This window comes from Thermobia domestica, chromosome 12 (assembly GCF_964235325.1).
Source record: "Thermobia domestica chromosome 12, izTheDome1.hap1.1, whole genome shotgun sequence".
Classification (NCBI taxonomy): Eukaryota; Metazoa; Arthropoda; class Insecta; order Zygentoma; family Lepismatidae; genus Thermobia; species Thermobia domestica.
Window position 1 is genome coordinate 218,954,329 of NC_137465.1, and position 144,179 is coordinate 219,098,507.

The window sequence follows — 144,179 nt, forward strand, 5'->3', positions numbered from 1 at the left end:
AACACAAGTAAAATCTATATATGAATCAACTTCTCTTGACGAAAGAAAGCGATCGGAAACGGGTTATCGGAAGTGACCAATTCCGGTACCGATCGCTTTCTTTCGTCAAGGCGAGTTGATTAATATATTAGTTGCATATCTGCAGTCGATGGATATACTCTACCCTCAGAAATTGTATTAGATAGCGTGTAACGTAAGTGGCTAACGGAAAGTGTCCAATTGTGGTACTGATCGCTTTCCTTCGTCAGTTGATTGATATATAGGTTGGATATTTGCAGCCGCTGGAAATACTCTACCTTCAAAACTGTATTATTCCAAAATACTCTATATCCACAATGTTTAAGATATTCTAAAGTTAGCCAGTAGAAACGAATGCAACACAACGGAAAAAGCTCCATAGCCAACAATTGTTAAATGTATTAAGTATATGTATAGTGGATTAGGTTCCGATAAGTTCCGCCCTGGCCCGCCAAACCTATGTACTAAGAAAGTGAACTAAACTTAACCGAACCTATTCTAATCTAATCTAACGTAATCTATTTATAAGTCATTATTGCCATATTGAAACCTGGCGGGGGTTAAGGGAATAAGACTAGTTTATTGAAAAAGGCGATAAAATGCAATGAATCCCTTTTGTAAATCTGCAACGTTCTTTTTAAACCTTATAATACCAACCTTTCAAAGATTACGTTAATGCCAACCTATGGTCCATGCGGACCCCAATCAATAATATTGTTAGTAGGCAGTTTTTCATTAGATTTTACTTTTATTACATTGTTTAATATACTTTCTTAGGTTTATTTACTATAATATAGTTAAAATAAACTCTCTCTCTCTCTCTCTTATATATATTACTAGAATATACTAAAAACAAACCATTTTTTATTCTCCTGCTTAGTGATCCTTTAATTCCCACCACTCTCTCTCACACACGAAACATTTGTGTACTACCATACATTTTACTGAAATTTTCTATATACTACAATTTTTATATACACATATTTTCTGATCGCTCGCGGCTATCAACCATTACCCTATGGATGTCCTTTTTGCATTTTCTCATTCTACCAACAATGTTGTTTTCTGAAGATGCAACTCTTCGGTGAGCTTGGTGATTGTAAATAGATCTCTATGGTTTTATTTCTTCCCTTATTTAACTATGGCCTTTGAAATCACTTTACTACTTTTACGTTGCTTCATTCATGGCATACTTGCTGACCAACATATATTTCTTCCTTGAATGAATATGATGTTTCAGTATCAAACACTGAGTAAATGTTTATATTGTATTTTTTCCGGATATAGTTTTAATGTAGATGCGAAAAAACTTCCATGTGTAGATATCAGCTGCTCATTCACAGTCATGAAATTTCTAAGTTTGTACAAGTCTTTGAAATTCAGAACGATTATTTCTCAGAGTTCACGGAATTCTGACATCATATCTGTTTTCAGTTTCTCTTAACGAATTTGAATGTTATCAAATCAACAAAAGCTAAGGAGACAGTTGAAACGATTCAGAGACCATGTTACTCGGAATACTGGGTGTCCATTTTCACGTGACCACAATTGATTCAAGCTCTTATCTGCCGACTTGTGCAATAGGGACATAATAATGAAGTCTATGAACGTATGTATTTTAGTTTTGTCACTGTCCTTTCAGTTGAATCACTTTCTGAGCTCTGCTTCTTTATTTTCTGAACGTAGATTGGACCTTTAGTTTCCCGCACGATTAGATTTGCTAATTTTTAAGTTAGAACAACTTTGAAGGCACTTCATTCATTCTGATTGGTTAGTTCCGCTGGTTTGAGGCCTATAGATTACTTGACGCCATTTGTTTCCAACGTCTAGTGTTCTAGGTTGTCCTATGTACTCCATTTTCTTCCACTTGGAGCTGTAAAATCTGTAGCCTGTGTTCCATGCTGCGATGACAAGTTTGTAATTCGGCTACGACGCTGTGCAGGTACATCAGATAAGAGGGTCACGTGACGTTCACTGGAGCTACTGGTAGTTTGGTCTCTTTTCTCTTCTACAGACAATTCAAATTCATGCTCGTAATGATTGTGACCTCAGTTGTCTCGCTATCAGTTTCTTCTAACATCAGCACAATGCTTTCTTTACGCAGTCCTCGATGAGACATTGCAACTAACTTTCCAAATGTAATTTTGACCTCATGCATCGTTTTCTATATATTTGAGTAGTAATATATTACGTCATCCTTGAGATACAAATAAAATTAAATCATTCCTTAAAAATATCATACAGAGAATTTGTTAAAGAAAATACGTTTCAAAAATATGTGTATAATAACATTTAACAACAAGGAATGTACCGTAATTGTAATAGAATAATAAGACAATAATCGTGCTGCTATCTTTTGACAATGTTTAAAACAACGCAACTCAGTTGTTATTGTCAGGAACTACTAACAAGCAAGCTTTATTTATCCATTTGGGCCATATGAGAGAATGGAAAACCGTGGGGTCCCTACGGTCGCCAGGTGTGCTAAATACGTTTTAGTTCTTAAATGTTCTTATAATTTCGAAATTCAAAAGCGTATAACAAGTAAATTGTTATGAGTGAATTGAAAACATCTTTAAAAAAAAGAGATGTCCTAAATCGGCGAGAAGAATATAAAACAAAGGAAAATATATGAACATAATAAAGCCTGGGATCCGTACGGACTCCAGGTGGGCGTCATAAGGTTAAAGAAAGCATTATTTGTAAACTGAATGCAGGGGCGGATCCAGGGAGGGGGCGATCGGGGCAATTGCCCTTCCCAGAAGAAGAAACTTTTAAAATTTTAACCCATCCCCGAGTTTGACACTCTTAAAAGTAGCTTACCAGTATTACAACCCACCGCCTCCCCAGAAGTCCGTCCTAGATCCGCCCCTGACTGAATGTACGAAACAGTAATAGATGTAGCACTCTAATTATAGAACACTGAAAGAATCTGAATCTCACTTTGAACACGGCACAAATTTGCATTACCAGTATTAAGACTCACAAATTTTCAGAAATAGACCATTATAAAAATTCTAACATTGAGAAATATCCATCATATGAATATTCTATTCAAGAATATCCTATATAGGAAATGTCCTACAATCATTTAACTTATGTAAATGGGTTCACTCGAGCAGACGACTCTACCAAAAACAACATTTATAGGTAAAATACGATGTCAAACACTTTTCGTAAAAGAAGAGAAGTGTGAATATAAGTAATTTCAGTCAGTGGATATCGTATTGAAATATATTTTGAATTGTAATGAACGTATTTTAAGTGTAACTATTTACTGAAGCGGAAGGCGAAAAAGTACAAGGGCGCGAAAAAGGTGGAAATAAACGACCGGAATATTCTGTTCGTATTAGCAATGGACGTTTGCGATGCATGTAATGCAATATACGATTCTATTACAAAGAATTGTGCGATAAAGAGCATAATATTATCGTGGTTTTAACAAAAGAGACACTGACCAAAGCTTAAAACTTTATTTTAAATTATAATTTGTAACTGTTTCGGATATCTAGCATATCCTTCTTCAGACACGATCGAAATTAATGAAAATACAGACATATATATATTAATGTTGTTATAACAGAGTTTAAATTAATGTTGTTAAAACAATTAATCCAAAGCCATGAATAGTCTTACTATCGTGGTTTATGCAGGAGCTCCTCATTTAGTGCATGCTGTGCAAGAAGAAACCGAAAAATGCAATAGATGTGTGAAAATTTGGTAGAGCCGTGTGCTCGAGTAATGACATGTAAATTATAGACCTTTCAACTAATCTGTCAGTTTATCTTCTGCACTTGGAATCTGATTAATCTTGATTTATTTAAATCATTTTTAATCTTCTTGAGTAACACATACGATAATAAATAGTAACATCATAACTTCATATCTGAACATTTTTGTAAAAAAAATATTGAACAAAATAATAATTTTAATCTTCTTCTTGTGCTATTTGTTAGGTATATTTTGTAGATATTTCAGAAACATGTAGTAGCCTGTGACGACAGCCATTTTGTGGATACTGGAATATGTTGCAGATGCTTTGATTGCTAAATAGCTTGTTTCAGGGTATTATATTGGTCAATTTCATTTTCCCATAAGTGAGAATGGAATATAGTTATTTGTATCTATTTATTCTACAGCTTAATTACTTTTCTGAGTAGTTATGAACTATAATTTTTGTTTCAAAAATATTAGAGGAAATATTTATATGTATATATATTCTAATGTATAGAAACACATATTTTTAGATTCTACTGAAAAAAAGAATTTTCATTTTATCACAATGTAGCATATCAGACGAAATATTACTGACGAAATGGCAAAAACTTCTTCATAATTAAGCACATGCCGGTAAAATAAATGTATGGTGAAATTCGTAAACCTAATTTCTATGTAAAAACGTTACACTAATGTAACTGGTGTGTGCCAGACTGGTGTGTGGACTGGTGGTCTTTTTCAGACTGGTGTGTGGAAATGGACATTGCAATACTAATGGTTTGATGTTGTGGAATATAGTGTTTTAAGACTATTTTACAAATAAAGAAATGGCACCTTATGTAAATCTACAATATTTTTGTTTAGTATTTATTTCTCAATTTGGAAGTTAAGTTTAGAGATGCTCCCCATTTTTTAAAATAAAAATTAGGAAAATTTACAGAAAAAATGAGGTAAGAAATGATGATTTGGAGTTGTTATGTGACGTTTAGGTGGATTTGTGGGGGTGGTACGTTTTTCAGTAAAGTTATGTTTAATGCGAGAAAAGATATGTAGAAATGGGTACTATTTGCAAGACGCAGAAGGTTTCTATGATTCAGCAACATGGCAGTAGTATAGGATGGCGAATCAGTGCGTTGAATGTGATATTTCCGCTTTAAGTTGTACAGAATTATATAAGAATAATGAAAAGAATATAATATATTAAATTTTTATGAGAATCACGAATTACTGAATTTAAGTGATAATTGAAGCTTCTCTGAAAACCTGTTCCAGACATTGTTTTAGTCTATGTAAAGTCTTACCGGGTAACCTAACTTAACCAAACAATTTTTAATGTTTTAACTGCTCTTTTGTAGGTTTGAAACTGAAGGAACAATTCTAAACTTAAGCCATATTTTTCAGTATTTCTTTAAATGCATTCCGAACACTAGTATTATACAAACTTAAAAAAAAAACTGTCTGAACATGTAGCTTTTCCTTCTATTATCTTTCGTATACTACATAGGTGACAGAATGAGATTCTGTTAGCAACACCACATATTAGTAGATAAGTTGCTTCGAGCTGATACAGTTTTTCTATCTATCTGACATAGGTGATATGATCAGTACTACTTTTTAAAAATAATGTTACAAGACGAACTAAGGTATTTTCATACCTTCAGTAAGATTGTGTACATACATCTGAATTATCTTTACGTTTGATTTTCAGTTATATTACCGGAGAATTTGAAACAAAAAGGCACGTGCCTTGCCGAAGGTAATTATACGGTTAAGATGAAAGCTTGCTTTGGGACGATGACGCAGAAACTTCTAGCATTAGAAGACGAAAAACTGAAATTTAGGTTCGTCAGTCAGGTGCTATTTCCGTTCTTTATCATTCAAGTCTTTATTTTTTTAAATTTTATTTTTTGCCCCAGGAATGTCTTTTTTTTTAAATGTTTTCTGCTTGAAGCAATGGTTTCTTTAGCACAATCCTACCCTCCTGACAATAGATCTGAAGGCGCTGGATTACTTTCCTATTTGATACGAATCGAAAATGACTCTTCCATAGTTATATTGCTTTTTCTGGGCTGCTAACGTCTATTCCGTTTCCTTGTTTTACCAGTGAAATTTTCCTTAAGAAAAGTTGTAATTTTGGACGATAAGTTCGTTTCCATGTAACATTTACACCACATTGTGACTATCTTTCAAGAGTCCGACGCACTGCTCTGCCCGATCACTGAGTGATTTTTGGCAGAGAATGATTCTCTCAAAATGACTTCTTGAACACGTGCTTGGACCTATCAACTGATTGACGCGAATAAAAACAGTAAGATCACATGTTACAGATTTGCATCCAATTTCCCCATATTATTGCACAGTTGAATAGCTCATATAAAACCGTTCGTGGAAGTAAAGAGACAACTACTGACAAGGATTCGTACATCACACCTCTGGGCGTCGTTGAAAAGATGCATCATTAAACAAAGCGTAATGTTAATTGTCTGTTCATTAATTACGTATGTGTGTTTTGCTAAGCAGCTTTCTTCAACAAATTTGTCTCAATTTCAACAAGATCATGAATTTTCGTATCCTTACATGAACAATGTTAATTATTTTCAAAAGTGAGTCCAATAAACATGGTTTTGTATGGACACAAGTCGGATGGTTTTGTTTGGAATATTCTGAAAAATCAGTAGTGTACTTAAGACTCTTGATAATTAAATAATTGTAAATTCAGAGATTTCTTCACTCTGCAGGCACGCCATCTATCATCAAGGAGAAGGCCATGATGTCTCAGTGGTAGAGCTCTTACCTCTAGTACGTGGGGTCCCTAGTTCGATTCCCGGCTAAGTGAGTTTGAGGTGATAACCTCGTGTTCGTAGATTGTTTCGTGGTACTCCCGTTTCCTCCCATTTTCACATTCCACCAATTCTTGCATCATCATTCACTTGCTTTAATTAGCGTCTCCCTGACTCAACAGAACATAATAGTGGGACATTAAACTGAAATTTTTTTTTTTCATTTTCTATCATGAAAGACAATCTGTGTAGTAGCATCTACTTGATTGTAACTTCTGACGACGGTTCGTTATCCGATTGAAATTGAAATGAAATCTTCCAGATTCTTGCCTTACGTTTTGCTCTTTAGGCTAAAGGACACGGACGATAACCCAAGTGAATGATGATGAAATAATTAGTGTTATATAAATGTTTGAGGAAACGGGAGAACCTCGAGAAATGCCACGGACACGATGTTGTCGACCACAAACTTACTTGGTCGACGATCGAACCAGTTAACCCACGTATCAGAGGTGAGTTTTGTGCCACTGAACCACCGTGTCCCCGAGGTTATTCGATTGGAAATTTAACTCAGAAACGTCGGATCGGATTCTGAATTGTAGGTGATGGGAGCGGACTACGTTTCCAAATTCCTTCGGAAAACACTACTTCGAAATAAGATATTTGATAATATATTGTAATAAAGCTTCACCTTAGAAGAAAAAGTAGGACGATAACATCCCAAATTTGGAATTTTGTAAATTTTTATGCGTAGATTTAACTCCCAAACTTTCAGAGGTACATACTATGGTTCTATACTACCCTACCAGATTTTAGTTTTGCCAATTATCAAAGTTTAACAAGCTGTCCTATGCACCGCTCCAGAAAAATTGAGGAGTAGGCCAACGTACCCATTTCCATAATTTAGAGAGGGTGGTCCTAGGTTACTCTGAATCATGGCCCACAGGAGGGAACAATGGTCTTCAGCCAGGGACAACCAAACATTTTTGGGGGGGCTGCGGTAGCTCAATGGTAGAGCGTTCACTTATGGTGCATGGGGTCCTTGGTTCGATTCCAGCTCGCGCCAAGTGAGCTTTGTGATCGACAAACATGGTGTTCGTGAGTTTTCTCATTGTTCTCCCGTTTCCTCCCACTTTCTTCGTTTCACCATTTTGATTCATTTCTTATGATCACCGCCTCCTTTAGGTTAGTCAGCATAACAATGGGGCGTTAAACTTAAAGATTTCATTTCATTTTCAAACTTTTTTTTCTGACTTTGCTACTTAGGCGCAGTGGAATGTTATCATACCACCCATCTCCTTGCAAATGTACGAAAAAGTACGAGAAAGTACGAAAAAATATGAACATTCAACTCCTGAGAATTGTTTTTTGGGGACAAAATCTTGTACAACTGAAGTAGCACTTAATCTTCAAATAATATCAAGAGTTCTTGTTACAATACCCTTGAAACTGTAATTTTCCTATACAAATGGATGCAAAATTTATTTTTCTATAAATAATATTACAAGCAACTTTAGTAAATGAGAAAGAAATGAATTAGAAATAACTTAGTTAATACTTGTAGAATTTTCTTTTGTGCTTCTGGAAGCCATGGCAGAAGAAACTAATATTGTAAAACTCTGTCCCATATAGGATGTAGGTAGAGCGAGGTAATAAAAAGAGTGTCCGGATTTTGCTCTGAAATACTTTCAGTCTATGTTCTTCCTTTAGAGTAAGCGACTATGTTTCGCAACCATACAGAACAACAGGCATGATTATCGTTTTACATATTCTAAGCTTCAAATTCCTCGACATAATTCGCGACGACAAGATATTTTGAACTGAATAACAACACGAGTTCCCTGTTTTTAGTCGACATTTAATTTCTTCGCGAATATGGTTTGCGTCCGTTATATTTGAAAGTATCTACTTTATCAAAAGTATTATTTGATATTTTAACGCATCCATAATTTGCGTATTACGATCCCGACGAACTTCCATGTATTTAATTTTCTCTCCAAACGCATGTCCCTGCAAGCATTTAATAAGACTTCTGCATTTCTTTTTATTGTTTTCCTATCATCCCCTATTAAACTTACATCATCAGCATACGTTATAACCTGGTGAATACCATTCAACTCTAGGCCCTCTTTACTATCTTTGATTTTCCTTATAGCGTATTCTAGGACAAATATGAATAATATTGGCGACAACGCATCTCCTTGTTTCAGGCTATTCTCGACGTGAAAGCTTGTGGACAAAAATTTTCCTACCCGGACTTTACTTTGGGATTCATTTAAACATAACTTAATTAATCTAATTAGTTTTATCGATATTCCAAATTCTGTAAGAATATTGTACAATGTTTCTCGCCTAACCTAGTCGTAAGACTTTCTAAAATCAATAAATAGTTGTACAGGGATATTGTATTAGCACTTCTTTTCGATTATTTGGTGGATTGTAAATATTTGATCGATAGTTGATAGATTTTGTCTAAATTCGCACTGATAATCTCCAATAATTTCACCTGCGTATGGGGTCAATCTTGCTAATAGAATGTTTGAAAGGATTTTATAAGATGTTGACAGAAGAGAAATGGCTCGATAATTATTGCAGTCAGTTTTGTCGCCTTTCTTGAGAATTGGAACAATGATTGATTCTTCCCACTCTTGTGGCAATTCTTCCTTGTTCCAGATAGGGAGAATGATATCGTGTATTTTGTTCCACAATTTTTCGCCTCAAGCTAAAATTAACTAAGCCGAAATTTCGTCTACACCCGGAGATGTGTGTTTCTTTAATTTCTTTATAGCGATTTCTACTTCTATTAGGTTCTGGAATTTAGGGTTCTGCGATGTGTATTTCCCTTTTTCCATGCACATTAGCTTTGGGCTGCGTGTTAAACGAATCGTCGAAGAATTCTTTCCATCTATTTGAGATGCTGTCTGTATAAGTGATAACAGTTCCGAGAGGTTTCTTTAATATATAAGCATGAGTTTGATAGCCTTTCTTAAATTCGTTGATCACCTTATACATACCCCGAATGTTTTTATTTTTACTATTATCTTCAAGTTCCTTAATTTTAGCTTTCAAAAATTCGCATTTCTTTGTTCTGAAAGTTTTTATGTTTCCCGCCTGATGTCTACGAAATAAATTCAACCCGCTTAACTACTTTTATTCGTTTGTGAACGAAAAACCGTTTCTAATTGGTGATTTTTATTTCCTTCCACGTAAAAGAACGTAAAATTTTCGGACGTCTCAGTTCCATTTCCTTCCTACCTAACTTCCTAAATTCCTACTAGGTTCATCCTGTATTTCTCTAACTCGCTCGTTACGGATTTTAACGCGCCTCCCCTATAAAGACTTCTAATATTCTAATAAGACGGTCCATTTTATTTTGCTGAGGTCGTGTCAAGTTATCAGTCCTGGTGCGAGGCTTCTGTGAATCTTTCTGAACAAGTGTTTTTTTTTTTTTTTTTTTTTTTTTTTAACAGGATGCGGTTGTTAGCCTCACTTCAACTCCCAAGGTGGAGGACCGTTCCTTGTCGTCTGTCCGACTGCTTATTCAGTACATTCGGAGCTAATCTCTATATCTAGAAAGAAGTCTTCCCCTCGATCCGCAATTTGAGGACGCGCCATGCCGTAGTAAAGGAACCCGCATTAATTCTAATAATAATAGGGAATGTAAAATTGTATACTTATTAAATAAATTAATAAGAAAATTGGGGAGAGACTCATTATTTAGTGTCCGTGTTTTCTAACTATTGTCAACCTGGGTTGGTACTCCTTCAAAATTGAGCTTGGCATATAGCCAATTCTACGTGTGTTATTGAGCACTCAGAGTACTCGCAGATTGTTCGTATTAGCTCAAGATATGTCTTAAATTAATGTTAAATGAACGCAGTTATGAGGTGCTTTGAGGTACTTTGGGGAACTGCACCACTGTTTTAATAACAGCGAAACAGAACCGTGTGTGTAAATGATAAACACCATTGAAAACAATAATCAACATGTATTTTGCATCATTCTCAATGTTTGAAGTGTAGGTGTGTGTAGGGAATGTTGGCTATGTAACTTTAAAGTGTTGGACAATTCTCAGGCAATAAGAGGATAGGTTAACTGGACCATACCTGATGACGATGTTAACCCAAATCCAGAAAATTCACCTGCTAAGTGCTCTGATGTACAGCTCACAGATGACGAGAAGAACCCTAAAACAGGGGAAGCGGGGAAAGGTCAACGACACGGTCAACTCCATTTTTGGATTTTGAGGTGTGGCCTATACTTAGATGTCGTCTGCCACTCTGGGTAAAGTTATATGTGTGCTATTACGTGGTGTCATTTGAAACCCCCGTGCGAAAAGTGGACGAGCCCATACCTACGTCACACTACTCCTGCCAGGGTTCTTCTCGTCATCTGTGAGCTATACACTGCCAGTCTATTCAAGTAACTTCAAAATGTTACATTTACGACTTGATTATCGACTGTGACTAAGATTCGTTATGTACGATTTATTAAATACGCTCACGATGCTGTCTCCAACTCTACCTTTAATTCCAACTCCACTCTCGTTCTCCGACTTTAACTAACTGCGATAAAATAGACTGAAGAATTGATACAACAGAGTTGCTTGCATTGCGGCACCTGACTCCCAAAACTCGAGCTGAAATCACTACACGTGCGTATGAGATTTCTGTGGGAAAAAACATCGTAGTTAACCAATATTTCTCAAAGTTGGCCATCCTGTCAACAGTTCGGAATTTACAAAACTTACATCAGACTGTTCGATGAACTGGGTTCGTGTTAACAAAACATGGAATTACAAAATGCTTACATTTACATAAAATATTTCAGAAAATTTACAACATTCACAGATTGTGTTTTATGAAATTACAAATACCAAATCCTAAACAAATAAACTTTCATATTTTTCTACAACTGAAAATTAAAATGCTTAATATTTTCAATTAATAAGAATAAAATATTAAGACTGCTTAACACTATTGAAAGTAAAACTCGGGAACAAGGAGAGCACCCACTACGTGGGAACGTGCCTTTGATATTACATTAGCTGGTTCTTCTTCTGGTCATAAGTTATTTACTAGTACCTGCATTTCAAAGGTCTCTAGTTATTGTTTTGAATCTGATTTTATTTACATAATATTCACGTTTCTGCTCCGCACAGCAGAATATTCTACACGAAACATCCGTTGGTTCTTTTTCATAACCCTCTGTTCAAAGACCTACGAAACGCGCTCTTCTTCTTTGTGAGTCTTCTTTTCCCTTCTTTTTCCTTCAAGGAAGAACTGTTATATAAATAATTACATTTTAATTCAGAGGGAAGATAAAATTGGCATCTCTTCAAGAACTCGACACACAATGAATTGATAATTAACTGTTATTTCCATTGATGGCTAAGTTCATCATAGAACACCCACTCAGTTTGTTTCTCTTGTGATTTTACTAAAGGTTTATCTGTTTTATTTGAATTACCACTCACATATTACGAAAACAATTATGCACCATCTGACTCCCTTTCATTGTGGACTTGTGCAATTTACGCTAATATTTACTCCTTCCATGTTAAGTAATATTAACGATTACGTATAGCCATTGTCAAAAGTTTAAGAACACTGTTGATTTTTCAGAATTTTCCAAATAAAAGACACTGTGTCGATACAAAAACATGTGTATTGAACTCGTTTTTGAAAATAAACAACGTTTTTCATATGAGGATACGAAAATTCATGCTCTTATTGACATCGAGACAAATTTATTCCGGAAAGCTACTTGTCAATAAACAGATAACCAACAAACAGACAACTAACGTCATACTCTTTTTGATGACGCATCGTTTGAACGATACGTAGCGATGTGTCAGTAGTTTTGGGAGCTCATTCGTGGCTAAGCGGTTAGCGTACGCGCCTTTGGCATGGGAGACCCGGGTTCAATTCCTGGCGGGAGCTCATGTGGTTGGGATTCCACGTTAATCAGTAGGTCCCGTCTCATATAGAATCGGTGCTGAATGAGACGTTAAACTCAAAATCAACTCAACTCAACTCTTGTCAGTAGTTTTCTCTTTATTTAGACGAACGGTTGTGTATGCGCTATTCAATCGTGTCGTAATATGGACAAAATTTGATGCAAATCTATGAATATGATCTTACTGTTTCATTTGCATGAACCAGTAAAATAGTGTAAATAACATGCAAGTATTATGTAATGGGGAAGAGAAACTGTTAAGTAAGAGTTAAAGTACGTGCTCTAGTATTTATTTTGAGAGAAGGCAGTCATTCTCTGAGAAAAATCACTCAGTGATCGGCCTGAGTAGTGAGTCAGACTGTTAAAAAAACAGTCACAAAATGGCGTAAATGTTGGACAGTGATCGTTAAAAATAATAACTTCTCTTGAGGGTAAGTTCACTGGAAAAAACGATCAAAAGAAATGGACGTTAACAGCCCCGAAAGAACTAAAAGAACTATGGAATAACCATTTCCAATCGGTATCTAATAAGACAATTGTCCAGCGCCTTAAATCTATGGTCTTTGGGCTAGGATTGAGGAAATCATCGTTTCAAGCAGGAAACGTTACACAGAGATACGCCTGGACCAAAAAATAAAATAAAATAAAATAAACAATGGAAGAGGGAACTTCGGACCAACTAATCTAAAATTCGAACTTTTCGCCTTCCAATGTTAGAAATTTGTGTGTCGTCGTTCCGGAGAGCGCATTTATCGCGACTTACAGCAAGGCATGGAGAAGGTGATGTCACTGTTTGGAGATGTTTTACAGACCATCAAATTGATCAGATTGAATTACTGGAATAATGGCCAAAAACATGTTTCAAAACGTTTAAGTGCGGCATAGAATTTCATCAGGAACACGAATTGGAGACAGTAACTTTGTTCTACAACATCTCAAGCATTGTTCCAAACAATGCAGCAATTATCTGCAATGCAAAGAAGATGCACACATCACCACTAACTGGAATAGTCGCCACAGTTACCGGATTTGTTACCCATCGAGCTATTATAACAGAGCTCTCTCGTGGCTAAGCGGTTAGCGTACGCGCCTTCGGCGTGGGAGACCCGGGTTCGATGCCCGGCGGGAGCTCATGTGGTTTGGATTCCCCGTTAATCAGTAGGTCCATGTCTCATAAAGCCTCGCTGCTGAAAGGGACGCTAAACTAAAATCACCTCACCTCACCTCACCGCTCTTATAACATGAACATAAATAGGTGGCAACAAATACTGAAGGTCTTTGGCTCTTCAGAGCTACTAGTCTCATAGTTTTGCAAAAAATGGACAAATTTAGTCAAAGAAATACCTGGATTTTGTAAGGTTCTTGAAATGAAAATGAAATGAAATTTCTTAGTTTAATGTCCTTTGTTATGCTCTTTAGGCTAAGGGAGACGATAATTAAAGCAAGTGAATGATAATGGATGAATAGGTGGAATGAAAAAGTGGGAGTATTCCAAGAAAACCCACAGACACGATGTTGTGGGGCCGGGGATCGAACCAGGGACCTCGCATACTAGTGGTAATAGCTTTACCACTGAGCCACTGTACCCTGTGTAAAGCTCTTATCAAGGCAAAGGATCGGCATTTCATTGAACGCAAACGAACTCAATAAATTTTGCATCAATGGAAACAGAACCATATGCTTTCATTTCTTTATATAAGCAATGATTTTCATTTTACAGAACAAGTTCAACAAAGTGGGTCTTGTACGGATATACGCCTTCTTTTTGGGTGCGGAGGATTCTGAAAAATCAGCAGTGCGTTCAGACTTTTGAGAATTATTGTAATTTAAAACACATTTTTAGTTTTTAAAAAACTCACAGCTTCTTTGAGTGAGAAACAACGTATCTTAAGTAATGTTTCCATGTAGGTAGAACTAACTTGCTTACGGACAGAAAATGATTGAAAAAATATTAAGAGATGACTGAAAGTAAAGAAACATGCGTAGTATTCTAAATATATATGCATAAAAAGTAGTCTCCATTAGTAGACTAGGGTAATGAACCACATATCCCTAATTTAATCGGGGTACATTTTTTTTTTCAGAAATCGCTTTCAACCTTTCAGTAAAAAACAATGAGATGCATGTTTCAAGAATCGTTGTTAATATAACGTCAAGTTAATAGGGACTTTTTTTAAAGAAATTATTTACTGTACCAAATATAGAAGAAGGAGGAGGTAAAGTAGAACAGGTGACAAGTTTTCGATATCTGGGTAGTATTATTAGTGAGTACATGAAGTGCGATAATGAAATGAAAGCAAGGATACGAATGGCGAAAGAAGTATTTACAGGAAGAAGGAAACCATGTTCATAGGGCTTTAAATACCGGGCTAGAACAGGCACGTAGCCAAGGAGTGAGTCCAGGTGGTCCGGACCCCCCCCTTCGAAATCATAAATGAAAAAAATTAAGGAACGATGAAACTAAAAGAAACAAGAAAAAGAAGAATCAACGTTAAAAATATAAAACTACAGCAAACGTTTGGTTACTTTTTTTTTAATCAGGAGCTTTGTGTGGAGGAAACGGAAGGGGTTCAAGTTTAAAATGGACATTATTGGAACGGAGCATTCCGAATTCCATCTAGCTCCATGCTAATCCTATGGACTATAAATGACAATCGATAAACCGGTTCGATCAGATAGACTCTCAGGTAGAACTTAGAAATGCCCACAGTCACCAATAACATGAGCCTGGCAACATAGATTCCAGTTACACGTGTTAAAGAAATTTTCAATTTCGCAGCAACACTAATCCATTTTATAGGATGTCTTTACTGCCAAAGAGATCACATTGTTATCCTTCACGGCATTAAACGAAGATAAGAAAAAGTAAGAAGACAAGAAGAACAGAGTTTGAATGACCTCGAAAGATTATATATTTTTTAATATTTTTAAAAATATTCTTTTACTGGAGATTTCTTTATAGTTTGTTATTAAAATACTTACTAACATATCCTAATTTATTGTCCTAATAAACCAATATGGGTATGTTGCCAGTAGTTTAGATTGATCGAACACCTGGTGTGTAACCACAATATTTCATGTCACAATCCCCTCCCCCTCATTACGAAATCCTGGCTAAACGAACTAATATATGATGTTGCCACACTGAGAAAAAAAGGACTAGGATTTCCGTGTGGATACATCGTATTTACGCGGGTGCGCTCCTTAAGTAATGTAATTTCATGTATAAAAGTACAGCAGGTGGGAACACCATGCCAAGTCTGGAGTTCGGCGTCGAACTAGACTCGCTGTGATTGGATAATTTTATTCACATGATTGATTTCTGTTAAAAACTGTTACTCTCGTAAGGTAGGGAGTCACAGATTTAGAAAGAACCAAGAGGGGACACTCGTAGGAAGGTAGTAACAACATTATATACCTAAGTTACCACCGTCGGAATGGGTATGGCGTTAATTCTAGATTTGAAATGGTGGTCCCACAATACAAAATTTTCGCTGGACGGTGGTGTAGATCGTACTACTGATGAAACAACATTACTTAATGTGGTGACGCGCGTAACCTGGTAAAAACAGCATTTACATGCCGACTGGATTTTTCACTCACTTTTCTCAGTGCAGTAAAATAGTTTAGAACGATCCAGCCACTGGTGTGATAAACACAGCGTTTCGTCACGGACCCCCTATTACAAAATCCTGGCTAGAAGAACGTTTAAACACTTTTTCATGTGGAATATTGTACTATATGGAACCCACATGGCTACTACTCAAAAGCGATTAAAAACCGGGGATGTGTGGAGAAAAAATAGACGAAATTTATTGGAAAATGAACAAACAAATGTTAGGAACAGCAGTGAACAAAGAACGATTTTAGATATAATTAAAAAGAGGTCTTGTCAGCTCTAGTAGCTCAGTGTAATAAGAGCAAACTTAAGTGTTGGGGATTCAGAACTGACAATCCGTCCTAGGATTTTGTAGACTACAATTGGTAGAGCAAAACTAATGTGATCGGACCTGGATTGCTTTATGAATGACAGAGACCACATTTAAAATTGAAAGCTGATTGTGATGTTAATAGAAATGAAAAGGGGTGAAAGTAAGAATATGAGGAATTGCCTGATGTTCCCGTTGATCCTCGTGCGTCTCTCCATTGGTGTGTCTCCTCTTCTCTTGCCGACAGGTGATGAGATGATAAGAATTGAAGTCCGGCGGAGTACATACAAGAATACTACTGTTTCAGCGGCGATGAATTTTGCCGAAGCACGAATGCTTTTCCAATAGATGAGACATTCTCGTGTAATGTTCAATAACGTAAAGAATGGACAGTATCCTTTACAGACTAGGGCAAGATTCGGACGTCTAGATTCAAATTTGTGACCCATGCGTCTATATCCTTCTTGTGTCAATAGCAAGCTTCGGCTCTCTCTCCTCCAACTCATTCACCTGGTTTTGTCAGGTGTCATCGGTCATTCGCTTCACAGTTCGATGAATTAAAAACACAAGCTAAATTAACCACAAATGAGGTGTTTGTTGGAATGTGGACAAAGCAAACAATCTGCAGTTTTATCTATTAAGAAATACACATACAGAAACAAGTCAACAGAAAATAGAAATACTTTCGTAATGTGATTGAACTGTTTGTGAACTGAAAGAAATGAATATTAAAATATAACTACAACATGGATGTGATAATGAAAATTTAGAGTTTATAATTTCAAATAAATAATAATAATTATCATTTTCATAGAAGTAAATCCAATATGTTGTATCTCAAATTTGTAATTACCTATTTTACATAATTCATCGTGCAAGACACGATACCTGCACCAGCGGCGCAAATCTGTCTTCAACATGGGGGGGGGGGGGGTAAGACCGTTCCTATAATTTTTTAAGCGATGTTCAAAATATTTATGAAATTGAAAAACAATGCTGTGAAGGATAAGGAGAGCAGAGTTGTCTTCATCATTGGGAGGTGAGCAGATTTGAGGCTTATTCTCAGAGGAGGGGGACGGCGCGGGAGACCCAGGTTCGATTCCCGGCGGGAGCCTAAGTGGTTCGGATTCCATGTTAATCAGTAGGTCCACGTCTCATATAGCCTCGCTGCTGAGCGGGACATTAAACTCAAAATCAAATCAACTCAACTCAGAGGAGGAGGAAGATGAGACTCATATTATGGTAGATGAATCTTATTTCTGAGGTGAATCTGTTGTATATTATACAACCAAGGAGCATCAATTTCATCTCATTTTTCTTTGTAGCAGTCGGACAGAAATCATCACATTTCTTCCCCCAAAACGTACTTTAAATCGTATTGTTGGGGGAGGGGAGACAATCATCCAAGTTTCAAGATTTGGGGGACATGTCCTCTTCATTTCCTAGGGATTTGGACCAGTGACCTCTAAAAAAGAAAAGAAATTGATTAGAAAATTGATTGAGCAGGAACTTATCATAACAGCTATGATAGAAGATACGTGATAGACTGAAAGAATGTCTGTTGTGAAACAGAAAATTGCGATGTCAAGGTAAAGAGACAGAAACATAAATGGAACATGAGTTTCTTAGTTTGTTGCAAATGACAGTGCACTATGCTGCTACTAATGATACAATAAAAATTTAGTTTTACAGCATTGCATGGCTTTAATGATTTTTAACAAGAAAATCTATCCAATAGAGAAATATTTCATCTTTATTTCAAAGGAAACTGAATGAAGCTTTGTAATTAATCCTTTTTCCAATTCTGACATCACATGACATGACATGAAGCTTTAGGAAAGACATGACATGAAATATAATTCTCTTTAATTACATCTCCAGGTTATATGTATATATTTCTAACATAAATTGAGTTTTATTGACAGAAACAATGCATTTTAAGACTTTTCATTGAAATACAAAAGATAGAAAAAAAAACACACATTTTCATAGATTTACAGATTTAATGAAAAAATTCTGCAGGAGGAAACTTCCACGAGAAAAGCATAAAAAAGCATACCTTTTTTATTCTTCTAGACATGCTTCTAGGCGTACATGTCTCTTGCAAATAAGGAAACTAGAGAGAAAGAAAAAGCTAGAGAGGAGGGGGAATAAGTTTGCGTTAGTAGCTTCTAGCATTAGAAAGAACAAAGAGAATTTTACGATTATTTTGTTTTCTAAGTTATTTCTTGTTCTTTTATTAATATGCTTGCATGGATGTAAAAGCCTCTCTCATTCATACGAAACTAAAACTTAGAGGTATTTATCTACCCAGGTAGAAGAGTTATAAAAGTAAGAAGAATGGGATATCAGAATAACTTGACGTTGCTTGAGGATAAATGCTCTTTCTGTTGTGCAGTACTACTTCGTTTCCTAACACAATTTTCCAGATTTGCTTATTTCTATATATGATATTTCGTAGTTGGACGTTTTCTCACTGATGTTATGTCAGAAGGCCCACACAAAAGGACGAGGGCAGAAAAGTCCGATTGGAAACAGACGGGATCAAAAGTTCCTCACTGCAAAGGCAAAAGGACTCCTTAAAAAAAAAAAAAAAAAAAAAAAAAAAAAAAAAGGCTGACATGCTTTCACCTTAATCATTGCTGATTGACTGAGGGACATCACGCAAACCTGATCACGTGGCATGACGTCATAGGGGTCAATGTAATCTCAAGTTTGGCAGGAGTTCCTTGGCCCACCTCCTAAATTTTGGGTGAAGTACATAGGACGAGGAATCCTTTAAATTTTGGAAATTACCAAATTTAAACTTTAGCGTAGTAATATAGGACCAGGGTACTTACCATTCTAAGGTTGAATGATCGGTAAGAGAATCTAAAAATGTAAATTTTGGTGGCTTTTCATCTGAAGATTTATTACCTTATATGATCATATAGATGAATACAGAAGTGCAATTTCTTTCATAAGACATGGGAACATTGATGCAGTAAGTGTTAAATTTCAGGGGTGGGATACACAAGATTGGCTCCTAAATTTAGAAATTGTCAAAAAATAAAATTTGGTATACGTTCTGTAGGACGCAAACATATATTTCTGTATATTTCATTGCACCTGCCTGACCCCTTCTATGAGTAAGAAAATTGAAAAATACACACATTGCCACGTGTTCACCACGTGGTTAGTTGAGATAATTAATTGTAAAATAAAATAATTCAATCCCCCCGCCCCTCCCATTCCTCCTTAGGGCATGCATTTGACATTGTACTGTCTTGTCTGAAGCGTATGATTCAAGAATATTTATACAAAATTTCAAGATTGTACAGCTAATAGGTTCTGGGATCTAGCAAACGCTCAAAAGTCATCCAAACCTCAATACTTCCTTAGGAAAAGCATTTTGCAAAAATACCGTTTTATCTGCAGCTTATGGTATATACCAGGAGAAGATTTATACAAACCGTCAAGGTTCTACATGTAATAGTTTGCGAACAGCAAAAGTTCATTCAATGCCTTCCATTCCATTCGTCCTTAGGGCATACATTTCGCAAAACATTGTCTTATTTGGAGCTTGCGCCCTTGTTGTGCAACGATAAGATTTACACAAAATGTCAGGGTTCAAAACCTTATAGTTTTGGCAAACAAATCTGGCGAAAGGCAAACATTCATTCAAAATTTCCTCGTTCCCTCTTAGGACAAGCTTTTTGCGAAACAGTATTTATTAAACTTATGATGTAAAGAGAAGATTTATACAAAAATTTCAAAGTTCTACGTCTAATATTTTCATAGATCTGTTTATAAGTGAATAGATGAGTGAGTCAGTGGATTTATTCTTTCATTATATATAAATTTCCAAAGTACTGCTTAACAATTTTTGTCTTATTATTTTAATGCAATTATCTGTTATTAATAAATATATACATATAGAATATATAAAACACTCTACATGGAAGAAATTGTTGTGCTGATTTTTTATACTGAAGACATTTTTTCCTAAGCAAGATTTCATCCCGTGTAGTTTGGGCGAGACGAAATTATATTTCACGAGATTTAGGACCGCTAGGTTTTGAACAGATGACATTTTGGGATGCGAGGTTTTGGGGCAGAAGGTTTTGGGGTGGAGTGGGGTGAAGTTTTGGGTAGGCGACGTTTTGGGCAGCGAGGTTCCGGCCATGCGAGGTTTCAGTTAGGCTAAGGTTTGTTTATTTGTTGTTTGTAGTAAGCGTCACAAAAGTGGCGCAAAATAACGTTGCCACTGTCTTGAACAAGACTTATCGGCAATTTACAAAGGTAATTAAACGTGTAAAATGTAAAGATTTGATTAGTGGAAAAATGATAAAAAGTAATAAGATGAGTACAAAGTCATAAAATATGTACAAAGTAATAAGTATGATAAACTAAAAATACGTGAAAAAAGTCATGTTACAATCGGGAAAAAATCAAATCAGGAGAGAAGTATGGCACAAGAGGGAAAAGGTCAAAATCGGGAGAGAAGTTCGAAAAGTTAGAGGGCTGAAGGCCAAGATGGACAGGGCAAAAGGTAGAGAAAAGTGGGAGTGTAAAATGAATGGAAAAAAAAAGTCTTGAAAAAAGAAGGGAATGTATGAACGTGTAAATGGAAAAAAGAATGTAAAGTGTAGTGTATATGTATAGAAAGGCCCACTCAACTCTCGTCCTTACAGAGCACACAAAACACGATGCACTCGCCGTAACGACCACTGTCGAACTCCGGCTAAGGTTTGATCTGCGGGGAATTGTACCCAAACTCAGGGGTCGATCTTTCATAAGGCATGAAGACAATGATGGATACAATTTTCATAAAATAAAAAAAATGTAAATATTCTCTAGGACGCAAATACATACCTCTATAAACATGGTTGGTTCACCTTGTATCCTTCTATGATAAAAGAATGTAAAAAAATATAGGCAGCAACACGGCAGAAAACTTGAATTTTGGCTTGAAATTTGAGTTATCTTAAGGCATTATTTTTAATGTATTACTCCAAGGTCCATTAAGATGAGGATCACGCTATATAAAATGAGTATAGGGAATTATTGTCTTTAATAGGGCATGAGTAAATTGAGGCTTTCAAGTTAAATTTTGGGAGGGGTACATTAGTCCACCACCCAAATTTGGAAATTGTCAAAAACATAAATGTTCTCTAGGACTCGAATATATATATATATATATATATATATATATATATATATATATATATATATATATATATATATATATATATATATATATATATATATATATATATATATATATATGTGTGTGTGTGTGTGTGTACACTGTATATCTTTAAAGATTCTATTGATCCTGTTTGTACCCTTCTATGGGTAAATATTACCAAAACTTTAAAGTATGGAGATTTTTGAATTATTACATCTTCTTTGATCATAGTTTACCATGTTACATGGTTTAGTATAGTTATTTGTTTTAGTAAAGGACATCCTTGTATTTGATAGGACAGAATATATTCGTAGGTTTTCTTGGGGTGCTCCCGTTTCCTCCCACATTCTCATTACACTAATTGTTCCATCATCATTCGCTTGCTTTAATGATTCGTCTTCCTTAGTCTAAAGGGTATAATCGTTGGACATTACTAAACAGATACATTTCAAAGGACATAAATACTTTGATACACTATCTTAAATTTCGGGAAGGATACATTAAATCATTATCATATTTAAAATTTTGAAAGCTTTCAAGTAAATCCGTATCGGATTTTAACAGTTCTTTGAAAATTTAAAGAAAGTAAAGTCAGACAATGGAATAATCTACCGTCGCTCACGACACGAGAAATGAGATATCGTCGCTGTGCCTCGAAGAACTGCTGTGACATTTTTGTCGAAAATGAGTTATGTCCTGCAAATAGACCATAAAGCTGTCAGGCAACGTTCCTTATAATGGCATAAATTAATATTCAATTGCTTCGCCACAACAATGAAAAATTATAGATTAGAATTACAGGCTTCTGGTTCTCTTCACGTACGCATTGATTCATGTATACAAATCCTTTATGTGCTTATAAAGGTGCAAAAGGTGCTACGTAAACACAAAAATAGTAATATAATAGTGTTGAAGCGAGCTACAACAATGTCCAGTGCATAATATACGCAAAACCAATCTTATATTTTTCAAATGTTTCCGTGTATATTTGACAAAATTTTAAGAGTTCGATATGTTTTTTGCTTCTCCTGGAAAGTTGTGGTCTTAACACATAGCGGTTCTTCGAGACGCAGCGACGATATTCTCGTTTTTTTTTCTCGTAAATTTCATATAATTGTTGTCTGGAATTGGTCCTAGAAAAGCTTTTCCTCCCTCGTCTGGAAAATGTTCGGCTCTTTTTGTAAGTTATATGAAAAATGTGTCTTGATTTTTTTCTTAATTGAGTCTAAAAGTTATTGAAATCCTTCTGCATCACGAAGGCCAACAAAGCGTGTGATCACAACATCTAAATTGTGTTTATTACTTTGATATAGCACAAGACCAAGTGTGTGAAACTGAACAATGTAAGAGGTTCTTAGTGGCTAAGCGGTTAGCGTGCGTGCGCCTTTGGCGTGGGAGACCCGGGTTCGATTTCTGGCGGAAGCTCATGTGGTTCGGACTCCACGTTAATCAGTAGAACCCGTCTCATATAACCTCGCTGCTGAAAGGGACGTTAAACTCAAAATCAATTCAACTCAACTAAACTGAACAATGTTAAAAAGATAAAAATCAAAGAAAAAAGAATTTTCAAACAATAATAAAACTAATACAGAAAAGATTCACCTCTCAACATAGAATATTCTCTTCAGTTGAGTTCTAAAGTTACTTTCAGAAATAAAAATTCTAAGACCTGTTGAAACAGTATTGTAATTGTGCGCTAGTGTGTAAAACAAGGAGCGCTTAACAATTGATAACCTAGGTGTCTCGTAAGCTAGCAAATTAAGAGAGTGAGTTCGCTTCGGAGGAACCCGAAAGTTAATCTGCATCAATAAGAATTAAGATATTGAATTTTTTGGAGTATATATATATATATATATATATATATATATATATATATATATATATATATATATATATATATATATATATATATATATAATGATTTGCATATTTTTAAACGTTGACTAATGGTAATCATTGTTTTTGTGCAATCACTTTATTTAGTTATGGTCAGGGGTAAAAGTGCGGGGAAACTTCCAGAAAATGTATGTAGCGTCTCCCAACTTTCTAAAAAGATTACAATGGGCAGAGATAGGCAAGGGGGCGGCGTGACGTCATGCGTCCCCTTACCTTTCAAGATCCACTTTTACCCTTTTTATAGTTTTTATACCGTAACTCTTGTAAAGCTTAAACAGTGATTGAGAATAAAGATTATGGTGAAGTAGTGTTAAACACGAGATTCAGACGAGCCGAGAAATGTATTTTTTAGTCTCGTCTCAAAATTTACATAGTTCTTGTCTGATATTTTGTAGAATATGTTCTTCATAAGAAGTCTTTAATTTCCATTTTGAAACTTGTACTAAACATTGCTGACTGACTTCTTATTACTTAATACAAGATATCTGGTCTAATGGGTATAGTTGAAACAGAAGTATGGTAAGTTGCAAACTCCTTTCTAAAGTAAATATTTTATGTTCTACGCGCACGTTGTCACTCCGCGTTGTTGCTGTTTATACACTGAGAGATTTTATGGCAAACAGGCGTGAAACGGTAACCATATAACGCTTCTGGGAATGTTCTCTTTCGCAATATTTCTTTACAGAACTCTCGGATAGTTTTCACGCTTTTCAGGTTCTGTTATATAAATTGCTCTTCCACGCCACATATGACAAATACATTCTTTATATTGTCAGGGTGTACCATAAAATCATCATCCATTTTTTATTCACACTTCTGTACATTCTTTTCTCTTGTCATTGCTGTAGTACTAATTGTGGTGGCCAGGAATTACGCTTGTGTGGCAGTTTACAGGGAAATGTTGCATTTTATTTCCTGTTCTCATTTCACCTGTCTCATTCTATTATCATTCCCGGTAAAATAAGGTTTTTCCTGAGTCTGCTCATTCTTGCACATTAGTTTTACATAGTTAATATTTCTTTTTCATTTTCATTCTCTTCTATTCTTTTATCATTTTTTTTTAATCTCTTGATATTTTATATTTTTCTATTCACCTTTGATTTTTTAATACTTTAGTTTCTTGTTCTTTCGTATGTTTTTCTGGTTATAGTTATTTCCTATTAATTTTTTAGTTTCATGTCCTCATTTCATTTCCTTATAATTGTTGTTTTATTATTTTTATTTTACAAGTTTAGCCATTTCCATAATTTGCATTTCACTTTTAAATTTTGTTATTTTCATTTTACAAACTATGGTTGTTTTCTTTTTGTTTTCTCTCCACTTTAAAACATTTCTCTATTTAGCTATATATTTCTCTTATATGTGGAAGAGAACAAGACCGAAAAACTCCGGAGGTGATTCTACAGCTAAAAACAAGGGGGAAAAGTTTCAATAAACATACGTCCAACGCGGCGAAGTTTTCAAGTAGCAGCCATTTCGCCGGCCTCCTTCTTCTAAGTGCAATATCTGCCGAACAAATGGAGATATTGACATCGGGTCAAAAGAATGTAAAGAAAGTCATGCCCCACCAAAATAATAACGCAAACAGAAAGGAGCAGAGCGAACTGCATAAGGGGACTCCCCGAAGGGAGAAGTGGATTCACCAAATGAGGTGCAGTACTGATAAAAATGAATATTACGTACAAACGTAAGATTACCTGGTTATATTTAGCGTACGTACTGAAGGATCAATTAGCACGTGCAAATTGGGATTCCGTGGGGCTGAACGTACCGCCTAAAATTTTTAGCGAAGTAATGTGTAGTCGTACCTTGGAAGTCTGAAGGTGCCTTTTGTCATGATCTGTACATTTTCACTTCCTTTCTCGTCCTCTGTGTCTTACTGGTAGCGCAATAATCAACACCCTCCCCCGATTCCGCCACTTTTCTGTTTTGACGCTATCGGAAACAATAATTGCGAGTAGTAGAAAATGGATCGATCTGGAACAACATAGAACATAAGAGAACAACTCACAAGCCCCTGGGAAAATGACCACCGTGCACCGTGAGCCCACGGTCTTTTACGACCTCCATTTTAGGGGTGAATTTATTCCCTTTTATGACCACTTTTTAGGGGGTGTATTCGTTCTCTTTTACGAGCACATTTTTAGGGGTGTACTCGTTCCCTTTTATGAGCATATTTTTCAACCTCTATTCGAACATAGCAGAATATGAACATACAACAGAACAGATTCGTTCCCATTTATGAACTCGTTCCCTTTTATGAGCACATTTTAAGGGGTGAACTCGTTCCCTTTTTCAACCCCTATTTTAACATAGCAGAACATAAGACTACGTAACATTTCAAGGGTGAACTCGTTCCCTTTTTCAACCCCTATTTTAACATAGCAGATAGCACAGCTAATAAAAGAGCATGGCTTATTTTTCAACCCTTATTTTAACATAGCAGGCCTCCATTTTAAGGGTGAACTCGTTCTCTTTTATGAGCATATTTTTCAAACCCTATTTTAACATAACAGAAATGACATAAGAATACGTAACATAGCAGGGTGAACTCGTTCCATTTTATGAGCACTGTTTAGGGGTGAACTCGTTCTCTTTGAGCACTTTTCCAACCCTTATTTTAACATAGCAGAAATTACACTGAGACAATGAACACACAGCAGACCAGAGAATACGTAAGATTCATTCCCTTTTAAGGGTGTACTCGTTTTCCAACCCTTATTTTAACATAGCAGAGAATAGGGGTGTATTCGTTTTGGATTCCACCCTTATTTGAACATAGCAGAGAATAGAAGTGTACTCGTTTTCAACCCAACATTATTTTCTTTTACGGGGGTAGCAACACCCCAACCCTCCTCCTTTCTCATCCAGGGCTTGGGACCGGCAATGGCGGAGTTTTAAAAAATAACATCATCATACTCTCATAAATGAATAAAGCATAATATCATTAGCATCAATAGTAGTGAGTGAGAATTTGTTTAAAAAATCCTGCATCGAATACCCAGATGCACGACATGCTAGATATAGGAAACAGTAATGTCCACAAAAATGAGATAAATCACCTTGAATACGTCTATTATTCCATGTATAATACAGACAGTTTCGTTTTAAAAACCTTATATGATGTTGTATATAGGGAGGTATACCATAGCTATCGAAATACTCTCCCACACACATATTAGATATATAAACAGCAACCCAATGTTCACCAGGCTTATCACTAGAATCAGTGTTTATAATTATGGCGGCTGGAAATGTATGAATAAACAAAGGTAACTCATCAGCAGCATACACACCAATAAAATGATCTTTAGGCAAATTTTGTTGTAATGCTTCATAAAGCTCAATTGTATTTAACATTTTCTTTAATTAATATATATTTTTCTCTGGAAATCAATTTCTAATTCTGAAGAGAATTCACCATAAATAATTGTTGTTACAGGAGATGGCAGTGCTTCTTTAAAATGAACCTCTAAACGTACACTTCCTTGCCGTTGCGGACTAGTATGAAATGCAGCACTTGCGCTTGAATCAGGAGTTAAATCAAACACCAGTAAGTATAACCATTAGGATATTCAGCGAGTGAAATATTATTACCTTGATTAGAATAATAAATACCTGAACCTGTAAATAACGTGGAATATGCTTGTACATATAGCTTATTATCAAAATCTGGCTGTAAAGGTTTGAAGGGCATTGGGTTTCCATCAACATACAATGTAAAAAATGACATACTAAAATGTTGAAAATTGAATGGATTTGTTTGATAAGTACCATTGAAAGCAGCATTAGTAACAAAACCAATAATAATACGTTTAGGCACTATGCCTGAAAACAGATCTGGAAGTGTACTATCCATAATTCCTTGTGGCAGAGTTTCTGTCTTCACCTGCACTTTTGTTATAGGATATTTTATTCTAAATTTAGGATTTTGTAATACTTTATTTTGTGCTATTTTAACTGCTGGTGATACATCAACCTTTTTCACAAGCAATGTTGCATCTGTAATTACAACTTTTCCATCAGCATCTGCGTCACCCATTAGACAAAATGTAGGTTTAGCTGGAATTAGTTTAATACGCAATTGTACACCATTCAGTAAAAATTTCTCCTGATTGAAAATATCAGCATGAATATAACCCAATAATTCAAATGACTGACTTAAAGCAGTGAGAAGAAAACGTTGTTTAAATCCTACATTAGCATCGGCCACACTGTCCATATGCCCTGCAGTATCTTTAAACCACATTGATGTTTGAAGATGCGTTGTTTTATCTTCAGCATTATAATTTAGTAGTTTTTCAATATACGATCGATATGGATATGTATGTGAAGAGTAGGAAATAATTTGATTATTTAAATATAATTGCAATTCACTGAACATTGCATTGAGAAAATCATTTACAGGGCCGATTTTCTTATCGGCAGAAGTTAAATTAGAACCATCTGATTTAGTAATTTTACCTTTAACATATAACATCTACCCTTAGTAAAAATATCTACAATCCGATGATCACACTCACGCATTAAATCATCAATAATGACAAGATGTGGACCTTCGTGTGCTTGAAATTCCTTATTTTGAGGTAAACCTTCTTTAAACGTACAGTTTAAAAGAGTATCATACAACGGCTGCCATTCACCATAACACCATACAATATTTTTAAATAACTTACTATAATGGTCAAGAAATGTTTTAACAAAATATGATTTTCCACATCCTGTAGGACCTGCTACCATACATGTAAAAGGAATTTTCCATTCCATCTCTATTACAGATATATTGCATTTATTTTAAATAGCGTTTTTAAATATTTTGCTTTCTTTTCTCCTTTACATAAAAAAACAGCGTTTGTGGAAGAACAAATTTGGTTTAATATACTTTTTACTTGTGATACTGATAGACCTCGTGATGATGATGATGATGACAATTTAACTAAGCAACGAAAATGTAGTGTTGCTAGAATTTAAAATATAAAATTCACCTTTTGAAATTATAAAATCTACAAGAAATACCACGCTTGTGACGACATGCTTCACCTATAAATTCTTGACTTCTCTTTTTTTTACAATATAGTATGTTTTAAATCGATCCAAGAATTTTCACTTTTTGGCAGACCTAACCATTTCACATAGGCCTTATTATTTTTCTTTGGCAATACTTTTTCAATTAAATATGTTTTTGGAAATTTCGTTAATTGTAATTCGTGTCCGTAAAATCTTCCTTCAATAGGTTTATTATTTGAGTCTACTAAGTGATATGTTGGAGGATTAGTGAAGAAAACTTTAGAAATTCGAAAAATTTCTGTACTCCAATTGCGTGTAAAACCTCTATCAAAACCAGGACGCTTAAGTTTACTAATTCTTACATATTCACCCATCTTAAATTTACTTTTTCTTTTTATCACAGAAAACTTTTTGCAATAGATGTTTGTCAATAGATGTTTTTCACTTTCTTTTTTAATAGCGTCGATAGGTTTCATTTTAATAGTGGAATGAATAGTATTATTATATTTCTGTAGTAATTCCGGCAGAATGCCAATCCATTTATAATTTCCCTGCAGTGTAAATTGTCTCCACATTAAATTACGTAATGATCTATTAAATCTTTCAATAATACTTGCTTTCACATCACTGTACGTGGAATAATGTTTAATGTTATTTTGGTTCATTGCCTTCTGAAACTCTGAATTATAAAATTCTCGACCCCTGTCAGTTTGTAAAAATTTAGGGCTTTTGTTTGCTTTTCTCAGTACTGTTATAAATGCTTGTGTAATTTCTTTCCCAGTTTTATTTTTCACAGGAATAGCCCAAGCATATTTAGAGAATGTATCTATGACAGTTAATAAATATTTGAAATTTCGATTAATTTTTGCTAGACCTTTCAATTTTCCACTATTCATTTCAACTAAATCAGCTTGCCATAAATCATGAATCCCTTTCGTTATAACGGGTATTCGAGGATAGTTTCGTCTTGCACTTTTATATAATTCTGCAACTATTTGTTCTCGAACTGATTGTGACATATTTTTTTAATACTAATATATCCAAAAAAAATTATATCGTATTTATAATATACAAATCATACATTTTAAATCTTTATTATAATACCCCCAAGGAACAGTGTGTATATTACAATTTAAAATTTTTCTTTTGTCATCATACGGATCTAACGCTAATTTTGTTACCTGATTTGTTGTTAAATTATGGTATTTACTTGTAATTTCAAATTGTGTTTTATGGATCGTTTCGTTTTCAAATATACATAATTTATAATCGTCAAACGTAATTTGTTCTTTAACTATATTTTTCTTAATCCCTTTACATTTTTTCAATTCTTTATTTTCACCAGTTTTTATTGCATAATTTTTTGCTCGTAAGCCGACATATTCAATCATAGGAACTCCACCTAATTCGTCTTTCATTTTACCCAAAATGTGTTTATTTTTTGTGCTATATAAAGAATTATTTTCAGGATAATTTGAGGTATCAAAATAGTCATTCATATTTTTTATATCGTTATAAATATTGTTAGTTTTAATATAGTAAATAAAAGAGTCAGTATCCATATATGCAATTCTAATTTTATCTCCATATCGCGGTTTCATCTAGAAAAAAAACCCATTCACTATCCGTGGGCCAATTGATAATTTTATGTTTGTCTTGTCAATTGTCAATTTTATCCTCCCACCGAAAACCACCATATGGTAAATAGTCAATCATTGATAGTCCGTACAAATTGTTCATGTCAATATACAGTAAATAAGATTTTTCTTTTTCCGCATCAAAATCATGTACGTAAGGATTATTAGCTTTGGCATACCTTAACACAGCTTGAGTAATGCCTCCGCGAATCGATTTTTCTACAAACATATACATATTGATATCTGATAAAAGTTCAAGTTCAATTTTTGTTCTATATAACATGGCTTGCCATGCCAACCCAGGTGCAGTAAAACAATTAATCGGATCAATACAAAAAGCATTTAAACATGTCTTTCTAAAATTCTCCAACACATCTGCTGTGAGAAGTACATCACATTTTAAATATAGATCGTGGTAGTCCCCTAAATTTTCACATTTAAACACACGCCAAATCAGTTTTGCATATTGATAATCAGTCTCGGAAATTTGTGTTCCATTCAATTTGCTACTAAACGCCTCTCTTCCAGGAAATTCAGTTTCTTTAAATGTATCTAAATTTGTTATGTATTCATAAAAATAAATTCCCTTACGAAGAATTAAAGGAAACTTTTCATCAGAAAAATATTGCTTTGTATATACAAATTGCTCAGGTTTTAATTTTGACACCAAATTTTCGAGACTGTACGGCAGGAATTTAAATAAGTCTACAAAACGTAACTCGATAGGTCTACCATTAAAATTAAAGTGCTTAGAGAATGTTATGTATTTCTCAGTACTTTCAGCAATTACCGAAATATTTCCAGGGGTGCAACCTAATTCTTTCACAAACAAATGTGCATCATACCCAGACAAATTATGGAAGAAGACAGGGATAAAATTACTTTGACGTTTAATTTGTAAATTGCAATTGTTGCACACCGTGGCAATAAATTGACCAGTTAAATGGTTATGATGTTTAACTTTTCTATTGTTACTCGTATATTTACTATCGCAAACCGAGCATTCGGTGGATAGGTTAAACTCCTGTAACTGAGAACTATTTAATGGTATTAATGGTTTTTGTTGATCTAATATGTTTATGATTTTTCTTAATTCATTCTCCATAGCAGACATAAACTTCATTGATACATTTTCTCCCCGATAAATAACTAAATCTGATTTCATATAGTTGTTACTCCAACATACAATATAACCAAAACTGCATGGTATATGTTGGTGAATTTGTATTGTATGAGATCCACTTTGTTTATTTATAAGTTTTAATAAACTTTCCATATCTGCAATTATTATTACATCATTCTGTAATAACAATTTCAATTTTCGAAATTTTAAAACTTCTCCTTGTTTCGGCATGTTAATTTTGGTTGGAGTGTGTTCTTTACATAATTTGTCATGTTCATCTAATTTTGATTTGTTATAAAAAGATATTAAACATCGTCTACAAATAAATGTTTGATGACTACCTAACTGATGTCTGACTAAACCATTTAAATTTGTAATTAAACAATAATGAGAGTTTAAATATAATAAATCAATATGTTTACCTACAGCTGTGTTTTCGCTTATACGTAACGGAAAAATAGTTTTATTATCATAATTAATGCCATATATATTAATAGAAATTTGTTCCTTAGTAAATACAGAATTATACATATGTTCAAATTTGCTTATGTGTTCTATTTCAACGGAGAATTTTATATTTGTTTTTTCAAATAACGGTAATAAAGTATTAATATATTGTATGTAATTATTCACACGATGTGGATGTTCTTTTGCGGGATGCAACGCAGCTAGAATACTATACATAAAACATCTATTATCGTTATTTTGAATATTTATAATACATTTTGTGGATAAAATCCATTGAGGCAATTTTATATGACTCTTCAATAACGCATTGATATTTTTTATAAGACAATAATGAGTGTTGCAATTTTCTTCACAATACAGTAAATCTATACGTTTATCTACACATGTGTTTTCGCTTATACGTAACGGGAAAATAGTTTCATGATCATAATCAATGCCATATATATTAACGGAAATTTGTTCCTTAGTAAATACAGAATTATACATATGTTCAAATTTGCTTATGTGGTCTATTTCAACGGGGAATTTTATATTTGTTTTTTCAAATAATGGTAATAAAGTATTAATATATTGTATGTAATTATACACACGATGTGGATTATCTTTTGTGGGATGCAATGCAGCTAGAATGCTATACATAAAACTTCTATTATCGTTATTTTGAATATTTATAATACATTTTGTGGATAAAATCCATTGAGGCAATTTTATATGACTCTTCAATAACGCATTGATATTTTTTATAAGACAATAATGAGTGTTGCAATTTTCTTCACAATACAGTAAATCTATACGTTTATCTACACATGTGTTTTCGCTTATACGTAACGGGAAAATAGTTTCATGATCATAATCAATGCCATATATATTAACGGAAATTTGTTCCTTAGTAAATACAAAATTATACATATGTTCAAATTTGCTTATGTGTTCTCTTTCGACGGGAAATTTTATATTTGTTTTTTCAAATAATGGTAATAAAGTATTAATATATTGTATGTAATTATTCACACGATATGAATTATCGTTCGTGGGATGCAACGCAGCTAGAATACTATACATAAAACGTCTATTATCGTTATTTTGAATATTTAAAACACATTTTGTGGATAAAATCCATTGAGGCAATTTTACATAAGTTTTCTCTTTATGACTCTTCATAACGCATTGAGATTTTTTATAAGACAATAATGAGTGTTGCAATTTTCTTCACAATACAGTAAATCTATACGTTTATCTACACATGTGTTTTCGCTTATACGTAACGGGAAAATAGTTTCATGATCATAATCAATGCCATATATATTAACGGAAATTTGTTCCTTAGGAAATACAGAATTATACATATGTTCAAATTTGCTTATGTGTTCTATTTCGACGGGAAATTTTATATTGGTTTTTTCAAATAATGGTAATAAAGTATTAATATATTGTATGTAATTATTTACACGATGTGGATTATCTTTTGCGGGATGCAACGCAGCTAGAATACTATACATAAAACATCTATTATCATTATTTTGAATATTTAGAACACAATTCTTTTTGGATAAAATCCATTGAGGTAATTTTATAAAAGAAGAAGCGGAAAGAGGATCATATTTACTGATTTTAATTTCTAAGTGATGGTTTGGTTCAGAACATAAAGACCACCCTGATTTCTTAATTGCTCTATTTTCTTGTTCAACTAAAATTTTATTAAATAGTTTTTCTATTATAGAATTCACATCTGTACTCGGTAAAATAATTTCGTTACCACTATTTACAAAGAATCGATATGTTTCTAAATCTACTGGTTTTACAAAAGTTGTAGCCAACGAAAAATTTACTTTAAATGCTGAATTATCTTGTTCCTGTTTTAATATATCTAAACAGTCTTTTCTTTTATTCTTTAAAAAACATCCACTATCCTCATTTAAATCAGTATCACATTTTAATTTTTTTTAAATTATTATTAAATAGAGTATCAGAATTGATAGTATTTGATTTAACATTTTTTGTTGCCATTTTTTTTAAAAAACTAACTCCTCAAAGTTACTATAATAATTCTGAACTGAGTTTTTATAATATAATATTAATATTATTATAAAATGTGTTACTTACAAAAGAAAACAAAACCACACTAATAATAAACCACACTAATAATATAAACCACACACACAAAAAATATCTGAACTTTACGCTTCAGACGGCAAACAGGAAGTGATTACAAAAAAACATGTCGGTCAGTCTTTTATACCTGTGTGATTGCATTGCGCAATATTACGCAATAGGTATGAGTCATGCTCGGGGATTCCCCTCTTTTTTTATACCTTTGTAATTGATTACATTACGTTCAGGGATTCCTATCGTTGAATGACAAGTTATTGTCTGTTAAAGAGAAAACTAGCTCAATGTTTTTTAAAATCCGGATGAATGACGTAATGAGAATTATCTACATATGGCGGAAGTTATTATGTAACTGATAACAACACACGGAAGTTTCGCATTCCTCTACAATCTTTAGATAATCTCTGCTATGTTCAAATATAGGTTAGAACAAGTTCACTCCTTAAAAGAATCTTTTCTATAGGGTTCGAATGTATTATCTGTTATGTTCAAATAAGAGTTGAAAAATGAGAACGAGTACACCCCCCGTAGTCTTATGTGTGCTATGTGTTGTTGGAAAATAAGCCATGTTCTTTTATTAGCTGTGCTATGTATTATCTGTTGTGCTGTGTGTTCATAGTCTCAGTGTATTCTATGCTATGTTAAAATAGGGGTTGGAGAACGAAATCACCCTTTAAAATGGAATATGTTTAATTTTTCGGTGAAATGAATACACCCTCATTATTGTCTTAGTTTTATGTAATTTCTACTAGGGGTTGAAAAATGTGCTCATAAAAGAGAACGAGTACACCCCTTAGAAGGGAATGAATCTTACGTATTCTCTGGTCTGCTGTGTGTTCATTGTCTCAGTGTAATTTCTGCTATGTTAAAATAAGGGTTGGAAAAGGGAACGAGTTCACCCCCCTAAAAGACCATGGGTTCAAATAGGGGTTGGAAGGGTGGAACGAGTCTTATGTATCTGCTGTGTGTTCGTAAAAACGAGTACACCCCCGCTATGTTACGTAGTCTCTGTCTGATGTGCTATGTTAAAATAGTGGTTGGAAAATAAGCCATGCTCTGTTCTGTGTTCATAATCTCAGTGTAATTTCTGCTATGTTGAAATAGGGGTTGGAAAACGAGTACACCCCTAAAATGGAGGATGTTATGTGTTACGTAGTCTCAGTGTAATTTCTGCTATGTTGGAAAATAAGCCATGTTCTTTTATTAGCTGTGCTATGTAATTTCTGCTATGTTAAAATAGGGGTTGAAAAAGGGAACTAGTCTTTTATGACTAAAAAGTGGTCATAAAAGGGAATAAATTCACCCCTAAAATGGAGGTCGTAAAAGACCGTGGGCTCACGGTGCACGGTGGTCATTTTTTCAGTGGCTCCTGAGTTGTTCTCTTATGAGCCAGGTCTGTTCCAGGTCTGGCCCAGATCGATCCATTTTCTACTACTATTGCGAGTGGTACCTCGATCCAACAAACCACCTTGTGCATGGTGAATTCTGCCGTATACGTTGCTCCCCGACGCTGCAGTGGCGAATTTCCATTTGCATGTTCCAATTGATCATTCAGTACGTACTCTAAACATAACCAGGTCATTTTACGTTTGTACGTATTATTCATTTTCATGTCCACTATTGCATCTCATTTGGTGAATCCACTTCTTAGTTTTTGAAGTAGCCTTGTGCAGTTCGCTCTGCTACTTTCTGTTTGCGCCATCATTTTGGTGGAGTATAACTTTCTTTACATTTTTTCTAATAGCTCTATTTGTTCAGCAGATATTGCACTTAGAAGGAGGCTGGAGAAACGTCGCACGGCTGCTGTTTGAAAACGCAGCCGTGTTGGATCTATGTTTCTATGTTTATTGAAATTTTTCCCCTTGTTTTTAGCTGTAGAACCTCCTCCCGAAGTTTTTCAGTCTTGTTCTCTTCCTGTGGGTCAGAGTAGAACAAAGAGTACTTGAAGAGATCGACAATTTCAAATACCTGGGAAGTATTTTGACGAAAGACGCGTACTGTACCAGAGAGATCAGGTCAAGAATTGCCATAGCCAAAGATGTATTCAACAAGAAAAGCTCACTCTTAACTAGAAGCCTTAATATTAGACTAAGGAACAAATTGGTCAAATGCTATATTGGGAGCATTGGACTTTACGGTTCAGAGACTTGGACAGTACGGAAGTTAGAGAAGAAACATTTAGAGAGCTTCGAAATGTGGTGTTGGAGGAACATGGAGAAGATAAAATGGACAGAGAGAGTAACAAACGAAGACGTTTTAAAACGAATAGAAGAGAAGAAGGCGCTTCTAGCCACCATCCTTCGTAGAAAGACCAATTGATTGCAAGAAAATTGTGTTCTTCATACCGCCATAGAAGGAAAGATGGAAGGAAAATGAGGAGTAGGGAGAAGAAGAACAGAACTGATCGATGACTTGAAAAGTAGAAGAAAATATTGGGAGTTAAGAGCAGGAGCTGAAAATCGAGAAACATGGAAGAAACATTTCCAGGCCCAAACTGAAAATTAGGAAGAAGAAGAAAAAACTCATTAGTCCCAGGACCTGCCAGTAGGCAGAGTACTTAATAATAATAATAATAATAATAATAATAATAATAATAATAATAATATAAACTTTTATCTAATTTTTCCCTTCAATTTAGATTTTTTTTGATACATTTTATTTTGTATATACTTTGAATTTTATTTGCTTTTATTTTGCTTTATTTTTAATTGTAATATAAATACTTTCTCATATAATGTAATCTCCTTTAAATTTCTCGATTTCTATAAAAATATATTTCTATTTTTAGTTTCCTTTTTTGAATTTCCTTTATTTGCTAGTAACATCTTAACGAATCCTGACATATGCATCTTGGAAAGATTTGAGATTCAATGTTAGGTCTTTGTCATGTGATCGTTAACCAAACAGCTCTCTATCATTTCTTACTTAACTGAACACATATTATTCAATATACATATATATATATATATATATATATATATATATATATGATAAATATTTTATAATCAACTTCGTGTTGTTTCTTAAAAGATTTTTATCAGCAAATATGCTGTTATATTAAAATGGAACTGTTTCTAGTGGCCCCGATGCAAGAGGTTCCTGGTTATGTTCTAGACAATGTGGGTTTGCGTTGGATAATCGTGTTGGTAAATGATCTCGGGATTCTGCCGTTTCCTTCCAATATTGTCCAGTCGATCTATTTTTTCATAAGCATTCGCTTTCGTATATTATCCATCTTCTTTATCTCATACGGCATAACCGTCGATTTTAAAGCTTTTATTTCATCGTTTCAAGACCGCCCTACGGATGCCGAAAAACTTTATCATCGACCTCATTTTCTTCATTCTTTGACATTCCCGTTTGCATTTTTAATAGTTTATACTTACGAGTAAGAGCCTGTTTTATTAAAAATAATATAAAATTTACCATTTTTCTTTTGCTTGTTTTCCATAAGTGAAAGGAGGTAATGAAATGCAACTTATCACAATCATAGATAATGTTATTCTACAACAGAAAATATGAACCTGAAGAATGTTCAGTGTTGCCACCCATAGAAATTACAGTGTTGTCAGAAAAACAACGCCCCTAAAATCTAAGTTAAGGCAGTGACTAGAGGAACGATCTCAACTGCATTTGGTTACGTATCATATTGTTTTGGTTTCTTGTGAACTACTTTTTAAATAATAGTTGTATTTATTTTGTAATAAACAAAATATTTGTGGCATACAGTTATAAGTCATTTAGGAGGGTATATAAGGTCAGTTACTTCCCAATGAATTACATCTAGTACAGGGCTGGCGCGAAGGGGGGGGGTCAAGCCGTGCCACCGCCCTGGGCGGCAAGTCTAATGAGCGGCGAAATTTAAAAAAAGAAAAGAATACTATCAAAATGTAATGCTTCGTAATAAGCCCACATGGAAAAATAAAATTGTGTTCACCCAGAATGTAATTGAATTTACTTCACTCATATTCAGGAAAATGTTCACACATGAAATTCGGAGCATTCCCATTCATTTTCAATTATCAAACTACTAGCCACAGCTCAATATTTTCCTTGCAGCGGCGTAGATAAGATTTTCAGCTAGGTGGATAAGATTATCAAGGTGTCATATTTTTTCTATTCAGCAATGTTCTAACGCTCCACACCAAGTATGCAAAACGTACACTCCCATTTGAGCCAGGTCATTCTAGCCTACAGCATCTCAGTCCGCCGTTTTTCTTTCTTTCTTTCTTTTTTGTATAGTTAAAACGTTTCTGACTTTTTTCTGCGTTAGTTCAACGTTGGGTCATACTTTAGGAACATATTAACAGTCTCACTTTAAAGTCATTAAGCACCAAAAGCTGGGAGAGCCGAATTGATGCTCTGACTCCACTTAGATATCAAATAGAGGAGGTTCATGATACCTTACTTCAAACAAGTAACGACAATAGAACAGATAGAATGCTCGCCCACAGTGCTCTGTGTATGGCAAACCAGCTGCGTGACTTTCCTTTCCTCTGCTCACTCATTATCTGATGTCACTTGTTATTCCACATAAACATAAACAAAAGTATCCAAAACCTTGATTATCATGTGTTGGATGCAGTGGGGTTTCTTGAAAATATATCTGAATACTTTGAGAAGAGCAGATATGATGCAAAGTTTCAATCTTACTTAGTTGATGCGATGGAGTTGGCATCAGCCTTAGACATTGATGATCCAAGAATAGGTAATACAGTGCAAGCTCGAAGTCGAAAGAAGAGACAGTTTCAGTACGAGGCAGAAGATGGAGTTATTGAAGATCCACAAACAAGATACAAGGTCGATTTCTATTACGAAGTTCTAGACGCGATTGTATTAGCTTGAAGAGAAAGATTTGAGCAACTTAAACATCACAGCGAGTATTTCGATTTTCTTTACGATATAAGTAATCTTAAAGATATGGCACCTGAACTTTTGTCTGAAAAGTGTACTAAACTTGCCAACTTTTTAACACACGAAGAATCGAAAGATATAACTCCAGTGATTTGAAAGACGAACTGAAGATGTAATCCGCTATAATTAAGCCTAAAAGTTCAGCAAAAGAGACTTTAAAATTAATTAAGGAATATGACTCAGCTCCCAATGTCAGTGTTGCACTTAGGATTTTGTTAACCTTACCGGTAACATGGCAGGTGGAGAAAGAAATTTTTCGAAACTTAAGCGTACTAAAAACTATCTATGTTCTTCCATATCTGAAACACGGTTGAGTGGTCTAGCGATGATATCAATAGAAGACGAATTTGGCTGAAACATTGGGCTACGCGAATATGATAAGGAATTTGCTCATATCAAAGCAAGAAAAGTTAGTTTCAATTAACGTATGTTAAATTTGTGTTTTAGTGTATCTCTATTGTGTTTTAGTACATTATAAGGCTTAGATTAATCACTTAATTTTGCACTAATATCTTATTCACTATATTATCTTCATGCTCCGTACTCTGTTGGAAACACCTTTTGATATAAAATAAGCCTAACAATTAAAATTTTTTAGTCGTGACTTAAGCATATTTTTTGTTTTATTTTCTGTATGCGCTGCTGTATGTCACACATATACAGCGAAATTGAACATACTGAATATTGAGTCATGTATAGAGTCGTTTAAATTCCAGCATTTAAGCATTCGAGAAAGGTAGTTCAATTTTTTTTACTTTTCCATTTCATACATAATTTTAAATGGGGCATCTTACTTATTTTTCGTGACACTTGAACGTCTTCTGTCAAATTAAGGTTTGCGGATTAAAGGGGCGGCATGTAAAAGTACTGCCCAGGGCGGCAAAAATGCTAGCGTCGGCCCTGATCTAGTAATATATACATAAAAATGTGAAACGTCTTATATGACGGAGAATATTCCCTCTTTGAAATGAAGACCTTGCTTTGGCAGGGGATAAGGCACGGGGTTGACACAGCTCAGGACCGACATGACACAGGATCGGAACGGCATACGACCTAAAATTCTACTCAGAAACTTGTTTCGGTTCTATGCCGTTTCAGTTGTATGACGATTTTCTCATATATATATTCAAGAAAATAATTCTTACTTAATATTGCGTAATTATAAGATAATGTATTTTTTTTTTATTATTTCGATCGTATGCAGGTATCTGCTTTCGATCCTATGCCGTTTCGGTCCGATGCTGTGTCGATCCTGTGCATATATCACGCTTCGGCGTTGAAGACCCGATTCGTTGCATGATGAGAGCTCTTGTGATTTAGGTTCTAAGTTGAGATGAAGCACTATGTCTCACATAGCATCGATACAGTACAGAGACTTTAAGCTCCAACAAATAAACCAGAAATCCACCTAATAAACCAAAAACGCAAATGAAGTTAAAGAATATAATAGGTCATACAGCATAACTACATAACTAACTAACAAACTCTATGGCTTATGGAACCCGGAGGTTCAATGCCGCGTTTACAAAAGCTCTCCATTGATTTCTATCCTTAGCCAACTGAATTCAGTTTCTTCTTTGTATTCCTATTTCTGCGAGATCTATCTTAATATTGTCCTCCTATCTGCGCCTAGGTCTTCCTAATGGTCATTCTCCGAATAGTCTTCCAGTAAAGACATAGAAAGCGTTTCTACTTTCTTCAATTCTCGCTACATGACCTGCCCACCTGAGCCTCCTAGACTTGATGTCACTAACAATGTTTGGTAAACCGTATTATGTAGTTCCACGTTATGAAGTTTCCTCCATTACCCATTCCCTTCCCTCTTGGATCCGAATATTAGTCTGAGGATCTTGTTCTCAAATATTTTCAGTCTACGGTTTTCCCTTAAAGTAAGAGACCATGTTTCGGAACTATAAAATACAACAGACACCATTATCGTTTTATAGATTTTAAGGTTCAAATTTCTCGACAGAATTCGAGACGGCAAAAGATTTATTAACTAACTAAATAATAATAAAAAAATATTTTTACGAAGCTATTCGTGTATGTAAGATACCTTTTTATGAACAAGAACACAACAAAACAGAAATCGAAGATTAATTTAAACCTAGGCCTTTGAGCAAAGCTTTTGGCAACAGTGATTATTTCCAGCATGACAAGAAGAGAATACTCCTAATTAAATCCATGGGTATACGCGTAAATTAATTTCCTTTCTGAAACACAGAAATAACACGAATTCCATTTCAGTTCAGCAAATAATACGCTACAAGTTTAAAAATAGTAATTCGTATAAGCTCACCATTCATTAACAGCTGGTTACAGCATAATCAATGCAAACAGTAGGGCGACCGTCTGCCTAGGAGTAATGCTCAAAGAACACCACTCAGTTTGCCCGGAGCCAAACTGACTGTATGCGAATAGAGTTTGAATAAAAGCTAATTTGAACGTTTGAAGCAATGTGCTTCTCTGGTAAATGGGATTAGTCTCCCCACAGATTCACAGAGATGAATTAAAAGTTGTTGAACCGTACAAGATGAAATGAAAGCGATACGTTATTTCACTCTTTTCCGACTGGGAAATCAGTTGAAATTCCAAAAGCAAACAAAGAGAAAGGGCAACTTATCTCCGTGATAAATGAAATAAAATCACTTTCTTACTTTTTATTAGTAGCAAGGTTTATCTCTTGCAATATATCTTAGAAGTAGAAGTTTCAGTAACATCTCTTTGGTATTTTAAATTTTGTTTCAAGGTCATATATTTTTCGCTTTCCAAACTAAAGATATTTCGCCCATTCTCCAGCATCTACAAAAACAAGAGACATTAAAATCATTAGTAAATTGATTATTATCACCATCTATGTTACGAGAAATTTAAGCCAACAGGAATATATTACACTCAGGATACACTTAGACTACGCAAAGATTAGTGATTGCGATGTCACGAAGTAAGTACAGAAACTTGGTGTAGCTACTGTTCAACGTTTCAAAATTACTGGTACTACCATTTAACGGTCCTTCTGTGAAACACACGATTGAAACTAACTAACTAACTCTATGACATATGCGATACGAGTGGCCCCGGGTTCGATTCCCGGTGGGGACACTCGGTCGAAAAAGTGTAAAACGTGTTTTCAAGCCAACCACCCTAAACGAAGTTTTCCTGGGTTTTCCTCATTCACACCAGACAAATGCCGGGGTGATACCTAACTTATAGGCCTCAGGCTGCTTCCTTCCTTCCCCAATCCTTTCTTCCTTCTCTTTCCCTGGATAGTGTGCTTGCCGAGGGACGTCATCCCTCAAACGTGACGGGCTAAATGGCCTTAGATGTCGAAAGCCCAGAAATCTAAATCCTAAATCCTAAATCCTCTATGGCCTATGCATCCCGGAGGTTCAATGTCACATTCACAAAAACTCTCCATTGATTTCTATCCTTAGTCAACTGGATCCAGTTTCTTCTTTGTATTCCTATTTCTGCGAAACCTTTCTTAATGCTGTTCTTCCATCTGTTCCTAGGTCTTCCTAATGGACGTTTTCCGATCAGATTTCCAGTTAAAACTTTAAAAGTGTTCTTCCTTTCTGTCTACATGACCTGACCACCTGAGTCTCCTAGACTTGATGATGGTAACAATGTTTGGTAAACGATATAAATTATGCAATTCCTTAATATGGCATTCCCGTTCCCTTTGAGTGGGAATATTCATCTCAGGATCTTATTCCGAAATACTTTCAGTCTACGTTCTTCCCTCAAAGTAAACGACTATGTTACGCAACCATACAGCACAACAGGCATGATTATCGTTTTATATATTTTAAGCTTCACATCTCTCGACATTTTCATGATTGAAACAAGCAACATTATTGAAAGTTTTAGTAATAATCTTGATTGAATCAATTTAGTAATAGAAAATAGTTTTAACATACTTATTTTTATTTATTTGTCTTTTTCTTCTTTTGCGTACTCATCTTACCCGTTAGTGTATTTTGTATAGGAGTTAAAATAAACAGAAACAGAATATTTCTATGAATAGTTATTAGCAGTTTCTCTACACAAACAAGAATTTAGCTCAGTGGTTCCCAACCTTTTTTGACTTATGACACATTTACTAAGAGTCCACCACACACACTTGTTAGATTTTTATTAATATTACTCATAATATAAATTATAATAGTGAAAGATATAAGTGATAGTGAACTTTGTATCAAGTAGTGACTCTGTACTGATATTGATCCTGCCGTTGAAGGCATTGATTGCTTTTGCAGTAGGGTGTATCAAAAAAATCCTCCTTCAAAATGTTAAAGTAGGTAGTGCGGAAAAATGGCCATTTGTGACCAAAAAGAAGCCTTTTTCAGATTTTTTTAAGGTCGTTTATGTGGCGCGCATCGACCTTGAAGTTTTGATAGTGATTTGGGTATGGAATACGCACAACAATTTCACAAAAATGTTATTATTTGGCCATTTTATGCATTATTTTGTGCATTATGGCGTTGATTGTTTTGTTTATTACGAATATGTTAAATTCGTGCCTCAGGGGTGTTTTCTATATTGTTTACTTATGCTTTTTTGATTTAAAAAATGATCAAAAATTAGAAAATTCACGAACACGGTGTTGGTCCACCACAAAGCCCTTCTGGTGCGAACGCTCTACCACAGAGCCACCGTGCCCTCTGCTCGTCTAATGTAAGAAATAAGATTAACTCATTAAGTTGAAAATGATGTCTGTGACCAATGCAGAACAACGAGAAGATTCACGTTAGCAAATAAAAACAGGTATAGTACTTTCGTTAAATCAATTTCGCTGGAATTAACTATAGCGAATAAAATTGTAATTGAAAATGGAAAATATCTAAAATGAAATTTAAAAAAAAAGCTTTAAAATGATAGGAAAATAAAGAAAAATAACACATAAGAAAAAAGAATTCTAACATTGTAGTTATATGAAAATTCCATAGGCAAACATGCGCATTACTATTTTCAACAAACTTAGAGAGTTCGTTACTTAATTCTCTCTTTCTCTTTCTCTTTCTCTCTGTGTGTGTATGTGTAGGTCTCTCTTTGTTATTTGTGAATTTTTCAATTTTGAACTCTCCATTCCATAGAGCATCAAAAACTGAGAAAATGATGGAATTTTTCGCGTCAGTCTTACATTTCCGAAGATATTGGCCAAAAAAAGTTCCGATTTAGGAACGTTATTTACGAAGCTATATCTCGAGAAACGTAAGCCAAAGAGAGAGATGATATTGTTGTTGATCAATACTTCAGAGGATGGTAAATATGTTGGTGTCCAACAGTAACCGATGTCCACTACCCAACTGGCCACTGGTTTGGCTAGTGACCATCGGCTACTCTTGGGTTCGAAAGTATGATTGATACATTTTCGGAGAGGAGCAGAAATTTGAATCTGTACGTTGGTTTATTAAAATTTGTAGGCGCTGCGATGTATGCCAACCTGAAAGAAGTATAAAAGCATCTTGATAAAAATGAAGCTTTTTATCCATTAGGCCTATCAGTCTATATCCATATCCATATGCATACTGTCTGATTATTATGAACAACGAGCAGTATTCGAAGTGGAAAAAAGCAGAGACGGTATGTTTTATTATGATTTTGACTCAACATACGGCTATTTAAATATTGTCTTGATCACTAAAAACCAGAGACGGTATGTCCTCATTACTGAAAAACCAAAGACGGTATGGCATACCGCCGCATACCGTCTCACTTCGACCACTGACAATGGGGGTACAGTGTAAGGGGAACGGCGCTTGTGAGTTGATGAATTTGCGCAGTATTTATTAGGATATGTTTCACTTGCAAGTGACTTACAAGTTTGATTCCAATATCGTTTCTTATATGCAACAAACCATTCCGGTTTGAACAGAGAGCTAAGGAAGATGATAGAACCTATTTTTGGGACAAGAAATCGATTGCAGATAACCACATCTCGATTCTCTTATCGTTGTTACTTTGTGGAAATCAGTATTAAAACCAGAGGTAATATTAAAATTGAACCACTTCAAGTTTTGGCAAAGTGTTTAAGATAGTTCTGGTACATTGTCTTGAGACGCTGAATCGTTTGCAAAAAAGAAAAAAAAAGTTTCTCACTGCCTGTTAGTGTATCGTTCTATTGCAATAAACGTTTAAACCGTAAATACCTAATTTGAACCACTTCCGGTTTGTATAGAGAGTTAATGGAGATGAAACCTGTTCTTGAGACACTAAATCGATTGCAAGAAACCAATAATGTCGATATCTTCTACCGTTTTTGATATGATATCTGTCAACACACGGACGAACAGTCATTCTTATAAGACTTCTGACGCTTATGCATAGCATAATTTGAAGGTCTATACATTGTTCGGCGTAAGCTCTAAACTGCGATAAACAAAGCCACGTAAAACTAAATCTCGCTGATTTGCTGTTGTCCTACCAACGCTTGTACTCCTCCGCAAAATAGTTCATGTGATTGCATTATTACTTTCACTATGAAGCTTCATATAAAACTACTATATTATTATAAATGACAAAAATATAATACGGATTATCTAATAATACTGCAATCGAGTGTGGTTAATGAAACAATGGAAATAAACACTAAGCATGCGCAGTAATTATGGCGCCAACTCAACTGTAGACGGGTGTTCTGCTTTTCAAGTCTGAAAGATGACTGGCATGAATCCCGGTTCCGCGAATGTTGTGGTGAAACACCAACAAGGCAAACCTTTACTCACTAAGCAACAATTGTTTACCAGCAAAATTCAAATACTTTTTTTAATCTTTCGAGTTTTTCCTTTCTTTTCTGCTGCTTCTGTATCTGGACAACACGAGACACTATTGTCAAAATGCACGTGTATAATTTGCTCCTCCCCGTTGGGAGTGGGTGTTATACATCACTAGCCAATCATATTTGTGACAAGCGGAGGGATACAAATATTTTGTTTATCGGAGTTTAGAGCTTACGCTGAACAATGTTTAATAGAGCAATAGCACAGCAATAAAAAACTTAAGTAGAGTGGATGGAATGGGTTGAAAGTGAAATTATCTGGCAAAACTGTCTGTAAAAAAAAACCACGTTGTTTATTTTATGTTATGTTTTCAAAAGATAGTTGCGAATCTGTACCCAAGTTAGAAGAACAAATCTTATTTACATTTATGACAAAGAAATTTAACGAGTTGTCCTTAGTAGGAATAAATGATATAAAGTTATATTGATACCTGAGTGAGGGAAAAGTAAATTTGTCAATATGCAGAAGTTTGTTGTTGATGTCTTAGTTAGACTGGTATTTGTATTTATTAGAGGAAAATACAAATTTATAAGTTAATAATTGTTTTAAGTATTGGTTGATTTTTTTTGTTACAACATTTGGCCTAATGATTGTCTCTTACTATATTGGTAGAAATTCTATGGAAAATACCATTAATTCACATACCCAGTGACCATTCGAAACAATTAAAAATAAATTGAGTCCTTTACACATTTCAGAGTTACACTCCTTTCTGACAAGTTTAAGAGGTATGGTAACATTTCTGATGCGCACAACGGTACACATTGACCGGACATTGTTCAAGCAACCGCTCGCCAATTAGTGTTGCCAACACTTAACGACAAAAATTGAATACAATCAATAGCAATAAATGCCAGAAATGGCTAGGAAAAAAGCAACCTTTCGCGCGAGACAAAGCTAAATAAACTCGGTTTCCATAATACCATATAATTAAGGCAAAATTCCTTTAACAGAAACAAATGTCATCATCATGTTCTACTTCTTTGGATTGAAGTGTAGGTTCTTTTGTCTTAGTTGCTTGTGCCAAGCTGCTTTTGTTTCAACTAGTTGCAGAACTGTCGCTGAAATTTCAGATAGAAAACAACACTTGTGCACGGCACAAACCAAGTTCACTCTTAGATTTGAAGAAAGCGTTTTGTTTTCAACCTGTTACTGAGTCTGTTTTTGACTATATTAACTTGGTTCGATACACATTTCACTTACGCATTCAAATGTGGAAGCGTTGGTATGAAAGAAATCAACGAAACTGTCGACCTAAGGATGTCTAAGGATGTCTATATTATAAGGATGTCTAAGGAAGTCTATTCTGAATTTCTTTAACGATTTTTTTTTACTCAAACTTCCACTTCTTCCTCAAAGAATCTTCTCAACGTCTACTGGTAACTTACAGTTTTTGAATTCATTTTCTACTGTGTAACAAAAAAAATATATATATATATGAAATGAAATCTTTAAGTTTTACGTCACACGGTTATGCCGGTTAGGCTAAAGGAGACGGTGATGATGAATAATGAATGAAAATGGTGGAATGAAGAAAGTGGGAGAACCCCGAGAAAACCCGCGCACACGGTGTTTGTCCACCACAAAGTTCACTTGGCGGGAGCAGGGTTTGAACCCGAAACCCCTAGCACCAGAGGTGAACGCTCTACCACTGAGCCACCGCGGCCCCAACTGTGTAACAAGATAAGGGGAGGAATCAAAATATCCATCAATGCTACCCTTTAGGGAATTAATTCTAGCAGTGGGGTTTAGAATGCTGCCACTTAGAGAACGAGTCAAACTTCAGAAAATAGCAAAATGACACACTGAATATACCAAAAAGTGGCTGAACTCAGAAAATGACTTGAAATGGCTACAAGCAAAAAGTATATGGCTAGAAAATCCACTAGTGGCTTTTTTTTTTTTTTTGAAAATTTGTGGCTAGCCAGCTTCTCAAAATGACAGATCTAGCCACAAAGTGGCTAAATTGGCAACTCTGTCGCCAATGTTGGCATTTATGTGTGGTCGCTAACAGTAACCACATTGAGAATCTTCAGTAGCTGTGCAGCTGCAAGAAAATTGTATTGCGTTTTTGTTATAAGATGTATTAAACTTGTTGTGTACGGTATAATTAAGCATAGTAGTGACACATAATGTAGAATTTTCTCTCGTTAAAGTGTGTACACATTTTCCTGACGGACTCTACATACATATTACAAACATGTCATCTTAGAAACATGCCAACCATTCTTTGTACAAATACATGAAGCAATGACCTAATATAAGCTAATGAGCGGGGAAGAGACATTACAATACATAAAGGAAAGACCTAATCTAACGGGCAGGGAAGAGATATTGCAAGTAAATTAAGTGAAAGTCAATTTCTCTGATACGCAGGAACCAACAGCTTTTCAGACTACTTACCAACAGGAAAGAACTTCAGATTAGTTTTCCCTGTTCAGAGATTCGCAACTCACATTTGACACCACATTTTGCGCAGAATTTAATGTTGGTATGGAGATAGTTAACGTATTAATTTGTTAGCGAAAGTTTCCTGGAATTTAGAGTACATGCGGGTTTGCCATGGTATGGGAAATGGATATTCAAAATCCTTGCATCTTTACTGAATCGTGAAGGAATCCTTGGATAGTTTCAGAAAGAGTTCAACAGGATGGTTAATATCCTGTAAATGCGTGTACTGAAAATAATACACATTGGATGAAGAAGGACAAAAAACATTTCAAAGCATGGAGGAAATTAGCTGTGTCCAAGCATCCGTTAAGCAGTATTAAAGAAAGAAAAAGAACCAGATGCACAATGACCCTCTCTGTCTTGGCTAATTGCATTTTCAGTAAACTTTTGCTTTTGTTCGTTGGATGTGCTCACATACTTGAGATATATTTACGTATTCAGAGAATCTATAAGATTCTTCGAATTGAAGTGCTTTAATATATCTTAAGTTTAATGCAGAAAATATTGACGCTTTTAAAAAGAGGTCGACAGTTAATAGGAAAATGCCAAGTTGATTGATTTAAGGGTACAGATAAATGGGGAAGGGTCGAATTTCTCCTGAAATTAAGGGTTAATTTCTATAATCCCAAAAGTAGGTATACAGTCCCGTACTGATCAGCTCACTGTATTTCACATCATTTCTTATTGTTATCCATAAGTTTCATTACTATCTGTTCTTAAAGCCTTTTTACTTATAGCATAAGCTCGAAAAGCGAAGCAAATAAGCCTATGAGCTAGAATGTTATACTTGATCAATGCAAGGGTGTATATCTACTTTTGGGCCACCCTATATAATAAATAATCATTTATTTCTCTAATTCATAATCAGTCAACGATTCACAATTACTTTTATATGCAATCATTTATATGCGTTAAACTAAAAAGAACAATACCATCCAACTATAATTTTAAATTCAGTATTACCTTGAAATAAGACTTGAATCCGTTCCCGAACTGTGTTTAAATTTTAAGACAACTATTTTCTTTTAAAATTATAGAAACTGAATCAATCCACTACTGCTTTGGAAGAACTCCAATTTTTAAAATAAATATAACAGTACAACTGATATTCATTGCAGCTTTGGGAATTTCGAGATTGCTAATAAAACTCAAACTGACCAAAGCAGTATATTTATATATACAGTATATATATATATATATATATATATATATATATATATATATATATATATATATATATATATATATATATATATATATATATATATATATATATATATATATATATGTATGTATAAAGATTTTATATTTGTGTTACAGTTTCGGCTACGTAACATAGCCTTCCTCAGACACATATCTATTACATAGCTGAAACTGTAACACAAATATATAATATTAAATTAACAGTACACTAATTTTGTGTTACAAAAGATGAACGAATAATAATAATAATATTTCAATAAATATGAGATTTTAATGACCCATACTTAATACATTAACAAGGAAAAGGACATATTTGTTCCAGGTGTGTCTGTAGGGAGACCTTGACCCCAAATACTATAACCCGTTGAAATTTCTTGCAACTTTTACCTGGGGCTGGAGTGATAGGATCTTTGAAATTTTGAGTATTTTGTTTCTTACTCAGTAATTACTTTAATTTAATACTCCCGATAGGCATAAAATAATGAAATGTCTCTTGCTTATATTCTTTGATCCGGCGGTTTATCATACGACGACCGTTGTCGTAGTCATTTGCAGGACAACAATTCCTTGGCATCACTTGTATCAACATTTTCCATGTGTTTCTGTCGTGGTTCGTGTCGTATTATAATTCAAGAGTTCTTTTATCATCTTTCGAGAATTGACACCTTTATCTGGAAATCTACGAAGATCCGAAGATCGACTAACTTCAAGGACTAGCGGCAGATTCATCATCAAAATTGATTTTAAGAGTTTGTTTCGAATCACGATCAGTGGGCTCAGCATTTAGTGTGTCTATAATATTTATGGTAACAGGTCACTTCATTTCGCTGCTAAAACTGTATCCAACATGTGATTGGCTAATTCCATTTCGATTGCATTTATTGTCATATTCGGATATTTTTCGAGTGTTCGCAGCCGCTCCTGAAGAAGCTTGACAATGTCATAGGATTGATTTTATTACCACATTCAGTAGCCATTTCGATTGGGCAGAGCCCTACACAAGTCTATCAGAAACTGATGGTTTTTGTTTCCCCGATCAAAATCAAACGGAACAGTGACTTCGAAGAGACACCTTTCGGAAAAACTCTAACAAAGCATGACATGATATCCTGCCACACTTCTTGCTATTTACCATTTCTCATTTTTATTAACATATACAAGATGGTTTAGATGACAACAGATAGATGTGATAGTAGATAGATGTGCAGGTAAGTGTTCAATGAATGGGAACCACCAGGAAAGAGAGGAATCACGGAGGTATATAAGGAATATCACTATACCAGTATTACTATAAAATAATATGAAAATATTATTCACTTTCAGCCTTCTTAATCATGGTAACGTTCTAATTATGCAGGAAAATCTTTGTTAGCGCATCTGATATTCAACATAACTATAGTCAATCAACCAGATAGGCCTGAAGACAATGCAAATTCAAAGGATGATTAGTCATGTAGTACATGTGATTCTATTTCGCAGTATAAAACTTACTGATACGCTGCACTTAATAAACACAGAATTAATTATAATAAATTTCCCTATCCTTTGCACAATATATATACATATTATATTAGAGTTGTCTTTCGCCGTATCCACATTCACAACTGTTATTCTCAGCATCAATCTTAGCAATTATTTAACATATTAATAGCATTTAAAGCGAGTACAACTTCACTACTAATAATGTATGGCTGACGACAAGTTTCGTAATATGCTCCAATAACTCGATAAAACGTAATGGGAACGTATTCGTTGTAATTCGTACAGAAGAATACCTATATGTACAGAAGAACACCTATCACATTCCTTGAATATAATCGCCTCCTATGTCTATTTCCTTTTGCCACATATGTGGGAGGCGTCGTACACCGTCAGCGCGTCAATCTTTGTCGATGTACTGGATGGTCCATCATATGGCATAGATGATGGCTTCTCTTGCGTCGTGATGCTTCCTAACAGATGTTCCTTCATTTAGGGAAAAAGGAGGTCAGAAAATGTGCAGCTTATTATTAAAACGTCCCTTGTCCACCCAACAAAAATTTTGGCAAATCGAAAAAAACTAAAATTATTTTAAAAGGTTATTAAATATTGTAAGATTTGGTGTAGAAATTCTTCAAACCATTATTGCCTTATTTTATAAACAAATTCCATTATTCAAGACACAAGTAATGAATAATAAAGGTATTTAATTTGGACAAGGGACATTTTGAAACTAAAAAATGGACAAGGGACGTTTTGAAAGCAAATTTGTTGGACAAGAGACAATTTGATGCAAAATAATGAAAATCTGGAATTATTTTCTTCTTCTTGATTACCACTCATATTTATGAAAATGAACTGCGATACTCCACAGACGTCTGACAAATTACTTTTCTAAGTGCCTTTAAACTTCAAGCACCTATTTTATTAAGAAATAAGTCGAACAACATGGCTGATGTGACCTCAACAATATAATCACCATAAAATATAAGGTTATCACACAATTGTTTTGTCAATTATCTCGGTTGAGCCAGTGGTACCAACCAACTAGTTTATGGACTTAAATATCCATTAAAAATTCTAGAAAGCAATAATTAATGCACTTTTGACTCAAGTAATTGCTGAGGAAAATCCTTGGATAAGAGACAGTTTGAAATAAAACAGCAAGAATCGTATTCAAATCAAAATGGACATAGGACGTTTTACTTCGAAACTTTATTGCTGTAAGGTGTCCGCCATTTTGCAATGGACAAGAGACGTTTTGAATCCACCTGCATATTTCAAATCCACTTTTTCTGCGTTCTGGGACGTTTTGACCAGAAATAAGAGTGCAATGATGTAGGCAATTATTCGATGATTCCGTTTATATTGATATCTAGATTTTCAAAAAAAGTGGATAAGAGACGTTTTGATAATAAGCTCCACAAATATTGTTATCAGAAAATAGTACGTCTACGTTCCACTCAAGGATGTTATAAATAGAGGATCTGCCCATATGTATCTTCATCCTATTAAATCGGTGAAGCCAAAAAAACAACCGAGCATCGGCACGTCTGTTTGGCTACTTTCGTTTCCGCCATGATTGTTGGCTCAAAGCTCTGCGATCCTATTGGGCGGAGTGGGCAGAGTACGGGTGTCGAAACTGTGACGTATGGATTCAAGATTTTGTTGTAAGGGCAGATCCTCTATTTTATAAGATCCTTGGTTCCACTTCAATCTTAATCCGCCCACGTTATTCGTCTTTCCGAAACATGTTACGGTGCTTCCACTTTCCTCCTCTATGTTATGACACTGTTGATTCTGACTGAATAACACACAGTCGTTACTACTCGCCACGCTTCATCACTTCACATGCGCTTATCAGACACGGAACTGTTGTGGTGATGAAACAGAACTCCTTGACGTGAGAGCAGTGTTGCCACTACCTTTATTTCAACCAATATAAAATTTTATGTTCTACATACGGCACATTATGTAACGAAATATTCATGGATTTCGGATCGATGATCTAATTGTAACATACACATTTTATATTGTTTTCTCACAACAATACTTAATATTTTCAAATACAGTGCGAATAAGTTAAATTTGTGTATAAAACTATAAAAGTTAATAACGCTTGTATCAACTACTTAATTAAAGTAATAAGAGTAATTTCAAGAGCTAGGCCTCTAATTTTGTGTGTCCTGTCTTTGGAATATGAATAAATATAATAAATACGAACAGAGAGAACAATAATGACAAAAATTTCAAATGTCGTTTGCACTAAAGTGCAACAGATGTAAAAGGTGATGACTTATAAAAAAAATGAAACTACATGAAAAGCTACACGATCGCAATGATATTAATTAACACTCAACTAGTTAGACGAAAGAATTAACAGACTGTAACGGACTTTTAACGGTTCGTTACACATTTGCTCATATTTCCCAACTATTTCTAATTCTTCTGTGTCTTCACATTTTCTTTTGTAAAACTATTGCTTTGATCTGTCTGTTTCACTTCATAGCTCATTATTTAACTTTCTGTTTATGTATTTATCTTCTTAAGTATTACTCTGTTTCTACACGTTCCTTTCCTTATTTCGTAAAAGACCAGTTTTGTAATCAATGACTTCCTATATGCTTTCTGTTTAATGTAGCCTATTACTTCTTCTGCACACTCTTGAATGCAAAATTTAATATGCTCCCACGCCCATTACTATCTGTGTTTGTTATTTTCTCGGTCGTGTGCTTTTCTTCGAGTTCACAAACTAAAAGGGATTATATTACTTCGTCGTTTTTCAGCTTTTTTCAATCTTCAGTTTCTCGTTTGCTATTTTTTCTTTCTGCTGGCCATAGTTTTTAGTTGAATATCCACTCCGGCTATCACAAGGTTACCATCAGAGATAATGCCAAATACGGGGAGAGTTTTCATGTTTTTCAAGTTATTCGTATACCTTTCCTGAATCCTCCCGCCGTCTATTGAAGACTTGAATTTATATATATATATATATATATATATATATATATATATATATATATACATTCTTATCTTGTGCTGGTTGAAGTATTTGCTTATCAAAATCTGCCCACAGAAGTAACCAGTCTGTCTTCTCTTTCGTTTTTCCGGAGATAAACCATATTTGCCTCTTATTTCTTCTTGTCTTTCTCGGACTACTAGATTAAATTTTTTTTCGTAACACCCCCGCACATCTGAGTCACTTCTAGCAGATCCTTATATTTTTTCCATTTGAATCAGTACTACAAGATCATTATATTTTTCCTCGAGTTGGTCACTATTAGGTGTAGTTATGTGTATGACCTTTAGGAGCGCCTTGTTATGAGAAAAAACATCAATACATACAATCTATGAAAGTAAAAAATACTATCCGAAATTTTGACATAACTCATCTTATATTGTACACACTGACTTCTATTCTCATTTATTTTATTGTTATGCTGTAATGGTCATGCTATGGATGTTTGATCCTAATTCCTCCATTTGCCTTCCTCTTGTTGCAGATACATCATCATGGCAGCTTCATTTGAAGTTTACACCAAAGAGGAACAACGAGCAGTGGAAATTAGTCATCCAGACAATGTGCCACTTTATCAATAGTTACTCGTCTGTCTAAGACCACATTGCCACGTTAAATGAATCTTGTAGCTGTCATAAAAAAAACCTTGTAACCCGATCTTTCTATTTACTGTGTATATATTACAACTTCTTGAAAGCAAGAAAGGTGTTTCCGCCTATGTAGCACTGCACTCTAGTGGACAAACAGTGAACTTCCTCATTAAAAACGTGTATTTTGGTGCACATCCCCTCCCTGTCCAAAAGAATTCGTTGTTTCGGAAGCAGCGAAAGTGGTTTTCCCTTATTGTCAGCGGGAGGGCGATAGCAGGTAGCAAGCAAGACGTCCCAGAAGGCTGCACACTGTTCGACTCCTTGCAAGAAATGTTTTATGACCCTTTCAAGACTATGTGCACATGGTGAAATATAGTAGGGTTTCAAGATTTCTTTTTTTATGACAGCTACAAGTTCTTCTAACGTGGCAACCCCCTTTATCAGATCCATGTCACGTGCACAGCCAATGTTGTCATCATTTGTGGCCGGTAGATGGTCGTTCGGCTCCTTTCTCGTGCGTAACACTTGTGCGATCATTTTTGAATTTTTCAATCCATTCGTAGACACTGTTCCCGTATTGTGCCGAAAGTCTTTGAAGGATTGTGGCCCCTGATACTCCGCCCGACCACATAAACCGGATTACTATTCGTTGTTCCTCTTTGGCGCAAACTTCTAATGGAGCGGCCATTATTTATCTGCAACAAAAGGAAAGCAAATGAAGTAATTAGGATCAAACTTTCATAATATGATCACATTAGCATAACAATAACATAAATGAGGACAGAGGTCAGTATGGACATTGTAATAAGAGTTATACTAAAATTGAGGATAATTTTTGACTAACTCTCGTCGTATTGAACAACGTGCTTTTTACATACGCAGTAAATAAATAAACAAATAACGATCTGTTTCAAACATGATAAAATAAAAACTATTAATTAGTATTGAGAACGAATGGTATACCTTTCAGGGCCATACACATTTGTTTTCGTAGGAACCTTACTGATAATATTTTATCGTCAAAAATGTTATTTTGTACAGCTCGGTCATTTCATATTTTTGAACAATAACTAACTAATTAATTAACTAACTCTATAGCCTATAGAACCCTGAGGTACAGTGCTGCGTTCATAAAAGCTCTCTATTGACTTCTGTCGTTAGCCAACTGGATCCATTTTCTACTTTCTGTCCCTATTTCTGAAAGTTTTATCTTAATCCTTTGCACTACCTAGGTACATTTTGTAACACGGACTATTAAGGGAGGTAATTTTGTACCCATCTGTAAAGGATAAATATGTCTCGCTAAAGAAACAAATGAAAAACTCTCAGAAAAATTTACAGTGACTAAAGTGAATAATACACGGAACAAGACAAATAGTTATTTATTATTCTGCCATCTAGTCAGCGTCGTAACTTAGATTTTTCTCTGGGGGGCAAGCATTAATGCGCATATTTGAGCCCCCTAGAAGAGTTGCTATTCTAATTGTTGGCCCCCCCTCTTCCCATCTTTCTCTTACTCCATCTGGGCCACCCAAAGCCTGTGGGCCCTCCTGCATGGCAAGGTCTGCGGGGCCGTTAGTTACGCCCTTGAGGCGTTCCATACATGACAAATTAAATAATGGGACAATATTGACAAATCTCAAAGCCATACGAATAAATATTGTAATATCCCATGTGATGTCGTAAATAAGCAGTTCCACGCTTCAATGTTTACACAACAACACCACATGGTTCAGCAAGAGGATCTCCCGCCAGAGGAACCTATAATCACATGCAGACGATGGCTTCTAGCCCCTCCCATGGAGCAGAAGACGATATCGGAGCAGCAGCGCCACCGCCACCCAAAAGGACCCTATAAATTGGATAGACGAAGGCAACTCGACACCAGTTCTCTGGTGACCCTCCTCTAGTCTGCTACGGGACTCTTGGAGTAACCTAACCCCAGGCCTCTAGTCTGCTACGGGACTACGCCTATCCTATCCCCTGGCTTAGCCTGCTACGGGGTTCTGTCTGGGAATCCCAACTTCAGCCGCTTAGCCTGCTACGGGGCTCTGTTGGCAATTTAACCTGCCTCTGCTTGCTACGGAGCATTGGTTCCTTAACTCCACTCCTCTTAGCCTGCTACTGGGCTCTGTTGGAGATCCTGTCTGCGACCACTCGGTCAAAGACTACCTTTTACTTACCTTTTTAAATAGAGACCAAATTGTATAGTATTTTTGTACAAATACTCATATAGTGGATTTTTATAATAAAACTGGTAGTGGGAGTCGATTCCGGACACTCTTTTTATTAACTGCTCTACCTCTTCCTTATAAAACTTTGTCTTAAAATGGACCCCCCCTCGAACAGTATTGAGCTTTCCTGGGGGACAGTTGTCCCCTGCCTCCCCAAGTTGTGGCCCTGAATCTAGTAGTGACAATACTAAATGTCAGTCACATCTCCTACCAACGGGGGGGGGAGGGGGAGAATACTTTGTGCCAACCAACTTAAGATAGCAAATTTATGAGACACACTATCGTTTAATTTACACCACCGTATGCTTTAGCTAAACATGTTGCGCAATAACAGCTATTTTTTTTTTTTTTTTTTTTTTTTTTACAATTTTCAAGAAACGATATTAGAAGAGTAACTACAGAAAACATATTGTGGTGAGCACAAAGTACACTCTCCATTGGTAGTGCGAGGGTTAATATTTTCCTCCTATTAATTGAGTTGAGTTGATTTTAGTTTAGCGTCCCTTTCAGCAGCGAGGCTATATGAGACGTGGACCTACTGATTAACGTGGAATCCGAACCACATGAGCTCCCGCCGGGAATCGAACCCGGGTCTCCCACCTCCTATTAATGTCTAGATCTTCCTAATGGTCGTCATCTTTGGATAACATTATAATAAAACAAAAATTACAATTGAAGAGTTAATAATAATTTTGGGCTATATCTCATTCACCATATCGTATACTAGCCTTTGCTGGTATCCAAATAATTAAGGTTCAAGAAGATATATTTCAGTATCAGTAATAGATATATTATTATTATTATTATTATTATTATTATTATTATTATTATTATTATTATTATTATTATTATTATTATTATTATTATAATACATTAGCTTTTTACATTGCAATTAGTTACTGCATTACAGTATGAAAAATTTATAGCAATTTCATTATATTTATCATTTGAAGCTTTTATGGTCAATTTGTACTGCATCTAGGTTTAGGACAAGATAAGAATCTTATTTTGGGACTAGGAAAATTAAAAAAAAAGACAAATAAAAATAAACATACAACGATCAAATATTATATTCATGTTCCACTCAGTGAAACTTTGTTGTATTATGCATGTAATACTTGTCTTTTGTGTGTCTAGTCCAGTAAGGCCCAGGACTATTAACATTTCAAATAAACTCTAAAATCTACATGTTTATACAATTCTGTCAGGTCTCATCTTGTAGAATGGGTTTTGTAACCAAAATGTATTTTCGCTCACAGTTAAAAGTGAAGTCTTCATTCACATTATTATGATAGCCAGTTACTCTCCTCCGGTTACACATGCAGTTAAGATAGTATCACGTGTGCCTTGTGTGAAGAAGTTTGACTACAATATTGAAAGCAACTGGATTTTATGCAACCAACCTTACAATTAGGCAAAGTGTGTTGCATGTTACTAAGGGGGACATTCACCTATAATAACTCCTACGTAGCGTTTCCCGATTTTCTGATCTCACGGAACTCTTGTAGCAACTTCTAATTTTCTACGGCTCCCCCATGAAATCAGAAATGTTTTTTTTTTAAATCATCAGACAAAAGACTAAAATACTCAAACCTATTGGACAAATATTGGTTTGTAACAGTAGCAATAGAAACCAGTGGGTCTTGGGGTCACGAAGGATCTAATTTCATTAATGAAGTTGGTCATCGAATAGCAATCAAAACTGGTGACACCCGAGCTACTGCATTCCTTTTCCAACGTATCAGCATCGCCATCCAGCGCGGGAATGTGTCATCGATCTTAGACACATTACCTCTTGGTAAAGAACTGGACGAGATTTTTCTTCTATAACACACAATAAGACGGAAGGAGACATATCCGAGGAGGCTGACAATCAATCACTTTGACTATGCTCATGAAGAATGTTTTGAATCCAGTTTGGATAAATATACATTGTTGGAAGTCATGGCTAATACTGGTAAATTTGGGAGTGGTAGCAACATTATCTACAGATTTTACTTTGTTACTCAAAATCGTTAAAGACCCGAATGATATTGTTTATTTGTCCGATGTTTATTTTGGAACAAATATGATAGCTACAGATAATCTATGTATTCTTAGATAACTTTAAAATGTATCAAAATATTTGTATTGGTGATTAAAACGAAATTTTTAAAAATATATTGTACATATCATAATAATGAAATAATAATATATAATATAAAAACACTAAATGCATCATATATGCAGGGGTAAAAGTGGATCTTGAAAGATAGGGGACAGATGACGTCATGGCTTCCTCCGTGCCTATCTTTGCCCATTGTATTTTTTTAAAGGAAGTGGTGGAACGCCATATATATTTCTTGGAACTGGGCGGACGACATCTTCTCGCGTTTCCCCTCTCTTTTACCCTTGCATATATGACAGTACAAGCAGGGACGTCAGGTCCATTAAAGCTAAAAGGTTAAGCCTATCCAAGTATTTATACCCCAAACTCAAAGAATTATCCTAATTATTAACACATTACATTTTATTAATATTAACTAACTAACTAACTAACTCTATGGCCTATGGAACCCTATGGTTCAATGTCGCGTTCATAATATCTCTCCATTGCCTTCTATCCTTAGCCAACTGGATCCAGTTTCTACTTTGTATTCCAATTTCCGAGAGATCTATCTTAATCTTTCTCATCTGCTCCTAGGTCTTCCTAATGATCGTCTTCTGATTGAACTTCCAGTTAAAACTTTGAAGGCGTTTCTTCTTTCTTCTATTCTGGCTACATGGCCTGTTTATCTGAGTCTCCTGGACTTGATGATCCTAACAATGTTTGGTAAACGCTATACATTATGCACTTCCTTGTTATGAAGTTTCCACCTTCCCCATTCCCGTTCTTCTTGGGTCCAAATATTCATCTCAGGATCTTATTCTCAAACATTTTTAGTTTACGTTCTTCCCTTAGAGTAAGTGACTATGTTTTGCAACCATACAGCACAACAGCATGATTATCGTTTTATATAAGGCACTTGTGGCAAATAAGGCCCACCTAAGAAAAATTGCTTCATTACGTAAATACTTATAATGTAATAGACATAAATTGATATGAATTTTATTTGTCAATATCTTATCTATATTGTGGTATATTTACTTTAACTTAAACATTGTGCTAACTGTATGAAAAACGTATTGAAAGAGAAACATACAAAATGGCCTTATTACCCGCACGGTAGGTAAATAATGCGCACCATTTGAAAAGTAAACTTTTACGACCTGAGAGACTACTGGAACTCAATTAACACCTAATATTTTTTTACAGCATTTTAAATCCTAATATTAAAGGGACATTTAGTAACAATATGGATATGCAATAATAAGGATATAGGAATCTCCCAAGTGTTATGCAGCCGTTACTTAAGTCGTGGCAATTAACTGAATTTTAAAGAATAAGCTTGGACATATAATAAACAAGTCACCATTGAAAACAGATTTCACACTAACTTTCAACAATGTTTACACTTGATAACACTTGTAGCAAATAAATTCCTCATCATAGGCGTCGACCAACATAATGCATTCGTAATAGACTTATGTATACACCTCACGGTTTACAGCTTCGCATGTCACCGATCCATTCTTTGGCGCATAATTAACGATATCATGAACACTCAGAACTGCACGAAAATGTGCATAGAATATACCCAGAAACAGTGGTATGAGCCATTCGCATGCATTATTATTAGAGATTTACATTATGAAAGACACCAATGTAGAACTCGAACCTGCGAATCCCCAATAGTCAACAACTAGGCGCGGACATGATAGACTGTCCTACTACAGAGACTGGCATTAGCCAAGAAAGAATAATAAACACACATTCAAGTTGCCAGTTTCTAAATATTTAACAAGGTATACATGTTTTGTAGGGTAATGAGGGCCAGTAGATTTTTGGTGGGACTTATCTACTGACCATGTACTCGTCATTTTATAAATCACTATTTACAAACATGTTTCAGACTAAAACGAAGTAACTACTATACCAAATATTAAACACTATTATCATCATCATCACAAATATACAAGATATTTCGCGTTAGCTTTATTCTACACACAAATTGGTGAATTTACCTTGCTTCCGTAAATTATATCAACACATGAAAACTGACTTCTCGATGATTACATACTGCCAGAGTTCTGTCTAACCAGGGACAAGAAGACGAGCTCTAGCAAACAGGCATTGTGTGAGTAATGGCTACTTGTGATGTTATCAGATTTCTCCTACAGTGCCTCTAACATAGGAAGTTTTGCACTGGTCCTTATTTCCATCCAGGCCTTATTTGCAGCAAGTACCTTATTGTAAGCTTCGAATTCCTCGACTGAATTCGCGACGACAAAAGGTTTTCAACTGAATAATAACACGAATTAATATATGGTCTATTTAATAGTGTTCAGTTTAAATATGAGTCACGCAATAGTAGGTTTAGAAGTTTAGTTTCTCCAAGAACACTTTGAAGGCCATACTCTCGTAACATACTCTTTATCGTATGAAAATGGGAGGAGACACGATCTCTTCGTCATTGTTCCCAACAGAAGAAACTGTTGAGTACAATACACAAATTCGAAGTAAAGCTACGAAGACATAGAAAGCGAGAGAAACCCTTTCATAAAACTTCGGTAAACGTGAGCGACAGTCAAACCATTGCGTTTAGAAGAGAAACTTTGAGCCTTCGTACTATTTTTGCGGTTTTACGTAGAGGTATGAACTATTAAAAAAAACAAAAACAAAAACAAAAACAAAAAAAAAAAACGGTCAGTAACTTTCGAACTTTGAAAGAAAACGAGCAGAATTAAGAATAGTATTAATACATAAGTGAACTTTTATACCTCTCTTTCATAGTCAATGCCAAGGTAATTATTTTCATCAAAACACATCTATACTATTATATAAAGGTAACCAAGAAAGTTCTGTCGCTTTTTGTGGAGGGCTGTGTTCAATTGGCCTCACACCGTGAATTGAATGCGAACGGAGATAAGGTGAAGGTCAGTTGTTGGTGTGCATATATCCAACATACTACCTGGTTGTGGCAGTTCAGTTACACCGTGAACTTACGTAAGAACAGAGTGAACATGAAACTTCCACAGAGCGTCATAAGGGCGTGTATGCTGTACGAATTCAAACTGGGATCAAACGCCGCTGCAGAGGGGCGGAAGATACGTCAGGCTTTTGGTAAGGGTCTCGCGACTACGCGGAGAGTGCAACGGTGGTTTAGCAAGTTTAAGGTCGGTGACGAAACACTCGAAGAGATACCACGTGCCCAAAGACCAACACATGTAGAAAATGAAGATGTTCAGGCAGCAATTGACGCCAACAATGGCCAGATATGTGGGGAACTAGGACTACTATTTAGTGTGAGTAGAGAAACCATTCGGCAGCACCTTCATCAACTTGGGAAGCACTACAAGTTGGGTCTATGGGTCCCACTTGATTTGACTCCGTGCAAGAAGGCAACACGAACAGACACCTATGTTTCTTTGATGTCTCGTCTGAGGAGGGAGCCATTTCTGGACAGGGTGTTGACATGTGATGAGAAATGGGTTCTTGTACGAAGGTCCATGTCGCCAACATTGGTTAGCATCCCATGAACCGTTTCCAAACAGCTAAAACCACCACTGCACCAAAAGATGGTCCTCCTGTGTGTTTGGTGGACTGCTCGTGGCATCGTACATCGGGAACTGCTACCAGCTGGTCAGAGGATCAATACAACTGTGTAGTGTCAGCAGTTAAGCCATGTTCAAGAATAGCTCAAAATTCTGGAGCCAGCACTTCTGAATCGCAAAGGGGTTCTTCTACTACAGGACAATGCTAAGCCCCACGTTCCTCGGATGAGCCGTGACATCATTCTACTCCTTGGATGGGAAAAACTATTGCATCCACCATACTCCCGGACATTGCACCGTCCAATTATCACCTGTTCCATCCCTTGGATAATTACCTTAGAGGACGCAAGTTCAAATCCGTAGTAGAGGTGCAAAATGCACTTGATATCTTCTTCGCTTTACGGCCAACCAAGTTCTACCGCGATGTAATCCATGGCCTTCCAGAACGTTGGCAGAAGGTTGTCGATGCTGATGGGGACTATTTATGATCTTCCAAGTATTTCTTAGGTGACGTATCGATGTTCGTAGGTTGTGTGTGATAAAGCGACAGAACTTTCTTGGTTACCTTTATATAAAAGATTAAACGTCACTAGCTCTTACGGCCCAGGCTGTCCTATTATAGGTAGAAACGTGAAATTTTAAGAGAAAACTCCTTTTATCTCGAAAGCAAAGGATAAGAAAGTTGTTTTTTAAATGCATATCCTAAAGGGGAGGTAAAGCGGGATCAATGGTTTTGTCAAGAATAGATGATCTTACGGATTCCTCAAGTTAGAAAATGAAAGTTGTTGCATGAACTCTTGAATACAAACAACTTAAACGAATTTTAGCGATTTCTAAAATACTGTGCAGTTTCTTTAATATCCTAATTTCCTACCCTTTGTTCAGAAAATGTGTAATGCGAGGAATTAATTGTTTAAGAGATAACTATGAAATTCTTCATATAAACTTTTAATTGGAAAGAAAGGAATACGTATTTCAACTTTTATGAAAATTTTGCATCTACTGGGATGAATGGGAAAAGAGTTTTCATAATATTCAAATTTATGTTTTGGTTTTATTCAGAAAATGTCAAATGTGAGGATTTGCTTAAGTGAGGGTGTGAAATTAGGTATATTTACCTCTAATTTAAGATAGGGAAATACGTAGTTTCATGGTCTAAATAGGGGAAAGGAACAACTTTTATTATATCAAAATTTATGTTTGTTTCTATCCACTATTTAAACTTTTCATTAGAAACAAGGAACAAGTGTTTCATGATTTTCGACAATTCCTCTTCTAAAGGAAAATTTCTGCATTTTTAAAAATTCTGGTTTTGTATTCATTAAACACTATTTTTCCCGTGCGGGCATTTCTGCTTGTAGTAGTATAGTTTATTGTGCGCTATTTTTACAATAGTAATGTTTTGTATTATTACGTTAACATTAGTTGCTATCAGTGTAACGGATAATTTGAGTTCGTGTTTGAACTGTGAACAGTTAATACCAATAAGTTTTTGCTTGCTTATTTAAATTAGTAATACTCCATGTGGAACTGCATTGTTAGGTATTTTCTATGAATATGTTATGCAAAAGAATATGTTCTACACTGTAAAGGATCGTTGTGTTATTTCAACGATATGTATGTGTGTTAACACGATTGTGTTAAAATATAACACAAACAGATAGTTAGAACAACTCACTCTCCATTTGGATTTATGTGTCAAATGCAGGCAGTTGAAATGACACACAACCTGTGTGTTAAATTAACACAAGTGTAGAATCTTCGGTGTTGTTTTCTGCGGGATTGCCAAATATGTTGGGCATCTAATTATAAAGGCTTATGAATTGTAGCTACAGACAAACACATTAGAAAGAAATACTTTAACAAATCCAGGTATACGCAAAATTTCAACGCACAAACCGCGCGATCTGTTTGACATTGTTTTACCTAATGTTTTTGAAGAAATATATCAACAGCGAGAAACAACATCGTATTACTGTGTCACTTCTACACTGCACTAGAGCTCACCAGTCAACACCGGGGACTGTGCTTCAAAAATGGCGGAAAACAAGTTGAATCAAGATTAAGAGGCATACAAATTATAAAGATATAGGTAAGAGTTTCCTATCATTCTTGAACAAAATGTTGGTGAAGGTTGTGTTTCGCACCATCAAGAAATACTTTACAATAAATGTTGGGGAGGACGACAAAAATTTTTATGAAGATTTTCTATATGAAGTGTTCTGTAGTTTACTATTCTTATTTTGAAATTAGAATCTTCGGTAAACGTAAGCATGCACACCACATGGTTTTTCAACGCAGAAAAATGGTTACATCAACACCACACATGGAGTTATTTCAACACCGAAATAGATGTCGTAGTAACACAGAAGTGGAGTCGAACAAACACCAAAAACGGTGTTAATCTGGTGGTCTGACCTTGAATGTTAACACAGGGAAAGTTGAATTGACACCAAAACGGTGTTACTTATACGGCTTTGACCTTCAATTATGACACACATTAAGTGTTGAAATAATACGAAAATGATGTTGAAGTAACACTGTGTTATATTGATACTTGACATGATGTAATATTAACTCAAAATAATTAATACACTACACACTGTGTTACTTTCTTCGTGTTACTGCAACACCGCCACAAGTAACACTCAATACTTTTCCCCACACTACCAATCCTAACATGGTGTCGAATCAACACCGAAAATACTAACACAGATCCGAATTTAACATCGCTCAACACCGGTTCATTGTTAAAGACGTAACACACACCCTGTGTTAAACCCCAACACCGCCGAGTCTGTGTTGAACTAACATAGTGGTAGTAACGCAGGAACCATTGCCCTGTGTTAAAATTGAGTTGAATTAACACAATCATTTTTACTGTGTAGTTTTCGGGGTCGTTTAGATAAAGAATGATATTCCTGATGCCATTTAAGTTCAAGTTCAGCCCGCATTAGCACCTTGTAAAGGGGACAGGATGAAATTGTGACAGGAAAAAATAATGTAAAATGACCGATATTAGTGCCGAATCCATAGTTTTTGTGGTCACTGAAATGAATAGTGACGCCCCCAATACCGTTTAAGTCCAAGTCATCCTCAGAGAGTGGGGGAGAGGTGAAAAATAAAATATAAATGACTAGACAGACGGGTTTTTATCTAATTATTTTCTAGACCAAATCGAAAAATTCGTATTTCTCAATAACCTAAAATGTTCCATCATACTTTTAGCAAGATCATCAGAAAATGGGTTGTTTACTGACATTAATCATACCATTGAATAAGTAAAAAAAAAATTTATTTTCCTTTATATAAACGGTTCTTTCTTAATTGTTACGTCTTGCACAGGAAACACGGTGCCAGAAACGGTACCTTAAAGGTTCGAGTTAAGAGCCTTCATCATGTTGAATAATCGCCGCCAAATAAGCAAGAGACAAGAGCCATGCGAAATCATTAAAATTTTGTGCTAGCCCAAACTAATGAGGAACAAACTTACTTCGTCACGAAGCTCATCTCAAGATATCCAGCGAGTTTCTCAGTGTAATTATACTCGTTAAGTGTTCCTGATTACTTCCCACTTTATTGAAAAGAACAGCAAATGACAGGCTGTTTAGAGGAAAGATTGTAATCTAGTTCAGTGGTTCTCAACCTAATTACTACCCCTCCCCCCATTTTATCACATCCTCTTGCCAGCGACCCCATTATAATTTCTGGTTTGTATTAAGCTTTGTGTGGGATTTTTATATACCTATTGCGGAGATCTCACAATATACAGTACCTCTATTTCTATAATATTAGAATTCATTTCTTGTATATAGTGGATACAGTAACTTCTCTAAAACCGAATGAATTAAAATCAAACTTGGTCAGTTCATTCATATTAAAATATCGAATCCGATCCGTCTTACTGTTTCAAAATGGAGGCCGTTTGGAAATTTTAAAACTTAATAACTCTATTAATTTCGCATGGGGGCGCGGTGGCTCAGTGGTAGAGCGTTCACCTCCGGTGCTTGGGTTCCTTGGTTCGATCCCAGTTCGCGCCATGTGGACTTTGTGGTGGACAAACACCGTGCTCGTGGGTTTTCTCGGGGTTCTCCCGTTTCCTCCCACTTTCTTCATTCCACCATTTCACTCATCTCTCATCATCACCGTCTCCTTTAGCCTAACCGGCATAACCGTGGGACGTAAAACTCAAAGATTTCATTTCATTTCATTTCATTTTCTATTAATTTCGGGTCATATGATAAAAAAAATAAAATGATTTCTAATTTTGGTTAAAAAACTTAGACAGTTGTAAAAAAAAAAGTTATTGAGTATTTTAATTTTTGAGAGGCTGCCACTTTGAGTTACCTCATATTATGAATTTGGTACATTGTTGTGTATGTGTTCAATATCACCAAAACTTTAAAAGCTACTTGTTTTTCTTCCATGGTAAGCATTAAAACAACTCAAAGACAAGCAATTCCTTATTAGCTGAAAATGTCTTGACAATGTGTGTCACGAAGATGGCAATCGAACCGGATATTGCCGCACTACTGAAATCACACCATGCTTAGGATTGTCATTAGCTTTCAATTTTAATTGTATTCCAATATGAAGATTGTGTTGCATTTGTATTTTTCTGGTATTTCAAGATGCAGTTCTATTAATTTCATATCGTACATCTTTCATTTAAATTGATTTTTTAAACAACTTTGCACCTGTTGAAAATGTTTAGTAGACCTATTTTTTGTTGTTCTTAACAGCATGTATGTATAAAAGTATGCCTGTCGCAACAAAATTCAAAATAATATTTAAAAATATTTTCCGGCATTAGATTCTAATTATATTTATCACTTCCACTGATCTTCACGACCCCCATGAAACCCTCTCGCGACCCCCAGGTTGAGAAGCCCTGGCCTAGTTTATTAATCCAAACGAATATGTTGGCTAAGCGGTTAGCGTACGCGCCTTTGGCGTGGGAGACCCGGGTTTGATTCCCGGCGGGAGCTCATGTGGTTCGGATTCCACGTTAATCAATAGGTCCACGTCTCATATAGCCTCGCTGCTAAAAGGGACGCTAAACTAAAATCAATCAATCAAACGAATATGTTGAAGCAGGTACTACCTGCGAATTAACAGCTTAAGCTCTTGTTATTGAGATATGTTTTACGACTTTTCAGTTTTAATTGGTAACTTCGTTTTCTTAGCCTAGCCGGCCGGTATACCTGTGGGACGTAAAACTTAATTTTTTATTCTTCTTAATTGGTTGAAACTTAAAAATTTAAAAAAATCGTGTATGACTAGGTAATGACGTTTCATCAAAAATGTCTAATTTTCTTTATATAAATTTGACGTCTCGAATTTCGTCTCATTTTTGAGATAACTCTCGTGTTTGGGAATTTTTAGTCAGTTGGGACTGGATTATATTTCTACTCGAAATCTCACTCCTATGGAGCAACACAATAATTCGGAAAACCAGGATAAATTAAACATTAGCTTCATGGAAGTCAAAGATAATGAGAATGCTATTTAAAAACTTAAACCACGGTCATCTTATGAACCGGAGAAAACATATATCATTACAGGCTGCTCAGAAATACTGAAATATCCCTTACACGTTATTTTTAACAAGTCAATAGCTTCTTCTACATTTCCTACGAAATGGAAGATTGGTGACGTCTGCCCCATTCCCAAAACAGGCTGTCCTACAGACCAAATAAAAAATTATCGATCGGTAACCCTATTATCTGACCCATCTAAGGTATTTGAAATTATTATATACGAAAAAATTTATTCACATGTACGGTCAATAATATCTGCCTTTCAACATGGCTTCATGCGAAAGAGATCAACTGTAACCAATCTTTTATAGCGTCCTATCTTTGCCAACGCAAATATCGTATTCGATACAAGAATATTTTAAGTAAGGAATATGTCATAGACTCTGCTCTGCCTCAGGGATTGAATTTAGGACCTCTATTATTTATACAATTTGTTAACTATTTACCGCCTATAATAACATCCTCCTACAAACTATTGCTTGCTGACGATCTAAAACTCTACCGCATTATCTCCACGGAATTAGACATTATTTCTGTGCAAAGCTACATAAATGCTCTTTTTCAATCGTATGAATCAAACAAGTTGTTGCTAAATATTATAAATGCAAAGTAGTATTATACATCAGCAAAATAAATTATGTACGCAATGTATTTATGTACTATTAATCAAACGCCAATTGAGAGAGTGGATTATATTATTAATCTTGGAGTCACTCTGCAGTCAAACATATCATTCGATATTCGTATCAACAGAGTAGTTGGTGAGGCTTTTAGAAACTTCAGCTTTGTGATGAGATTAGGAAGTGATTTTTCTAACACTGATTTCCTCTAAGCATTATACACTGCCTATGTACGGTCTAAGGTGGAATATGCAACGATAACATGGGGTTCTAATAGTAAGAAATATATAAACAAAATCGAAAATATTCAAAATAAATTTGTGCACTTTTTAACATATAAAGAAGTTTGAGAACTACGAAAATCTTCAAAACGAATATTCATTACAATCACTTGAAACCAGGAGAACTCATTTCATTTATATTTTTTTTTTACATAAAATTAAACATAACACAATAGATTCAGAATATCTATTACCAGAAATTAAATGTAGATGTGTATTTGTGTTTGTATTTCTTTTTATTTTTTGTTTTTATCTTATTTTATTTGTTATTATTATGTTGTTCAATTTCAGTCAATTGGCTTAATGCTGTATGAAACTCTGTGAATAAATAAATAAATAAAACAGGATAAGCAATGTTATATATTCAGATAGTGGTACATTACAAATATCTCAGGGGTAAGCAATACGACAAGATAAAGTTTAATAAAAACAAAATGTTTCGCGGATCCACTTTAAATCTCTCACGTACTTCTAGGGGTCCGCTCGCTACAGTTCTGTCAACACTCTCCTATGAGAAAACATGCAGAGCTTTCCATATCTTGGAATCAACTGAATGGATTACCTACGTGAATGAAATTGTAACTTCGTAACTTTTGACTTTCTACCTCCTGGTCAATATTGATGGTTATAACTTTTGACCCTCTATATCCTGGTCAAAATTGATGGTTATAACTTTTGAACCTCTATATCCTGGTCCAAATTGATGGTTATAGCTTTTGACCCTCTATATCCTGGTCAAAATTGATGGTTATAACTTTTGACCCTCTACATCCTGGTCAAAATTGACGGTTATAACTTTTGACCCTCTATATCCTGGTCAAAATTGATGGTTATAACTTTTGACTCTCTATATCCTGGTCAAACTTGATGGTTATAACTTTTGACCCTCTATATCCTGGTCAAAATTGATGGTTATAACTTTTGACTCTCTATATCCTGGTCAAAATTGATGGTTATAACTTTTGACCCTCTATATCCTTGTCAAAATTGATGGTTATAACTTTTGACCCTCTATATCCTTGTCAAAATTGATGGTGATTCATCAAGTAGTTCTTGATATTTTTTTGTCTCTCGGACGGACGGACGGACGCACGGACAGAAAGCGTAAGTATATAAAGAAGTTCGTAAACTAATAAATCATACAATTTTATTTTATTGAAGGACCAGATCGTGCCCACGATTTGCTACTTGACCACCACTGATATTTTCTTCTTGAAGATAAATTTTCAACAATAAAGGATTTACATCATTTGGAATGTAAATTATTCTGATAGGCGTTGCTGTAGATGCATTGTTGTACGTTTTAGAAATCTGACATATCATGAAATTTAACACGTGAACGCTACTATATTTGAAACAAGTGCAAATATATACAATAGTCCTTTCCTTCTTGTTATAAACTTAGAATTTTATTTCAGAAAAGGACTGAATGGGTACAAGGTATGTTGTTTTAAACTTTTGTAGCTTATTACTAAGGTTGCAGTGTTGCCAATTTAGCGATTTAAATCCAATCATTTTTACGTACTGATTAACCATTAAAAATATTGATCAATTCTCTATTCATAAATGGTAATTTCTATTAATTTACCATTAGTAGCAGTTGCATTTTCTTCAGTCAGAATTTTAACACCAGTAAGTATTTCTATTGTGGACAGATGTAGTCAATCATTGATTAAATGCACAACACAGCAAACAAGCGTCTAATTATGTCCTTTCTTACACCGAAAAAGGAAAATCTAGTCTTGACTGGATGCAAATAACAGTTCTATCCTGATGCTGTTGAGTTGTTGCTTAAACAACAATGTATTCATTGTCTGTATCCACACCAGTTAAGGGATGGACTACACACTATGTCGCCGCTGTATGTGCGAACTTTTAACAGAATGCGATTATTGCTGGCGGCGGACGCATGAACAGATTTGAACGGAGAATGTCTGTAGCGCATAGGACTTGAAACTTCCGGAAGAAGTGACAGGAACACGAAATCGTAATTAGCCAGGAAAAACTAAACAACTCCCATCCTAAACGTAACCTACCTCTTCACACAGGTGCAACATCCTGGCCGTCAGTAAATTGTAGACAGTTAGTTGCCTCTGCCCTTACTCCTTCCCACTGATACCAACACGGGACACACCAATATTCCAGCTGTTAATATGAGACTGCCTTTGGCGCATATTTCATCATTTGGTTTTTGGCTGTAGTCGAGATTATGTACCGTACATAGTTCTGGGACAAATTCTATAGACATACCTAATACTTGTTACAACACTGTGTTCCCTTAGATAGCATTAGTTAGTCTATCTCTCGACATACGGTATGCAATATTAGACTAAAGCTATTTGCTACTCTCATTGTGAGTTCCGGTGGCTCTATGGTAGAGTGCGAACCATTTGCCATTAGGGTTCCTAGTTCGATCTCAGCTCACACCAATAATTTAATTCTTACACCTAGCGTCTTGATGTACGTACAAGTTATTCTTAAGCAGTATCTACACCCTCCAGATGGTAGTCTATTCCCTACAGTTGTGGATAGTTACTTGTCCTCCAGATGACTCTCTGCGTTCGTTGCTCCGTTGAACCTATGGTTGCCCACTTGGTTCGGAGATTATCAGGTTAACTTAGGGTACTTCCAGATTACATTATATTTTTTTTTCTCTCCGCGTATGTTCGAAACTATCTTTTAACAAGTTTTTTCTGTATAACTTTTGTTGTAAATACCAGTTTAAGATTTTTTGCGGGGGGGAGGGGGGGAAGATTTGACCCGAATTTTGATGGCCAATAACTCATCCTAACTCTGTGCACCATAATATTTCATATGCATAGGAAGCTCACCAAGGTCTACCAGCATGCAAAGTTTGGTCTAATCGGATGATCAAGATATCCTAAATCCTGTCCTTGTGATATAGATCTTGTAAAAGATCTTCTTGTAACAAATGAAGGGAAAAAATTGTACTTTGACATCCCACGATTGTGTTTTGAGGCAAAGAGAGGCGGTGATGATGATAACAAATAAAATATTGGAATTAAGAAAGAAATGAAGAACACGATAATGTCCGCGTGGCGTTTATTAGCATAAAGAGAAAGTAATACTTCAGTTTTAAAATCACATTTCCCGTCAAGCCGCTGACAAATTTCTTTCATTGTCATATTTAGTGAAAAACTTCTGATATTGGCAGCATAGATTACATAACAATGTCCAATCTGCTAATCGTTACTGTTAAATAGGTCCATTTTCCTTCCTACATTTTTTCACACAACTTTAATCTTTGTTTATATGTACTTGCAGTAACATCTTTTAATGGTGAAACCAAGGGTAAAACTGAGGGAAAACGCAGGGACGCCCTTTTCCTCACTTCCAGAAAATATCTATGGTGTCTTCTCACTTCCTAAAAATTACAATGGGCAAATATAGGTACGGGCGACGGCTTGACGTCATGAGACCTTCTCAGATCCTCTTTTATTCCTGGCTCAAACCATTCCGCTATACTAAAACTACAAGTATTTCTAAGCAAGCAAGCCCACAACCAGAACGCTAATACATGGAGGGAGGGAGGTCGAGACATTTTTTGGAGTGCTCAGTTGAATTTATGTAGAACTGAAAGTTTGAGAGGGGCTTAAGGTAATCGTATCGGCCACTTTCTTGTTATGAACACGCAAGCAACGATAATGAGCAATGTTCATGCTTATATGTGAATTTTCTAATTCCATTCATTAATGGATTAACCCTACAATGCATATTGTATCATATTTGATACAAAATAAATTATGGCTAGTACTAGTGTTCGGGTCGTGAGCTGTATCACAAATACATATTGTATCATATCTGATATTTCTCCTGAGCACATAATTCACCATATATCCGGGGATTTCAGGAAAATATTGCTTCAGGAGAGAGAGAAAGAAGTCGTGTGTGTGCTTAGCGAAGGTGAGAATAGAAAAGTTTATGGGTCGTCTACTCTGAAGGACAAAGAATAGTTTCGAAGTTGCAAAAATTCCAAGTTCATGAAGTAAGTTTCCTAATTGTTTTTACGTATGCTAAACTTTGATTTTGTACGAGAAAGGAACATGAACTGTTGATGCATAATGTATCATAAGTGATACAAAGTAGGCCTATTTTTATATTTTAGCACGAAAAAATACTTTAGGACATTTTTCTATTCGGATATTAATTAGAAGTGTCTTATCATATGCCTGTATATTATTTAATTTAAATACAAAAATCATGCACTGTAGGGTGAAGTTGCATATCAAGTTTTAATTTATATTAATAATACTTGTATTACTCTATATTCCAGCATAAGTTGTCTAAAATGCCTCTTTTGAATTCCTGTTACTTTGGTCTACAACTAAGAACTGGTTCTCTTGGTATAGCCTCAGTCATGCTGGTAAGTTAGAAGTGAAATATCTGAGATACGGGTAGAAAGCAAAATGTTTCTTTATTTGATTGTATGTCTGTCTGTCTGCTATATAAATCAATATATATTGATCCGTTTATAAAATAGATTTTCTAACATAGTACCTAACTCGAGTCGGGGGGCATCATGCCACTTTGCTTAAAAATGATTCTTCTAAGGAGAGAGGGGGTTCAAACTATATACCAGAAATAGAGTATCTCAGAAGTTCTCAAGTTAGGAAGCTGTCAGTATAAATAAACTTCTGACTAAAAACGTAATTGAATGCTTATTCCAGCATCTTCGACAATTTCACATCTGTGAGTGAAATGAGCTATTTACGAAGTGTTATTAAAAAAATCGTGCAATATGGTATTAGTCCTTCTCTATGTAGTTGCCGTATCTAGCGCATTTTTTTCTTTTTTTTTTTTGCCAGCAGTTCTTCACTTTCCGTAAGCCCGTTTTGTAAAAGACTGCAGTTTGGCTTTGAAAATACAGTTCAGCTCAGAAATGACGTCATTCCTTCTGTCAAAATAGCGTCCTCTGAGTAGAGGCTTCATTTCTGGGGAAAGAAAGAAAGTCGTTTGGTGCTAGATCTGATGAGTATGGGGATGAAGCAATATTTGACATCGTAAGTCCACTGCCTTCATGATGGATGCATGGGTGGAATGAGCTGGTGCATTGTCTGTCAACAGCAGCACCCCTTTTGTGACCAATCCACGACGTTTCTTCTTCAGTTTCTCTCTGATCTATCTGCAAACAAGAATTTTTAGGAGTGATCCAAAAAACGAATCAAAAGATTGCAATCTTTTCTTGGCCAATAATAAGTTTTTGAATCAGGGGCCACAAAATTTTTTTGAACCGGCTCTAAATCAAATTTTCGTTTTTTTTTTTTTTTTTTTTTTTTTTTTTTTTTTTTTTTTACGGAATAAGAACATCATACTGAGTTAAATGATAGTTTTGGTTTGGCCACACTATATGTAGTTCTCCAGATATGGAGCGTACAAGAAAATGTTTGATTGCATGAAATTATATTGGATATTTTGGATCACAGGACACAAAATTTTTGGACGGCCCCGAAATTGAGTTTTCGTGTTGAAGGAAAGCATGTTGAAACGATATTCTAAGTTTCCGTTAAATAGTACTATCAAACAGGGGCGCTCGAAGAAAATTTTTTAGAAAGGGGCCCATCTCCATGGTTGTTATGTTACGTCTGGTATTTCTGGTACTTAATATACGTGGTTTGCTATATTACGTATACATTTTCGTGAGCCAGAGGAAGGCCCGGGCCCCACCCTGCCCTCCCCTTCGGGTGCCCCTGCTATCAAACATAGAGAATATATAAAGCATAATAGATAAGAACAGGAAAGAAATTTAAAAGGTAAGGGACCTAAAAAAATGAATTCGAAGTACACTCATGTCCAAAATTATTGTCGTATATCTATAGATATGTTTTTCTAGGAATATAATTTCATAACAAAATCGCCCGTTGTTTATTATAATGTTAGTATGTGTATAACTGGCAAAGACATGTATGTGGCAAATTTCATGTTAAAAGAGCAGTAAATAAGAACAATAGAACGAGAATTAAATTTTATTGTCCATTTAGCAACATTTTATTTTACTCATTATATTTTTCGTATTTATAATTCTTTTCCTATGAAATTTACCACAAATATACATTTCCCGATTATATACATAGTATCAGTATTAAAAGTATCCTGCAAAATCATTATCAAATTATGTTCTTACAAAAAGACAGTTATAGATATGCGACAATAATTTTGGACATGAGTGTACATGGTTTCGAAGAAAGGAACAATAATGATGTAAAAGAATATCAGGAAAAAGGAAAAGAAGTTGAAAACAAATATGTAAATGAAGAAAACAAATGTAAGAAAGTTTCACATAATTGGAAGAGAAGAGAAGACACACAGATTATAGGGGAAAAAATGAATAAAATGAGAAGATTATCCAAAAGTCAAAGGTTACATATATGAAGATTAAAGGAACAAAAGTGTAAAGCAAAAATCAGTAAAGTTGTAAATAAAAGAAAAAAAAAGAAAGAATGGCACAAATAATACAAAGACAAAAGCAAATAGAAAATACAGAAATAACACAAACAATATTAGTTGAATTTATTTTCCTGGTGCCCAACATTTTTGCATTAAACGTGACAATGAATAAAAATAACACATTTGCACGCGAACAAAAACGTCTTTCTTTTTCTTCGTGGGTCAATACCCTCGGGTGACATTCAAGAGTAGCAGAGGTGTTCATACGTAGGTTGCACCCATGAATTTTTTTTCCTACGGAGGTGAGAGTATGGCTCATCGAACTTTAATTATACCTTAATTAATGATCCTGTAAAGAACGCCAAATAGAATGAAATGTAACCAAAAAAAAACAAGTTATGTTGCTTTTGTCACAACTAACTACGATGTCTTGTAGTGATTTTTGGAAGGTGGGGTAGGGGTAAAATGGAAAATTCGGGGGAGATTATGACCAAGCACTTGCTAGGCGGTGATGGAAACAGATGGGCTGGGCCGCTGTGGATCACTGGTAGAGCGCTCATCTTTGGTGCATGCGGTCCTTGGTTCGATCCCAGCTCAAGCTTTGTGCTGAACAAATACCGTCTGTGTGGGTTTTCTCCGAGTTCCCCCGTTTCCTTCCACTTTCTTCATTACACCATTTGATTCATTTCTCATCATTACCGTCTTCTTTAGCTTAGCCTGCATAAACGTGGGACGTAAAACTTCGTTTCATTTCATTTCATGGACACAGATGAAGAGAAAAATAGGTCAGCTTCTTTCATGCCTTCTTAGAATAATGGAAAAATGACAAAAGCAACATTCCACTCATTCAAAGTCAAGCGGAACCAAGAATGCTGCTGATTTAAAAAGTGCTTTTATTTAGTATTCTATTGCACAAGCTTTATTTCCAAATAATTGTATTTTCCGTTATAATTCTTTAACGTTTACCATTACGTTCTTAAAAGTTGATTGGAGCCATGGTGTCTTAATGGTAGAGCATTCACATCTGGTGTGAGAGGTCCTTGGTTCGATCTCAGGTCACATGAATATAGTATCTATGGGTTTTCTCGAGGTTTTCCTGCTTCCTTCCACATTCTCCTTCCATCAGTTAATTGACTTTTATTAATCATAAGACTCCTTTAATATAAAGAATATAATTGTTGGACGTTAAGATTTCGTTTTAATTTTGATTTAAAAGTTGATAGGCCCTTTTTTAAGGCTTGTCTTCAATCCGACTGTCTAACAGGATTATCTTCTCCTTTTAGGCGATGGTACTTGCAGTATTCTTTCATGGAGTATACATATCACACCATATTGTCCGTAAGTATCTGTTATCGTTTAATATACGACACAGGCAAAATAATTTTGGAATAACGTTAATTGAGTTTTTAAGTTAATGTGCCAAGAGCGCGCGTCTTTGTAAATATAGTTCAAAGAGAAAAGGTACTGAGAGAAATCTGTATACTCAAAGTTTGGTTAGGCCTACCATAATCTGGAAGTATTTGCTTAGATAACTGGTCATGAAACAGATATAGCTACGCCGTAAGCATAAATAGGGAGAATTAAAACAATGTTTATATTCCGTAGCAATCCAGTTGGTTAGAGCAATGATATTCAACTGGTGTGTCGCGATTAATGAATAGTACTGTACCTAATGTAAGTGTGTCACGACGACGTCAGAATTCAGTAAACTGTACAGCAGGCCCGAAACCAGCCACAGAGGTTTGGGGGGCCATAGATATGTTAGGGGGGCTAAGTCATTAAAAATTCTCCTACAAATTGTTTTTTTTTTTTTGGTATTAATAATAACTTTGTATTGAGGTCTGGAGGGGCCACTAAAAGTTTAGGGGGGACCAGGCCCTCTCTGGTTTCGGGCCTGCTGTACAGTCAATCAATAGTAGCGAGATTGTGAGTGGACAAATATGCGAAGCACACAGCATACAGAGAGCAAAAGGATAAAATGGTGGCGACTGAAAGAAGTTCCAAGGAAGGAGTTCAAGAAAAAGGTTCAACATTAAATAAATTTCATAGAAGTACAACAACAATGGTGGAAGTTGAATTGTCGTACCGTGAGCAATGTCGGAGAATAAACACTACGGCAGCATCAGGGAAAGGATCACCACAAGGTAGGAGGACGTGGTGGTAGAACGAGGAAATGGAAGTAGCAATAAAAAGACAAGCAAGAGATGAAGAAAAGATGGAATGAAATGTGAAGCATCTAAAACAAGACGACATAAATTACAGGACAAAAATAGAGTCAAAAAGTCCATAAAGCTAATGATAATATTAGTTATTTATTTTTGTTCTGTACTATTGTCATGTATTGTATTTTATTGACTATTGTATTATATACAAAATGTTTATGATTAACCATTTTAGGATTTCCACTTTTTGAGTTAAATTTTAGACTTTCACTCAAACAGCTACTGTTTCCTTACTATTTATTATAGGATCATGGTTCCTACCTCGTTGTTTTCAGGATAGAGCATACTTTCCAACAGTACCACTCCATTTCCGTATTGTACAATGGAAAGGGGAAAATCGGAAAAACCGGAAGATTTTTGATGTATTTTTTTTTTAAATTTTTGCGCTTGCCTTTCCAGATGTCCATATCATACATCTGAACCAGAAAATCCCCCCCCCAAAAAAAACAGATTTTTAAAAAACATCCCGCTAAGATATTTTACCCCTCTGGCCCGGGCCTGAATTGACGTAGGGATCTGATTTTTTTTAAAAAATACGTTATTACGTACATAATACGTGTGCAAAATTTCAATCTTATATATTGAAAACAAAGGGCGCAAATAATTGAAAGTCTGAATTTAGGCCCTATATAAGTATATTATACACATCTATACATATAAAAATTTACTGCATTATTACTATTTGGCGTAGAGTCATAATTCAAACGTCATTGTTTAAAGCATAACGAGCCGCTTCCAATGGTACCACTAACATGTCCATATCGTAAACCTGAAGTGGAAGAATTGGGAAAAACCGGATTTTTTTATTGAAAAACTCATCCTCTTGGAACACTTTCTCTCCTCGAGCCCGGCACCGGTTCCACGTAGAGATCACAAAACATTTTGAGAAATATCCGTAAGCAAAGTTCTAATCTGATATCTTGTAAACTAAAGGAGTGAATTTCTTTTTTAAATTTTCTTTAAGAAAAAATAAAACATCACGCCCCTCCGCCCCTACTTGGCGCCGTCAAGTTGGTTATCCGATTCCAAAATTCATCTGAGGTGTTCTTTGATCCATCTTTGACTTGACCAATAAAGAAAACGACTTATATGTATGTTATAGAAACTAAATAAGCGGTCAAACACGATACTACGCCATGGTAACAAAAGTTACCACAAATCCTAAAAAGGTTAAACAAAAAATGAAACCTGACCTCTAACAGTTTGGATAAACAATAGAACATGTGATAGTTAAAGAAATCATTAAGTTAAAATAACTTTATTACGGATTTGGCTTCTTCGAACTGAATGTATATACCGAAAATAGATATAATGTAATGTATGAGTTTGTACACCTGTATAATGAATCTGTATTTATGCAGAACTTATATTATACTAGCAGGGGCGTCATTTTAGACTTCGTTTGAAGGGGACATGAGCACTACCGACATAAGACTTTCACATTTTGTACTAGTAAATTAGAAGACAATACATTAAAGTATATGTATTCCTCATACTCTTGGGGGGGGGGGGAATTGCCCCATCCTGTCCCTTAAATGACGCCCCTGTATACTAGATGTATATGATATCCCTAATCCTAATCACAATCTATCCTAAGCTTCCAGTGTCAATTAATTTATTACAACATGACTGTTTTACATTTTCTAGTATAATTTTAAAAATGTAATATTCTCGAACGAAATGGTTTTATATAACTAATAAAAGTGGTTTTATGTAGATTTCCTACTGACTAAGGGATTTTTTTTTGAATTTAGGAATGTGTCCTCCGCTTTAGAATACGACTGAACTAATTGTTTTTGCCACTTTGTTTGTATATGCTACTTATTTGAGGTGATTGGAGGTAAAAGTAATTCCCTTGGGTTGACCCCAGGCTCTGTATCTTATACTCACTGGTGTCACTCAAATCATTCTAACAGCCGATTGTATGATTAACATGGGCGTCCGTAGGGAGGGCCGGGTGGGGCCCTGGCCCTCCTCCTGCTCACGAAAATGTTTAAGTAATCTAGCAAACCTCGTATATTAAATAGGAGAAATACCAGGCGTAATATAACAATCATGGAGATGGTCTCCTCCCTAGAATATTTTCTTCGGGCGCCCCTGATGATTAATGTAATAAGTTGACACAAAATTGCAATGTACCAGGTGCTTGTGTTTATAGGCACCCCAACATGTGATTGTGTTTACAAAACATTCTAGACTTCCCCCTATTTATAAACAATAAATCTGACAAGTCAGCATTACACGAATGATTAAGGCAAGTGAATGATGATGAAAGAATTGATGGAATGAGAGTGTAAGAGGAAATAGGAGTACCCTGAGAAAACCCACGGACACGATGTTATACATCACAAACTTACTGAACTATACATCGGAGCAGAAGTCCCACACACCATGGGTAAGCACTCTATTACTGAGCCACCGCTACAGAAATTGGAATGATTGCCAACTCAACAAATAAGAGACACTGCAGTGCTTACCAACATCCACTAGTGTCTCTGCCATATAAAATTTGGGGGGGGGGGACATCAAAGAAAGTGATTTAAATGGTACTATCTACCCCAACCTGGTTAATAATTTCGATTCTATTTATTACCTTCCTGCTTACCTTCACGGACCCCTAAGGTATATCAAGAACTCGATTACAGTCGTAGGGGCTGTAGCTGGGGCTGTAGCGGTGGCTGGGGCGGTAGAGCGTTCACCTCTGGTGCTTGGGGTCCCGGGTTTGATCCCAGTCCCCGCCAATTGAACTTTGTGGTGGACAAACACCGTGTGCGTTGATTTCCTCGGGGTTATCCCGTTTCCTCTCACTTTCTTCATTCCACCATTTCATTCATTACTCATCATCATCGTCTCCTGTAGCCTCACCGGCATAAACGTGGGACGTAAAACTCAAAGATTTCATTTCATTACATTTTTCGATTACAATCGTTTCAGAGCCTGAATATTATATTCCAAATAAAATAATTATTATTTATATGATATTCTGTCGTTAGTAAATAAATTAAATTAGAATAAAATATTGAAAATTTTGTATTTAAAAATATTGGGAGGACGCGTTCCCCTCGTCCCCCAGCTAGAGATGCCCGTGCTAACACCACCAATTAGATAAGTTGCCGTTTTGCCAATCTTCTTAAGTTCAGAAGTTAACTATCGTTTCCAAACTACCGCTCTCAATTCAGATATTGCCATAGTTGCCAAATCTATCATTTGCATGGGTTCCCACGGTTGCTAAACCTACCAGCTATGGAAGTTGCAATGATTACCAACTCCAGCATTCACAGAAGTCGTCCTGGCAATAAAACTCATGTCATTATAAAAAGATATTTGTTGATGGAAATTGGACATTTATCTCAATCTGTATTTTGTAAAATAACCTATAGGATTATTACAAAGTTTTGAGTCAGTGAGAAAACTGATGAACAGTGCATTCCCTTGAACATGACTTCCACTAATTCTAAATGATTCTTCATCGTGTCAACATGCAACTTTAATTATTTCTCAAGAAGTAAGATTCCAAAGCAACTCTTCAAGGGATCTTCGTCATCTGGAGATAATACAGATATGGAATTTCTGCACTATACTCCTCAGGTTTCTACATTACCTCAATAGCAGAATCTGTGGTTGAACTTATGTGACCATAGAAACAATTCGATAGACCTCTTCTTCTCCTGATTTACCGTATGGGGAAAATGTACCGTTTTTGTCTAACAAATACTGCAATTAATAACAAACTTTGAAGACGTAACTGGTTGGGCCAAGACCAATCTGGCGTGACTATCATTATGAAATGTCTAAATAGAGGTAAATTTTATAACAATAGAATTTTAAATTAAAAATGGTTTTAATTATATTTACATTATTTTCTCTTTTTGTATAGCAATGGAAAACATCTTGTTTTCAATCTACATACACGCTATGTTACTTTATGCTGTGTACAAGGTGAGGTTTCAATATAAATTTTACTCTATATTATAACATAAGAATAGCTACAAAGTGACTACACTGTTGGTCTTAAGTGGTGGTGTTTATGTGCCAAAAGTTGGCAATCAATTGTCATTTACTCTCTTCATTTGATTTTCCTCGATTTTGATTTTGATTTGGTATGTAATATTCTATTGTATAAATTCAATCGAACTCATCCAATCTGGATCAAACTTGGCATGGTGGTAGAATTTGACCTGCTTTCTATGCGTGTGGCATATGTTGTGCAGGCTTTGGTTCGTGAGTTATGCACTGAGAAAAATCTGTTATCCGGACAGCGGTATATTTTATAAATATACGGAATACATATGTTTACTACAGAAATCTGTACGGAGCATATGTTATCCATATGCTACATACATACTGCATATTAAATAGGTATACATGCGTTACATACATAAGCAATATAGGTCTATTATATACATCCATTTTCCTATATCGCCTATATACATTTCTTTGTTTCATATAGAAAGTATGTACATATGGAACAGTTATACAGAAAGGATTATAAAACCTACGTTTTCAGATATACGTTTGTTGCAGTATGATACATATAGTCGTGTGTTAAGTCCAAAAACTACAGAATTTAAGGGTGTAACCTACATTTTTACGTATAGCACACACTTTTTTCTCTGTGTGGGTGGTCGAAGTTTGAGTCATTTCTGAAAAAAAAACAACCCACCAAACTCATGTGATTAGAATCAAAATTGCGAAGTGGTAGCTTTTGACCAGCTCCATATGAGTGTGAAATATGTTGTACAGGCTTTTGCTTCCCATGTTATAAGTGTCAAAGTTTTAGTTACATTAAAAATTAAAAAAAAAAAAAACATTAAGGAAGCTCATCCAATCTGAGTAAAACATGGTATGTTGATAGATTTTAAACCTGCTACTTAAGCATGTGATCTATTATGTTGTGTAGGGGTCTAATTCCTAAGTTATATAAAATCAAAGTTCTAAATTAATTTATTGAGTATAATAGAAACGTAATAATTCGGTTTAAATAGCAATTAAAGGTGACTTTACGCCAAGTCTAGGATATTACTAGAAACCTGTAATAAATCTTGCAACTGCTTACATCGTATTTATTATACGAACTCAAATATTACTATAGAACATGGTTGAAGTAAAAAATAGAATAACCAAAGTGTAAGATGAACATTAAAAAGCAAGATGTAAAAACGATATTTTCCAATGCTGAAATGAAGTTCCAAATTGAAAAGTTTTAGTCCATAAGACGACAAACAAACAGTGTCACTGTAATACAACTTTAAAAAATTACACAGATATTACATGGAACATGTTGGACAAATGAAAACTTCTTTGTCTTCTGTAGTCAGTCCTGCACAAGCCCTACCGCATTTCGTTGCACCATGCTTGGTACTAATTTAGAAGACATGGAATCACAAATACTGAAATTACACTTACAAAACAAAGTGTTCCTAGACGGACATGAAATAAGGCGTACATTGCTGTAAACAATTGGCGATGTTCTGAGTTAGCACGGTACTAATAACAGATTCTTAGCTCTATTGAAATAACAGCGTCCTTCCACGGGACCTTCCAAAGCAAACAACATTGCACTGCGTGGCGGTCTCAGCGTTGTCTCCCACAGTATTCGTCAAATCGGACTTGTACAAGCCCGTGGCAAATATATTGGAGGCGCATTCTGGTGGATTTCGTCGGAAACGTCCCAGCACTGAATACTTGGCGTATTAAGTTGCACTGGCATATATACCTGCAGTTACCATAGTTCTGGTTCATACATACCTCTTTGGTGGGGCAGTAGGGTTACTTCAAGTATAGAAATCAAATTATAATTTCAGAATGTCTTTTATTAATATAGAAGCTATTGAAAATATATTTTTGCACAAGGTTGTTCAGGGAGACTCGAGGGGACAGATTTTTCGTAATGGGTGTACGAGACGAGACAGAAATCTTTTTGTAAGTACATACACTTTTCGAGACGAGACACCACATCCACGACTCCTTTTGAGATAAGACAGCATTAATTATTCTCTCGTGAGAAAGTCTAACTTGCATTAACAAGCCATAATTTATTGGCCTAAAATATTACAGTAAATTATTATTCAAGACTCTATACTTTTAAACTTTCTTAAGATCGTTTTCAAAATGTTTTAGTATAAGTACAAACAAACTCTTATGAATTTATGTTAAACACCTATATAACTATTATTTAATTTTATGAAAATTTAATGGAAGAGATGAAAGGAAAATTAACTTTCTCTTGGTCCTGAGGACTTTGCTTTAAAAGATCATAATGAGAAAACAGGGGACAAAATACGTGTCTAGTGTCTCCATGTCCGCTAAATCGTCGCCATTGTTGACCTACAATGTTAACGTATTGTCTACCGATGAAACAAATCTTAGATTCTGAAACAGCATTCTAGTCAAATCAAATTTCTGTCATATTTATGCGAAACCTTATATTTTGAGGAATAAATAGCAAAATCATTTAATATTGAGGATTTGATTATTTACTTAAGTTTTCTAATAGTTTCTCTGAGGTAATCGGACTGTACAATGTCCGGGGAGTATGGTGGATGCAATAGTGTTTCTCATCCAACGCGTAGAATGGTGTACCGGGTCATTCTACAAACGTGCGGCTTACCATTGTCCTGTAATAGGAGGACCCCCTTGAGAGTCACAACTGATGGCTTCAGAGGTTTGAGTTTTTTCTTGAACACGGTTCAACTACTAACAGTACACAGTTGCATTGATGCTCTGACCAGCTGGTAGCAATTCCTGAAGCAGGATGCCGCGAGTAGTACACCAAACACACAGGAAGACCTTAGTTTGGTGCAGTGCTGATTTCTGCTGTTTGGAACCGGTTCATGGGATGCTGACCAATGATGACGCCGCCCTGGAGCATCGTACAGCATCGACCCACTTCTCATCACATGTTAACACACTGTTCAGAAATGGCTCCTTTCTCAGACGAGACAGCAAAGAATCAAGGTTGCTCGCGTTGCCTTCTAAACCGGAGTCAAATCATGTGGAACCCATCGAACCAACTTATAGTGCTCCTTAAGTTGATGGAGGTGTTGCCTAATGGTTTCTCCACTCACACTGAATTGTGGACTCAGTTCCTCACAACTTTGGCCATTGTTTGCCTCAATTGCTGCCTGAAGATCTTCATTTTGTACATACTTGTGTTGGATTTCCGACACGTGGTGCGTCTTCGCGTGTTTCGTCACTGTCCTTAAAATTTTTAAACCACCGCTGCACTGTCCGCGTAGTCACGATACCCTCACCAAAGGAGTGGTATATCTTCCGTCCCGCTGCAGCGGCGTTTGACCCTAGTTTGAACTCGTACAGCATACACGTCCTTATGACGCTCTGCGGAGGTTCCATGTTCACTCTGTCCTTACGCAAGTTCACGATGCCACAACCAGGTAGTATGTTGGGTATATGCGCACCAACAACTGACCTCTCGCCTTATCTCCATTCGCATTCAACTCACGGTGTGAGGGCTAGTTGAATAGAGACCTCCATAGAAAGCGACAGAACTTTTTATATAATTCCTCTTACTTCTTTGCTAGATGTGTTGCGGAAATCTCATTCTGCACGGCATTCTTTTGTGCGTTGTAAATAATACGTACACCAAGTTTGGTTATAATTAGTCCGGGCGTTGCAGAGTTATGTTGGAGCACACATACGCATACATACATACAATGTATATATATATATATATATATATATATATATATATATATATATATATATATATATATATATATATATATATATATATATATATATATATATATATAGGGTGACCGCGTGACTATGTTACAAAATTTAAGGGATGATTCCTGACACGGAAACAGGAAAAAAAGTTCAAATAAACTTTTGTCCAACGTACATAATTTCGGAGCTACAAGGTGCCGAAAGCGTGGGAAACTGACATTCAAAGCTCTATAGCTCGACTATGGTGAATGATAGAGCTAATGCGGCATGGTCACGTCAAAGTCACCGAAGCTGCTGTATTCAAAAATGCTTAGGTCGAGATCGTGCAATTCGTGCACAAGGGATTCCCCAAAGGAGCGTAGGGATTCCCGGATAATCTGTCAAGAAAGATGGGTCGAAAAGGATACGGATGAATAGCTGTCCCAACTGCTAGCAATAATGCGTCTGTACTAAGTCGATATCTCGCACAAGCACAAAATGGCGAACAGTTTTATACGTGCCATGTGTGGTTGCATAACGCGCACTAAATAAGAATGGGAAACATGAAAGGAAAATGTGAATAATTTAGTAGAAATGTTAAATACATGATATTACGCTGTCCTATCATTGAACATACGCATTTAATAAAAGGCAATAGTCATGAAACGTTCTAAAATGTTGTAAAAGGATCACACTATTAGTCTTTCTTCCATGTATTGTTGTCATTGAAAACAAATAAACAAAACTGAGCGAAACAACCATAATGCAAAAGAGGTTGTTTCCTAAAAACAAAAGTCACAAGAATGGGAATAATGTCTTCAATCAACATTTTACAGCAGGATTGAATGCAGCCAAGAACATCATCAATTACCTGTAAACGAGACAAATCTCCCAATTATCCTACAATAGGTGATGGACATGGCGTCCCTCTGCTTCAACACAGGCGTTACAGCGTCTCAGTAAGTTCTGGCGCATCCGCTGTAACAACCCAGGAGCTTTCTTATAGTATCACAGGCAGCGAGTATTCGTGCTAATAGTTCTTCTGCGTTGTCTATAGGCGTTTCATAGACAAGTGTTTTGACATGACCCCACAAGAAAAAATTAAGTGGATGCAAATCTGGGGAACGTGCATGCCAATTACAAGGACCGCCTCTTCCAATCCATCTGTCACGAAACGTTTGATTCAAATACTCTCGAGCACTAGCTGAAAAGTGGGCTGGGGCACCATCATGTTGAAACCACATCCGTTGACGAACACCGAGAGGGACATCCTCTAATAACTCTGGAAGTATGTCTCGCAGGAATCTCGTATACACTGGTGCAGTTAATCGTGGCGGTAGTAAATATGGACCTATTATCTGATCACTGATAATACCCGCCCACATATTTATGGCGAATCGGTCTTGGTGGCCCCTTTCCACAATTGCATAAGGATTTTCGTCTGCCCATACATGACTATTGTGACTATTAAATATCCCGTCTTTCGTAAAACAAGCTTCGTCGGTGAAAAGCAGGTAGGAAGCAAACTGTGGATCAATTACAGAGCGTTGGAGAAACCACTCTCAAAACCGAACGCGAGGTTGAAAGTCAGTTGGACGTAAGGCCTGAACCCTCTGCGGGTGATAGGGGTGTAACTGTTGCTCGTGTACTACTTTCCAAACAGTATCTTGTGCTACTCCCCTTTCACGTGCTACTTTCCGGGTACTTACTGTTAGGTCTTGGGTGAAACGGTCAAGCACTTGTTCTTCAAAGTTCGGAGTACTTGTGGTTCTTCGTCTTCCTTGGTCGTAGTATTGAGGTTGTAAATTCCCCGTGCCTCGTAAGCGTTGAAAAAGTCTGGCAAACATAGTATGGGCTGGATGTCTTCTTTCTGGATACTTCAGTCGATATAACCTATTAGCTTGTCGACTGTTGCCATTTGCTTGACCGTATACAAATATCATGTGCGCAAGTTCTGCTATCGAATACTCCATTTGATCTCACATTCGAACAAGCAAAGCACAAACTGCACTAAGGAACTCGTACGCTACGAACAAAACCACATGAAGAATGACCTTCCACCTTCCACAACACCTTCTAGTAGGGTTGTCTTATACTTTCCTTACCTTCGATTGTTTTCTACGACAGAAGGAAGAACAAATGCTTGTGATCGAACCTGCAAACTGTGGTGTACTTCAGGTGATAGCACCGTCTGTGAAAACAAAATATCTTCTAAACGATAACAATACGACATGTTAAGCATTCTAGACAAAATCTCGGAATTAGTCCTGCAAAACATCGGAAGCAGCGACTAAAACAAACGTCCTGATAAATTGTTTTTCCTTGTTCTTTTTCAATGTTCGGGTAACGCACATTACGGCTAATGATAAGAAACGGATATTTTACTGTTGTTCTCTGGCAGTGGTCAAATTAACATGGGATGGCGGAAAAATCCCCCTCTCGTAAAAAGTATCCTCGGCTCGTATCATCAAATGAAATAAAGTTTCTGCCTGGAAGAAAGCACCCATATCCCCCGGTTTTTCCCCTTAGTTTTACTTGCTTTCAATGACAAAACTACATGAAAGAAAACAATGATAGTGTGATGTTTGTATAACATTTTAGTACGTTTCATGATTATTCCCTTTATTAAACGCGTCTATACGTACAATGAACAGGACAGTGTACTATCATGTATTTACCATTTGTACTAAATTATTCACATTTTCCTTTCATATTTTCCCCACTCTTATTTAGTGCGCGTTATGCAACCACACATGGCACGTATAAAACTGTTCGCCATTTTGTGCTTGTGCGAGATATCGACTTAGTACAGACGCATTATTGCTAGCAGTTGGGACAGCTATTCATCCGTATCCTTTTCGACCCATCTTTCTTGACAGATTATCCGGGAATCCCTACGCTCCTTTGGGGAATCCCTTGTGCACGAATTGCACGATCTCGACCTAAGCATTTTTGAATACAGCAGCTTCGGTGTCTTTGACGTGACCATGCCGCATTAGTTCTATCATTCACCATAGTCGAGCTATAGAGCTTTGAATGTCAGTTTCCCACGCTTTCAGCACCTTGTAGCTCCGAAATTATGTACGTTGGACAAAAGTTTATTTGAACTTTTTTTCTTGTTTCCGTGTCAGGAATCATCCCTTAAATTTTGTAACATAGTCATGCGGTCACTCTGTATATATATATATATATATATATATATATATATATATATATATATATATATGTGTGGTGGGTCAAAATAACTTTAACAAGCCAATATCTTGCGACTACACATCAAATAAGAAAAATGAAATGAAATGAAGTCTTTGAGTTTTACGTCCCACGGTTATGCCGGTTAGGCTAAAGGAGACGGTGATTATGAGAGATGAGTGAAATGAAGAAAGTGGGAGGAAACGGGAGAACCCCGAGAAAACCCACGAGCACGGTGTTTGTCCACCACAAAGTTCACTTGGCGGGGGCTGGGATCGAACCCGGGACCCCAAGCACCAGAGGTGAACGCTCTACCACTGAGCCACCGCGCCCCCCAATAAGAAAAATGTAAAGAATCAATGCACAATACAGAGGGGTCTAAAAAATGAGTCAAACACCAGGTTCGCCTGCGCCCCCATTTTGGGGGGAGGGGTGTACATAAAATTTTCAAATGGAAACATAGGTCGAGTGATACCTCGTTCAAAACAGCTTAAAAGATTGAACAATTTTTGTAGGAAACAATTTTTGATATGGGGCGCCGTTTTCAAGATGCTCCTTCCAAAATGGTCGTGTATCAGATAAAATTTTCAGTACTTACAAATCAGAAACGGCTGAGTAGAAAAAGATGAAACAAAAAACGAGAAAGGAAAACGCCATAACAACGTGGAATAGTGTTGTCGCGGTGTCCCCAGGGCCTCCATCATGGAGCCCCGGCACCAACTTGAAACTTTCAGATGGGAATATAGGTCGCGTGATACTTTGTTTCATAGATCGTGGAAAACCAAACAGCTCAGTGTTTTGATTTCGGGCAAGCCTGTTTTAAAATGGCCGCCGAAAATGGTTCCCCATTCAGATACAAAGCGCAGTGTTCAAACTGAGTGTTGCAAGCCAATATCGAGCAAACTATGCATCAAGTCAGAAATAGATGACGTTCGAGCCTGGAAAGTTTTTTTTTTTTTTTTTAAATATTTTCACTTTGACGGTAGGACCTACGGGACGGGGAGGGAAAGGGGAAATTACTATATAAAAATAAATAGAACTTATCTCTTGAACTACCCATCCGATCTTGATCAAATTTTCAACATACAGAGCCAGGGATAATTTTTATCATGCCTTGCCCCGCAACATGGGGAGGGGAGAGGGATATATAAAAATCACCGAAAATGACCAATATCAAAGAGCGCTTTAGTAATAGTAAAAACGGAGCATATTACAATTTTTCCTTAATTTAACCCAGCGAAATCGGGGTGCGTCTTAGATTCGAGGACGTCTTAAATTCGAGTAATTATCGAGAAATTCTTGATTAAAGATATTATTAACGTGTCATTAAAACTACTTGGCTAGTCATAAATATTTTAAATTTTGTATCATATTCAATCATTCAGACAACAATAGTGTTCTGCGCTTGCCCGAGACGTGCGGGTTTGCTAGTTTTTATAATTACTCGTTCATTGTTTTTAGAATCACTTCATTAATTTATAGTTTTAAACTATAAGTCATGAAACAGTTTTTGAAATCTGAGACTAGTCTTGCTCACGTGACTCATAAATTTTCTTGTCTCGAAAAAGAGATGAGATTTTTCGTATTTACCGTCTTGTTTCCAGTTTTAAAATGTACTGTTCATTTCAAATCTCGTGTCGTTTCCGAGACGTGACGAGAAATTACTAGTTTCGTTCGTAACATTGTTTGCAAACAAAACTGGAGTTGTATTATTTTAGTTGATACTGTCTTTGGATGGAAGTATTAAAGCTCAGAAATATAGTTTAACTTAGTTTTATGTAAACGAATATTTGTGATATTTTATTTAATGAAGCACAAATAAAACATTCTTTTCATATTTTTTAGAAGAGACCGATATTGTTTTGGCCTTGGTTATTAATTATGTTTTTAGAGGTCCACTACCAGCTTATAGACTCATGGCAAAAGTATATTTTGGTACCAAGCCAACCCAATTACAGCCGAATGTTTACAGCATTAATGGCAGCTTGTAAGTAGACTCACTACAAATTTAATTGGTTAATTAACTGAGGGATTAATGAACTCTTTAATATTAAGACCTGATTGATTCTAAATTTAAGTTTAAAATGTTTCTCTTGTTCTTGCTTTATAAAAGCCTCGTTTTCCACTTTGAAACGATGCGTACTAAAAACGAAAAGGAATTGTGATTCCGTCAAATTTTTAAATTGTGCCATTGTTGATCTAGGGTTTGATAACCACTGCAGACATAACTGTCTGCTACAAATCTAAGTTGTAGGGCTTTGTTACATCGATTGTTAAATTGCGGTACCTGGTTCTAACTTGTACACTTATTATATATATATATATATATATATATATATATATATATATATATATATATATATATATATATATATATATATATATATATATATACACATAAAAGTGAAACTTGTTAACAGTTTATTTATTAAGTTTCAAGAGATATTCAATAACTATTCCCTGTTCAGCGTAAGCTCTAAACTCAGATAAACAAAATATTCGTATCCTTCCGCTTGTCACAAATAAGATTGGCTACTGATGTATCTCTCCCACTCCTTCCGGGGAGGAGGAAATTATACACGTGCATTTTGACAATACTGTCTCGTGTTGTCCAGATACAACAGCAGCAGAAAAGAAAGAAAAAAAAACTCGAAAGATTAAAAAAAAAATGAATTTCGCTGGTAAACAATTGCTGTTTAGTGAGTAAAGGTTTACCTTGTTGGTGTTTCACTACAACACTCGCGGAACTGGGATGCATGCCAGCCATCTTTCTGTCTTTAAAAGCAGAATACGCCTTCACAGTTGAATTGGCGCCATAATTACTGCGCATGCTTAGTATTTATGTCTATTGTTTCATTAACCCCACTGGATTGCAGTATTATTACATAATCCGTATTATATTTTTGTCATTTATAATCATATAGCAGTTTTATATGGAACTTCACACTAAAAGTAATCATATTATAATTTGAACTATTTTGCGGAGTACAAGCGTAGGTAGGCCAACAGCAAATCAGCGAGATTTAGTTTCACGTGGCTTTGTTTATCGCAGTTTATGGCTTAGGTCTAACAGGGTTTAACTGATTCATATCAACTTGGCTATCAGAGGCGGGTCCAGCCTGGGGCCGCGGGGGGCAAGGTCTCCAGTTATGTAGTAACAAACATAATTGAACTTATTATTTATATATATTTGAAAATTTATGGTAAACTCATGATATACTTATCATAGTCTGAGTTGTGGCTGGCCCCCTAGTTTTTAACTTCTAGATCCGCCACTGTTAGCTATCTTAAATAACTTAAATTAAAAATACAAATCATTGGACAAAGTTACGTTTATTTTGAAATAATAAGTGTGTAACAGTTTCACCAACTAACTTAATATATTTGCTTTATCAGACACTGTGAATACATATAAATGTACCTTCCAGCGTAACTCCTAAATGTTTGGAGCAAAGTTAAACAAACATGATCATAAACTTCGATCTTGAAAAAATACTGTGTTAGTAAAATACCCCAAGAGGTCGGAATTAGAAGTAGTAATATGTAAAAATAATTGAAAACGACCGATTTTAGTGTCGAATCCATAGTTTTAGTGGTCGCTGAGATGAATAGTGATATTCCAATACCATTTAAGTTCAAGTTCATCTCCATCAACAGAGGATGGGGAACGGAAGATGTAAAAACAAAGATGTCAAAAATTACTGAATTTTTTTTTTTTATGGAATTCAGTTTTCGGAGTCCAGAAAAGAACTGACCCTTTATTTTAAGATAGGTTCAGTTTTTTCTTACGTAATATTGTTAATAATAGCTACAAATGATTATTATTAATTTCGTTGGTGAAGCTGCAAGCACTTCTAAGTTATTCACTTTTTTGCGTCTCCTGTGAAATTTTATTTTTGTTTCTGATGACTTTTTCGCAAGTTATTTTTCAATTAAGCTTAAAGGTTAGTCCTAATGTCTTGAAGCTTATGAACATCTAACTAATATAAAAGTTTAAATGAAGACAGCTGTATATATATATAAAGCATTTAAGTTATTAATATGTTTCTTCATGTTGTAATGATTCATAATTTAAGTCCCTAGAACATTATAAATGTGCATTTTCATTCCTTTCAAGACGCCGACCCACTACTAGCTTTTCAAATATATGATAAACTACCACAAAATTTACTTTTCTAATTATTATCCTTTCCATGATTAGCAACGTTCATCCCTCAGTTGCCATGCCAATACACCAAATTACTGTTTTTATTACATATTTGGTAAATATTAATATATCATTAGAAGTTTTAACAGTATCTAAAGGCGTTACTGTGAGAATAAGACTCATAACGTGCTTCGTGTGGAGTATTGTACTGTATGGGTCAGAAAGATGTACGTTATGCGAAAGTGATGAAAAACGACTGGAAGCTTTCGAAATATGGATGTGGAGAAGAACGGAGAGAATTAGCTGGGTAGAGCGGAAAACGAATGAGACGGTGTTTGAAATGATAGGGAAGAATAGAACACTTTTAGATATTATTAAGAAGAGGAAAAGAAACCAGTTGAGACATTGGCTGAGAGGGAACTGTATCACGAGGGGCGTTGTAGAGATTAGGGTGGTAGGAAAAAGAGGAAGGAGTGAAGAAGATTGCAATCAATTGACGACATCAAAACAAAAATCGTACGTCAAAACGAAGAGGTTAGCGGAAAACCGTGAAGCATGGAAGGTTCTCAATTGCACCAAGTGACCTACATAATGGCAGAATACCTATGATGATGTTGAAAAGCATTAGAGCTAGGTTGTCCTACACGATTCACATTACGCTGCGCCCTTGAAAGCGAGGAGTTAAGTTCCATTTTAGGATTGGCTCCATTTATATTGAAGATTTCTATTCTGTCTATAATATCGGTGCTGAAAAGAAATGTTGAAGTCAGAACAATCAACCATCTTGTTATATAAAATTATTTCATTTCCTAATCATCAGAGCGAGATATGTAAAATGGAGTTTGCTTATCCTAATTTAATGTAATGGCGTATCTAGAAAGGCTTAAAGTGTCCGAACCTTCCTAAAACTGAGATATATTATTGTGCATTTCCTGTTAAACTTTAAAAAAAGTTTTGAAGGAAGTTGTCCTTTTTAACTTCCTCTCCCTGTAAACTTAAGCGCTTCCTACTGGCTCAGAACTGCTTCACTTTTGGCTCAGCAAACTACATATTACTTCCATACGATTTAGGATAATTTAGTTTGTCTAAGACAAGAAGTTATGCAATTTTGTACTTTGAGAAATAATGTTTGAGTAATTTTAAAGCGAAAGAAATTAATTATTCCAAGTTCTACATTCGCTGCGTTATGTTTATTGTTTACTAGCAGCGTTCACCCCGCTTCGCTGCGGTCACCCCGGAACGCAATAAACTTTGTTACTTAGATAATTTTTACTTTTTCGCTTTCAAGTGATATGATAAAAACCATAGAAGATTGCAGTAAATCTTAACATTATATCGCCTGTCATTTATGTTAACCCGCCCCGCTTCGCTGCGGTCATCCCGGAAGTTTTCGCTTTCAAGTGATATGATAAAAACCATAGTAGATTGCATTAAATGTTAACATTATATCGCCTGTCATTTATGTTAACCCGCCGAGTGACACGGTCATGCGGGTTGCATATAAATACGTTTATTTTTACCTATGATGAACTAACAAAGGATTTGTACGTTATGGACACTTGAATGGTCAATTATCTCAAGACACTGGTAATTAAAAATTAAAGTGATATGATAAAAACCATCTAGGGTCCAAATCCTAATAACCCCCCAAAAATAAAAGAAATTGGTTCAGCCGTATTAGCGTGATGAGGGAACAAAGGATTTGTGCGTTCTCTTTTATATATAAGACTAGCAGCGTTCACCCCGCTTCGCTGCGGTCACCCCGGAACGCAATAAACTTTGTTACTTAGATAATTTTTACTTTTTCGCTTTCAAGTGATATGATAAAAACCATAGAAGATTGCAGTAAATCTTAACATTATATCGCCTGTCATTTATGTTAACCCGCCCCGCTTCGCTGCGGTCATCCCGGAAGTTTTCGCTTTCAAGTGATATGATAAAAACCATAGTAGATTGCATTAAATGTTAACATTATATCGCCTGTCATTTATGTTAACCCGCCGAGTGACACGGTCATGCGGGTTGCATATAAATACGTTTATTTTTACCTATGATGAACTAACAAAGGATTTGTACGTTATGGACACTTGAATGGTCAATTATCTCAAGACACTGGTAATTAAAAATTAAAGTGATATGATAAAAACCATCTAGGGTCCAAATCCTAATAACCCCCCAAAAATAAAAGAAATTGGTTCAGCCGTATTAGCGTGATGAGGGAACAAAGGATTTGTGCGTTCTCTTTTATATATAAGACTAGCAGCGTTCACCCCGCTTCGCTGCGGTCACCCCGGAACGCAATAAACTTTGTTACTTAGATAATTTTTACCATAGTAGATTGCAGTAAATGTTAACATTATATCGCCTGTCATTTATGTTAACCCGCCGAGTGACACGGTCATGCGGGTTGCATATAAATACGTTTATTTTTACCTATGATGAACTAACAAAGGATTTGTACGTTATGGACACTTGAATGGTCAATTATCTCAAGACACTGGTAATTAAAAATTAAAGTGATATGATAAAAACCATCTAGGGTCCAAATCCTAATAACCCCCCAAAAATAAAAGAAATTGGTTCAGCCGTATTAGCGTGATGAGGGAACAAAGGATTTGTGCGTTCTCTTTTATATATATAGATTATCAAAACATTAATCTGTGAGTGTAAGCATGAGCGTTAATCATGTTAAATCTATTACAGTTGTAGTTATTTACACAATTAATAGTTATTTCACAGTAGTGCTTAGGTTCTGCTTTTGTAGTAGTAATAACTATTTACTTATTATTAAATAAATAATCATTTCCTTCATTGTAAACTCACTATATTACCATATTACCAACTTGATATATTAATTGACGCGTTTGTATATAGTACATTGTAAGTTACGACAATTAGATACCCGTTTTAGGTGAAAAATAACAATTCATTTAACATAGAAGTATCGCTAAGTAATTCATTTTAATATATAGTAAATATTAACATATGCAGTTCAAGGCCTCCAGTTCCATCTTTAAACAGGAAGGACCGCAACAGAAGCAACATTTAATGTTACAACCATCTCGTATACATTTAAAATTACTTGGTATGTTCATTAAGAGTCTTCATCCCGGCGAAATTAAAATACCGCTTATTTTACAGTAATTATGTGGTATCTTCAAATAGATAAAAGATAATTGAAATATGGAACAAGAGCGCCCTAGACAATATTATTTTGCTTGAGGTACCGTTATCACAAGTCACCTAGCGGCTTTCCATTTTCAGCTGTTTAGAAACGCAAAAATAAATGCCGATTTTCAAAATGGCTCGAAATCGAAAGCAAATAAGTGAATCGTGATAACGTTATCTCATGTAAAATGATATTGTCTAGGGCGCTCTTGTTCCACATTTCGATTATATTTTATCTATTTGAAGATATAACATAATTACTGTAAAATTAGCGGTATTTTAATTTCGCCGGGATGAAGACTCTTAAAGATTTCCACTTACCTCATAGTTGCCAACCTCATGGAACAAAATTATAGATTTTCTTCTTTACTATTATTGTTTACTAGCAGCGTTCACCCCGCTTCGCTGCGGTCACCCCGGAACGCAATAAACTTTGTTACTTAGATAATTTTTACTTTTTCGCTTTCAAGTGATATGATAAAAACCATAGAAGATTGCAGTAAATCTTAACATTATATCGCCTGTCATTTATGTTAACCCGCCCCGCTTCGCTGCGGTCATCCCGGAAGTTTTCGCTTTCAAGTGATATGATAAAAACCATAGTAGATTGCATTAAATGTTAACATTATATCGCCTGTCATTTATGTTAACCCGCCGAGTGACACGGTCATGCGGGTTGCATATAAATACGTTTATTTTTACCTATGATGAACTAACAAAGGATTTGTACGTTATGGACACTTGAATGGTCAATTATCTCAAGACACTGGTAATTAAAAATTAAAGTGATATGATAAAAACCATCTAGGGTCCAAATCCTAATAACCCCCCAAAAATAAAAGAAATTGGTTCAGCCGTATTAGCGTGATGAGGGAACAAAGGATTTGTGCGTTCTCTTTTATATATAAGACTAGCAGCGTTCACCCCGCTTCGCTGCGGTCACCCCGGAACGCAATAAACTTTGTTACTTAGATAATTTTTACTTTTTCGCTTTCAAGTGATATGATAAAAACCATAGAAGATTGCAGTAAATCTTAACATTATATCGCCTGTCATTTATGTTAACCCGCCCCGCTTCGCTGCGGTCATCCCGGAAGTTTTCGCTTTCAAGTGATATGATAAAAACCATAGTAGATTGCATTAAATGTTAACATTATATCGCCTGTCATTTATGTTAACCCGCCGAGTGACACGGTCATGCGGGTTGCATATAAATACGTTTATTTTTACCTATGATGAACTAACAAAGGATTTGTACGTTATGGACACTTGAATGGTCAATTATCTCAAGACACTGGTAATTAAAAATTAAAGTGATATGATAAAAACCATCTAGGGTCCAAATCCTAATAACCCCCCAAAAATAAAAGAAATTGGTTCAGCCGTATTAGCGTGATGAGGGAACAAAGGATTTGTGCGTTCTCTTTTATATATATAGATTACAAAAAACTATCGTATATTCGTTATGCATGTAATAATTATATACTCGAGTATAATACTACTAATAGTAGGAATAATATATAATAAACGTACCTAGTAATCTTCATTTTGGAACTCCAAATCGGCGTCACTGTCCTAACTATTTTGTTTATCCTTATTAACACTACCCTGAACAACATCAATATTTCCATCCCCTTGTAAATGTAATTGAACTTAAAGAATTGATGGAGGGTTGCTATTTGCCCATTCTCAAATCGTTATTGATTTATTTTTCACCGGAAATAACTGTTCCGTGTATTTTATTATTATTTAATATACATCTGCACATTAAAAGAAAAAATACGTGAGGGTGTCCGTATATTCACCTATTATCGCTAGGACATTATCGATTATAGCATTAAGGCTTACATTTTCGTAGCTCACGAAAATTATCATGTGCTTGGCAAGCCTGTCTTACCTAGTTGTAGTTAATGTAGAGTATTAAAATTTTACATGTGTATTGATACATATCTTTGTAGGTTATGAGGAAGATTTATTTTTTTTAACTCCTAGTTATTTCTGTGTTACAAGCTCTTAACGAAAATAAAGTATAAAAACGGGTAAAATTGAATCCTGAGCGGTGAACGAGTTTTGCGCTTGAGAAGCTGTACGCCAGGAAACGTTTGATGAGATAAAATTAATTTATGAAGAGAAGAATACATTATATGAAGTTGTGAATCACTGATATCATCAGCGCCAAGTGTGGTTGGACTTTCGTAAGGGCAACCCCAATCCGCTATTGATGAAAGTAATATTGGGCAAGAGCAAGACGCCCCGCCATCATGGAGGATCGCTAGACATTCATCTTCTAGCTGATGATGTCAAAATAAGTGTGCAGGCTGGAGAACGTTATCCATAAGCACTGGCACATTCATAAGGTGTCAGTAAGATGAGTTTCCCGGCTTCCAGGAAATTTTCATTATATACCTCGAAAACCTGGAAGATTTTTTTTTACATATTAATACAATAACTCAAGATGAAACGTGGGTCCGTAAAAGAGACTAAGGTTTAGTCAAAGCAAAGCAAGTATACTTATTCACTAACTCCAACGAAACGCAATGTCCAACTCTTAGCGGGCTAGGTCATGTTGACATTATTATTATTATTATTATTATTATTATTATTATTATTATTATTATTATTATTATTATTATTATTATTATTATTATTATTATTATTATTATTATTTCAGACCAACATGGGGTACTGATAATGAAATTACTTTCGAAGAGTACTACAATTACAGAAACATACTATGCTTCACTACTGCAGAAATTACGGCGTTCCATCAAAACTCAAAGGCGTGAAATGCTAACAAAAGACGTCCGTTTCCTTCGACACAATGCCTACATGTCACAATTCGTATGTTGCCCAGGCAGAAGTACACAATTATAATAATTATGTATATGTTGTTTCAAAGACTGTGGTAAAGAAACTAGCAACATAACTTGAACATAAAATAGAACATACTCGTAAACACATTACCCTAGAAGAATTTTTATTTCTGTACTCCATAACATGATCAATTCATGGAAAGTTGGAGAGAGGGGACGAGTTAACGGTTTCCAACACACGAACTCTGTTATCATCGATATGCCTACTCCGGGGCCTACCCGCTCCATTTTACATGCAAAATACTACCAGTATCGTCAAATTTATTGTCTATTCTTGCAATTGTTAACATGGTGGGGCAATTTTCTCCAAACTTGACTGCCATCCTCCGCCTCACCTCTGCGTTGCAGAATACAAACGCACACAACGAAAACACTGTTCTAGAGACAATCGTTCCGCCATCTTGTCTAACGGTTCTAAGTTAAGTGACCATTATTCCCATTCTCGAGCTACACAGTGTTACCATATCGATTTTTTTTCAGAATTACAAATACTACAGACGGTCAAACATATACATAATTGTTGGCCATCCTTTACAATCCTGTGACTATGAAGTCCTTTCTTATCTCCATACTCTTCTGACCATGTACCATCTAATTTCACATTTTCCCAACCATGAAGTAATTTTTGAAGCAAAAGCGTTTTCGTTACATGAAACTAAATTGTTCTACTGTCCCTGCAATTCCTTATTTTCGTCTTACAAACACCTACTCTCTTTTACGTCCATCCCTCTTTAACCCTGGTCATTCCAATACAAACAATATGTCCTACTAGCTGTTCCGATTACAAATGAGTATGTTTCTTTCTACAATTATCTCGCTACAAATAAATGTGTATATATAGTAGTATATAATAGTTAATGTACATATCAGTGGGAGACCTTTGTTCGATTCCCGGCGGGAGCTCATGTGACTCGGATTCCACTTTAATCAGTAGGTCCACGTCTCATATAGCCTTGCTGCTGAACGGGACGTTAAACTCAAAATCAACTCAACTCAACTCAATGTATATACATATTAGTCGGTAAGTATGAAACTCTACCAGCATTGGTGGACTGCCTCCTCCTCTTCAAAACATCGTGTGCGTTGGTTTTCTCGGGGTTCTCCCGTTTCCTCCCACTTTCTTCATTCCACCATTTCATTCATATCTCATCATCACCGTCTCCTTTAGCCTAACCGGCATAAACGTGGGACGTAAAACTCACAACTTTCATTTCATTTTCCTCCTCATCAAAACTTGAATTGAAGCTACTGTTTGAAATTACGAACAAACACACAGAAAACAGCGAGAAATAAACCCCAAATTCTAGGATTGGTTGCAACCCGTAGGCAAAGACGTGACTAGAGCATAGAGCCCCCTCGTAGCTAAGCAGTTAGCGTACGTGACCCTCAACATAGAAGACCAAGTTCGATTCCCGGTGGAGTTCATGTGGTTCTGATCCAACGTTAAACTGTAGAACCACGTCCCATATAGCCTTGCTGCTGAAAGGGATGCTAAACACAAAACCAAACCAAATCAAGTGACTAGAGCATACTCTGTGTAGTATAGTAGTAGTAGTTGACTTTGACATTGTTGAAGTCATAAGCCAATACATTACATGAGAAACTTAAAAAAAAAAAGAAAAAAAAAACTGTGCATATAGTTAAAGGATTTCACAATTGACTTTTAGCAATTTTATCTCCCAAAGTTGGAGTCTTTCATCTCTTGTTTAGCGATTTTTTTTTTAAATCAACGTTTTGGCAACACTCCTGACATCTTCCAATGAACATTTGCTTCATTACCAATCAATTAACAGAATGTACTTGTAGCTTTGATTTGTTTGCTCTTCGTTGGATTTAAAAAAAGCATATTATTAATTGCTATCTATATTTTATAGTTCTATAAATACCATATTCATTCATGTACGTTATGCGCAACGTCTATCTTCCGTCATTGAGTTTAACCACTTCTGGCGCTTTTGTCTGTGGTTTTGTGTAGATATTACACGATGCACTTGTATATTTCTAATCGTGAATTTCTGTAGAAATTGAAAGAGCTAATGGAAATGAAGTTCTAGATAATTAATAAACGCCATTCAACAGGATGCAAAACAGACAGAAGACAATTACTGTTCAGGGAGTGTTTGAAGAAGAGCTGTTGTCAGCCTGAAATTGAATGGTCGTTGCTCAGTTCCGTTTCGACAATGAACGATTAATTAGTAATAAGACTTGTTGGGCGATATTCAGTGAGAATTCGTTAATCAATCATTAGTCACGCGATTAGTTAGTGTGGTATTAGCATTCTACTAAGGAGGGTGTAAATTTTAGAATTCAGAGTCTGCTTAAAGTTCAACGATTAATTTCATTTGGGTATTATTAACTAATGGATAAATTCTGCTTTTGGGGGGCTGGTTATTTCTAAAAATTGATACTTTTTTGCTAAATATAACTTAATTATGATTAGTTTATGTTAATTTTTGTTAATTTAGGTTAGGCTAGGTGTTTCACAGGAAGTTGTATTTACCTTCACGGTTTGTATAGATGGTCAACGCCTTCTGTTTTTTACGTAGTATTGGGCCTCCGAACAGTGTTTCTTCCAGACATTTTTTTTGGGGGCACTGTCCCTCCGGAGGTCTGAGAGTACCCCCCCGGAGGAGACCAAAATAATACATCTATAATATAATAATAACTAGAATAGTATTAGTAGTGTCCCCCCCGGAATAATAAGTGTGTCTGCCCAGAACATTTTTTTCTGAAAGAACGACTGCCCGAATACAGAATGAACCCTTAATTAACACAACCCCAATACATCAGGTGAGAAAAATACATGTGTCAGCTTTTAAAAACTAGATACGTGCATAGGATGTAGTCTGTAAAAGTGAAGAAAATATATGAAACACGAAATTCGAAATGCTTCTTTTGTGGTTTAGTATCACAGCAAGTTATAAATAGTTAAGAATTCGAATAATAATTAATTTATTCATTTCTGAGAGATGTATTTATGGCAGGAATAATTAGAAGTCAATTAATATTAGTGACAATAGAAGGTTTATCTTGTAATTATAAGCGAACATAATTTATGGAGCAGTTGTATTTATTCTTCAGTAAACTGCAAAATTTTCTACTCATCTCTCACTGTTCACTTTAAGAAACAGTTCTGCTATTGTAGAGGACTTGGCTTAATAGCTGCTTCATAGTTAATTCACCCGATGAGGTAAACGGTTAGAAAGGAAGAAAGGCAGGTAATTAATTGCCTTTGTGTTCTCGTATTGTGGTTTAAACCATGGCTAAACCAAGGTACCCTGAGCTCTAAATTAATTAGTCACATGTGATTAATTTAGACAACTACTATGTGCTAATCAAAGATGCTGAATACATTTCTGATACCATGAGTTAATCAAACCCTTAGTACGGTGCTAATCATACATCAAAACGACCGATCTAGTCTTGCTTAATGTAAAGTACATATAACGTACAATTATTAAGGGGATATATAGTATTAATTCTGACAGGTTGCATTCCAACATGGGACCAATCGGAAATAAAAATCTTATATATATATTTTTAAAAGAAATGAAATCTTTTAAGTTGTACGTCACACATTTATGCCGGTTAGGCTAAAGGAGACGGTGATGATGAGAATAAAAAAAGTCAACTTTTTATTCTTATCTTTTACAATATCTTTATTAATGTACAGTCCTGTTCAAAATACCGTGGAAACTAACCTTACTTTAGAAGACCACTTTTTGGTGACCGTATTTAGCAAATTCTAATATTTACTTTGACTCTAAATAAATATTTTAATTGGCCAAAGGAAATTAATATTTGTTTGATTTAATTTCTAGCTGTAAATTAGAGTACAGGAATTTTAAAATACAAGTGGGTGACCAGCTTTTTTTTTAAAAAAACAAGACTGTATCTTTTACAGTCATTTTTAGCAAAATTTCCACCAGCGACAGAAACATTTACCTTTTCCCTACTTGGTATCAAATTTCCCTGGATTTGAGAAATTTTCCCCAATCTATATATATAAAAAAAAAAATGAAAAAAAAAACGGAGCGGAGCAGCTGATCTGTTGATTTCAGGCTTGCCAATCATATGATAATTAATCGTGATATCCGATAATTTTAGATCTCACACATTTGTTTGCAGTTTTTGAATAGATTTTTATCAGTCGTTTTCGCTAAAATAAACAAATAACGGTTTGAGAACTGGCAAATGGCAACCCTGTAACCATTATTTAAATTCAATTGCCTTTATGAGAGGGTGCAAATATTGTTGTTCAAGGCAGAGTTAATAAGGATAAAAAAATAGTGAGAAGAGTGACTCTTGTTTGAAACCGCAATTCGAAATTAAAGATTATTAAATAAATTTATTATATAAGGTAACTATAGGTATATACGCCAGTGCAGCTAAATACGCCAAGTGTTTAGTCCTGGGACGATTCCGACGAAATCCGCTAGAATGCACCTCCAATATGATTGATTGATTGATTGATTGAGTTTAACGTCCCGTTCAGCAGCGAGGCTATATGAGACGTGGACCTACTGATTAACGTGGAATCCGAACCACATGAGCTCCCTCCGGGAATCGAACCCGGGACTCCCACGCCAAAGGCGCGTACGCTAACCGCTTAGCCACGAAGGAGCTTGCACCTCCAATATGTGCTATAGTCTTGGACAAATCCAATTTGACTAATAATCCGGAAGACACCGCTGAGATCGCCACGCCGTGCAGTATTGTTTGCTTCGGGAAGGTTCCGTGGAGGACGTTATTATTTCAATAGAGGTAAGAATCCGTTATTAGTAACGTGCTAACTGAGAACATTGCCGATTGTTTACAGTAATATACGCCTCATTTCGTGTTCGTCTAGGAATACTTTGTTTTGTAAGTATAATTTCAGTATTTGTGATTCAATGGCTACTAAATCAATACCAACCATAGTGCAGCGAAATACGGCAGGGCTTGTGCAGGACTGACTGCAGAAGACAAAGAAATTTTCAGAGTTTGTCCAACATATTCCATGTAATATCGATGTAGTTTTTTTAAGTTGCATTGCAGTGACACTGTTTGTTTATCTTCTTATGGACTAAAACTTTTCAATTTGAAACTTCATTTGAAATTTGGAGATTATCGTTTTTACATTTTATTTTTTTATGTTTATGTTGCATTGTGGTTATTATATTTTTGGCTTCAGCTATGTTGTGTAGTAATATTCCTTTAATAAAGACGATGTAAGCAGTTGCAAGATTTATTACATGTTTCTAGTAATATCCTAGACTTGACATAATTACCTGCACATGTTGGTAAATACGCCAATTTGTAACACTTTTTTCTTTTACCCTGGCTACAAAATAGAAGTGAATCGTGTCATTGTCACATTTTTTTCTACACGCGGAAGAGGTTACTCTGTAACGCACATGCGTTGTTCTTTGAGTTTGATGAAAATTAAGGCCATAAAAATCCAACGCCCTTAACATGGCGTATTTACCTACACCTACCTTATTGTTGTTATTATTAGTAGTGTTGTACTTGCTTTTAAAATTATTACGTGCATAACGAATATACGATATTTTTAAAGACAAAAATCGATAATTTTGTTCTCTGAAGTTTGCAACTCTGGTTCATTTGGAAATTCTTTTCGAAAACGGTTTGTTTGACGCAAGGATGTTATAAATAGAGGATATGCCCATATGTATATTCACCCTATTAAATCGATGAAGCCAAACAACAACAGAGCATCGGCACGTCTGATTGGCTAATCTCGTTTCTGCCATCGTCTGATTGGCTACTTTCGTTTCCGCCATGGTTGTTGGCTCAAAACATTGCGATTCTATGGGGCGGAGTGGCAGAGTAGGGGTGGCGAAACTGTGACGTATGGCTTCAAGATTTTGTTGTAAGGGCAGATCCTCTATTTTCTAAGATCTTTGGTTTGACGATCTATTATATTAAGCTGGCAATGTTTCGTCTCTGACGGATACCTTGAATTAATCCTTTTGTACCACTTTTCTCCGAAGTATTGTAGACTCTTCAAACTAAATTACCATTATATAACAATAATGCATATCTAATTTAATTCTTTTTCGTGTTACAGTAATTGTCTTGTACCAAATCCTGGTCGTGTGGAGTTATTACCAAGTTTTACGAGAATTCGAAGACGAAGATACTTAACAACATTGATATTAGAAGTAGTTACTATTTGTATAAAACATGTGGACTGTTCTGTTAAAGTACCCTTGTAAGGATAATTAATAAAAATGGTTTTGAAATTACTACCTAGTTATACTGGGAAGAAAATTACATACTTAAAATACGTGGAAGGAGATTACTGTAATGCTTATTAAATATCAGCATATTACAATATTTTCCACTCTGCATCAGCAGATATTTTTTTCACTCTCCACCCTAGTGATAAGAACTAAATACACGTTTCTGATTGGTTGCAGTTTGCGACTGTCCAAACCTTCTGGTGCATGTATTGTGTATTATAGTAATAGAAGAAAGTTGTCACTTTCTGTGTTGATAAAAATAAAAAGAAATATAATTATGTTTGGGTTACATTTCGTAAGAATATGAGGCATATTTTTTTCACGCGGTACCCTTTAAAAAAATATGGATTTTGGTTACAAGGAAGTGGGTGTGGTTCGAAGTTGGACCATCCGAGTGTGACGTAATGTCACTGCTATTATCATGAGGGTAAGTGTGGAACAAAACGAACACTGCGGGGTTCTAACCCCCTTCGCTCGCTAACGCTCGCTCCGCTATGTTTCATAACCTAAGTAAATAACGTTTTATGCACTTACATATAAGAGCAAATGAGTACTATTTTTATCTTATCTTAATGATAAAAGCGTCATGAAAATAAAAAATTAAAAAAAAACTTTCCTGGGGCAGTTTGAACCCAAGCCAAGAACGATTTTCATTACTAGCCATGAGGACCGAGAGCAGCACGCGTTTGATTTTTGCTATATGTATGCTACGTGGCGAGAAACGGATAATTTCAACCAATCAGAACCACGTATTTAGCTCTTATGACTAGGGTCGAGCGTTATTTAAAAATATGCCCTGCATCAATGTAATCACCAAACTAGTTCTCAAATGTGTATTTTTCTACTAATGCAATATGTCTGTTTTCCCCCGTTTTATACCAACGCTCTGCGTTCCAATGTACACTAAAATGTGAACATAAAAAGAGAACTATGAGAAAACTGGCTTGCAGTAAACACAATGCTTCTTCAAACTACAAACAGCTTGCAGTTAGTTTTCAGTAATGTTCTCATTGCATTGCTTTACATGAAAAACCTCTTCTCTTTATATTCCATATTTTGATTAGAGCATAAAAAAAAAAGAACTGCCTATGCAAAGTAAAAGAATAACTGTATAGAGAAACACGAAAAAAAGTTCATTTCCGTAATGAAAAACTGTTTTGGTTCATTTCAATATTAGGCTCATTTAAATTATGAATGGAGTTTCTGTAGAAACCTTGACTTTATTTTGTTTTCGTTAAAACATCAATAAAACATACTGTAAACAAACCATTGGAAGTTTATTTACGGAAACTAGAAAACGCACCCACGAAGTTATTTAAGCTTTATGTCAATATCCACTTGCAAGTCGCTACAAATTAAAGCAGTTTGGAAACACGGGTAGGTTTTCACAGTCGCTTAAATGTTTCTGATTGCAGTGATTCATACATTAATAAGGTTCTTTTATTGAACCAGTCAATCATTAACTTAAAGTATACAGCTATGCGGCATCTTGTTATTAAATTGTAATTATGAGAGGGATAATCTATTCCAAGTAGTTGTACATATATTTGACTGGTGCGAATGAAATGTACAATTGACATTTGGTGGAAAACTCACTTCAGCAATACAAAACGAGGATGAACTAAGGGTATTGCGGCTAATGTTATAAACTCTGTACAAGTTCAGAATTACTTGGCCTCCGAGACACAGCCTATGTGTTTTTAGAGCAGCTGGCTACTGGAAAAATATATTTTTTGGATCACCTATAATATATGAACTATTATATTTAAAAAAAAAACGAGTGTAACTATATGCCCGTGATCATCATGGCCAAATGGTATATAGTTAAGCCCCAATCAAAATTGGGATGTTATAATATCGCTTTCATTAGTGTACATATCCTAAGGGGATTGCTGCAGGTCCGAATTTTTGCGACGAATTTAGTGTCTCACGAGTGGGTCACAGTGGATGGTGGGTTAGAGTGTTTCACGGTGATTAGTGAGTCAGTGGGTTGTGGGTCATGGTGGGAGGGGAGGCACAAACCCGTAGCCAGAACATTAAGTAAGACAAAAGGGTCGAGATAGTTTTTTTGGGGGGGTTGATTAGGGCTGTGCGATATCGAAATTTCGATATCGACATACGATATTTTTCTGATATCGATATCGAATAGATATATCAATATCGACAATATCGATATCGAATATCGACAATATCGATATCGAATATCGACAATATCGAATATGTATATCGACAATATCGATATCGAATATCGACAATATCGAATATCGATATCGACATCAAATATCGATATCTATAACATCTAATATTATCGACAGCATCAAATATAGATATTCAACATATTGATTGGTTTTGAATATTCATGTTGATATAGACAATCTGGTCTCAAAACGTTACAATGGGAGATATCTCAGAATACTTGTTAGTCACAGAAAACAGACTTGTGTTCCTTCTAATCCACCACTCTTTCCTCAGAAAAAGTTATTAAAAATAGTCATTTAATTTCTTTCTCAGCTATCATATTGGTCATCATTGCAAAAATAATGAGAGTGAAACAGGGTGACATAGAATATGTGCATTTTTTTGTGTGTAGCTGTTTGTTTCATGTATGTGTACTTGTGAATGTGCACATGTGGTGGTATGCGTTTGAGAGGGAGAGAGAGAAGTTCTTTCTATAACATAACTCGTGCGTGCGTTGTATTTGTAGCTCACGCACGAGATGGCCCAGTGGTAGAGTGTTCACCTCCGGTGCATGAGGTATTGGACTCAAACCCTGCTCCCGCCAAGTGAACTTTGTGGTGGACAAACACCGTTGCGTGGGTTACCTCTGGGCGCTCCCACTTTCTTCATTCCACCATTTTCATTCATTTCTCATTATCACCATCTCTTTTAGCCTAACCGGCATAACCGTGGGACGTAAAACTCAAAAGTTTCATTTCATTTCAGAGATGGACGAATGACGTACCCGATTAACAAAAGCAAAATCGGGAAATCCCCGTTTCTCTTTTGTGCTAATCATTTGATGCCTTACTGCAACAGGAAATCGATGCATATCTTTCATTGCCATCTACAGACAGTGGGGCTATTCAGCCTGTTCGCACCGGTTCGCTAGAACCGGTTGTTAATATATTTCGAGTTTGCTAAACCGTTTGTTATACCCAAACATAACAGTAAATTTTACCCAGTTATACCCAAGAACGAGCAAGTTTCAGTTTGTTTAGATTTGTTCATAGAAATTCTTACAGCTATAGGGTTAGATATATGATCTCTCAGAACAAGGTATAAGCGATTTTTTCTTAATTTCCAATGGGCTGGATAGATATCAAGAATGAAAACTGGGATCACATGAGTGCAATGGTGAGGGTTATTTAAATTTGAAACGCATACGTACCATTATCAACAATTGTTGATCCATTGCTGTGTTTAGGTGTTTCCAATACTTTTGACAAACATCTATTTTGGATAATTCGTTTCCAAGATATTCGCAGTGCTACCTAATTTCGCCACAACACCTTACATTAGGTTGCTGTGTACGTCTCTACTTGTCACTTGTGGTATCAAGTGAAAAATTTGCTTTTGTCTATCTTGTATGATTTGCTTCGTAAGAGAGAGGGAGAGAGATATCTTTCTATGTATCCATCTACTATCTCTCTCTCATATATATAACCAGTTGTTAAAAAATTAGAATAACAGCACTGCCTACAGATATGAAAGAAAACCTCCTTCACTGGGGGAAATGTCATGACAGTGACTTTCCAAACTTAGCTCTTCTGGCTTGTAAGTGTTTGTGTAGGTACCAGCGTTCTATCGGAAAGAGTATTTAGTTGTGGATGCAATATCGTAACTAGTGACCATACTTCACTTAGTGCAGAACATACGAAACAACTGATTTTCTTTCCACGAATAAAAAAGCTCGTTCCTAAATAGTAGTGTCTTGAACTTCAATGCATCATACATATCTAGTTGAAAACTCAGTGCTAATAGGCATATTTCTAAACAAGACAGTTATTGTTCATTTTTCTCTCTGTGTGTGATGTATGTGTTTGTGTTCTTCTAAGTTAATCCGTTGGCTTTACAAATTTAACACTTGGACTTATCCTTTTGTAGTATTCTATTTTAATATTGAATTAAAAAAAGCACGTGATAAATCAAGTTTTTTACAAAACCCGATATGACAAGGTGTTTACTTCGTATTTTGAAAGGAAACAAATAAATGAGCAAATCTAACATTTTATTAAATACATGTAATAAACATGCAATCTGTACAGTAGCAAAGGAATGTTGGTTTTCTATAATAGAAATATATGTAGCTTTTCTTACTGCACTTACCTTGGTCGAGTTTGTTACTGGAGTCAATGGCTTAATATCTTCTAGGGTAATGATGTCTCTTCATATCTCATTTAATCTGTAACATTCCCTAATTTATATGTAACCTGTACAGTAGCAAAGGAATGTTGGTTGTCTATAATAGAAATATATGTAGCTTTTCTTACTGCACATACCTTGGTCGAGTTTGTTACTGGAGTCAATGGCTTAATATGATATAGTTGGATATGGCCCCCCTAAGTTCAGCCGCCCCCCCCCTACATTTTTGGGCTGGCTACCGGCCTGTGTATATGTATTTCAAACTGTGAATAGTAGTACACGGTTTGTCCGGGAAGTAATAGGACTGATTTTATTCCGCCATGACTGTACTTCGGAGCGTGCGCGCACCGACTGGATCCGGTAGAGGGCGTTCCTAGCTAACGAACGAGCTTCTGGTCAGTTGTCTCCGAGCACACGGAGAGTCAGGACAGGCTTTTTCGCGCGACGTGTTTTTGTGAGTGATGTAAGCCGAAAATGCAGCGTTCGTTAGAGCAGAGGTACGCGATTAAATTCTGTGTTAAACTCGGTAAATCTGCGACAGAGACGTTAGATATGATCAAGCAGGCTTACCCAGATGATGCTTTAGCAAGAAATGGTGTGTTTCGGTGTCACAAGGCCTTTTCGGAGGGCCGGGAAGAGGTCGCCGATGAAGACCTTCGACTTCGACAAACACCGACAATGTGACTCGTGTGTGCGAAGTTTTGAACTCAGACCGTCGACTAAGTATTCGTTTAATTGCCCAGATGTTAAATTTATCAAAAACTGTGGTTCATGAAATTGTGACGGAGAATTTGAACATGCGCATGGTGTGCGCGAAGATTGTCCCAAAAGTGCTCACTGACGACCAGAAATTGCGGCGAGTGAAATTGTGCCAAGAATATTTGAACATGTGTGAAAGTGTCCCCCAATTTTTGAATAACGTAATCACAGGTGACGAATCATGGATCTTTGAGTATGATCCCGAGACAAAGAGGCAATCTTCCGAATGGCACACACCGGCGTCTCCTCGCCCAAAAAAGGGAAGAATGAGGAAATCCAAAGTAAAAACGATGCTCATTGTCTTTTTTGACATCAAAGGCATCGTCCACCATGAATTTGTTCCTTGTGGACTAACCGTCAACGCCAAGTTTTACGTGGAAGTGCTCAAGAGACTCAAACGAAGGGTCAATCGGGTCCGACCAGACATCGGAGCCGACTGGAATCTCCACCACTACAACGCCCCGGCTCACACCGCCTTTCTTGTGAACAGCTACCTGACCAAGGCCGGCATCCCAACGCTTCCGCAGCCGCCCTACAGCCCAGATGTGGCTCCCCCGGACTTCTTTTTGTTTCCTCGCCTGAAACGCCCGATGAAAGGCAAGCATTTTGAGACGACAAGCAGCTTGCACCGCGGCTCTCAAGGCTATTCCGGAGAATGACTTCCGTGACGCCTTCAATGCTTGGAAATCGCGCTGGCAGCGCTGCATCGACGCAGAAGGAGCCTATTTTGAAAGTTTTTAAAGAATTGTAACGATTGGCTCAATAATTTTTTTAAATCGACTCAGTCCTATTACTTTCCGGACAAATGTAGAATGTTTCCGTAGAATGTTTATGCTAAATAATAATAATTTCATTTTTACCACATACGAAGGAATTTAGAAATAAACTTTTTTTTTTGTTACACAAATGTGTTCTTAGCGTGTTCTTACCTTAGCGTGAATTACGCTATGTACATTGTAAGATCAAACCACAAGTTCTCTAAACGTACACATTCCATTCTAAAAAAGTTGTTCAAATAAGATGCTAACGAAATTTAGCGGACAACTCTCGAAACTTATCGAAGAAGCAACTTTAAAAAATTGACAAAAGCTATAGATATACTTCATGAGTGAGTAAAGAAAGAATACAAATATAGATTAAAAAGAGATCATTTTAAAAACTCTGCAGTTAACAGGAATATAGTTAAACAAATCTAAAAGATTCTATAAAATAGATTTAAACAAATCTTCAATCAGCTCAATTGCTTTCCTAAATTTTCTTTGTATAAATATAAAAAATATATAAAAACAAGAATTTTAGGAATAATCCAAAAATGGATCAAAAGATAGCGATCTTAGCTAAGAATTTAAAAAATGATCCAAAAAGTGTATAAAAAGATTGCGATTTTGGCCAAAAATTAGTTTTTGAATCAGGGACCACAAAAGTTAGCAACGGCTCCTAAATCGAGTTTTCGTATTTTTTTTACGGAGTAAGCACATCATACTGAGTAAATTGTTAGTTTGGGTTTGGCTACACTACCTGTAGTTCTCCAGATATACGTCATACAAGAAAATGTTTGATTGTATGAAATATATTTGATTTTTTGGATCAGGGCTCACAAAAATTTTTGAATGGATTCTAAATCAAGTTTTCGTATCTTTTATGGAATAAGCACGTCATGCGGAGTAAATTGTTACTTTTGGTTTGGCTATACTATATATAGTTCTCAAAATATGGGGCGTACAAGAAAATGTCTGAATGGATGAAATATATTGAATTTTTTGGATCAGGGCCTACAAAATTTTTGAATGCCTCTAAATCGGGTTTTTGTGTTGTTTTTTTACGGAAGAAGCACATCATACTGAGTAAATTATTATTTTTGGTTTGGGCACACATTTTGTAATTGTCAAAATATGGGGCGTACAAGAAAATATTTGATTGAATGAAATATATTGAATTTTGTGGATCGGGGCCCACAAAATTTTTGAAAGGTCCTTAAATCGAGTTTTTGTATTTTTTACGCAATAAGCACATCATACTGAGTTAAGTCATAGTTTGGGTACGCTATATGCAGTTCTAGAGATATAAGGCCTACAAGAAAATTTTTGTATGAAATATATTGGATCTTTTGATCCAATAAATGTATACAATATATATTGGTGGTGTTGTCCATTATTAGATTTCATCAAAATCTAAAGTAGACTGGTAATAGGTACTATTTTGAGCACTATTCGTTGTTACAAACCATACACTTTATTTTAAATTGAAATATAATAAATAAAACACAAATAGTTCTCTTAGCAAGATACGTCACTATGAAAGCAGCTTTTCTTTTACCAGTATAGAAGTTTATTATAAATACCTCATATATAGATAGAATGGGCACTGGAGTCAAGAAAGGTATGGTTCTTCATGTTTTGAAAAATGTAATAATAATAATAATAATAATAATAATAATAATAATAATAATAATAATAATAATAATAATAATAATAATAAAGTGACATTCGCTTTCGTATACATTAAAAGTATCTTTATTCAATAGAGACAGTTCGCTTCTAATTGCTTATAACTAGCAACTCGAGCAAATGGCTTATTATGTTCTAGGGTAATGATGTGTCTTCATATCTCATTTAATTTGTAACATTCCATAATTTATATGCAACACGTACAGTAGCAAAGGAATGTTGGTTGTCTATAAGATAAATATATGTAGCTTTTCTTACTGTAATTAACTTGTTCGAGTTTGTTACTGGAGTCAGTGGCTTAATGCCCTCTGGGATAATAGTGTCTATTCATATCCCATTTAATCTGTAACATTCTCTAATTTATATGCAACCTGTATAGTAGCACAGGAATATTGATTGTCTATAATAGAAATATATGTAACTTTTTTTTTACTGCATTTACCTTGGTCGAGTTTGTTACTGGAGTCAATGGCTTAATATCTTCTAGGGCAGCGTTTCCCAACCTTTTTCAACTTGCGGCACACTACGAGTGTAAATTGGGTTCTCGCGGCACACTTATAGATATTATTATTTGTAAATATAAAACACAGAGGTATTTTTTCTGTAATTATTGATCTCCTCGCAGAGAAGAAAGCTCTTATCACTTGTTTTTCCTCGTGGTAAATCATTATGCTTATTCTTCATTCTAATTTTAAAATAGAGAATAATTGCAATGAAATATTGGACTCAGGTTTTATAAAATACGCTTTCTTTTCAAAAACTGTATCCAAGCTTTTACTAAGAAGGAATATTACTAAATAACGAACGAACAAACAAATCTCTTTTACTATTAAAACACAAATGTAGGTAATTTGTCTAGAGGATTGAATGATATTTTACATTTTCAAGTTACGAAATAGTCTGCAACAATAAAGAAGCAATAATGGTCATAACAATGATAACAAATACTTTTTCAACATTAGAAATGCAGAACAGTAACCCGGTATGAAACTTAAAATTATAGATTCATAGTAGAGGTTCATAGTAATGTGAAATACAAATATACATTTTTCCCTACGTTTTGCACTTTGATTGCTCTAAAATTAATAATTTAGTTTTGATTCCTCGCGGCACACCAGCGGCCCATTCACGGCACACCAGTGTGCCGCGGCACACCGGTTGGGAAACGCTGTTCTAGGGTAATGATGTCTCTTCATATCTCATTTAATCTGTAACATTCCCTATCTTATATGCAACCTGTACAGTAGCAAAGTAATGTTGGTTGTCTATAATAGAAGGATGATTAGCTTTTACTACTGCATTTACCTTGGTCGAGTTCGTTACTGGAGTCAATGGCTTAATATCTTCTAGGGTAATGATGTCTCTTCATATCTCATTTAATCTGAAACATTCCCTATCTTATAGGCAACCTGCACAGTAGCAAAGGAATGTTGGTTGTCTATAATAGAAATAATTGTAGCTTTTCGTAATACACTTACCTTGGCTGAGTTCGTTAATGGAGTGAATCCATCAACATCTTGCGTATCGACGATTTTAACGCTGACTGTCCACGTCCTATTACGTGGGTGTTACGGTGGTTCAGAGGTATAGTATAGAAGTTTATTATAAATACCTCATATATAGATAGAATGGGCACTGGAGTCAAGAAAGGTATGGTTCTTCATGTTTTGAAAAATATAATAATAATAATAATAATAATAATAATAATAATAATAATAATAATAATAATAATAATAATAATAATAATAATAATAATAATAATAATGATAATGGAGTGCGATCCCGGTTCGATCCCTGGGCATGTAAATTTATGGTAGACAATATCGCTTTCGTGGGTTTTCTCGGGGTATTCACGTTCCGTCCTACATTCTGATTCCACTAATTAATCCCTTATTATTAATCGTCGTTTCCCTTAGCCTAAAGGGCATAATCATGGGCCGTTAAACTAAAAGATTTCATTTCATTTCATTTCTATATTCCATTTTCTATTATTGAAGCAAAGATGTATAATTGTAGAATGATAGAAGTTACTCATTGCATCGTTAGATGGCAGTAAACGTCCTCTAGTGACTGATATCTACTGAACGAAACATCACGCGATTTTCTTTATTGTCTTCAACAAAGGATTTCAATTTATCTTATTCTCTTTGTATAGAATATTGCCTATCATACATCACTTTTGATTAAGATTTCACTTGAAAACTGGAATAAGATTAAACCAGAGTATGACAATGTCAGCATATTATATGTAAATTGCTGTAATTTTCAACATGATACACTACACACACTTAAGAAAAGAAGAGTATATGCTGTATTGTTTCAATACTATAGTAACATCTTTAGAAAGCAAAAAATTCTTGAGAGTCCTTCTTCTGTTTAATGAAGATACTGCTGTAATATGAAAAGTACTATTCAATTTTTCTTACATAGGGTACCATAGACAGTTATATAAAGTTGATGCGAATATTAAATGCTAATTTTGACATTTGGCTAGAAACTTCCTCGGGAACACAACACAGGGAGGACTAAGGACATGTATCTAACACTACAAACTCAGTACACGTTCAGCAGGTTGAGATACACAGACAGTCAGGAGGTTATACAGACAGCGACAGTTCTTTCCGTTTGGTAGAATTCAGTTTGAAAATAACCAGCGACATAACTACACTAGTTATCGCCTGGGGCAAGAACTCACCCTAGCGCCTCCTGATTAAATAAACCATAACACTTCCTCAAATATTTGCCCAATTTTGCGCCCTCCCAATCTGGCACACGGGACACAAGCCCTGTTAGCCCCCCTTGTTACATCACTGAAAATAACAGTGGTATGAGTGGAACGTACAGCTGTGGCGTGGCTTGAAAGTACAGAAAATTAGGTTGTTTTTAATTTACTGAAAACTGTACTGAAATTGTCCTTCCGTTCTGAAGTTACTTACGACATTAATTTCGTCAAACGAAAAGAACATTTGTCCCTGGCTGTACGTTGATAAAGAAGGTCGTGCGAAAGTGCAGCATAGAGAACACACAATTGCGAGTGATTTGAATTCTTTTTAAATTCAAACTGAGACATACTGCATAAAAAAATAATAGTGTATTTATATCAGGAATGGCGATTTAATGAATCATTCTCTGTTAGTTTGTCACATTTCGTTCCGGTGACACAACTTTACAATATTCTGTTATTTTGTCACATTTCGTTCCGGTGACACAACTTTACAAAATTCTTTGTTAGTTTGTCACATTTCGTTCCGGTGACACAACTTTACAAAATCAGTCCCGTAGACACCGACCAATATTGTTGTTCGGATGAGCTTTTCAGGAACACTGTAGAAGCGAACCCTTCGAGAAGCGTTCGTACTATTGCATACACCATATTATTGTGGTTCAGAGCCTCAGTGTAATCGGTTAGAAGAAAACTAACCGATGGATGCCACTTGGGTTGAACACCAGCTAACAAGAGCTGCCGTAGAAATGAATAATCTATAAAGTATTCTGCGAAACTACTATGACAACAGTAAACGACCAGGATGATGGTTGGATCGATATGTACATTCAGGATGGTAAACGATAATCTTTATATCGTTATTCTCTCTGAATCATATAAGCTTCTAAACTGCAAAATTAAACTTCTAATTATTGTAAATGAAAATACAATTTTGCTTTAATTATTAAGTTTCTGTAATTCGGGCTTATTTGATTATCACACGAGATCGGGCTGGGCTCGGGCCTAAAGGTTAAAACATATTTTGGACTCGGGTCGGATCTCACAGTATAAATTCAGGGGCCGGGCTGAGCACGGGCTAAAAATTCCTGCCCGTACAGACCTCTATTTCACTGGTAATGGTGTCTATTCATATCCCGTTTAATCTATAGCATTCCCTAGCTTCTATGCAACCTGCACAGTAGCAAAGAAATGGTGGTTGCGTGTGAGAGAAGGCTAAGATGGTCTCAAACCATCTTTTTAACCTACAAAAGTTCTTGTTAGTGACACAGTAATCATACAGTGATACTTCTTGTATCCCTGTGGCGAGATGAAACCATAAATACAGATCATCATAGTGCTAAAATTCCATGGAGTACATCTCAAACTTGTACACAAACCTTCAACAATGGTCAACAGACATTGAGTTCTCATGTTACACGACAACGGTGTCGTCCAAAGGACAGTGTAGTCTTTCCATGAGTTCCAATATAAAAAACTTCCTTCCTCACCTACTGTATTTCTCCAATTTCTCGACCACTGTCTATCACCTCCTACGACATCCCGATCACTTCCTGGGAATTAACATCTTCCCTGACGACAGGGAGGTGCAATGTGCGGTTGAGGTAGAGGTCTGCATGGGCTCGGGCCGTAAAATTTTAAATATACAATCATATTTCTCGGGCCTTTTCGGGACAAACTTTGTAAATATACTGTACAATAATATTTATGGAACCGTTCTTTCTGGAGAACTTTTAAAGCACTACTGTAAAATTCAAACTAATTGCTCTAAATAAAAATACAATTTGGCGTTAACTATTAAGTTTCCATAATTCGGGCTTATATCGGGCACATTTGATTATCATACGAGCTCGGGCCAGGCTCGAGCCTAAATGCTAAAACATATTTCGGACTCCGGTCGGGCCTCACATTTTATATACACACGGGCCGGGTCGTTCCCGGGCTAAAAGTTCCGGCCCGTGCAGACCTCTAGATTGAGGATTACTGTGTATCAAAAACTTCAGATTTCTTAAGACATGGAACCCAAACGTTGGCAAAGATGTGTGGTTTCGAGCGGCGACTATTTCGGACAATTAAATATTAGCCTATAGTTTTCATTTTTTGGTCTTTCCAAATTTAGCACTTGAAGCAGATATTTCATTCGCACCAAACTAAAATCAATTTAATAAGTATATCTTGGGAGATAATTAAAATGAAACAGGATTTCAGGGAGGCGTTAAACCACAAATCTAACAGGGTGAGCTTGTTAAAGATTAGGAATTAGATTTCTAGGCTTTCGGCATCTATGGCCATGTTAGCCCGTCACTAGGATTAGGATTAGGAATTAGATTTCTGGGCTTTCAGCATCTATTGCCATGTTAGCCCGTCACACACATAAAGGATCATATCCCTCGATGATCATACTGCTTGGGGTATTGGAGAGGAAAAAAGGAATGGGGTGAGGAAGTGGTCTGTTACTATCATGTTAGATACCATCCCGGTATTCGCCTGGTGTGAATGAGGAAAATCCAGGAAAGAGCCTCATTCATAATGACTGGCCTGAAAATGCTGTTACAACTTTCCGATCGGGTGTCCCCATCAGAAATCGAACCCATGACTGCACGAGATTGTAATCGAAAGACGCGTCGAGTCGTATCCGCAGCGATTAACTTCAAATTTTCTATAGCCTTTGATAATGATACTATTGTGTTGACACGTGCAAGAACCCATCTTTTAGTTTCTTGCAGTTATTTAAGTTCTGTTTTTGAAGTAACGCAAAACGTATAGACGCTTTACACAAACATGTCCATGTGATAACAGAAGGAACTTCCTTTGCACGTCACAATCACGTTCTACTGCAACATATGGAAAAGACATTCAGTTGCTTCATACGTCATTAACATTTTTGTTTTCTCTTACGCAAATTAAAAGTTATTATTTTTAATTATGTAAGACCAAAAACTTGTTTAGTAATATGTACTTTTGAAAAGAAAACAATCCCCATTGACTGAGATTTAGAAATTTATTATAATTTTATTATGGTTAATAATAAGAGGTTAAAACGTGAGAATAAATTATAATCCCATCTCAGAAACATTCAGATTCATAACTTCAAAAATATACGTCATTATTCAGTACTGTAACTTGTAGGGGCAGGGGGCAACTGCCCTCATTTAATCTTTCCGCCATTTGAGGGACGCTTATTTCAAGATAAAATATACTTATTCCACATGATAAATGGAATAGGTTAACCATATCCAAAAAATAATCAAAATCTTAAATGAAACAAAAATGTGATCTGTGCCCATTTCGAAAACTCTCTTCTATTAGAAGCTTCTTCGTGGCTAAGCGGTTAGCGTACGCGCCTATGGCGTGGGAGACCCGGGTCCGATTCCCGGCGGGAGCGCATGTGGTTCGGATTCCACGTTAATCAGTAGGTCCACGTCTCATATAGTCTCGCTGCTGAAAGGGACGCTAAACTAAAATCAACTCAACTCATCTCTTCTATTGGAGCTTTCAGAAATAATATATATATATATTTCTTAAGGCTGTAAGCTGTGTCAAATATTGTCTCTTCAATTTAACATGAAAAGCATGGAATGGACCCACTAAACCATTTCAAAACGAACTAATAATAATTGAAGGTGCTAATTCTGTCTCAGCATCTGAACAGAACATATTATGAAATATTTGTAAAGTAACAGTGACGTGACTGTGTAAACTCTTAACTTAATTCACCAAATTAAATTAATTTATTAAATTACATTCATCAACGACAGAAGTATGAACATTTAAAATCCAACGAAACAAAACTTTAATTAATATTGCACATTGCCAGACAGTTTGCATAATCATGTATTTGTTAATTCTCGCTTTTGAAATTGTTAATAAACGCGACTAGTTTCCTTCTTGCCTTTCCGCGTTCCTTTCCGCCTAGCTTGACATATCATTGTTTACTCAACATCAGACTCATCGTTTATTTTTTTATTAAACAAAACCACGAAGGACATATCGAAAAGGGGGTATTCGCCACAAAGTTTAGGAAGGTGCAGGATCGTGGAGAGAAACACATTGCACTATTGGGGGACAACCAACTCCATGTCTTGAGAATATCATTCTGTTGGTTCATCGCCACAGACACATTTGTTTGACATCTGACGAGGGAACCTATCCAAGTGTAACTCTGACTTCAGGTCGAGACTATGGCCGTTGGATACCTTGTTCCAAAAGAATATAACACGAAAAGGGATAAATCCTCGATCGCAACCGTTGCGGAGTTATAAGCGTGAAAAGTTAAAAATTGAGCTGCATACTATACATTACAAAGTCGGATTCCGGGTCAGATTTTTCGGGAACGGTCGGGTAAGGAAACTCAAAGAATACATAATAAATTAGTGTGGGGAGCCCAGCACCTTTTGAATGAAAAATTTGTGTCCCCGAGACACTCGCAGGGTCCCAGGCGGGGTCCAACTCAAAATTTGCAAATGGTACCTGGGGTCAAGTAGCATACTGTATGAGAGCTATTGTTAAATAAAAGAAGATAGAACAAATCTCAACTCTCTACGATAACCCTGTGCAAACGGGCAACTGGTCAAAATGTTAATACAACCTACGACAGAAAATCTATGGCCCGCTTCTAAATCCGTTAAGTTGCTACAATAACAAAACAGAAAAAACACGTTTAAAAGTGCAAGGTATTGAAGTAAAGCAAGTTACTGCAGTCTCTCACAGAGTCGTACAACGGACCTTATCCAAGTATAAGCGTGACTTCCAATGACCAATGGACCATAGAATGGCCATGACCATTGGATTTCGTGTCCTAGAAGAGAAAGGATACATTGTCAATCGCAACCGTCGTGGAGGGTGAGAAGGTCAAAAGGCAACGGTATATGCTTCGCGCATCGGGACTCCAGATTCACAGATTGCAACGTGAAATTTCTATGGGAGGGTTGGAGAAAACTGGAATAATGGTGCAGAAATAAAATATATCGGAGGATGCTTTTGAGAGAGAGACTCTGCAGCAATTAGCTTTACTTCAATACCTTGCACTTTTAAACGTGATTTTTTCTGTTTTGTTATTGTCGCAACTTAACGGATTTAGAAGCGGGCCATAGATTTTCTGTCGTAGGTTGTATTAACATTTTGACCAGTTGCCCGTTTGCACAGGGTTATCGTAGAGAGTTGAGATTTGTTGTATCTTCTTTTATTTAACAATAGCTCTCATACAGTATGCTACTTGACCCCAGGTACCATTTGCAAATTTTGAGTTGGACCCCGCCTGGGACCCTGCGAGTGTCTCGGGGACACAAATTTTTCATTCAAAAGGTCCTGGGCTCCCCACACTAATTTGATATGTATTCGTTGAGTTTCCTTACCCGACCGTTCCCGAAAAATCTGACCCGGAATCCGACTTTGTGATGTATAGTATGCAGCTCAATTTTTAACTTTTCATGCTTATATCTTCGCAACGATTGCGATCGAGAATGTATCTCTTTTCGTGTTATGTTCTTTTGGGACAAGGTATCCAACGGCCATAGTCTCGACTTGAAGTCAGAGTTACACTTGGATAGGTTTTCTCGTGAGTAGCGGAATGAAGGTGTAGGAGAACATGATTGAAGACGTACTGTAAAAGAGAGAACTCGATGCCCCTGGCAGTCCAGCAGGATTAAGATCCAGTTGTTGGCTGACTCCAGGACATCCAGACTCCTCCAGGGAAAACCAATTATCATCCAGATGACCAGGACGACACCAGTCTCATCGGAATGTCAGGCTAGTGCTCATCCTTTATCTCCGAATCATAACCTATATCTTTCTCTCTCTCACCTTTTCCCCCAACTAGTCAATTTCAAAATTAAAACATTCGAATTTTATTTAAACTCAACCATAATCTGGCAGTTAAGTACCGTGTTGTGCATCAGTTCCATCCCCTATTGTTACATTATTCTATGAGTATTTTAGAGATTATTCTGAGCTACGACTGATGACACAGCACTGGCACAATATTTTTCTCTATGATCGAGCATAAATTTAATCCGGGAATTACTTCAGTATAGTGATAATTGGTGCCTCCTAGAAGGAAAAATATGTATTAGCATTTTACATTTTAGGTGGGCCCAAATTTCATATCTCATATTTTCGAAGGGATCCATCTGCATAATTGTTTAAGAAGCCAAACTCCAATGTATGACCCGAGGAGAAGTTTCAAGTTACGCTGCTGTCGTCATTTGATCCTACCATGTGCAGCGGAGCAAATTTGTCTTCAAAATTGGGGGGGGGGGGGATAAGACTGTTCCCACGACTTTTTTAAGCGATGTTCAAAATATTTATGAAATTGAAAAGTAGTGCTGTAGAGGATCAGGGGAGCAGATTTGTCTTCAACATTGGGAGGCGGGCAGATTTGAGGCTTATTCTGGGGGGGGGGGCATCAATTTCATCTCACTTTCCTTTATGGCAGTCAAACACAAATCATCACATTTCTCCCGAAAATACATATTTCAAATCGGATTATTTGGGGGGACAGTCCCATCAGTTCCAAGATTGGAGGGAACATGTCCCCCTCATTCCCCGGGATTTGCGCCAGTGATCATATGCGAAGCAATTCAATCAGTTTCCATTGGTTGATGTTTTGTATCTCTCTTATGAGGTTCTGCGAGAAGGACTCTAATGCTTAAAGTGAGGTTCAAACCTCTCAAATTTGTAGCTGAGGGTTAATAACACTTTAGGACTCGTTCCGGTGCCAAGTTCATATAAAGAATACGCATTATTCAGTTATGTCGTATTATATAGCTTGACTCTGGCGTTATAACCATTAGCAAGACTGAATGAATAGCTAAGGTGAATAATTAATCAAATTGTGTGTAATTACGTGACCACACGAGAAAAGAAATAATGGTTTTAATGAACTTATGTACCCTAGACAAACGACGCTGAGCTGCAGACCTACTTTATCTATATAAAATTATCAATAATAAAAGAAATGATTCTGAATTTATACTATCACAGATTAACTTTCGAATTCCTGCCCGGCGAACTCGTTTCATTAGTTTGTTAACTTACGAGACAGACATCTAGATTACCAATTGTAAAAGATTTCATTTGTTATTGTTACGTTGTGCAGTTTCAGTGAATTTGCTTAATAGTGTGTGAAATTGTGAATAAAAAAAATACGTGAATGTAAATGAATAATAAAACACTAGTAAAGTGATTAGTATAAACAAATGAACAAAATTGCATTAATAAATATAGAAATTAAAAAAAATAAATATATAAATTAAACATGTGTAAATGACTTGGAATTAATTAATGGAGCGTGTTTATAAATAAATGGTGTGGTTTTAAAACTTAATAATAAATCTATTTATTACATTATATAAACACACTTTACAGCATAAGCAACGGCAATTGTCAAAGTTTCCGATATATTAATCACAATTCTTCAATATGTGCAGGAGCTCCTCCGTGGCTAAGCGGTTAGCGTACGCGCTTTTGGCGTGGGAGGCCCGGGTTCGATTCCCGGCGAGAGCTCATGTGGTTCGGATTCCACGGTAATCAGCATGTCCATGTCTCATATAGTCTCGCTGCTGAACGGGACGTTAAACTCAAAATAAACTCAAACTCAATAAGTGCATCTTTGTTCACACGAGATACATTTACAAGATAATCAAATTCTTCCTGTACTTAGTGTAAATCGTCTGCAGTGCATGAGTTATGTGATCACAAACTTCCTCAACGGACACAGATATTGGCGACACATAAACTCTGTCCTTAACAAACCCCCAAAGAAAGAAATTGCATAGAGTTAAATCAGGCGAACGGGGTGGCCATTCGAGTAGAGGTCTGCATGGGGTCCGACTGAGCCCGCAGGCTAGAGCCCGACCTGGGCTGCGGGCCGAATTCAGGCCTACGATGCTTATATCACTTCAGGCCCGGGCCGGGCTCGGGCCGTAAATTTTTAAATATTTCTCTGGCCTTTTCGGGCCTAATTTTGTAAATATACTGTACAACAATGTTTATTGGACCGTTCTTTCGGGAGAAATTTTAAAGCACAACTGCAAAATTAAACCTGTAATTGCTGTAAACAAAAATACGATTTTGCGTTATTATTAAGTTTCTATAATTCGGGCTTATTTCGGGCTCATTTGATTATCTCGCGAGCTCGGGCCTAAATGCTAAAACATATTTCAGACTCGGGTCGGGTTTCACATTTTAAATTCACGGGCCGGTCCGGGCCCGGGCTAAAAATTCTGGCCCGTGCAGACCTCTACATTCGAGAAGGTTGTTGTCTTCTGTTCTAGTACGTCCAATCCAGCGGCGGTGAAGAGCACAGTTAAGTAGCTATTTTATATTCCTGGTAAACTAACAAGCTTGACAAGCAAATATCAGGTAGCGCATGAAACACTTAGACATCTGACACTGCTTACGGTGTAGGTTTTACCAGTATAAGGTAACAAATAGATTTACTATTTAATTTTGATACCGCAATATTCTTTTATAAATACTTTGTACATATTTATTGTTGATATATTAATAAATAATTTTAAATAATACTTTAAACTACATGAATAAACAGTTTATGTTATTTGCCTATCGTTTGATATTTGAACTTCTTAAAAATAAAAAAAGAAACATTTATAATAAGCCAAACGTCATATTTAATAGTGAAGCAAACTAATATCGCAACTAACCAAAAATATTACACATACATTTTAATTAAAAATGAACTTATACTATTTTTGCTAGTTAAAATTAACAAGCTTATAGCAAGATCACCCTTTGAAAAGTATTAGATTTAAATCCAAGCTATAAGGTGAAAACATAGCACGAAAGCAAAAATAAATAAATAAATAAAAATAAATAAAAAATAGAAAAACATTCAATCTCCGGTAACCAACCCTTTGTTTACATAGTTTAAAAAAATCCTATTTAGTAAATCACTACTATTTTTTCTCTTTATGCTGTAAACACCGTACAATGTAGAATAATAACCTGATCATAGCTTGTTGGCTTCTTTATAAAAAGTTGTTCCGGTATTTATTAACTGATTATTATTTAAAATAAAAATAGAAACTTTTCTCTCCGCTTAAAAGCAACATGTCAGACTAGACCACCTACCATTTTTACCGACATTGAGTTATCTGTGCCAAAGTACGTGCAATACGCTAAAGTTTGTCCTGGCGAAATAAACTACTAGTTCGGCGTTGAATAACACGGAAGCTGATACATGTAATATAGTTTTGCTATATTCATTTATCTGTTTTTCCTACATGCCATAGTAGACCAAACGAGACGACCCGCTCGGGAGAGTAATGCTCCCGGAAGTACGTCTTTCCGCGCGCTACTCTAGCCAGCTGTTTTAAGCGCTATCCTAGTCATTTGTTTTAAGTTGGTCACAAAATTTATGTAATGGAGTACAAGGGGAGCAAAACGAGCCCTGCGGGGCTTCTAACCCGTTCCTACTACTACTCTACTTATCTGCACAAAAGTAAGAAAATCACTTTTTTGAGTATTATTTTCATATTATTTTAATTTAAAAAGTGTTATAAAATGTAAAAAAAAAAAAACCTTCCTCGGGACGGGTTTGAACTCACGCCAAAAGAGATTCTTGTTAGTAGCATATAGCGTTAGCCCACGAAGACGGCCACGAAGACCGACGGTAGCAGCTCTTTGATTTCTGCTATTTGAATGCAATGTGGCAAGCAATGGATAACGACAACCAATCAGAACTGTGGTTTTCGTTCCTACTTCCTGGAGCATTACTCTCCTGAGCTAGTCCTCAAATGAGGCTGGTTTACTTTGACTTTTGCTGTCTGCTCTAGTCTGCCTTGATACTATCCAATTATGAAAGCAATTATTTCATTTAGTTAATAAAATTGCACAAGACTTAGCCAGGAAGGGGCATTAGTTCAGTCATAATTCCTATTTATTACCTCACTACAGTTCTGTCTGACTTCTTTGTGGTCAGACAAGCCAAATATTTACTTTTGCTAGACATCACATTTTTGGAAGAGAAGAGAGTTAAATTGTTTCTGCTAAGTAAAACACTTTTGCGAGACGAAAATTAAAATATTTTGCCAAGAATTAAAATATTTCTACTGGACAAGAATTTAATTGAATTTTGCTGGCAAGACTTAAAGTGTTTTTTTTTCAAGCAAGTTTGTCAGTTTTATTTTTACAAATAAGAGTTAAAATAAATTTGCGAAACAAGATACAATAAGTTATATATATTTTTACGATAGAATAATTATGACAATTTATCAGACAAAAAATAAAATTATTTTGGAATATAAAATATTCTTCAAGACAGCAATTACAATATTTTTGCAAGACAAGTAACATGTTCTTGCAAGACAACAATTAAAGAAAATTTGGACAGGACTTAAATGCATCACCGAGAAAAATCTTTAAATAATTATTAGGAGGTGGCAATTAAATGATTTTGCGTCAGTAGTCGTAACTCTTGTTTTCCGCGAGATTTAGAAAAAAAAAAAATATACGACGATTGTACACAGTTCTTAAACAAATATGATCTTCTGCATTGTAAAGATTGACCTCTTGAGGATTGATTGTGTAATTGATTTTTATTTTAGTGTCCCTTTCAGTAGCGAGGCTATATGGGACCTAGACCTACTGATTAACGTGAAACCCGAGCCCCATGAGCTCCCGTCGGGAATATCTTCAGGATTTATATAAATCTTATTCATGACTGTTTCCTGTAGTAGAGACTCAATTTAGGATTGAATGGTCTTTTCTTTTTAGATTATTTTAGATAAACATGAATCAGAAAAAATCAAACGAAACCATTTGTCGTGACAGCCCTTTGTGTACCTGAGCCGCTCCAACGTCATTTGTTAAAGACCAACTGAAGTAAGTCAAATCTAGCGATAAACACGTTGTCAACGCACTGCGTCGTCCTATCTCCAGGAGGTGTATCAGGACCTTTCTAGACCTAATGGACGTCACATCTTTTTTATTCACTTAACTCCCCAGTTTGCCTCACTACGCTGGGTGACGCAGAAAATTAAGATGCACCAGCCAGGAATAAAACCCAGAACCATGCGGACGTTGTTCCAACGCTCCATCCAGTAGACTACCAGCTAGGAAGACCCACACTTTAGCCAGCAACTTCACCAGACTTAAACCTTGTGACTACTGATTGTGGGGACATGTAAAAACTGCGGTATATGCACAGGCAAAGAGCTAATCTCGACAAACTGAAGGACAAGGTAATAGATGTGAATGAATAAAGCATGGCAGTGTTTGATTCCAGGTTTCAGGAACAGACTGCAAGTCTTTGGACGTGGAATGTGCACAATCGGAGGTTTGACGATAAACCTTAATAATATAAGTAGTAAGAGAAACTTTGAGCACTATTGTTTGTATACACAGAAATTTGTGTCACTAATCTTTAAAGTTATCAAGTTACAGTTTTTACTTTCAAGATGGTTTTATGAACTTCCTGTATTATAAGTTTTTTTTTTATTTACTAAATAACGTGTATTCACTTTGTTGTTAAGCGGAAAATGAGAGAAAGAAAAAAAAAAAACATGTGAAGTTATGTTCTCGTTTCTCTATCAGAAAACTATTTCTTTATGCGAGAAAATAATTGGATGCGCAACTTTCGTAGCTCTGTGTTCGAATCAGAAACTTAGAAGATTTTCTCAAACTTCGTGTTCAAAACTTCCGTGACTCTGCGAGGCTATTCAGCGTTTTATCGAACAGAAGTTTATCAAAAGTTCGTAAGTATGATTTCTGGACTGTTTCTGAGAGCAAATAACAAACATTAGAAAGTTAAAACATTAAATTTTTTCTTCATTCTATATTGAAACATTTCCCTATCGTTTCGACGTGTTTATCAAATAGTAGTTTGCGTACTCCTATCGTAACGTCATGCACAGAGCTGAAATTTTTAACTGGAGTCACACCTTGTATAAGAGCTCCTGCTGGGAGAATAAATAGGATCTGAGTTTCGTTTTCTTTCTTTCATTTTTTTTTTTTTTACCAGAGAATAGTTCAATAACTAGGAGAAAAACAACAACATAAATTTTATCAAAAATAATTAACTACAAAAGTGAACTTGTAATGGATGCTTTTTGTTTTTAAGTCCTGTTATCGATTGCTATGCCTGTAACATAATATTTCAAATTGATGATTCTGACCCCAGTTTTAATCACTCACTACAATTTTACGTACTGGTTTACTTTTGGTGCACCACTAGAAAAAATGTTGAAAAATTATAAATCTTTCACTAATTTCCATCTTATTGTCCCCTAAAGTGTTTCCGCTGGGCGACGTGAAAAATCTCACTTGGCATAGATAAAATTCAAGGGGACCACCAAAAGTAATCGCTGAAAGTTTACAATCTTGGTATAAATACAACTTCCGTATGTGTAACATAAAAACTACAGTGCAAAAAACACAAACCAACCTGTGTTAAGTGTCCATTAAAGGTACGAATGCTATGTAATCGAGTCAGGGCAGAGCAAAGCTGGTGGACCCGCGCAGTAGCGATGGTGCAGGCAGGCGCGGTAGTGATGGCGGATGTGGGCGTAAGCGACAGTAGAAAAAAGAAGTAGGTTTTGGCAATGATACGAGTTTCAACAGCACTTGTCATGATTTCATACTAGTAACATTCCACTTGTAAACATAAAATACAAGTTCTGTATACTGTTCAGAAATATATCGCAGGTGGAAAATAGCATCTAATAGAGTCATCTTTCACAAGTACTCACTTTTTTTATCCGTCGTAAAGCATTTGTAATGATTTTACATGAGTCATCCTACACTTGTAAACTTAAAATACTGCTGTATTACTTCGTATTTAATTCTGTCGTCTGCAGAAATTTGTCCCTTTAAACACGTATTTCCATGCAAAGTAATGAATTTAACCTGTAAATCTTCCAAAATGTGGTGCACCAAAACTACAGCAGCACTTAATTTTGTAAGATTTTTTTCTTTAACACCCCACGATTATGCTCTGAAGCTAAGGGAGGCGGTAATGACAATATTGAACTGAGGGGCAGAAATGAAGTTAAAGGGAGGAAATAAGAAAAATCCTGAGAGAAAACACTTCCGTAATGTTTGTCTACCACAAAGGCCTTGCACGAGCTGGAATCGAACCAGGGACTTTACGTACCAGAATTGAACATTCTACTACTAAGCCACTGTAGCTTCAAGAAGAGATATTATCTGAGCATTTTGCAAGTCCCACATATTACATGTACTGTGAAGATATAATAGACACAGATATTAAAAACCTGTTTAATGTGAAAACATTACGGGTCTTATACAGAGTCGTTTTGATATATGATTAGCGTCATACTAAAGGCCTGACTACTACAGGAAACATATGTTAGTCGAACTCTTTAGTATGGCACTAATCACACGTCAGAACCTCTCTGCATAAGGTCCTAAAGACGTTAATATTGGTTTATCCTCTTAGAGAAACACTGAAACAAACTGAACGAGATGGTGAATTTGATAGTATCTTGTAATCTAGCTCAGAAACTTATAAATAAATCCTGTTTTGCACAAAACCTGTTAGATAAGAAAAGCACAGACTTCTTCGAGGTATCTTCTTCTTCTTCTTCTTCTTCATCGCAGACAGTTCGTTTCTTCCGTTGAACAGTCTGGGTACAAGAAATCCCTTTTCCCAATTTACGAAAACTAGTTTACGCCCGAAAAGTTCTATTACTTTAAAACTTACGTAACTTCACTAACAACATTGATGGTGCACTTTGCCCTTCGTTTTTATTTATTTCTCTTCCCTGTAACAGCAAAGAGACGCATGGAAGGAAGGAAAATTGTCAGAGTAAAAGGAGCATCGTATTTTCTGATCAACTTTGGAACGTTTCACTCCCCTAACAAAATTTTCCCAACCAAATACACGTGCATTAAAAAAGTTAGGATTTTGTTTTTACTTTCTTTACATGGTTTGCGGGACAAATCGTACAAACAGTTTACCAGCAGAATTTCATTTACATAGAACATTTTTCATCTTTATGAAACACAAAATTACATGAATAATTTCTATTGAAAACAATCTTTGGTATTTTCAGAGGCCTACAAATTTGAATATTTATTTTAAAACAAACAGAACACCTATATCATTAAAATTAACTTTTCTAGTACTTATTTGAAATGTGGATCTCTTTCAAACGCTGGAATTGTAAATTAGAGATGCATTGTTATTCTTTCCTCAAAAGTCAAGAAAATGAGCATTTAAAATACACATTTTTTTTTTTACTTTTGCATGGTGATAGAAGAAAAGAAAGTACGGTGATCGTAAAAAAAAAAAAAAAAAATCCAATTCGAGATTTCAACGTATTTACACGTGTATGGCCTCTACACGCCGAAAAAGTAACTTTTCGAGGTCTGTTCGTCTGTTTATTCCGCGTAAATGTGTTCATTCATCTAGCACAGCGTTTCCCAACCGGTGTGCCGTGAATGGGTCGCTGGTGTGTCGCGAGGAATCGAAACAAAATTATTAATTTTATAGCAATCAAATCGCAAAACGTAGGGGAAAATGTATATTTCTATTTCACATTACTATGAACCTCTAATATGAATCTACAAATTTAAGTTTCATACCGGTTACTGTTCTGTACATTTCTAATGTTGAAAAAAGTATGTGTTATCATTGTTATGACCATTATTGCTTCTTTATTGTTACAGAGTATTTCGTATCTTGAAAATTTAAAATATCATTCAATCCTTCCGACAAATTACCTACATTTGTGTTTTAAAAGTAAAAGAGATTTGTTTGTTCGTTATTTAGTGATCTCCCTTCTTTGTTAAAGGTTGGACACAGTTTTTAAAAGGAAAGTGTATTTTAAAAAAAACCTGAGTCCAATATTTCATTGCAATTGTTTTCTATTTTAAAATTTGAATGAAAAATAAGCATAATGATTTACCACGGGAGAAAACCCAGTGTTAGAGCTTTCTTCTCTGCGGGAAGAAGATCAATAATCACAGAAAAAATACCACTGTGTTTTATATTTACAAATATTAATATCTATAATTGTGCCGCGAAAATCCAAGTAACACCCGTAGGGTGCCGCAAGTTGAAAAAGGTTGGGAAACGCTGATCTAGCCGCACCGTTCCACTTATCTGCACCATTTTTTTAAAAAATAAAGGTTTTTCTTATAAGATTCTCTAGGAATGATTTTCGAATTGTTTTCTTATCTTCAAAATTAAAGGTGCTTTACTGAAAGATAAAGATTGAAAATTCCAATTTTTCTCGGGAAAAAGATTCTAAAGATTTTGTCTAAATTTCATACGTTGATATTTCAGTTACATCTGTTACTGTGTAATCAGTCATTACTGTCGGAAAAATCTAAAAGAGATAGTTTACTCTTAGTGATGAGTTCTTTTAGAATAATTTCTTCAGAATGACTCAAGTGTTTTTCTTAAGTTTCATAAATATATATTTCATTAGTAATCTGATAATACGGCATAATTAATTTATCCTGCACTGTTAAAAATAATTTCTTAAATTTGAGAAACCGTTTCTTATCTGTGCACCGAGAGAATATTTTCTTAGAAATGAGATTTGACAATTCTGATTCATAAGGAAAGTAATATTTTTTTTTTTGAAAATCTAAAGAAAAAAATCATGGTGTATGATAGTTATACCACCTAATAAGATGAACCTGGATTTAAAGTATATTCGCTTCAAACCTTTCACTACGTCACCAGCAGGACGAGAGTGCACACTGTAGGTTGATATAGATCTTAAACTTTAAATTTATGAAACAAGAACTGAATCTTTCCTGGAGACGTGATTCTAGTAAGGTTTCTAGGGCTACCAACCAGTTGAAAATATTGATTTCTGACGTTTCGAATGGAGATATTGCATTCATCTTCAGAGATTGTCATGAAGAGACCTTAGACATGTAATTATATACAGAGTGTCGCCGAGGTGACAGACATATTTTAAACTTGAGTTGAGTTTTGAGTTTAACGTCTCGTTCAGCAGTGAGGCTATATGAGACGTGGACCTACTGATTAACGTGGAATCCGAACCACATGAACTCCCGCCGGGAATCGAACCTGGGTCTCCCACGCCAAAGGCGCGTGCGCTAACCGTTTAGCCACGGAGGAGCTCATATTTTAAACTTAAATATTGCGCAGGCGTAATAACTTATATTGCACTTATTTTGGTTGTCGGGATGGGTAGCGAAAGGGGAGAGAACGCTACGTTATATGGTCAATCGCAATGGACCATTGAAGCACGGAACATCATGTTGCGTCAGTTCGTACAGGATGGCACGGAACCGACTAATACATTTAAAAGTTGAATATTGTGCAGGTACGATAGCTTGGACTGGGTTGCGGGTGGTAGATTGAAAGGGAATAGAACCCCATTTTATAAGAATACCATAATGCATATAGAACGTGGCATAATGTTGTCTGTGTTCGTACTTATTACGAAACGAGGTCAGTCATTAAAGTGCAGCAAGTGTTCAGACATTTCGTTGTTACCTGACATTACGTTAAACATTTATTGTAAATGTTGCTGTGTTCTTATGAAGTTAACAAGGAATGTTCATTCATAAAAACTTACCTGTTTAGCAACACAATGGAAGAAATAGGTCACAAAAAACTAATAGGAAGGAAATTCTGAATTTAATGAATGAGAGAAGAAAATTGAATATAAAAAACAATGAGGGTACGATGTAGTGTGAAAGAAATCTTTCAGTTTAACGTCCTACGATTATGTCCTTTAGGCTAAGAGAGACGGATGATTAAGGCAAGTGAATGATTAAGGTAAGTATTGGTGGAATGACAATATTGGAGGAAACGCGAGTACTTGTGGTGAATGCTGTCTCAGTGGTAGAGCGCTTACCTCTGATGCGGAAGGTCCCTAGACCAATTCCCGGACAAGTAAGTTTGTGATGGACAATATCATGTCCGTGGGCTTTCTCGGAGTAATCCCCTTTCTTCAAACTTTCTCATTCCACCAATTCTATTATCATCATTCAGTTCCTTTAATCATCATCTCCCTTAGCCTAAAGGTCGTCAAACTGAAATCAGGAGTACCCGAGAAAACCCACGGGCACAATGCTATTAGGGATGGCCACAAAGTTCCGGAACCGGTTCTTGAAGATCCGGTTTTCAGAACGGTTCCGGAACCGGTTTCAGACCTGGATCCCAAAACCCGGTTCCAGGACCGGATCTTAGGAACCGGTTTCCACCCCCAGGACTGGATCCGAAAGCCCCAAAGACTCGTAAAGGTGGCACAAAGTTCACCTTCAAAACTCTGCAAAGAGGACCACGTGCTTGTGCCCCCCTGTCCCAGACCCGCTTGTATCCCCCAGAAAAAAAGTTTTGGTCCACCAGTGTTTTTTTTTTTTTTTTTTTTTTTTACATTCGCTCAGTCGCGTTACTCTTAGTCGGTTACCTAGAGCATTCGAAAACCGACGAGTTATCATCATTGCGAATGATTTCTATAGTAGTTTTGTTTTTCTTTCTTTATTTCCATAAGTGAAAAAGAAAAAAATAGGAAAATTTCGGAGGGAAAGGATAGGGAAGGAAAAGAGACCAAAAAAAGGGAAAATTTACAAATACGAAAAAAAAAAACAAAAAAAGCTATAAAATTTAACAAATGAGTTTGAATCTAGATTGCTTGTTTATTGTGTATTTCTGTGTGCGTGTTTGGTATCTGTGTTCTCTGCGTATTTATATTTTTATGTTTTTACCTATTGGCTTCTTCTTCTTTTTACCTTAGGCTTCTTCCTGTTTCTTGCAGGTTTTCCCTGTATGTTTAGGTTTTTTCACCCATATGTTTCATATACACATATATACACATATATGTATATATATGTACATATTTTTAAATATATTTCTTTAGTATTCACCTATTTCTTTCACTGCAATGGTTTTCACCTGTGTTTCCACACTAACACTTGTGCACCAAAACTAATATTCTTAACACTACACTACACTGTATGCTTTTGCTGTCACTAACACTAATAATCACTGACACTTATTTTTCACCTATATGACTTTCTATTTATATATATATATATTTAACTTCACCTTGCACCACACGAATTTCTGGCTTAACTTAAGCATTTAGTTTTTCAGCCTGTATGTTTTTCCATTTATTGTTTACTTTCACTCTTCCACATACTAAAAATTTATCTTTTCGTTTAACTCTAATACTGTATTCATTATTTATTTATTTATTTCAACCGCTCATTTTGCGTTCCTTGGTATCTTGGCTGGTTCTTATAGACTGGGTCCGGGATCCACTCGGAGCACTTAGTGTGGACCCTGGTCCGTTGTATCCCAGTGCTATCCTCACCAACCTCACCTGGCGCCCGAACGGTAAATGCGGTGTCTTCCATTATGTCCATTCTTGCCATTACCCTATTCCCTCCCGTGAACCCACCACCACTCTCTACTTCACGCACTCTTCTTCACACACTCTTGCACCGGAATTCCTCTTTCAGTCCCTAGGCTGGAGGTGCATCCATTCATTCAATTTGTTCCCGGTGGGAGACACGGATTTCCTGTGTTTCATCTCCTGGAGTCTTTTCTCCGGTCCAGGAACAAGTCTCACATTCGTTCATTTTCTTTCATTCATCACTTTAATTCTCTCCATTGTTTAAATTTCTTCTGTACATATTTCTTCTTATGTCTGAGTATTCATTAGTTATTTTTTTCAATTTTTCACAATCTTCCTTACTAGTTAATATTTCTTGTAAAGTCTTGTTTCGAATATCCCTTCTTAGTATCACGTCATCTTCCATTGTTGGGCAACACATAATGTGGTGTTCTGGTGTGCCAATTTCTCCACATTCACAGCTTGGTGTTCGTTTGGATTTTATTTTATACAAGTAATCTTCATACGGTCCATGTCCTGTTAGGAAATGAATTATTCCGTAAGTGGGATTTAAATGTTTTATTTGTAGTCTATCTTTTATGTTTGGAAATATCTGATGTACTCTGTGAGCTCCTTCATACCGTTGCCAATCTTCATTCCAAATTGCTATCATATGATCTTCAATTTCTTTTTCGGTATTTAGTTCTTTATCAAATGTTCTTTATCAAATGTATGTATCAAATGTAATGTTCTTTATCAAGTGGGTGTTTAGCCAAATGAGTTTGCCAGTTTGCCTGTTTAGCCAATTAGTTTGCCAGTTACCCAGCTTGTTTAGCCAAATGAAACAAGCGGCCGCCGCCTGTCGCTTCCACCATTTCATCTAGCACACTGTTCACAGCCTGCCAGCAGCTCGGGTTTAGTGTAGAGATTGCCACAAAGTTCCGGTTCCGCGAGGTCTGGGCTTCAGAACCGGTTCCAGACCTGGATCCGAAAAACCGGTTTCGGAACTGGATCTTCTGGAACCGTATCCGTTCAGAACCGAAAATCGGTTCCACCAGGAACCGGTTCTGGCAATTCCTAAATGTTATGTTGTTCGAGGATCGAACCAGAGACCCCACACATCAGAGGTAAGCATTCTACCACTAAGCTACCGCGCCCACCACAGTATAACGCCATGGGAAATTCGATTATTCGTAAATGCAGACCTGCTACGAACGAGTGGATACGACAACAACGTGAAGAAATACTGTAGAGAAGGATATGAATACAGGAATAGTAAATGTGGCTTATAAGAAGGTTAAGAGGAACTAAAGAGCAATGTCATCACTTGGGGAGAAGAGGGGGCAATTGCCCTTCCGCAATGTGTTTGAGAAACACATACTTCTTAATAAATTACTGATATGTCATTACTAACAAAAAAATGCATGATACTCTTATGTTGATGATCAATCCTGCCCTTCCCCTCGCAAAACCTAAAATGACGTTACTGACTTGAATGCTTACTTTAATGTGTTAGCGTAAACTACACAATGGCGTATTTAGTATTTTGTTGCGGGAGGAGGGACTACGCACAACTCGTGGATAAGCACTTAAATTTTTTGTTTTGGGTGCCGATAATTTTCCTTCCTTTAATATTTGTATAATGAACTTCCAGGAATGAGGAAGGAAAACGTTGAGTAAGAGTAGGGAGGGGGATAGAATGACATTTTTACAAATACAGTATTATTTCTGAGTAAAGAGCGTAAGAAAATGGAAAGTCAATGAAATTCTTTGAAATGGTAAGAAGGATTGTACATGGAATGCGAAAAACTACCAAATTTATTTCGGAGGGGGGGCGGACTTGAGCCCGATAGCCCTCCTAAATACGACAGTGAACTTACATAATGAAGGACTGGGAAGTTTTTCTTTTATAATAAGAATTCTGCAAACAATACAAAAAACTAATTTGTCTCTCTTTCTTTCTCTCTTTCTCTCTCTCTCTCTCTCTTTCTCTCTTTGTGTCTTTTCTCAATTTCCCTGTCAAGGTCTTTATCAAGGACTGTGATCTTTCTATAGGAAATGCGCTGTTCACTACTGGTCATCTCATCGAACGTATTTTCTTCACGTTTCGAGCAGCTTCGAACGAGAATGTATCGATTTGGAACCATATAGAGATTACCTGATAAAGCACTTCAAAGCAAAGAAAAAATCTTGTTTCGTTTCTTCCATGAACACTACTTCCTGGTTAAAGATGATCCCTTGATCAGTTTCCTGGCTACGATATAAGCTGTCCTGCATGACAGCGATGCTTTATGGAAATATGGAATTTAGATGACCTAGAACCTTAAATAAATTCTTAAATCACTTCAGTGTCTGTTTTATGCTAGAAGCCAGTGGCGCATCCACGGGAGGGGGTGCATCCTGTTCGAACCGCCCCTATGAAAACTTTCTAACTTAAGAGTCTTCATGCCGGCGAAATTAAAATACCGCTAATTTTACAGTAATTATGTGATATCTTCAAATAGATAAAAAATAATCGAAATGTGGGACAAGAGCGCCCTAGACAATATTATTTTACATGAGAAACCGTTATCACGACTCACTTATCTGCTTTCGATTTCGAGCCATTTTGAAATCGGCATTTATTTTCGCGTTTCTAAACAGCTGAAAACAGAAAGCCGCTAGGTGACTTGTGATAACGGTACCTCACGCAAAATAATATTGTCTAGGGCGCTCTTGTTCCATATTTCAATTATCTTTTATCTATTTGAAGATATCACATAATTACTGTAAAATTAGCGGTATTTTAATTTCGCCAGGTTTGCAATAAAATTATATTTGTTTAACAGGGGAATGATTGACGTGGCATGAAAATTTGATCTTACATCTATACTCTTTCTCTTATAAAAAACAAACTAATTCTATCATTTTTTTTCCTTAAAATATAGGTGGAAGAATTTTACAATTAGTTATCGTCTTTACGGATGCAGAATAATACCCGTTCAATACTACATACACATAGTGGCTTGTAGGATTGGACTCCGCTAAAGTTTGGTGCCACCCAACAAGAATATCTGGGTGGGCGTCTGCTAGAAGCAGACAAACATTCATATCCTAAATGTAAGCTTTCTATCTTGAATTAACGTATAATAACAGGTTTGTTGTATGACTTTATCTAATTAACAATTAGAGAAAGTGAAAACTCGATTTTTGATGATGACCCATGACAGAAACTAAAGCCCTACGCTTTAACATTGCATGTGCATACTACGCATCGAAGTCTAGCACTTTTTTTCTTAAAAGTTGAGTAACTCCAAATTTGATGGGCCATAACTCGAGAAATAAACCTCTGGAATAACTTAAAATTTCATTTCTTATTTAAGGACATGATAAAAAGTAAAGTCAACATTATTATAATTCTTACGTGACTTTACACACAGAAGAACACTCGTTACATTTCTTCAAATGTAAGGTAGTACCATCTCTATCACCTTCATCTACACATGTGGACGGCGTCGTGCACTGTCAGTACCTCAATCTTTATCGATGTCCCGCATGGTCTGCTATATGGCACGGATGATGGTTTCTCTTGTGTAATAGTGGTTGCTGCGAAGCGATCCCTTTATTTTGGCGAAATGGTCGTCACGAAGTGTCTGGAAACCATCGTTGTATACTGTAGCCAAGTGCCTACGTCCGTATGTTGTTCATTTTTCGGTAACGTATTGTTATGGTGCTTCGACTTTCATCCTCTACTTTACGGCTCTGCTACTTTTAACTGAACAACACATAGTCGTTACCACTCCCCCACACTTCATTGCTCCACATTCCCTTATCAGCTACGGAACTCTTGTAGTGTTATAACCACAGCTCTCTGACGTGAGAACAGTGTTTGCCACTACGTTTTTATTTGCAAATAAAAAAAAAATCCGTCCGTTAGGAAAACAAAAACATCAACATTCATTTGATGGGTCGCTATCAATTTTGCTAAAGATATAGGGAATAAAAAGTTAGAAATTCTTTTCGTAGGGAGAATGAAGTATGTATTTTCAGATCTTATAGCAAAGAAGGATAATAGATAGAGAATAGCGGTTTCTTGTAATAGCTTAAACGTCCCAAAAATTCATTTAATCTCCATCCTTAATTTTATATTAAGACCAGAATGATAAAAATTCACTGAATCTTCCGGTTTCAATATTGATCTACACCGGAAGAAAACGGTAACAGATAGCGAGATCCGTTTTTCTTAATTTAATTATTTTTCTAGGAATAGTTACCACCTTCTCTCTTCACCCGGTATTCAAACTGTAAGTGTTTCAGTGGCCTTTGGAGTAAGGGGTCCGGGGTTCGTTGCCCGGTGGGAGAGCCTTTGGAATTTTACCTGTCCTGGATATGTATGTGTTCGTGTTCCTGTCGAATTTAGTAAAGGTCAAAGAGGTCTTGTATACGAGGAAACTCGGGTTGCTCAGGAAACTGAAGTGTAATCGGTTGATCTTTTTCTTTTTAAAGTGGTAGAGCGTTCACCTCCAGTGCTTGGGGTCCCTGGTTCGATCACAGCTTGCGTCGTGTGGACTTTGTAGTGGACAAACACTCTACTCGTGGGTTTTCTCAGGGTTCTCCCGTTTCCTCCCACTTTCTTCATTCCACTATTTCATTCATTTCTCATCATCACCGTCTCCATTAGCCTAACCGGCATAACCGTGAGATGAAAAACTGAAATATTTCATCTCATTTCAAACTGTAAATGGCTCAAATTTCCGGTTTTAACTTTTTGATCGTTATGCAGTAAAAATCTAGATAACGAGAAAGGGTTTTCGGTAGTCAGTTAACGGTGCTGAGTACATTTCAACTTTCCCGGTTCTACAGACCCACTGTGGAAGATTAGAGGGAGTGATGTCAATTTGAAACGTTATAAAACCTCATCTTGTGAGGTACAAATTCCCATTTTGCTCTTGAATTTCCAACACTCTACAAACTTCTCAAAATTTATCAACTATGAAAAGTGAAATAACCGTACGTCACTCAGTCTCTTTGACATATGAGTGAAATCAGATCTTCTGTGTTAATCAAATAGTTAACGAATAAGTAATTAATGATGATAATTGAACTACAACCTAGTATCTCCATCTCGTTTCTGTGCCGTAATCTTCGATAGAACTTAAGGAAACTAGAGAATACAAGCATCATTTTTCAGTAATTTTATACAGAAAGTTTTGGAAGTTGTTTTTTTCCTTTTGTGTTAAATAAAAAAAGAGTTGTTAATAAATAACTTGCTACCTTTTCACTCCAGTGAGTTTTCAAGTCACTGTATAAAGCACTTGTACACTTGCACGCATTTTACAGTAAGAAAAAAGAAAAAAAAAATAAATCAATTAGCATTCATTTCACGTTTATTGAAGACTTATTAGTGTACTTCGTGCCCATAGAGAATTTTCTTGGCGTCGATGAAGTAAATTAATAGAAAATTCAATATATCCTACCATCGATAATTTCTGCAAAAATTCCCTTTATCCCTTTTCGAGAAATTGTCAAAAATTTCCACAAAATGGAATTTTTCCCATGGATTGGCATCACTGATTAGAGGTAAGGAGAGACATCTATTAGCAGATGTGAAAACTCGGTGTTAACACTTAACATTGACGGTCTACTTAAAGAAGTTAACATTTACAACAATATATATATATATATAAACTACGCCCAAAAAATCAAGATATTAAGCATTCATCTAGAATTAGTGTGTTATGAAACTCAAATATATGCGAGTACAAATAAGCACAAATCTACAAATATGGGCGGCGATTAGGGGGGGCAAGAGGGGGCAGTTGCCCCCCCCACTTTTTTGAAGTGACCATTTATCTCTTTTAAATTATATCATCTATTTTTCGGTGATAGGCTAGAATCTTCATTATTCGATTTTAAAAAGTACCAAAAAAACTTTTTATTCTGTTTTCTTTCTCAAGCCTGGAGGCATCGTAGAACACGTTACATATGCTTTCACGCCTTTCTTCGTCGAGACGTAGAGTGTGATGACGTCATAAATAACAATATTTTTGTTATGACTTTTTTATTACTTTTGCACCTAGAAGATAGAAATTTTGCAACACATTCGGTACACCCCTTAATATTTTCCAGATTCTTTTAAGATTTCAGCGATAAAAAAAGGGGGCCCAGAGGAGCGAAAAGGTTAATAAAAAAACTTTTTAACAAAGATCCATTTTTCGCGATTTTTCCCTCCTCAGATACATGATGGAGACATGTGAATGGTACCGTTTGAAAGGCTGTTCTGTTTTAAAAAGAACGATGTATCTATATGATCCCAGTATAAATAGGGATGTCTCAGGGATGTTTTTACCTGAGATCCTATTTTATACGGGAATCTGGAGTATTGTAGAAATATTATTTTTATCGGGCTTACTTTTGCACCTAGAAGATTGAAATTTTGTACACACATTTAGTACACTCCTTAGTATTTTTCAGATTTGTTTCAGATTTCTGCGTTAAAACAGGGGGTACAGAGGGGCAAAAAAGTACAAAGAAGGAATATTTTTAAACAAGTAATCCATTTTTTCATGATTTTCCCATCTCAGGTACATGATGGAGACATGTAAGTGGTACCGTTTGAAAGTATGTTCTTTTCTGAAGGGAATGATGTACAAACAATAATCCTAGGATAAATAGGGATGTCTCAGGAAAATTTTATATTACATCCAGGTCATCTGGGGCATTGTAGGAATGTTCATAGCTCATTGGTAAACATTTTCCCGCACTTAGTTTTCAAGATAGAAGCTTGAAATTTTGTATACACATTTAGTACACCCCTTTGTATTTTTCAGTTGATTTTGAGATCTGTGCTTTAACAAAGGAGGTCCAGAGGGGATCAAAGTTTGAAACAAATCAGAAAAAATGCAGATTTCCCTCAAAATTTCCCGCCTTAAGAACATGATAGGAAAACGTAAATGGAACCGTTTGAAAGGTTGTTCTATTCTGAAGAGAATTAGGTACTAACCATGATCCTAGGATAAATAGGGATGATGCTGTAGCTGATTGACTGAAATTCAATAATTTACCTTTAAAAAGCCATAATTTAAAAGGGTTAATGTATATCGTTTCATTTGGAAATGTAAAGTTTTTGCATATATTACTGGTTCATAGAAAAAAAATGTACCATATAATATTTGTCGTTGCGTAAATGTGTATTGGTTATTTGTCTTCCCGTGGAGTTAAAACAGCTACAGGAACTGCGTTTTAATTGCAATTCAAAGGAATTAATATTACAATTGCGTCGTAGCATATGCTTGTAGTATTTACTGTCTTTCATTTTCTAAGAGTAATAACATACATTTAATGGCAAGTGTGGAATTAACAATGTAAGTTGTTCATTAATCCCCAGTTTCAATATAACTTCTGCAAAACAAGCCTCATTATTCATTAGTATGATTAATAATATCCTTTCTATTTATTTGTTTTACAAATATGTTATTAAGTAATCTGATCACACAATTTTCCAGACAGAATTTTAAGATGTTCATGAGCAAGGAATCAAAGGTTAGTACCTATGTGCGTTGCTCTTGTCAATTTACTTAATTAAATATGAAACACGATATACGGTATTTTAACCGAAAAAGATAGTATCCTATTAGTTATACAACCTGTCGTCAAACAGTGTTAGAAACAACCGGGAACACTAACATTGATATACACATATTCAGATCATATCTTGCCCTCCCACTTTCAACGTCCAATCGCCGCCACTGTCTACAAATCATAGTTCATCGACGGTCAGGCAGAAGTCACCAACTCCAAAAACAAACAAATTGAGTTAAGTACTTCTTCCAGTACGATTACGATACACAAGGTGAAATACACAACCTTCTAACATTGTCAAGCTAGATGTAGCAGCTGAAATTGTGATGCTAAGCGTGGTTATCCTTAACATAACAATGCCATCTGCTACATATAGCCTTATAATGTGTATCAGAATGTCGTATATTTCACTTTGTATATCGCCTTCGTACTGGAAGAAGTATCTAACTCCATTTGTGTGTTTTAGGAGTTAGTGACTTGTGCCTGAACGCCGACGCAATCTGCAATTTTCAAGAAACGTTCCAAGTGTTCGTACGTAGTCTATACTTATGAACTTCTTTTATTTGTAATTTTCCATACTAAACTTTGAAAATATTACTGAGATACAACAACAATAATAATATTATAATAATGAGCAAGTAATTTAAGGTATCGTGAACTGAGTTTTGTATGTATAATTAATTCCAAAAATCATCTATAACAGAGGATCGCGAAAATTTCTATCCGCAAAACTTCATAAATGTGCACTTGCAATTTCAGAGGCATTATAGCAACTGAGAACTTGCGTGGGCTGAAGACAATACGAAACAGCGCTATTATCTGATTTCTCCCCAGGGGACTTTCAATACGCATCGGGTAAAAAGTAGTACAAGAAAATATCAGTAATGCACATTGACCATGACATGACCCCGGGGAAATTTTTCCTCCGGGCCATTCTCTGACATCATCAGTAATTGAAATATTGCAATGCAACAGATCTAGTTCCAACCCCTGCTTTTCATATTCTCTGTATCTAGCATTCACTTCTGTTGCGTGGAGTCCTGATTCGATTCCAGTTCGCTTCAAGTGGATCTCGTGGTAAAAAAAAAAAAAAAACACTGTGTGCGTGAATTTCCTCAGAGTTCTCCCGCAGAGGAGTCATTTTGGGAGAGCAGGTAAGGCAATTGGCCTCTCTTGAGTATGAGAGGTCCGTTGTTTTAATCGATTGTATACTAACATAGTAATAAAGCAAATGAAATTTTTATATCGGCGGAGCATTTTGCCCGCCTGTCAAAATTTGAATTGATGCTACTATTTTACCGTTTCCTCCCACTTTCTTCATTCTACCATTTCGTACCATTTCATTTGTTACTATAATCACCGTCTCCTTTAGCATAAATGACATAATTGTGGGATGCAAAAAAAAGGTCTCATTTCATTTTTTCACATTCCCAGTAAACTGAACAGATACAAGAGGTCTCATTCCATAGCGGTGTTCGCAAAATTTGTTGGTCACGCAACGCAAAACATGCAACAAGTATTCCATACCGATTATTTATGCCAATCCATGTAATCCACGCCAAGTAAAATTCAAATTATTCCAAGAAGTACAAAAACAGGTAAACAAGCACATTCATCAATACAGGCTTTCTTCCAGAAAATTCGGTTAGGGGGAAATCAAGAGGAATGTACCCTTTACAAGAATGATATGTTCTTTCAATTTATTTTAGCTCCTGGGAAGGTATGATAAGTCCAGTGGGAAAGCCTTCGGAATTTTGGTGATCACAATTTCAACAACTGACTATGAGACACCTAAAATAAATAGCTGTAAAAGCTTATTTTGAAAAACAAACAAACAAAAAAATATCACATTTAAACGGAACTACAAATTAACAAAGTGAAAGAAAATAGTATCGTGGTATACTTGGAAACATAACAAAGCGCCGAGACAAAACGAGATGAGATGTTAATTTTCAAATTCTAGACAAACGGAAAATTTTTCAAGTATCTATCGTGGGCAACACTAGTTCATCCAAGTCTCCGGTCTCAAACACTGTTGAGGAGTTACGCCAGACAAATGTCGCGATGGTACAGTACCTAACATACAGGGTCCAGGCCACTTCCTTCCTTCCCTTTCCGCCGAGTGACGTCATCCGTCATACATGACCAACTAACATGGCCATACACGCCAAAAGCCCAGAAATCTAATTCCTAATCCTAATCCTAGTGACGGACTAACATGGCCATAGATGCAGAAAGCCCATAAATCTAATTACTAATCCTAATCCTAGTGACGGACTAACATGGCCATAGATGACGAAGCCGAGAAATCTAGTTCCTAATCCTAATCCTAGTGACGGACTAACATGGCCATAGATGCCGAAAGCCGAGAAATCTAATTCCTAATCCTAGTGACGGACTAACATGGCCATAGATACCGAAAGCCGAGAAATCTAATTCCCAATCCTAATCCTAGTGACGGACTAACATGGCCATAGATGCCGAAAGCCCAGAAATCTAATTCCTAATCATAGTAACGGAATAACATGGCCATAGATGCCGAAAGCCGAGAAATCTAATTCCTAGTCCTAATCCTAGTGACGGGCTAAAATGGTCATTGATGCCGAAAGCCGAGAAATCTAATTCCTAACCCTAATTCTAGTGACGGACTAACATGGCCATAGATGCTGAAAGCCAGAAATCTAATTCCTAATCCTAATCCTAGTGACGGTCTAACATGGCCATAGACGCCAAAAGCCCAGAAATCTAATTCCTAATCCTAATCCTAGTGACGGTCTAACATGGCCATAGTTGCCGAAAGCCCAGAATTCTAATTCCTAATCCTAATCCTAATGACGGGCTAACATGGCCATAGATGCTGAAAGCCGAGAAATCTAATTCCTAATCCTAATCCTAGTGACGGACTTACATGGTCATATATGCCGAAAGCCCAGAAATCTAATTCCTAATTCTAATCCTAGTGACGGCCTAACATAGGGGTGGACGGTTCCTGAAAACGTAAACCGCGGTTTCGGTTTGCCACTTAAACCGGTTTGAAACGGTTAACCGAAACCGAACCGAACCGTTTCCAAACCGAACCGAACTGATCCCAAACCGAACCGAACCGAACTGATCCCAAACCGAACCGAACCGATCCCAAACCGAACCGAACCGAACTGATCCCAAACCGAACCGAACCGAACCCAAACCGAACCGTTCACAAACCGAACCGAATCATACCGTTCAGAACTGTCCGTAGAACTTTGACAAACTAAACTGTCCAAAGGCTTTGAAACGTGGTTTCGTTTACTATTGGCTAACCAAAACTTAAGCGAATTCCGTCAAAGCAAATTCACCTGTATCCACATGGAGCTGAATTTAATCTTTAACTCAGTCGTAAGATACGACCAGTTAGCAGATTTGTGTATAATAAAAGAATAAAATAGCAAAGAGCCTGAAAGTACTCATTGAAGTATATATATATATATTTGTATATCTTTTGTATGTATGTAGATAGATAAAAATATCAAACAACTAGATACCACGTATGCACAAAAAAATCCTGG

General features: G+C 35.8%; 1 protein-coding gene across 3 annotated transcripts; it reads left to right on the top strand.

Moving 5' to 3' along the window:
* Positions 1–26,740: 26,740 nt before the first annotated feature.
* On the top strand, positions 26,741–104,472 carry LOC145665870 (uncharacterized). Of its 3 annotated transcripts, XM_081732983.1 has the most exons (6): positions 26,898–27,021; positions 72,854–72,943; positions 76,248–76,302; positions 81,064–81,125; positions 89,892–90,033; positions 104,305–104,472. In XM_081732983.1, exons 1-6 carry the CDS (start codon positions 26,980–26,982, stop codon positions 104,379–104,381), a joined length of 468 nt encoding a protein of 155 aa, XP_081589109.1. In that variant the 5' UTR covers positions 26,898–26,979; the 3' UTR covers positions 104,382–104,472. The 3 variants fall into 3 exon arrangements, with proteins under 3 accessions (XP_081589108.1, XP_081589109.1, XP_081589110.1); XM_081732982.1 differs by lacking the exon at positions 81,064–81,125 and having other exon boundaries at positions 26,741–27,021; XM_081732984.1 differs by lacking the exons at positions 26,898–27,021; positions 81,064–81,125 and adding an exon at positions 69,851–69,999.
* The last annotated feature ends 39,707 nt before the right edge of the window (positions 104,473–144,179 follow it).

What these genes read in the sequence shown, in the direction of transcription:
- LOC145665870 (XM_081732982.1), top strand. Translation starts at nt 26,980, where the DNA reads ATGCAGCACTTGCGCTTGAATCAGGAGTTAAATCAAACACCA. An exon ending in GTATAGCCTCAGTCATGCTG is followed by an intron (nt 72,944 to 76,247) that starts GTAAGTTAGAAG and finishes TTCTCCTTTTAG; the next exon opens with GCGATGGTACTTGCAGTATT. An exon ending in TACAGCATTAATGGCAGCTT is followed by an intron (nt 90,034 to 104,304) that starts GTAAGTAGACTC and finishes TTCGTGTTACAG; the next exon opens with TAATTGTCTTGTACCAAATC.